Here is a 144179-nt window from a genome sequence, read left to right as displayed (position 1 = left end):
TACATTGTTGCAGATACATCATTCTACATGCCTAATTGCAATAATACTGGTTTAATTTCATTTTCTTATTCGGCACAAAAATAGCCATATAAGATACACCCATCCATAAAACATCAATAAAATTCATGTAATGCATAATAAAATGTGGCAAATTCGGAAAAAGGCACAAGCGAGCGCCTGCGTATGTCACTGCCCAGTACATCTCCCTCCATGACCTATTGCGTCAATCCTTTTGCCTCTACCTCCAAGGATAAAGTCTAACCCTCCATCGTTCTCTGGGATCTCTCCGCCACTTTTATAAATGTGCAAACTTCTTAACCACTGGTAATTACAAGCTTGAGATAAAATAATCCATCCCTGCATTTCCTAAATACTAAAGGTTTCAAAGTTGGTTTAATAAAAACGTTCAAATATAAGGCAACACTTGTGGAAAAGAACATGAAGTGCACCAATGTTTGTTTTGAAGAGCCACCACAAGGGCAAGACACTTCTAGTGTCCCCTCCTGAGCTTTTAGGCCAGAAAATTCCAGAAGCCAAACAACTGTATCAGCCCTGAAGCGAAGCAATAAGGATCTGTCCCACCTTGAGAGTGGCAATGCAAGATGCAACACAAAAATAAATACTCCTTCATCGACCTCTTGCTCATTTTTTTCTGATCTCTGAGAATGCAATGATACTCAACGAATACACTTAAAAAAATACAGCAACCTGATTTAACAATATTTGTACTACTTTTGTAAAAAAATTGAAATGTTATTGCCTCAAATTTTGTCCTCACTTTGATATTTCAAACACAAAAACTATAAACATGTTTAAATAGAGTGAAATCAGTTTGTTGCACGTTTGTCCACGCGTAAAACTTTATTTTATAGCAAATATCATTTGCTCACTTTTTGCCCGTTTTTACATTTTTTGTGTGGTAACAGAGTTATCCATAATAGTTTAAAGCGCGTCTTCCTACAGTTTAAACTTAATTATTGGTACTAGTGATAATATGCATAAAATAATTTACAGCTGAGGCAGTAATGAATGCCTCTTCCTTTTAAACAAGACGACTTTTAAATGCTTCTTGTATAAATGCAGTGGTGGAAGAAAGCATCAAAATTGTATTTTATGAGATAGCAAAAATACTTGTGCTGATACTAAAGGGTCGCAGCAACATAAAAGACAAAAAAAACGGTGGCTTAAACTAGAGCAGTGCTTAATTTGAGCCTCTGGCTGCTGGTGCTCAACACCGGCACTTAATCAGCAACACCATCGCTTTTCATGAGCATAAGATAAGGACACATACATTTATGGTAGGCATGGGGAGATTAAGAGCCATATGTATGAAACCTAGGTTTTGCGATTCTCAAATAGCAATTTTTAGAGAATCGCTATTTGAGAATTGCAAAATGCTATGTATGTAGGATTTGCAAATAATTTTGCGAATCCTACATATTCCTTAATTCCAAGTCGCAAATTGCAATTAAGGAATACTTCCCCATTCATTCCTATGGGCCTAGAGGCTCATAGGAATGAATGGGAAGACATTCTCAATTTGCGATTCTCAATTAGAGAATCGCAAATTGAGAATGCAATTTCAAGTGTGCCAGGGTGTTAAAAGGACACCCTGTTGCACCCCTGAAATGTACATGTGGCACACATACATGTATGTATGCCACATGGCATTTTGAGAAATGCAAAAAAGTGAATTTTTCAAGAAATCGCAAATTACCATCAACTTGAAGTTGATGGTAATTTGCGATTCCTTAAGGCCAAATTGCACTTTTTCTGTGCTTCTCACATTGCATTTATGGAAAAGCAATTTGTGATTCCTTAAATCCAATTGCAAAATAAGTAATCACAGATTTTGCGTTTCCTTATTTTGTGAGGCAGTTTTGCTTTCATACATACCACTAAATTGCAAACGCAGAAATTCTTCGAATTTCGGTGTTTGTGATCGCAATTTTGAATAATACATATGGCCCGAAGTGATTTGCAGAGAATCACAGAATTTTGAGTCAACGCCAAGACTCGATCCTGGTTTTCCAGCTCCGAGGTCAGCAGCTCTGGGCATTATACCACATCCTCTACCCACTTTCATGGTTAGTAATTGGTTCTGTTTTAGGCAGTGCTAACAGGAGAAATGGGCTGGTGCAAGCTGCCTCCTGACAAGAGCCCCGGCACTCTTTTTTATGTTTTACAAATTAACCACTGAACTGGAGAAGCCGAGTGTGAGAAATTTTAGAGTATGGGCAGTTGCAAAAGGCAGGGAAATCGGCAGGCCACAATGGTCTGGGGCTCTCAATTGCTCCTAATATTGGGACTACAGATCCTCACGTGATTTTAGTTTTAGACCTGGGCTCGAATTGCATATCAGGTGCACTGTCCCTGTTGTATCGTGCCGCACCCTTAAGGAGGTGTACCCAATTCAGAGCGAGGCAGAGTGGCAGATTACAGAAAAAATTAAAAGGGGGGGCTTTTGGCCCCCCCGCCCGCATGGCGGCACGGCGACCGCCCCCCTCTCCAGGCCTCTCGGTGGTGGGGCGTGCCCTCCCGGGCGCGCCTCACCATCGATTGGCTGGCGCCCTCCCTGACCCGGATGTCACCATAGGACTTCCGGGGCAGGGGGGCGGGCCGCAGGAGGGGCCGGGTGGGTGGGCGTAGCCGCCACCCCCTCGGACTCCTCGGGAATAAAGAGGCGGGGAGCGCCCGGGAGACCCTCTTGTTCCCTGGACGCTCCCCCACAGCCTGTCGTGCCCCGCGCTCGGGGTCTTCTTGTTTTCCCGCCCACCATCCCTAGAACAATAAAGGTTAATGCTGTGATAGTTTGATTTAGGTGTAAATTTGTATGTTATGGTTATCTATTCCCAGGCAGAACGTACTGGAGGTGCTTTTGTATATTTCACTGATGATGCTTTCTTTAGGAATTTTTTCCCCTTATTACAGATATGTGTTGAAATATGTTTTGTCGTGCCAATTGTGTCTAGGCCCTTTCTTCCTTTGGTAGATATGTTACTGCATGATGTGATTTAGCTGAGAGTAGTTGTTCTTTAGAATTTTTTCCCATAGGTCGTCGTATTTATTAGGGGTGGGGCATGCGGTAAGGTCATGACCGGTGAGCAGCTAATTTTAAGGTCTGAGGGGGCGGGCATCATCCCATGGAGGTTCCCGCCCAGGGGGAGGGGCCATTGGCCCCTCCTAGAACTTCAGGGGCAAGGTAACTGGTGCTTCAAAGGGCCGCGGGTTGGAGTAGTCAAGCTTTCCTTAGGCTGGTAGCCACCCCGCGCGTGCATACTTATGACGTCACCGGATGGCGCAGAGTAAGGGCCCTCCTTTAGTGGGTAAATGGAGTTCACGGCGTGGACCGAGGTAATTAACGGGTCCGGCTGCGCATGCGCACATCTCTAGGTAAGGCGCAGCTTGTAGGACCAGACACCGGTTAGCGACCTTGCCATATGGCCAGAAATGTAATATACAAAATCTAGATGAGGATGTTAGATTCGGTTAGGAACAAGCTGTATTAGAGTCTCTGTTAAGGTTAGGCTCTCACATTTGTTGACAACATTGTATCTAATGTCTTGATGATTTTGTATAAAACGTTTATCATGCTATTACATTTTATGATCTTTTTATCTTAATAAATACGGCCGGGGGGAGGTCTCGCGACCCCCCCGCCTTCCAAAAGTTAACCAAGTTTCATGAGCCTGAATCCTGTGTTGGGTGTGGTGAGTGGGGAGGGGGGGGGGACAACAGCCAGTCGCCGACCATGTGCAGACTGTTCATACCCCCATTTAGAATTGTGCATTATTGAAAGATAGGGCTGCGGTTTGAAAATGTGGCTCATCTTTCACAGGCTGTCTTCTTTATCAAGAGGGGGATGTTTAGAGGTTCCACTGACCCTTCTGCGCTCTTCCCTAGAAGCACCCTTTTGCAATTGACAGTGTGCCTCTTCTTTATGGCTCACAGTCAGTGTGCATCTCAACAGCTTCTTTGCCTTTGAGTCTGTGAAATATTATAGAAGCTGGAACAGCATCAAAGTGTGTTCTCATTTGATGGGTCTGCGCTCTTACTCAAATCGGGGAACACTCCCTCATGAATGTGCTATACAAAATATGCATTGGCGCAATCCATAGTATAGAACGGGCGGGACAAGCATCTGCGGCGCCTTCTATAATGCCAAAGCGCCCCAGAGTCATGAGAAGTGGAAGCAAAATCCCTATGTGCCTCACAGGCACTTCCAGTAATGCCTCCTCTTCAGGCCTAGCAGCCTTCATCTGCTGTCAGTTAGGGTGGATGAAGTCAAACCAGAGGTCCACAAAGAAGGGTGAAGTTTAGGGTGGAATTTATAACTTAACTTTGGTGGGGGGTTAAGATGGAGAAGATTTCAGTCTGTAGGGAGTTGTATTCCCCCCTGTCACTCAGATCTGCCCTAGTTTCTACATTTCTATCACTTCTCAATCAGATCAGAACCTAAACTACTTACCTTCCGAAAGCTTCTTAAAACCTGGCTTTTAATAAATCATTTTTTAATAATTCATCTTAATAATTCTTTAAAATCTAGCGTACTCCAACTAGCCCAACCTCTGCAGCGCTGGGACGCCCCTGAGTAGCCATCGCGCTTTATAAATTTTCTTTTCATTTCATTTCTGTGGCAGCAGATACACTCATATACCACTTTCATGAATCCTTTCCTGGAGCTACAAACTGGGAGGACAAGGGGTAAGAAGTGCCACTAACAGGCACATAATAACAAGTAGCTGCCGAGCTCAACACTTTCGTTCTGCTGGATTGCCCCCTTTTTGCCTTCACAACTTTGCACATCTCATCTCCCAATATAAAGATTGGCAACCTTCATTTCTTCTCAATATCAGGCCCGAGGAACCTAATCTGTTTTCTAAATCAGACCTTCTGACCCTCAGCTGTGTTCAGCATTCCGTCTGAACTTCGCCCAATATCGGGTATTAGGAAATTAATCCACTCTTATTGCAAGGCCTGGGGATGCATATCCGTCTTCAATTTCTGTTCTGGTGGTCTTCACCTGCTCTCAATATTTGAGTCAAATGTCTGGGTCAACATGGAAGTTGGTCCGGCCCCTTGATATGGCATTATTAACTGTTTTTTTTTATCTCTCTTAAGGAATATGTAAGCATTAGTTACTTTACAAACTTGTATAATAATATGTACTCTCTCACCAGCATGTTATTCAAACAAAAAATGCATATTTACTAAATAGTCCTCTATTTCAGGCCTTTATCCAATAGTAGCAAATTGTAATCATGTATTTCCCCCACACTTTTTAATTCAATTTCAAATATGATGAGTTCTGTTTTACCTCAAGGTTGGTGAACCCTAATCCCTTGTGCCCAGAAGATTTATTGATTCTTACTGCTGTTTCCATAACAAATGTTTTTTTAATGGGACAAGGTTGTCAGCCTTTTGTCTAACCCCCAGCCTGGAGGACAGGGGAGTTCCCTGCCCTTTGACCTGTCCAGCTTGGGCAACCCTGCCAGGAGACTAACGGGTAGATGCATCATTGTTGCCGTTTGCGATTCCTAAATTGCGAAAATTAAGGAATCACAATTTAGAAATCGCAAATGGCAATGCATGAAAAATTCGCAATTTTTTTTGCGATTCGGTATTTTCCTTAATTGCGATTCACAATTTGCGAATCGCAATTAAGGAAACCCTTCCCATTGATTCCTATGGGCCAAAAGGCCCATAGGAATCAATGGGAAGGCATTCAAATTTTGCGAATTTCATTTTGCGAATCAAAAAATGTGAATGCAATTTCAAGGGTGCAGGGGGGGGGTCCAAATAACCCATCCCTGCACCCCTGAAATTTAACATTAAGATCCATTTACACACACACATGCCCCAAGGACATGTGTGTGTGTAAATTAAAAGTTTCAAATATGTAACTTGTGCATGTTTGAAAGTTTTGGGTAAATTAGCATGAAGTTCAACTTCATGCTAATTTACCCCTTCCAAATTGCGAATTCGCAATTTAAAAATAATCATGCATTGCATTTAAGAAATCTCAAATTGCGATTTCTTAAATGCAATCGCAATTTTAGAAATCGCAACATGGTTGCGATTCCTAAAATTGCGAAAAGCATGATGCATCCAAAATTTGAGAATTGCATTCGCAAACGGCCGAAAATTGCGATTCGCACCGTTTGCGAATGCAATTCTCAATAATGCATCTAGGCATAAGCTCCCACCAGCATAGCTCTCCAGGTCACTGAGACAACTTTCCATTCAGTTATTTTCCATTAAATTGTTTTTAGTTATGTTATGTTATGTTATACGTGATTTATATAGCGCACATACACCAGATTCGTTTCTTGGCGCTGCTCTGGGAGGTGTTAGGGTGATACATTACTCGTAGGCCTGTCTAAATAGCCATGTTTTTAGAAGTTTGAGGAAGGCCATGAGATCTGTGCAGGATCTGATCTCTAGAGGCAGGGAGTTCCAGTATCTGGGACCTAGTGTGGAAAACCTTGTTCCTCCAAAGCTATACTGTTTAAAGGGTGGTGTTATCAGGAGGTGCATATGGGCGGATCTCAGGTTGAGGGTCGGAGTGTACCTGCTGATCAAGCTATTGATGAATTTGGGGTTTCTGCCATTCAGAGATTTAAAGATAATGCATCCCACCTTGAAGGCGCATCTCTGTGATATAGGTAACCAGTGTAGCTTCTTCAGGAGAGGAGTGACATGTTGGCGTCTGTTTTCCTGGAGGATCAATCTTGCCGCCTGATTCTGTACCAGTTGGAGACGGGGGGTGAGGTAAGCCGGGATGCCAAATTATAAAGAATTAGCGTGATCAATGTGGGATATCACCATGGCAAGTACTGCCTGTGTTTTTGCTTCCTGTGTTTAGTCAGATTTCAGATATTGTATATGACCGTTAATCCATCAACACAAAACACATAAGAGCCCACCATAAACCCATAACTGATGACACCTGGATATCAGCTAAAAAGTATTATAATTACTGTACGCAGTAGAAACAATAGGAAATCAGTGGGAACAAGGGTTAACATGTTAACGTTTACATATTTCTTAAAAACATTTCTAAAGAGTGACATGTTGCCTTTTGGCTATGACCGAGTTAGTATAGACTAGAGCAACACTGTTGAAAAAATAAAAGAAACATGGTTATTACTTAATACCAAAAACTATAGGAAACTACCTTTCTTGTACTTACTAATCAACATTACTCAGTGCTGGGAAAGCAAGCACTTATGTCTCTACACCCTTTTGTCGACCTTTGTGCCTTTACTAATATCTCTTGTTGGTGATTTGGCTAGAAGGCATGGTGTGAAGAATGAATTAGCAGCTCTCGCCCAATTTAATTTTAATTTTTACTTTTACGTTATTTAAATTATGTTTTGAATTCAGTACATATAGATTTCAACTTAATGATGTGTTTTAAATTCTGTTTTAGGTATTTTTTAGAAATAGTAGAGTGTAGGGTGGCTCCTTCCAAGTGTGCCACCCTTTCACTGTGTTATTTCTATTTGTTCTTGTTAAACAGCGCTGTCATAGACATTCCACCATGGAATGTCATACTTGGGTTGGCGTCTGGCTCCTGGTCGGTAAAGGAGACCAACCCAAGTATCCTCAGAATAATTCATTACTGGAGCGAGTATTGTTTCACGTTTTTGGTAATACATGAATTCAGTTAGCATGCCATAATGTTTAGTGATTTCATTATGGGAATGTACACTAAAGCTGTTATCCTATTTTTGTGCGTGCAAAATCTAGGTTACTTGCATATTCAATCCTCTAGGTGGATTTTTGTAGGTGCCTCCAAATGCACCAAGTGAATTGCAGTAGGTGGTTAGATTTTAAGTGTGCTCCAAATCATTGCCTCTTCAAAATCTATTATGGTTTTTTGAGTGTTATAGTTGACTATTTATTACATGTTAGCATTTCATTGCAAGTTGCCGTTGGCTGCATACACTAATAAAATGTTTTTATTTTGATATTGACATTACTTAAGTGTCATCCATGTGTTACATTGAGTTAAGTTAAGGTTAGTAAATTGTTTTTGGCAGCATGCATTATTATATTTTTTCATTTCTGTGGTTGTCACATAGCTAAAATTGTGTATTTTTATTTGCGAGTGGTACGTGTTGAGGTATGTCTATATGTTCATATAGTTTAGTTGCTACCAGTGCTTCCCTGGATCTTTGACATGTTTTAGCAATTAATATCTTTAGGGTTTGTAGGCCAGGGAGTCAGCCTGTTACTCGTTCCGGAGCAGTTTGTATAATATTTCTAAGTATTTTTCCTGTTGGCTTTTGTGAACCTGTACCGGCCTCTTTCGGGTCTTTTAAAATGTTTTTGACTAATATTTCATTAATATTCGGGGTGTGTGTATGTTCCCTAACTCTTTTAACTATTTCATTTGTAACAGTAGCCGTGTCATAGCATGTGTTTTAATAATATTTAGGGAATTTCAGTGTGGTTAGTCACTGGCAGTACTTTCCCTATTGTAATGTGTCATCTATAATGTAACATTGGCTTCACTTTTAGGGATTTTATGTATTTTGTGGTTTCTAACATTATATCTGTGGGTTTTATTGATTAGAAAATATACATTATTTCATGAAAACATTTAGGGGCAGATGTATGTTGGGAATGTGCCACGTTTGCGTCACGCAACTGCGGCGTAAACGTGGCGCATCCCTACGACCCATTTACAACATGACGCATCTAGGCAGATGCGTCACATTGTAAAGCCCTGCACAACTTGTGGGCGTTCCGGCGCAGGGTGGGTGTTCCGGGGCAGGTGCGCCTCGCAAAAGTGGCTGAGTGAAATCTATAAGATTTCACTCAGTCACTTTCAGGCCAATGCTGAGTCAAAACCCTGCGCCTGCTTGAAGCAGGCGTAGGTCTTGACGCAGCATTGTAAAGATGGGGCACCCCGAGCCTTGCTGGAGCTGCGTCGCGCTTGCGACGCAACTCCAGCAATGCGCCACCTTTACAGCACAGATGCGTCACGCATCTGTGCCGTTTTTGCCCCATGGTGCGCCACATTGTAAATGCGGCTCACCATATGGGTGGCGGAGCAGCGGCGCAAAATAACTGGCGCATCCCTGGGGATGCGCCAGTTATCATAAATCTGCCCAAACATCTTCAATTTATTTGATCCTTTTTACATTGTAGATGGACATTTTAATTTACCTTTAGATATTGTCTTTACTTGGTTTTAGTTTAGAATTTTGCTTTGCAAGTCTGTTTGATGTTGTTTTTGGCACAATTTTGTGTTGCAGTCTGTCGAGAAGAAACAACCGTTGTGTCAGTTTATTTTGTAATCTAAAATGTAGTTAGGGTTTTTTTAAAATATGTATAAGTATTATTTTTAATCTAATTTTGGTTTTGTTCTTTGGTTAATTCACTATACATGCTATTGGTGAGTTTTTTTTTAAGTTCGAGTAATTCGGTGTCTGAGTCTATTTTCTTTTCCTTTTATCATTTTTTTCTCCAAATTTTAGACAATGCACCTGCAATTTGGAGAAATAAACATGTAGAATAATTAATTATTTGTTATCTTTTATTTTTTATTAACTATGTTAGATTTGGGTAAGCAGATGGATCACAGAGATATCTAAGTGGGTGAATGCATGGACAGACACATGGGGGCAGAACTACAAGAAAGTGCCGCAGCACGGCACCGCAAGCCCTTTGGCTGCGCCACACTGCAACACTTTCAGAGCACAGGAATGCAACATATCTACAATGATATGTCGCATTCCTGTGCTCTCCCCTGCACTGGCGCAGAAACAGCTGCTATGCGCCGGCGCAGGCACCCTTGCACCATTCCTGCACAAAAGCAATCACTGCAGGCATTTTCCTCTTTCAATGCGTGCTGTAGAATGCAGCACGCATTGAAAGAGGAAAAAACCGAGGAGAAATGAAAGTTTCGCTTGGCTACGCCACCCCTATGGTGGTGCAGCAAACTGATGCATTTCGAGGTTTACGATTTCTCGTATATCTGGAAATGCACCAGTAGACATGGGTGTTGCGTGGGAACACCCACAGCAACATCCATGTCCCGCCCCTAACACGCAAAGAGTTGCATGAACAGGTGCGATATTTACAAGCACAGGTTAAGTCACGCAGGGTAACTTTACCTGTGCTTGTAAATAAACTTTAGCAGGCTGCGCTACCGGTGCGTCACGCAACGTGATGCACCGGTGGCGCATGGGGCTTGTAGATCTGCCCCATGATACTTATAGGCAGCAGTAATAAACTGGATGAAGGCATAATAATTTAGCAAAATATATAGCCAAGAGCTAACACATCCATGACGAATAACCCACCTGATTTTGGCAAATGTATTATTATAAGAGTATAATCCAAAAGCATACATAATGAGAATTATTGATGTTCTTCAATAATGTCCGAAGTTGCAATTATTTTGTCACCTTGTATAATCTATGCAATCATAACATGGATGTACCTAACACTCTTGCATATTAATATGTTAGATATGAGGAAAAGATGCAGTTATATCTTAAAAGTAGTGCTTAATTTGAGCTAGAGGATTTCGGCGCTTGGCACCAGCACTTATGACAGGGCACCACATGGTGGAGCTGTTTGCCTAGTTTAGAAATAAGCACAATAACAGTTGTTTACTAATTAAATATACATAAAAATTACTAATATCTGCTGCCCACGCCATTCTTATAGCTTTGAGGGAATGGAATTGTCTGAATTGTCACACTTGTAGGAATGTGATTGTATCTGTAATGGTACTGTGATGGCAGTTCTGGCAGGAGCAATGGGTGGTGCAAGGTACAGTGGTCTCCTGACAAGGGACCTGGCACTTATTATTTTACAAACTAACCACTGCTTAAGAGCCACCAGTACAACTGCGAATATCAATTATGCCACTTCTTGTATTGTTGTTGAAACAAATGCAGATATCAACAACAAAAAATAATCTCTTTCACATGATGTCAGGGTGTCAACGCCCTCACACACCTTTCTCCCATCCCCGCTTGCCATGTGTCTGCCCCTAAGCACACAAATGCAGCCCACTCTCAGTCTGCGACCCCAGTGGTTGGGTGAATGTCCCTTCAATGACCCACTATGCTGGTGCCTTCTGCTCTGCCAAGTTTTCAACTCAGTTGAGCTGCCATTCCATATCACCTGTACAGTAGTCCGTCCGACCAGTGTTGGTGTTATTTGTTGTTGTTGCTAGTTGTCATGTGGCGTGCTGTCCTTTTTCCCCTTCTGATGCTTCTGCACACTGTCCCTGGACTTTGAGGTAGACCTACAAAATCAAAATTTCCAAAGCGTGTGGGAATTTTATAAAATTCAAAAATCTTTTGAGGAACTAAGATATCTTTTTTTTCTGCAAACAAAAGCCTGCGCCGCAGATTTGGACAGTCCCTGTGCAAGGCCAAAAATCCACACATGCACAAATGTTCATTAATGTCACAAGCCCAGCCACATGATGAGAGAAGCCCACAATGATAAGACAACTCTGCGTTAACAATTGTTTACCCAAATAACTGTAGTTACAAAAGACTTTATTTTGTCAATGTACATAAAATGTTTAATACTATTTTTTATTCTATTTTTATGACTGTGTATGAAACTGTACATTATGAATGTGTTTTTATGATTTTATCTTGTCTTAAAATCGAATAAAGCTTTCTACTACTACTACTACTGCTACTACTACTACTACTACTACTACTACAATTGTAACAGTGGTACATTTCCATGTAAGTGTCAAACATTGCATTTAATAAATGCTGTATAACACAACCATCCAGTGTTTAATTGTGTACCTTCGGGTGTGGAAATCTATTCTTACTTGAGAGTTGCCCTCTCCATACTATCCTTTTGCTTAGAAAAGTGTTAAGCTCATACTTATGCAGGCAGGCTTACTTCGGTTTTTAAAGATTTAACTGGTTCAGAGGGGGTCCATAGAGGAGCGTTTATCACTGCTTTCATGTATTATTGAGTACATGAGCATACTCCTAACATTCCAGAGTAAGTCTCAACTGAGTCAGGATTGAGGGCAGGAGCGGCTACAGCTATAGTAAAGTGGTGAGGCAGGGGGAGGGGGGCTTGAGTTAGGGGTTGGGTTTTAAACATAAAACAAAATAAAAAGCGTACCTGCTGCTACGCTCACGCTGCCGGCCGCCTTATTGTTCCTCACGTCCTGGAAGTGGATGGGCTTCACTGCACAATATCCACACACAATGCTCTCCTGCTATACCTAGCAGGAGAGCAACCTCTGGATTGGCCTGAGCAGGCTGGTTTAACGCTCGGCCAGGCACAAGAAGCCTGCAGCTTTTCTCAAACCTGGCTGTACAACACAGCTGAGTTGGAGAACCCTAAGTACACGTCTGTTTTGCCCGCCTAAGCAGAATAATATGTGAAATAAAACAGAATGGGGGGTAGGGTGGTCTATCCAGTGGTTGTGGGAAGAATAGCACCCTGTCTTTGTGTGCATTTGGAAGAGGCACTAATTACTTCTCAGATGTTCACAATCACAAAATGCTTCGCATGATACTCACCTGAAGGACAGCCCTGTGACTAAAGCCTGCTAAACCACACCTTGTTGATGGATGAAAGGGCCTTTCTGAAAGTCCTTTTCCGTATATGTATGTATATGTTGTGTATTGTGCGTTGTGTGGTGACAGTAGCTCTCATCAGACTGTTAAAGCTGGCTGTAGGCGAGACCTAAATATGACCATCCCATCAGCTTGCTAATTGCATAACTAATGCCTTTGTCAATGCTTGTTTATTTCTTTAAATCAGGAATCCACAGTTTTATAGGGCCCTCCTGTGACATTGTGCTATGCATGATACTGGTCTGAGCATATTCCATGTCGGTGAGTAGTGTGCAATGAGCTCCTGAATATCTCTGGCTCACCTTAATGGTGGCATAAATTACCAGGGAATTGAAGGCTTTACTGTATGAAAATGGTCTCAGGACCTATTCATTTGAATTAATTTGTTAACATCAGAGTGAAGACAAGCCAGTAACTATGATCTAGACAGACCATGCCCTTGTTCGTTTTAGCATACCCATCCTTAACTACTACAGATATACCATCACCGGAATTGACTGTTGCAGCTAAAAGAGCATTACAGATGAGTAGGCTTTGTTCTTCTCCACGCACTGGCCCGAGTACACCAGCAAGTTGCCTAAAGCCATTAAGAAACCCAACACCTAGACCACTGAATGCGCCGACACCCTGGCTCCCCTCAAGTTCAAACTAACAGCCACTGGCTGGCTGGTACACGGAGGAACTCAGGCTGATGAAGCACCACCGCATACAGCTGTAGCTCAGATGCAAAACATGTCGACACCATAGAAAAAAACAACTTCAATTAGCACTAAGGGCCAGATGTAGGAAGCCCTTTACCGGTCGGTAACGGCCGAAAATCGGTATTTTCGGCAGTTACCGACCGGTATTGAGCTTTCGGGATGTAGGAGACCGAAAATCGTCCGATTCGGTAAATTTACAGAATCGGTAACGTTACCGAATCGGTAAAATACCGAATCGGAAATATTACCGAATTGGTAAATTTACCGTATCGCAACGGTTTGCGATTCGGTAAATTTACCGAATCGGTAAAGTTACAGAATCGGTAAAATACCGATTCGGTAAATAAGAAGTGGTAAAAATGGATATTGAGATGTAGGGAAGCTCTGAAATACCGAATTTGCTTGATATTCGGTATTTAAGAGTCGGTATTTACCATGGATTGGAATCAGGTGGTAACCAGGTGCAACCTATAAAAATGGACCCAAAATGCAATTCTGTTTGCACAATGGCGGCATTTTATGTCATTGCAAGACGGCTACGGCTACAGGAGGAAGGAGAGAGGGAATGGCAGAGAGAGGAGCAGGTCTACAGGCAGAGGGTCACCTTGTTCATGCTCACAGAGGCAGAGATACTGCAGAGGTACAGGTTGGCCCCAGACACCATCTTGGAGCTCATCAGGGACCTCCAACCACTGTTGCAGCACACTACCCCAAGGGCACATGCAATTCCACCCCATGTGCAGGTGCTGTGCAGCCTCCACCTGCTTGCGTCTGGGAGCTACCAGAGCGTGGTTGCTGCGGTAGGTGGGGTGACACAGAGCAGCCTGTCAAGGTTTTTCCACAAATTCCTTGACGCCATGTTACACAAGATGGAGCATTACATATATTTTCCAGCTACCCATGCTGAACTGGTGCAAACAAAATCTGACTTTTACCAGATGGCTCGATTTCCCAATATAATTGGCTGCATTGATGGCACGCACATTCCCATTTGTCCCCCTGCTGCCACAGAATATATCTACAGGAATAGGAAGTCTACCCACACCATCAATGTGCAGGTGATCTGCAATGCAAAGTTCGCATTTACTGACATTGTGGCAAAATTCCCTGGGAGTACCCACGACTCCTATATATTTCAAAACAGTGGCATCTATGCACGGCTGACTGCAGGGGAATTTGGTGAAGGATACCTCCTAGGTAAGACACAGTGTGCGACCCATATAACACCTATTGCAGTAAGAAGTACCTGTATGCATGTGAGTGATGTATTGCCATTACCTTTTAGGAGACAGTGCATATGCCCTCTGCTCCTTCATACTCACCCCCTACCTCAACCCCTCAACACCCAGCCAAAGGAGATATAACCGGGCACACAATAGCACACGCAATGTAGTGGAGCGAACATTTGGTATCTGGAAAAGCAGGTTCAGATGCTTGCACAAGAGCGGAGGTGCAAGGCAGTATACCCCCATCACCTGCTGTAAGATCATTGCTGCCTGTGCTATGTTGCACAATCTTGCTGTGAAGAGGGGTACTGAGGTGGAGTTGTCAGACTATGAGGATCATGACGACGACATTGCTGTGCCTGAAACACAACCTGCTGGAGTGTCAACACCAAGTGATGGCAGATACAGACGTGAGGAAATAACACGCAACTATTTCTGAGTAAGTGATGAGACTGAGACCTATATTGAAAGCACGAGAATGTTTTTTATTTAGTATATTTCTAGGTATGTTAAAGAACAAAAGTGCAACAGTAAGCATTTCACAGCAATGCTCACAGTGAGCAAATACACACAGACAGGTGTGGAATCCAGCCACCGTAGTTGTATATTGTCACTAGGCAGGTTTAAATGGCACAAATGTGCAACAAAAACATTAATATCTATAAATTGAATGTCCAATGGCAGTAGACCATAGTATTAAGTGTTCATTTGCGGCCACGCTTTGCACTGGCAGGTGTTTGTGGCTCACCCTGTTCACCGGGCGTTTGGCCTGTAGCCTCACCCTGTCGCCTGCTGCTCCTCCTTGTCTCTACGACATGGGGGCTTGCTGTGCTGCTCCTACTGGTGCTACCTTCAGTGTCCGGCACCTCAATCGCTGCAGTTTGTGCAGTTTGAGCATTGATTAGAGCCTCCAGCGCACCGGTCATTCCGGCTATGCCCCTTGTCAGCTGATTGCTGTTTTGAGTCAGGACTTTCTGACTATTCATGCTACGCCTGCATAGCAGGGATGTGACTGTTGCCTGGCGGTGGATAGATTTCTCTGTTCTCTCTGCACGCTGTTTCTCCCTGCGCCTTGATGTAATTTCAGAGTCCAGTTTTGTGCACAGTTGCTGCATGGATTGGGTCATGTCATGTATGCCTGTTGCCATGCTCTTGTTAACTTCCACCAGTTCCCTGATGCCCTTACCAATTTCCTGCATGTTTATATTGAGGTTGCGCATTTGTCTTTGACAGGCCATGATGCCCTTGCCCTGCATCCTCTGAATCCTGACCATGGATCCCTCCAGCCCTTGGAAGACACTGGACCCCTCCCCACGTGCACCTACACTCCTTCCTTGTACTGTGCGGCGTCTAGCGGTACTTTGCTACAGGCTCTGTGCTGGGCTGCACTATGGCAGAGATGTCAGCTTCAGGCAAGTTGTGTGAGTCTTCACCCACCATTTCACCAGCAGCTGTCTCCATTACCATCAGTGGGGAAACGACATGCCTCCTGCTAGGGTGTGCTGCAGGTGTTTCAATTTCAAAGGTTGCTGGCATTTCGGGTGACAAAACCAATAGTGGGGACTGTGAAGGTCTTGGGGAGGCCTGCATTTCTTCACTGATGTCAGGTTCTTGGGAAGGTGGCTGCCCACTCGGAACACCTGTGTCCTGTGATGCGCTGGGACCTGGCTCATGACTGTCATCCCTCTCGGGCGCCGTGCCTTCTACCTCCTGAGACTGCCTTCTGGATGTGTGACCTGTGGACATATGAGCACATATCAGCTAGGTGCAAATGTCTCACAGCCACTACAATTAAACATATGAAATTGCACTTCTTACATGCTGCCTGCCCTTCATTATGTCTGCATTCATTAGCCTAACTTGGTGGTTACAGTGCTGTGTGACATGCTCTTTCATTAACTGACTACATGTACCATGATGCATTGCTACTGTTTTGCACAGACACGCTGGGACTGGGGTAACTTAGCTGCAAGGGGTGAGGGATGGATGAGGGTGTAAGGGGGATTGCTGTGCATGCATCTTACCTTTTCTAGATGCAGCTTTCGCCGAGCTGTCCACTTCTCCCAGTCCATGGACGCTTTCAGGCTCCAAGGTTGTGGCTACCATCTCCTCCAGGTCGGTGAGGGGGGGTGCTGTGTTCTTTCCTCCACCTGTTTGCGAGGCCTGTTTGTGGTGGTCAGCTATTTTCTTTTTTGTGAGGCTCCTTAGGTCATAAAACCTCTTTTTAAATCTTCAGTGACTCTGGTGGTCACTCCCACTGCATTGACTTTCTCTAGGATTTCAAGCCAAAGCTTCCTTTTTGCTGATTCAGGCACAGTAAGGGAATGCCTTCCAAACAGTCTGTGGTGCACCTTTAGCACCTCCTCCACAAGGACCTGGAGCTCCATGCTGCTGAATTTGAGCTTTCTTTTTCTTTCTGTCTGCTCTGTGTCCTTGCTGCTTGCCATGTTTAATTTTTTAAAGAGCACAAACTCTGTCTGCTGCTGCTCCCAGTCTCTCAGCTCCAACTGCCTCTCCAGAACCTTCTAATTAGTTGCAGCTGCCTGTGTGGCCACTTCCTGGTAGGAAGGGGAGGGTGGTTGCACCTGATTGGCTGTTGTGTTTAGTTTCACTTTTGCTTGCTGTTCGATTCGGTATTTACCGAATCGGTATTTACCGATTCGGTATTTACCGATTCAGTATTTCCAATGCATTCCTATGGGCCTTTTGGCCCATAGGGATGAATGGGAAATACCGATTCGGTAAATACCGATTCGGTAAATACCGATTCGGTAATTTCCGAAAGTCCGATACCGAATTTTACCGATTCGGTAAAAAATACAGAATTTTCCCCTACATCTCATTTACCGATTTTTGAATACCGAATCGGTAAAATTCGGTATTTAAGAATCGGTAAATTCAGATTGCCTACATCTGGCCCTTAGTCACTACCACCAGCAGATGCGTAACCCCAAGCTAGCACTAATAGCTGCAAGCTAATATTTGGCATCATCAAAGATGTCACGGCACCTTCTGTCATCTCTATCAACATCACCCTCTCCACAAGATCTTTGCAACAAACTCTCAGAATTTTATTTGTAACAAAATCACCTCCATATACTTGGACTCTCAACTGGATTCCATCACCTTTGCAACTTAACTTCCCATCATAGCCAATGAACGAACCCTGTACTTGTGGACAGCCGTCATTACCGTCAAAATCACTGCTACCATGAAGATGATCCCTTTGAGAGCCCCATCTGACCCTTACCCCCACCACATCTTCACCAAATGACTCCTACCAATCAGCAAAGCACTACGACCCATCTTTAATGCCTTCATCAACTCATCAACATTCCCAGACACCTGGAAACATGCCACTGTGACACCCTTGCTCAAGAAACTATCGGCTCACCCAGCCATGCTTTCCAACTAAAGACCCATTTTGCTCCTACCAATCCCACCAAATATCTTAGAGAAACAAATCAACCAATGCCTCACCAACCACCTCCGCAGTCCCCAGCTCCTCAATTCTGCACAGTCCTGATTTAGGCTAAACCACAGTACAGAAAGCACTCATCGCTGCCCCAGAAGACATCTGTATGATTCTTGACAGAGGTGACACAGCAGCCCTCATTCCCCTTGTAGAACCGTAAGTATCCACCTACTGGGTCTCGGTGGCAGGGGGACCGCCCAAATCTACCATACCCTCCTTATGTAGTAAAAAAAGGGAGACGCAGGAGCCTACGTCTGCAGGAGGAACAAGGGTTTATTGGTATAGCCCGGGCTATGAAACTGAGTCCCTAGCTCGTCAGCGACAAGACAGAGGAGGCTGCTGCTTCACTCTGCAGCGTACAAGCCTTATATACACATTTCCCCCACAAACATAAGTAGCTTAGTCATGCCAGTATTAGTTCAGAAGGGGAGGATGTTGAAACAGGTGGTGTAACCAAGTCTTGCAAAACAGGATGGGTGCATGCACGAGTCCAGTCCGAGGGTGGTGAGCGGCCAATTCTTTGTTCCCTTTTTTGGATCTGGCTTAACCGCAAGGAGCATGAAGGGCAGGGTGGTCGTGACAGTTAGAATTTCATCAGACATCAGCAGAAACGACCAGGAGGGTTGTCAGAGGTGTTTGACATGAAATGGCAACACAAAAATGGAGTCCTGTCACAAAATGGATGCCGACAAAAAGGACACTTTTCCTCAGACCCTCCTTTTGCCAGTGAGTGGCAAATACTCTAGGAAATGTCGATATTCATGAGATTGTCTGCTTTTTGTTGGAGCATCATCTTCATATTGGTGTCATTAATGTTCAAGGGTGGAGGCTTGAGAGCCTGAACACACTTTGCACAGAGCATAGGTAGGCACTGAATGCACAAACAGCAGGAGACTAGGGCAGCTACTACCAAGGCAAGGAAGATGAGGACCCTCCATCCCCATTGGGAAAGGAGGCCCCAGATCCAGCCTGTGAGAGACCAGTTGCCTTCATCCTGATGAATTTCAGAAGAAAGGTGATGCAGATGTTGGATGGCATCATAAACTGTACGTGCGCTATCTGGAATATACACACAGCAGCTGGAGCCGATCAATTTACACACACCACCACGATCAGCGAGGATGATGTCAAGGACCATACGATTTTGAAGTGTTACAAGGCGGTCCGCCTGTAGCTCTGCAGTGATGTTGGAGAGGGCACCAGCTGTTTCAGTGATGGTGGCCTCAAGGACCCTCGGCAGTCCTCGACTGTTTGCCATGGGGCCCCAGAATGGAAGGAAACCCTTAAAGAAGTCCCCGGCTTCCTGGCCTGCTGTATCCTCAGCTGATATGACACCCCTACGTGAGCGGCGCAAAGCACCCTTCATCCACAGGTGGTAACCTCCATGGGTAGAATACGTTGCTGGAAGGAGGAAGGCCAGATAGCATGTACCAGACCAGTTACGGGGGAGCCAAGTGTAGGCCGCTGTGCCACAGATAAAATAAGTGTTGGGGGACGCCACCAACTTCGGAGGAGACGTAGAGTTTAAAGTTTTAATAATATCACAAATACTAGTACCAACTCTCTTAGCTCCCAGGCCATGGATGCAGACACGGCCCGCACATTTATAACATTCAGAGTGTTTCGTACATCAGTCAGTATCTTTCTGGCGCGGAAATTGGAAAATGTTCGTCGAGAAGTTGAGTTGAATACTACCATCTCACTGAGTTCTTCCGTTGATAATAGCAATGTTGATGAGTTGGTCAGACAAAAAGGAGCATTGGTACTGCCAGACCTGTTCCGCCAGAAGTCATCCCGAAATGTTCCAAGTGCAGAATTGGCAATACCATTTATAGTATAGGCCTCCTGCATCAATATCCACCATGCAAGACAGGACCCCGAGACGGAAAAAGGATAAGGAAAGAATGGGACAGGGTGTATCATAGAATGCGGCATCAGCCTACATACCCAACAGTTGGAAGTATTTATGATCAGCTGATGATGTTGCAACATTTGGACGAAGGTGTTATTGAGAAATTCTGCACGGCGGGGTAATCCGTGGGCTGGTAACGTAAAATACTGATGCTCCGCAGGAGTTGGGGTAGGAGTTGGTGGGGTAACAGGATAGTAGATCAGTAACATCCAACCGATGATAGACAAGATAAGGGAGACAAACAGTGTCACCACGGTGGCCATGAAGCATTTGCTATGTAGGAGACTGTCATATTGTTTCTGGACTTGGGTGTATTGAAGGGCTGTCATTGTACTAAGCCAGGGACCACTAGCGGCTGTCTATGATTGGTAGTTGCTTCACTGGATGCAGGTGCCAAGAACCCTAGGGGCGTACCTTAGTCTGACACGCCAGCACCGGTCTCAGCCAGGAGATCACAGCTCTACAGCCTACAGGTACCCGGGTGAAGTCAAGGACAAGCCTTCCTTCTGGAACGCAAGTTATATCGGGTAGAAGTAGGAACAGTATGGTCGGGGAATAATTGTTCCTGATGCTGAGCAGAGTTAGGGGAGTGTCCACCTTTCCCTTCAGTATACTGTCACTCTCTGCCACCGTAGATGTGAAATGCAATCTTGCATCACTGAATGGAACAAGCGTTGGGACTATTTCTGTCTCGGAGTCTCCTTGTCCTTCTCTCACCCACTGATCATAGGGGAGAGGCAGAGGCACTTGTTTATAGTGCGTTGCATGTATCCAGTTCTACCGACCTTCAACTTTCACAGCAGTGCAGGTGGCCAGTAACACCTGACGGGGCTGTGTCCAGCTGAGCTCGAGGCTCTTAGTAGGTTGAAAGTTGCGAATCAGAACCCAGTCACTAGGTTGGATAACGTGTCCTGGACCCTCGCTTTTATCAGGTATGGCCTCATGCACCTGGTGGTAAAGAGTATGAAAGGTGTTAGTCAAACTGTACAGATAATTAGTTAACACAGGGTATTCAACATCAGACAGTTTCTTGGGTCGTGGAACACTCCACACATTGGCAGGGCTCACAAACACAATCTCATGGGGAGATAGTCATATCCTGGTATGGTCCATTGTCCTGACAGACAGCAGAGCCAGGGACAGAGTATCAACCCAAGTGACACCCGTCCCAGCAACAATTCTGGCCATTTTAGTCTTTAGGATGCCATTGTACAACTCCACTAGACCTGCTGACTGGGGGGTGGTTAGCTGCATGACATTTGTGTTTCACACCCAATGCTGAACAGACATACTCCATTATTTGAGCCGTAAAGTGTGTCCCGTTGTCTCTCCAGACCAAACGGGGCAAACCAAATGGTGGGAAGTATTCTTTCAATAGTACTTTGGCGGTAGTGATAGTGGTGCAGTCTTTGACAGGGTAGGCCTCCACCCATCGGCTGAAGGTATAGAAGGTACAGACCACCAGGACTTATTTTAAATTGTTACATCTGTCCATCTGGATATAATCCATCTGGAGGGCTTCGAAAGGAAAGGTAGGAGGAGAGAATCCTCCTCCAGGGGTTACTGTACCTTTTCCCGGGTTGTACATAAGGCAAATCATGCATGTTTTGACCATCCTCTCAGCATATGCTGGTATCTTTGAGTTATACCAGGTAGGTTCCAGCAACTTACATATCCCTTTTGAACTAATGTGAGCAGGGCCATGGGCCATCGTTACTACCGGTAGCACATGACTGTCAGGCAACATCCATTGTCTCTCCATAGTGATACGGGCCAAACAACCATCTATTTCCGTTACTGCCAAATGCTCTGTCCACAACTTCACCTCCTCAGGGGTAGCATGGCACTGAATATCAATCACACTTTGTACTGTATCTTCAACCATGCCCCCCTCTACCACCCACCTGGCGGGACCTCCCACATACATTCCTTCCTTTTTCTTAAGAGCTGTCTGTCTGGCTGTCTGGTCAGCCAGGGCATTGCATTTTCCAACATTGTCCGTCACTTTCTTATGCGCTTTACATTTTATAATGGCCACCATTCTGGGAATGTGTCAAAGAGTCCAACAATCGGTTAATACGGGGGCCATGTTGAATCTTCGTCCCATGGGAAGTAAGGAAATTCCTTTCCTTCCACAGTCTCCCAAAGTTGTGGGCCACCCAAAATGCATACTGACTGTCAGTGTAGATATTAACCGTTATCCCTTCACTTAACTCACATGCTCTAGTTCTGCGGCTTGGGCAGAGCACTGCGGAATCTGAGCTGTTTCTACCACTCACTCTAATGTTGTAAGAGCGTAGGCCGCTGATGTGTTACCATCTGGCCCTCGGAGGCATGATCCGTCCACATACATTGTACCTTCCGCGTCTGCTATCGGGGTATCCTGTAAGTCAACCTGTCCCTGTGTTTCTTCCTCTGTCCTCAATATACAGACATGTGGATCTAAGCGGACATCCTGAGTATCCAGTGGGAGTAATGTGGCGGGATTCAATACAGTGCATCTTTTGATGTTAATGTGACTGGAAAAGCGTGTCAATTCATATCCTGTAAGTCGTGCACTAGTAAGGTACTGTGTCTTGGTGTTATTGAGGAGGGCATCCATGGAGTGGGGAACCATCAGAGTCAGGGAGGATTTCATGAAGATCCCCGCACTCTGGCGGACCATGAGTGCGGCCACAGCTGTTGCTCGAAGACACCATGGAAGAGCCCTGGCCACAGGATCTAAGGTAGCTGAAAAATACGCACAGGGTCCGTGATGGCCCCTGAACATTTGGGTCAAGACTGCGCAAGCTAGCCATCTGTCTCATGTACGAAAAGAAAAAATAGCTTGCTGTAATCTGGTGTGCCCAGGACCGGAGCAGTACATAAACCCTGTTTCAAACAGCGAAAGGCCTGAGCATGTTCATCTGTCCATGGTATAGTACTATCTGATATTTCCTTAGAAGTAAGAGCAAGGAGGGGCTTGACTATGGCTGAAAAATTGGGAATCCACTGCCTACAATAAGAGGTGAGGCCTATGAAAGCACGCACCTGCTTTTGGGTTCGCGGGGCCGCCGTATTAATGATGACAGCCACATGATCCACTATGAGTTGCCTTCCCTCCTTCGAGAGGAGATTACCGAGGTAGTTCACCTTCTCTCTACAAAATCGGAGCTTCTTTAAGGAAACTTTGTGGTTGTGTAATGCAAGGTGGTGCAACAGGCGAATGGTGGCATCCTTACATACGGAGTCATTATTAGCAGCTATAAGAAGATCATCAACATACTGAAGTAGTGTGGAGCCGTCAGGGAGTTCCAAGGAATCTAACTGGCTTTTGATGGCTTGACTATAAATACTAGGGCTTTCTGTGAACCCTTGAGGAGCACGACAAAATCTGAAGCTCCGCCCACCAAGATAAAATACGACAAGGTGTCTACTGTCAGTGTGTAATAGGATTCTGAAAAAGGCATTCTTTAAATCAATAACTGAGAAATGTGTGGCATCGGAGGGGACCATGGTGAGTAGTGCAGTAATGTCAAGGACAACAGGATATTGGGAAATGGTTAATTTTGTTAAGGGCTCGAAGGTCAATCACAAATCTGTATATTTTTGGCATCGTGGCATCTCCAGTTGATTTTGTAACAACTGGAATAATGGGGCTATTACAGATATTCCCTCATGTCTCTTCCAACACCCCTTTGTCCATCAATTCAGATATTATTGTTAGTAAAGCTTCTTCTCCCTCTGAGGGCAGTCGATACTGCCAGAGGTGGGGAAGGATGGCGTCGGGCTGAATACGTACCACATGAGGGAGTATATTGAGACAGCCGACATCAGTGTCTGATGATGCCCAGAGGGAGGTAGGTAAAGACTGCAACTCTGGTGGGAGGGGACCAGACAGATACATATAGGAGGCTGCGGTGGGGGAAATTGTTAAGGATACACCTTAGGGACTACATGATATGGTCGCATACAGAGCTTTCAGTAAGTCCAGGCCTAATAAGTTTTCACTGCAACCTGTAGTGAGGACCAAGGAAGCGTCAATGTGTGCGGGGCCAATATCGAGAGGGAGGGGTTCAGAGACAGGGCTGGTCACGGGTGTTCCTGCGAAACCCACGGAGACATTCATGTTGCCAGAAAGGGGTGCCTTCGGGACTGACAGATGTGCAATAGAAGACCTGGTGGCCCCAGTATCCAAAAGAGAATTCTGATCATTCCCCACAACTGACATTTTAACATACGGGCCCCTTTGATCCACTGGAATTTGCACTCTATTAATACCCCTCTCCTGGCTGTCCTATGCTTGATAGAACCCTGTCCCATCAACTTCGTCATAATCATCATTGTAATAAGTGCGTGTTGCTTCGTATCCATCAAACCTATTGGCCAGGCGTTGCCGGACAGGAGCGTCATCCCTGGACCTACGTTCTTTGTCCTGCGGACGAGGCGGGCCATGGTTCCTTGTCGGCCTCCCCTCACTAGGAGCGCGAGGCCGAGTCTTCCCTGTTCGGATGTTTTCAGCTAATACAGGACACTCATCTTTCCAATGGCCGTACCCTTTACAATAAGCACACTGATCTGTTTGGAGGGCTCCCGTACGTTGAGGGCCTGAGGGGGTAGACTGGCGAGCCCTCGGAGGGGGTTGGGGCTGTGGTCTGAAATTCTTGTGGGCATCGGGAGGATAAGCCTGCTGCAGAAGTACCTTAGTCTTAAGATTCCTAGCCTTCTTACTTTCCTTTTCTCTATCTTTATTCACCCTATTCTCGTGATACTGTGCCATAGCCAAGATACCAGTCATAGTGTGGGCAGACCACGTACTCTCAACTTTCTTGAGCCAGGCGGAAATCTCAGGAAGCAAGTTGCTGACAAACGTATCGACAAATACTGGGCCACAGCCTGGGACACGAGGATCCAAGCCGCTATGTCAATTATACTCTGTCTCAAAACGGTTGAAAAAGTCAGCCACACTCTCGTCCTTACGTTGTCTACAAGCATTTATTTTATCCCAGTTGACACCAGTTTCTGGCAACATTGTTTTCATGAGTGTCAATATTTTACCTGATAAGGCCAAAATGCCTCCCTACACCTATCTCCTTCGTAATGCAATGTGCTACATTAGCAAAACTTTTTTGAATTTGACGGTCACCTCTTCCATCAGTCTCAGGGTACATCTATGGGGAGTACTTTTGCACCCAGCGTGGCATGCCTCTACATGACCAGCTTCAAACAAGAAGTAATACTCCACCCTAGCAATCCCTATGGCGCTAACCTGAGACTATGGAAGAGGTACATTGACGATATTCTCGTCTTTTGGAAAGGTGACCTACCCACTTGTATCCAATTCTGTGAATGGATTAACACTAAAAATACATACCTGAAGTTCACCCACACCATCTCCAATACACAAATCCCATTCCTGGACTTAACCATCAGTCTGCAAGACGGTATATTGGACACCACTCTCTACAAAAAAACAACTGACACTAATAGCCGACTATTATACAGTAGCTACCACCTAAAGACATTTAGCCAATTCCTTCGCCTCAGAAGAAATTGCACCTCAGTACAGGACTTTAAAAGAGAAGCCAACCTGTTGGCAACTAATCTCATAAAGAGACAATACCCTGAGAAGTCAGTCAAGAAATGCCTGAAGCGAGCTCGCAACAATCACAGTGATGGGCTCCTTGAAACCAGAGAAAAAGCCCCTGACAATACCATCACTTGTGTAATCACCTTCTCACCGAGTTCTAACCTTATTAAGAAAGTCATTAACAAGCACTGGGGCATTGTCAGGACAGGGTTACTGACAATTACGCAACCACGGTTTGCATTTAAAAGGTCGAACAACCTAAAAGATCTACTAATACATACCAGACCTGACACCAAAACCACCACCTCCACTCAGAGATGTCTGTGGGGCCTTCCTCCAGTAACTGGCCACTACCCTTGTCGATCTTGCACAGTGTGCCCACAAACTGAACCACTGAAGAAATACCGTTAACAGACACCTTCACATGGGTCATGACTAGACACACCAACTGCAACACTAGTCATTGCATCTACCTACTTATATGTCCATGTGAGAAATTCTATGTGGGCATGACCATGAGACCAGCCAAAATCAGGATAACTGAGCACAAGAGTAACATCAGATGTGGCAGAACCACAACCAAACTCTACACACACTACAACGAGATGAGACATACACCAGAGAGTATCAAGTGGCTCAGCCTAGAAGCGCACCCCACGATAACCCAAACAGCCCTGTTCAGGCTTGAACAGAGGTAGGTCCATCGTCTAAATGCTGCACACACTGGTCTCAATGACGATATCCCGTGGGTTGCATTAAACCATTGAATCAACTACACCCATTTGAAATCGTTTTTTACTGGAAGGCATTGAGCCTTGCGTTATGATGCAATTAGTTGAATTCCACAGGTAATTTCACACTCCTGCTGTATCCCTATACAGTAGTGACATTAAGAAGGCTGTGAGTTATATCCTTTTATACATTTAAACACGTCCTATTACTTGCTTTCAAAGTTTGAGAGCACTTTAACAAGTGCCAGACATATTAGCATGCTTTTTTTGACAATCTCCTTCAAATGGTGTGCCAGTCTACACCCTTGTAACCCCCACAATTATCTACCCTTGAGGAGTCTAACCACTGCGACATTGCCATCCTCCAGACACTTCACCACTGGTGTATACACTATTAGTGTCCTTCCATGTGTACACCGCAATATAGTTAACCCCCATGGAGCAGGAGCCTTTTAAAGGGTTTCCGATCGCTGCGATATCACATCCATACTGACCGGCGATATGTGCATTTTTATTGGCAATTGATATTAAATTAATAAATGATGCACACACAGTGTGATCATCTGTCACCGCTCCTATTACTTAGTCATACTTATTATTTTGGCGAGCACGTATACCTTTCAAGTATACGCCAATAGTATAGCTTTTAGTGTTACTCGACTCCACCCAGCCGCGGCCGGTAGTGGGAGTGCCGGCCGGGCGGTGACGTGGGGAGGGGGAGGGGCAGGGTGGGGGGTAATAATGTATGGATTATGGACTTTAACAGGTGAGTAAATATAAAAATAAATATATCGAATTTCATTGCGCACACTGCATCGCATTTGGTGATGCAGTGAAAGCAACGAAATTCATTTTATTTATTTTTATGTTTACTTACCTGTTAAAGTCCGTAATCCATACATTACTTCCCCCCACCCTGCCCCTCCCCCTCCCCACATCACTGCCCGGCCGGAACTCCCACTACCGGCCGTATACGGAGATTATACTACATTTAAAGATGGCCACCACGTTTATTGCATGTAACGCATGCCTCACAGCAGTCCACGCTGTCTCTTACCGAAGCCACTCCTCCACGTCCACCTTCACGAGGAGTGCTTTTTTAGTATTTAAACACTCGAAATAGAGATGACCACACCTTCCTGTGGAGCAGGGGTAGGTCAGAGAGACTGGTTCCGAATGGAAACAGGTAAGCTTTGAACCTTGTATGCGTATTGACTGCATTGCCGAGGGTGCCCGGTGTCACATGGACCAGTGTTTTGCAGGTTTCCTTACAACTTTGCTCCTACCGGTCTTTAAACTAGGCCACATATGGGGGGGAGCCCAAGAGTCTGCTAAAGGAACGGGAGTGCGCCAGTTTGTGTACTATCAGTAACCTGAGCACTACCCGTGTCTCCTCCTGGTGCCTCCCGGTCCCTGCGGACCTTGGTAGCGGTCGACGAGTGAGGCACCTCTAGGTTGGTTCGGTCTGAAAATCAGCTCCTCACGTCTGTTAACCAAGTTTTTACACGACCTCTCCAGCTCCCTGATGTGAGAAACAGCATTTCCTACATGATACACGAGCCCTTCACTAACCTTGCAGACTTTATACGTCCGTGTCTGCCTGCTATTTTAGCCATTTAACTTGACCTTCCCCACACTTCAGCGACACCACTGATTGGGTGTCCATTCAACCGCTGCACAAGATGAGGCCACACCTTACAGTGCTTTAGGTGAGTCTCACCCTCACCCTTATTTTCTGATTCAGTTTACTGTCAGCATTTGGTGTTTGAGCTGCTTTTCCTGTTTTTCTTGTACCAGCATTTTGTGCATCAGGTGGTTATTGATCAATGGGTCACCTTCCTGGTATTCTATGCCTTTTAATTCTTAATATGATATTTCTACTTTTCCATGTATTCTACATGCATAGCATTTCATGAGCAATAATACAGGTACTCAGATCTGCTGTACTTCTTTTTCAATTTTTTTTCTTTGTCCTCATACGCCATTAAATCTTAACAGAGCCAGCTTAAAATTGTCTGCTGTCTGCTGGAACCAGCGCGAGAGCTCTCATTTAATGGTTTGCACTTTACACAGAACCTCTTGTGCCTTGTCTGTTTTTTACTTCTATCTGTGGGCCCCAGAACTGACCTGAGGGGTGAAGTAATTCCATGTAGAGGCATAATCATTGGACAAACATACCCATGATAAAAGAGGAAAAAAAAAATCACCATCCGTCCATTCTATGCATGGAGTCCAAAAGGCCCTCTTCTTATTGCTTTCTTTACGTGTGGCTATATATCCAGTTTCATTACATATTTTAGAGAATTAAACCAATCTAGATAGATCAGAGGGGTACATTTAATCCAACATTTGCAAATTTCTCTACGCGCTAATACGATGAGATAAAAACTCAACTTATTAGTATCTAATGACAGCAGATTATAGTTCGGGAAGATGCCGAAAAATATAAAAAAACTGGTCACCTGAATATCGAACCCAAATATGTCTTCCATACCTTTTATTAACAGACCCCAAAATTGCTGTAAACTAGGGCAGCTTACGAACATATGCACATCATCAGCTTTATCCTTCCGGCATTTTGGACAGCATGGAATTGTGCCTTTTGCAAACTTTGATAATTTAAGAGAAGACCAATATACTCTGTGAAGAGAAAAAGGATGGTTCCTCTTTAAATTGGCAGCTTGGACTGTAGAATATAGTAAGTCAAAAGATACTTGCCATATATCTTCTATGCTTGAGCCAGGCAAGCACTCGCCCCACAGTTGTACTGGCAGAATGAAGTCCCCGTCTGCCCATTCTATCAGGAGCCAGTAAAGATTTGCGACTTCTTTCTTGTTCCATTGTGTAGATCTTAAAGCATTCTCAAACTCATTTGTAGTACCAGCACCAATGCCAACCACTTGGGACCAGCTTTTTATCTGCAAATATTTGAATTTCGCTAGTCGATTATCGATTATAGACTTTAGGTCTTCCCAGGATAGCAAAGTTCCCTCTGGAATAAGTTGTTCCCAGCGGTTTACACTAGCCAATTTTAGCGGGGTACCTAATGAGTCTTTAGTCCACTCAGGTGAGCCAGGTGTGTCCCGTATAGGCGCCTTAGCGCTATAATAACTAATTTTTAAAAGCTTTCTGATTTTGCTCCAAGTAGTCGCTAAGTCCCTTAATGTTTTTAATCGGACTTTCTTGAAGTAATGAGGATCTCCAAATTTATAAAGATATGCATATTCCGCTCCTTTTGGGTCCTGCAGCATTTCCCTGTACATTATTCCTATATCTGAAAAATTGGGCTCATCCATCAGCATCTTACCAGCAGCCTTCATTAAGAAGACCCATGCATAGATATTTATATCCGGTGCGTTTAAGCCACCCTTATTTTTCCTTCTCTGAAGTTTCTTCAGGAAGTTCTAGTCCCTTTAGAGGCCCATATGAATGAGTTGATTTTTGACTGAATTTTCCTCAAGCTCTCTTCTTTGAAGGCTAACGGTATATTTTGAAAGATAAAAATCAATTTGGGTAAGAGCATCATTCTTACTAAATTAACTCTACCTGTTAAGGGTAAATATGTCCAACTTTTTAGAGAGTCAGCAATTTCTTTCTCTATTTATCATAAATTTGTACTGGGTATTTCATTAATGTCCTGGGTGATTTTTATACCTAAATATCTCATTACTTTCTTTGGTTGAAGCGAACAGACTGTGTAGTTCCAAGCCATGCATTCAGTTTTTAACTGGTTTATCTCATATCCTGAGATATTACCAAACTTCTCGGCAAAGCTATATATAATAGGAATGATTTTCTCGAGATCTGATGTATATATCATAATATCATCGGCATATAGCGAGACTTTTTTACCCAATTGTCAAATCTAAACGGCGAAATATGGTTGCGTCTTCTTATACTTTCTGCAAAGGACTCTATGTATAAATTAAACAATAATGGTGAAAGGGGACACCCCTGTCTTGTGCCTCTTTGAACTTGTATTAAAGTAGAAATATTACCGTTAGTCAAAATTCTAACTACTGGAGCATGATAGATGGCTTAAATAACCCTAAAAAATGTCCCCCCCAAATTTGATTTCTCTAATACTTTAATCAGGTAGATCCAATTGACCCGATCAAACGCCTTGGTGGCATCCAGCGTGATAACGGCCAAGGGTATCTTATAAACTGTTGCAAAATCGATGGCGCCAATCAGATTATAGGTTAGATCTTGAATACCTCTTCCTCGCACAAAACCCTTTTGGTCCTGATGTAGCAAACCACTCATAATACCATTCAGTCTCTCTGCTAAAACCTTAACAAAGATCTTATAGTCCAGGTTAAGCAGAGAGACTGGTCTATACGAGTCACACGAGTTCGCTGACTTGGTTGGAATCAGAACTTCAACCAGAGATTTATAAAGTTCAGCCGGAAGGCCATCTGGCCCTGGAGCCTTGCCTTTCTTACATGACACTATTGCGTTCCTAATCTCAGCCTGGTATATTGATTTACTTATATTACAGGAGGCCTCATCACTTGCTGTTTCTGGAGGATAACTCTGAAGCCAAGCTTCTACTATGCTGTCCTGAGGCATAAGTTCCTCTCTACAAACTTTCTCAAAATGCCTCCGAAAAGCCTCTTCAATATCTGCCGAATCCCGGCACACTTTTCCCATAAGTTTACATCTCTTATATTACTTCTAGCTAATTCTTGCTTAGTTTTCCACGCAAGGAGTTTACCAGAGCCTTCCCCGTATTCGAAATGCACCATTTTACTGGCCTCCCATTCCTTCTTCAATCTAACATCAAGTACCCCAGCCAAATTCAATATATTTATTCAATTGTAAATAATCTTATTTATGCATACAAAACATGCATTATAAAAATACAAAAAAACATAATTCCACATAGACTAAGGTATGACCAACATTCTAACATCATTCATTCTAGAACACACACATACTGCATTCAGCAAATCATATTGATGTATACGATCTACCTAATACTATCTGATGTAGTTCAGATTTGATATAACAAATGCATAGTGGATTTATGAACATATAATTCTTTTTAGATGGTTTCCAATTAAAGGCTCTACGCGCATTTCGACAGCCAAGCTGTCTTCATCAGGAGTTCCACCATCGAATGTTGTACTCAGATTGGTTGAGCACAATCCATAGGTATAGGCTGTACAAAAAAAAACTGTTGTCCACAGGTTTGTATGGTAAGAAAAAAGGACAGGAAGGATACCTGGATAAAAAAGCGTGGATAATCAGAGAGCTGAAATAAATACAGAGCTGATAGTCAAAATGCAATAGACTTTATGTAAAGGAGCTGACCCTCAAAACAGTTCAGAATAAGACCATACCTGGATTATCTGAAGAGATCTCAGTGACGCCACCTCTGTCTGATGACAAAAGACCAAGGTATAGATTCATCAACAATGCCATTTGCGATTCCTTATTAGCGAAAAATAAGGATTCGCTAATAAGGAATAGCAAAAGGCTATGCATGTAGAAATCGCAAAAATACTAGCGATTTCTAAACATTCTTAATTTGCGATTCTCAATTAGAGAATCGCAAATTGAGAATGCAATTTCAAGGGTGCCAGGGTGTCAAAAGGACACCCTGTTGCACCCCTGAAATCTGCATATGAGAACATCTTGCACACACACATGCCCCAAGGGCATGTGAGTGTGTAAAATGGAACTTTGAAAAATGCACTTTAGTTAATTTTTCAAAGTTTTTGCAAATTACCGTGAAGTTCAACTTCATGGTAATTTGCTCCCCCTAATAGCGAAATCGCTAATTATTTTACTTTTTTGCATTGCATTTAAGGAATCTCAATTTGAGATTCCTTCAATGCAATCGCAATTTAAGTAATCGCAAATGCAAAAATACTGGTCGCAAAGGGCCGTTTGCGACCGATTTTTCCTTTGATGCATCTATACCACATTGCGTCTAATCTTGTTAATTGAGGGCACCCTGTTTGCAAATGTTGTCTGATGGACAGAATGAGTTGCTAGTCCTTGCTGAGCTTTTCGAAGAAATGCGATAAAAAATGATGAATACGGCCGGCAGCTATTCATTTCCTCATGGTTCAATTCACCAGGTGATAGCGAAGTATAACAAACCCGATCAGAAAAGCAGCGAAAGGCGGCCATGGAAACTATTTCAAAGTTATAGGGGCATATTACCAATAAGTAGCGATAATTATCGCTAAATAGGCTTAGCGACGATTTTTTTATCGCTGCCTATCGCTGGATATGTTAGCGGAGAAAACATGCTATTAACAAAGTTTTTCTCAATTGTGCTAAAATATCCAGCGATAGCGGCGAAATGCGTGAATATTGCTGAGAATACAGCGATATTCACGCATTAGCGACAAAATGCTCTTAGCCATGTTATCCACCTCCCATTGGGTAAAATGTCTAAGAACTGGTCTGAGCATGCGTTAGTTTTTGGCGATAGCAGGAATATGTCCATCGCTACGCCTGCCTTGCTAATAGGCGATAGCGACATTAGCGACTGCTTTCAGTCACTAACAGGTTGGGTACGCCCACTTTGCATGTCATTAGCGATAAATATCGCTGACATGCAAAGCGGGTCCCAAACCGCTCGCTAATAGGGGGATAGTTTACATTACATTAGGATTATCGCCGCTTTGCGGCCGAAAACGGCCACTAAACTGGCGATAATTGCCTATTGCCACCCTTGGTAATATGCCCCATAGTGTGTGAAGCAGACAAACACAGCTGGTGAACCCAACTTTGTACAGAGGGATATGGACAGTGACTTTTTAAATGAACCCCAACGACTCATTGCACAGGATAACTTTTCAGATGTCTTTTTTTAACCGGTTTTACTGGAAAAGATATTGATTAAATAAACAAAATACATAATCCAAATATAAAAGTTGTGTTCGGGTTTTTTCCACTGCTGCATGCACAATTAGGTGTGCTACTGCAATCTAAACTTTGAATGTGGTTGTGTGCCTTTTTAACGCAGATGGCTGCATTAGGTTTATGAAAATCGATTGATAAACTACTAGATTTAAATAGAAAACTACTAAAACTATCAACTGACAACTGGTAAAGATATGTTTAAACTTAAAAATTATTAGTCATAAATGCTTAGTAAATATAACTCGAGGTCCAAAACAGTCAGGGGAATTTTTAAGCATTAATTATCATCAACTGATACCCCAGCTCCTACATAAATGAAGTATCTGCTCACATAAAGTGCCCCTAACAGGGAACTCTTAATTTGGTTGGGTAGCTCATTCAGAAAAGTTTAAGTATTTCATTAGCACCCTTTTTAAGTGTCGCTGGAAATCATAACCTCTTGAAACAAGTTTAATTTCAGCTACGTCTGTGAACACAAACCCGCACTGACACCACAAGCCTAAGGTCCCGGGGATATGTGATCATTGTTGCTTCTGCCTACCAGAAACTAGGCCAGTACTGCAGAGAGTACCATGACAAACAAATTAGGAACACATGGAGCATCAAATACAATTGATCCAGGAGCCTGTAAGTCACAGACACTGTGAAATGGAGGGTAGTCATCTGAGCTCTGCAGAAAAAGGGCAAGAGGTCAGTTTGGTACCTAAATCAGCTTTAGGTCTTGTGGCAGGTGACTTGTAGAAATACCCAACAACACAAGCAAGCATTGAAAATGCAATAGTTCTCGCCCTCGTTTAAGTTGAAGCAATTTGGTTTGTAATTAGGTGGCTTTTTAGCTTCGCTTGTATTACATAACATGCATATGTATGCATATATGTAAATGTATGCATGCATTTATATTTGTATTTACATAGATATGCAGATGTATATATATAGGTTTATATATGTATGTATATATATATATATTTATAAATAAATAAATAAATAAATATATACACACACATACATATATAAATGCATATGCATATATGAGTAGTAGAGAGTGAGTAGTAGAGTGATTAGAGAATAGAGAGTAGTAGAGAGTGAGTAGTAGAGAGTGAGTAGAGAGTAGTAGATAGTAGAGAGTGAGTAGTAGTGAGTGGTAAAGCGTAGTAGAGAGTGAGTAGTAGGAAGTAGTAGAGAGTGAGTAGTAGGAAGTAGTAGAGAGTGAGTAGCAGAGAGTGAGTAGTAGAGAATAAAGTAGAGTAGTAGAGACTGAGTTTAGAATAGTAGAGAGTAGTAGATAGTAGAAAGTAGTAGATAGAGAGTAGTAGGTAGTAGAGAGTGAGTAGTAGAGAGTGAGTAGTAGAGAATAGTAGAGAGTGAGTAGTAGAGTGAGTATTAGAGAGTGAGTAGTTAGTAGAGTGAGTAGTAGAAGAGAGTAGTAGAGTGAGTGGTAGAGAGTAGAGAGTAGTAGAGAGTGAGTAGAGAGAAGAGAGTAGCAGAGTGAGTAGTAGGGAGCAGTAGAGTGGTAGAGAGTGACTAGTAGAGAGTGAGTAGTAGAGTAGTAGAGAGTAGTAGAGAGCGAGTAATATAGTGAGTAGTAGAGAGTAGTAGAGAGTGAGTAATAGAGAGAGTAGTAGAGAGTGAGTAGAGAGTAAGTAGTAGAGAGTAGTAGAGTGACTAGTAGAGTGACTAGTAGAGAGTAGCAGAGTAGTAGAGTGACTAGTAGAGAGTAGTAGAGTGAGTAGTAGAGAGTGACTAGTAGAGAATAGTAGAGTAGTACAGAATGAGTAGTAGAGAGTGAGTAATAGAGAGTGAGTAGTAGAGAGTAGTAAGAGTGGGTAGAGAGCAGTAGAGAGTAGAGTAGAGTAGTAGAGAGTGAGTAGAGAGTAGTAGAGAGTGAATAGTAGAGAGCGAGTAGTAAAGAGCGAGTAGTAGAGAGTGGTAGAGAGTGATAGAGAGTGCTAGAGAGTGGTAGAGAGTAGTATAGAGTGAGTAGAGAGTGTGCTGTTTGCTGTAAGCAGGCTGAAACAGCCTTGCTCCCCAAGGACTTCAGCCTGTTCGGTGCATCCTTTGTCTGTAGATGGCCTCTGTGACACGCTTGCATTGCAAGTGAAAATGTAAATAGAGGGAAATGCTGCGTCTGGGGCAGAATAATTATAGGTGCAGCTGGTGCAGTGTCTCTGGAGCTTATGAGTGTGAGGTGACCATTTCACCCAATTATGGCTGGTTTGCAGTGCCAAATCAGAGGGGCTCATATAAGTTATCTCTTTGAAAGTACACAGCACCCTTGCAATATCTTTAGATGTGGTCCAATACTGTAAAACGAGTGGAGAAACGGTTTAGACTCATGCACATATAAAAAGAAAAATCTATTTTAATGAAAAGTTCAAAATGTAAAGTGTGCAGTGATCCTTCAAAAGTAATGCTTGCAGCAGCGCAACATTGTCTGAAGAGAACTGCTAATGGATTTTTAGGCCTGGCTTGAAAGTGCAACTGCCATTTAACCTGCACCAATATTTCCCTACAGTTCTTCGCTCCCACACAGATACATATTTATTCTCATGCTATCTACTTATAATGCTTCACATTACCATGCAACACTCCTTTAAAGCCAGACCTACTGGCATTGGCCATGCTCGTTTAGCAGTGTAGTAGATCTTCTGACAGACCCAAGATTATGCCATTTTCTCTAACATGACGAGATGTACATTTCCTTTAAAACCAGTGTTCTCTTGTCCAAATTGAGCTAATATTCTTAGTCACTTCCTTCAACATGAACATGCCCTTCCTTATTTTGTCCGCTTAGATTTGATTAATGCCTTGGGCGCTTGGCCCTAATCAAAACATGCCATCAATCATCAGCCTGCAGTCTGAAAAGCTACTTGTAGTAAATACATTCCTGCAAAACTCTTCTAGGGTTTTGAAAGGAACATCTGTCCATTTCGCCATACACTGCTAAGCCTCCATTAATGCTTTTCTCTGGCAGACGTGGTTTCTCCAACGTGTCAACCTCCACATATTTTCCAGGCATCAAAATGCTTCAGGCCCTTGCTTCTGAAAGAGAGAGAGAGAGGTTCAAAGTCTTGAAGCTGAGTGTCTCACTACATATACTTTTTTTAAAACTTTGCCTGCTTCATAAAGTGTAATGCTTTGCAAACTTGAAATAAAAGGGGAGCTTTAGTATCCCTTTGGGTCACTGTTCCCCCTGCTGGTAAGGGCAGTTGATGGACTGTTGACACTTGGCAGTAGTCCCTTATTTGGAAGCTCCACACCTAGCACATGTCCTGCAGCACCCTCACTTTTACAGAGTCCCTAGCTAGTCAGCCTTCCCCAGCCCACAACAAAGTCCATTTGACTGGCTGTCTTATTCGAGATCCAGTCCCAAAACCGCCAGAAACTCCCCATGCCATAACCTCGCCTGTGCCCCCTGTCCTGTTCCTGCTAAACCTTCTTTTTCAGTCAGGATATCCAAGTTTAAGAACAAGAAGAGCTTACTAATTATGGCTTGCTCATTTTAGCAACACGTCTTACACAAAAATACATGCATTTCCCTGGGGAAAGTAGCTATTTTATACGGGAAACATCCATTAAAACACTGTCATTACAACGCACTGGATCAATGACATAATATAAAATTCCAAAATATAGACTTTCCAAAATATCGTTAACAAAATATAGAATGCAAAAATATCGAATTCCTAACTACAAACAGGTAAGTACAAAAATATCGAATCAAAACTATTGATGTAAAAATATAGTCAAATTATCGTTTTTTTTTAAATGTCTTAAAAATAATTTAAAATTAATGAAATAATACATATAATTAACAAAAACATACTTAAAAATACTTAAATAATCTTTAAATTAAAAAATAATTAATGTAATTAAAAATAAGAAACATACAATTTTATTTTTTAATACATATATATATATTAACTTAATAATAATAAAAAATATATAATATTTTTACCGTAGGATAGCTAGAGGGTAAAAAATACTATTCCCACTCCAGAGAGAGCAAAAGTAGGGAAAGCGTTGGATAGCGTAGGGGTAAAAATTACTATTCCCACTCCAGTGAGTGCAAAGTTGGGAAAGCGTTGGATAGCGTAGGGGTAGAAATGACTATTCCCACTCCAGAGGGAGCAACAGTAGGGAAAGCGTTGGATAGCGGGAGGGTAAAAATTACTATTCCAACTCCAGAGAATGCAACAGTAGGGAAAGCGCTGGATAGCGTAGGGGTAAAAATTACTATTCCCACTCCAGTGAGTGCAACAGTAGGGATAGCATTGGATAGCGTAGGGGTAAAAATTCCTATTTCCACTCCAGAGAGTACAACTGTAGGGAAAGCGTTGGATAGCGTAGGGGTAAAAATTACTATTCTCACTCCAGTGAGTGCAACAGTAGGGAAAGCATTGGATAGCCTAGGGGTAAAAATTACTATTCCCACTCTAGTGACTTTAACAGTAGGGAAAGTAATGATTTAATATATTAATAAAAATAAATTAAATATCAATACCAATAAAAAAATAAGTACAATTTCATATTATGTAATAATTAATCAATTAGACATACAAATACATATTATTTATTAAAATTATTTACCCATTCATAATTAATTAACAACGAATTAATTTTCAATAACAAAAACTAATAATAATATAAATGAATACCAATTAATAGTTAATTAACAGTAAATTAATTATCAATACACAAAAAGTATTTTTAATATGTAATTAATTACAATTACATTACTTCCCACCCTATTCCTCTATAAACCCACAATTCGCTACGGAAAATAAATGTATACAATTATCATAATGATCAATTATTCAATTAATACAACTTAATTACCAATTAATAAAAATTAATTAAATTAATTACGAATTAAAAATTAATTAACAATAAATAAAAAATCAACACCAATAAATAAATAAACAGTATTTACTTAATTACAATTAAATTACTTCCCGCCCTATTCCCCTATAAACCCACAACCAGGTACGGAAAACAAATTATTAAAATTAACATAATTATCAATTAATCAATTAATAAAAAATAATTACCAATTAAAAATGACTTAACAATAAATTCAAAATGAATACCAATAAATAAATAAAAATATTTATTTTAATATAATTAAATTACTTCCCACCCTATTCCCCTGTAACCCAATAACCCGCTACAGAATTAAATTACGCAAAAATTAAATAACATAAAATTCATTACTTAAAATAAATTAAACATACATTACAAAAATAATATACACTTTTCACACATATGCTAACATACAAAACACCTTAAAAAATTAGATATTATTAAAAATTCGATATATTTTAATGCCTTATGTACTTCGATATTTTGACTTCTATATTTTGACAATCGATATTATATTACTTAACTTCAGTTTGATATTTTTAACCACTATATTGTGTCCATTCGATATTTTGTCCATTCTATATCTTTACTTCGATATTATGGCCATTCTATATATTTTTTCGATATTATGTCTAGTTAACCAACACACTACCTTACAACTCAACGCAATTGCCTTTACATCGCATGCCATTACAACGCATGCCATTACAACGCATGTCACTACAACGCATACCATTACAATGCATACCATTACAATGCATTATAAGTAAACAAGATTTTTTTTGTTTTAGGGTGGGTATGGGTTTTGGGGTACACTATCCAACACTTTCCCTACTGTTGCACTCACTGGAGTGGAAATAGTAATTTTTATCCCTACACTATCCACCACTTACCCTACTGTTGCACTCACTGGAGTAGGAATAGTAATTTTTACCCCTACACTATCCAACACTTACCCTACTGTTGCCATAAAAGTATTATGCATTGCAATGGTATGCATTGTAATGGTAGTTTTAAAAAATACATTGTAATGGCATGCGTTGTAAAATCACGCAATGTAATGGTAGTTGCAATGTAAATACTGCGTTGTAAAAGCATGCGTTGTAATATTTGCGTTGTAATATCACATATTCATGTTATGAAGGTAAAAAAAATTGCTCAATCCTAATTTTTAATCTCATTTTCCATATTAAGGGGTCGATTCCGATCCTGGAAAAAAACGTCCGTACGATTCATATCCGGAGCCCTCTCCGTATGACTTGTACACAAGCCGTACGACCCGACGAGTATGATCCGGACTGGGGTATCAGGACGCAATTCGTACGGTCCACGTCAGGTAAGTGCGATTCGTACGGAAAAGCACACATTCACATACACACTGTACGGTACGTCCCCCCCATGATCGCATGGGTACGCACCGTACCCATGCGATCATGGGGGTACGCAACGTACCCATGCGATCATGGGGGGTATGCACCGTACACCCAGTGAACATGGGGTACGGTGCGTACACCCCATGATTGCGGGGTACGGTGCGTACCCCCATGATCGCATGGGTATGGTGCATACCCGTGCCATCAAGGGGGGTACGCACCGTACCCGGGGGGGCCGTTGCATACCTGTTTCGGTGCGAACTCTGCTTTTACGGCTGTTTTCAACTCCCGTAGAAAAAGGATCGTACGGTGCGTACTCGACACGTATCGTGCTTGCTGGGTCGTAAAAACCAGCCGCAAACCGTACAGATGTCGCGTACAGCGGGTTCTGAGGGGAATAGAGTCATAAGGTCTCTGTACGATTCTTACGGAGTCCAGCTCCTGGTACGAATCGTACTTCGTCGTACATACGGGGGACGTTGCAGGGTACAATTCGTATGGGAAAAACGATCCGAACGGCTATTCGGAGCGGTTCTTACCGAATCGGAATCTACCCCTAAATGTTTTACCCCACTACCCATAATTTGGTAGATCTCTTGATTTTGAGAATATGAACTATATAACATATTATGAGTGTTCGAAATTGGACTATTATCATATTATTAATTTAGGAGAATCTTGTGAACTAATAAACTAAGGGGCATATTCTCAAGAACGTGTGAGAACCATCTCAAAAGTAACTTAACACAACTTTCAACATCGCAGTCTATCGCGGGAAAATTATGCCATGTTAACGAAGCATTCTCTACATGGCGATACCATGCGATAGTCTCCAGATAACGCGTCAAATGTCCGTGTTAAAATCAACGCCACTCCACAAAAATGCAAAACGCGAACGCAAATAATCTTGCGGTAAGGCCAATCGCAGTACAGTAAGCATCGAAAACCAGCAACAGGCCTGCAAATCCCACGCGTCTGGCGTCAAAATGCACTATATAAACTACAGAAACAACACACCAGAAGCAATCCAAAGCGCGCCCTGACCGAGCGCAGAGTCCAACGCGAACCCCACAACCCCCACAGACCACCAGCAAGGAACAACGGGGATGGGGACGGCCAAGGAGAAGAGGGAGAGGAAGACGGGGTGCAGTCCACAGCAAAACCATATCTGCGCCATGAAGGTGTCAGACCACTATCATCAACTGACACACAAGTAGACCACCGGGAATGCAGTTGGAGAGTCGAGGAGCCCAAGAGGTGTTGGCATGATGTGATAACCTAAACCAGGCACAAACCCGCTGCCAACAGGAAGGCAGCAACGGCGACAGGAGGTGGGAGTCCTGCGCTGGAGGAAACCGAGGCCACAGTCATCAGTGTGGAGACGGTGCAAGGAGTAGGGAGTACATACACAGCTCGAGAGGACCTGACACAACATCAACAGGGTGAGTAACGACAAGGGACTGGGGGGACGGAGGGAGATGGGCACAATGGCACACATGCACAACGAGGTGTAGCACACTGCACACCCACAATGACCCTGGATCATGTCCCTGATCCCCGTGGCACACTGCAGCACACACACATAGCAAGAACAGCACACCCACATTGACAACAATGTGGTACAATGCGCAAACCGACACTGCAGAACAGTTGACACAATTTGCTCTGCACACGCGCAGAAACAGGCCTACTACATCTGACAGAGTTGGAAACTGTGAAATGGAAATGTACGAGTACAACTTCACATCCGTCATGTAGTCCAAATGTACACGGTCCCGCATCCAAATCCTGCACCTCACAAACAATAACAATGTACATTGTCATACAGTTTGCATGTAAACAAGAACAATGCACCAACATACATGTCAACAGAATGTCAACATGCAACTCCCCTTCACCTCCAGCAGAGCACAGAAGACCATACATCAGTGATGCTGGAGAGGACCACCATACCTTCAACACCGACGCCCTACAACAGCCTGTGGACATCCCACGTACCCCACCACTAGGACAGGGGCAGCCGAGGTACTTAGAGGAGAACACAGACCAGACAAGAGACCACACAGCTGGAAGCGAACCGCAAGCACGGTTATCTCACAACACTTCACCACCCCACACATGGCACCCCAATGCCAGGTGTCAGAATGCCAAACGGAGGTGGCTGAACAGGTGTGGGTGGTTCCGAACCCATGGAAGGTGAACTAGATCACATATGTGGGTGTCTTTTATCCTTCAGGGACCACCTACACCCCACAAAGGAGACCCACACTGCCATAGAGACACATGTAGATGCACATTCACAGTACAGAACCACACCCAGGGGCCCGCAAATAGCAGTCACACACCCACGTTGGCTCTGCGTACAACGGCCCAGGCCACTCCCCTTACGAATTGAGTGGGTGACGACAAAGCTACATGTACAAGCTCCAACACGCGGCCTGCAGTGACATGTCTGCGCCCGCTGTACACAGCACACTGTAATGTTGTAGGGCCCAGGGCCCTCATGCATACAACAAGACCACAGGGATACATGCAGATATTATGTTGAACTGGCTACGGGCACGTGCGCCCGGCCCCTTTATTGGCAAGGCCACATGTACGGTGACGCCTGTGCTGGATGCGTGTGGGGTGAATGTAAGCCCACAAGGAGTGCTTGGTGCTAGCAACAACTTGAACAGTGGCACCAGTGCAACGGAAACTGACAACACCTGCAAAACACAGTCAACTGCTGAGCAACATGGAGGGAGCTGGAGCAAGTACAGAGGTCACCCAACATGCCAACAGAAGTGCCCGTGGGTTGCAGTGCACTGAGGTTGTGGCACTAGAGCTGAGCGCGCTCATGTGATGAAAATGTCTAGTCTTGTGTCCATTCGGGATATTCCTGATGCAGATGCAGTGGGGTGTGTTAGACCTGCATCATCTTCCTCATCAATGTCCCAGGTCTCCCACACTGCCTGAGGTGACATTGCTGCGCACCCTTTCCACAGCACAAAACTCAATCAGTAACAGTCCATGGGTTGAGGTGAACTGAGTCAGTGGCACGTGGAGTGCTGAGCAGGGGATCAGGCAGATGATGGCATCCACGACAGGTCTACCAGTACCACTGTTCCGACTCTGGCAGATGGCGGTTGGAGGTGGTCCTGGTGATAGTGGCGTGTGCCTCCTGCGGTGATGCCACTTCCGGACCGGTCAAGTCTCGATTGGATGTGTGAGACCTGCTGGACCGCAGTTGAGGCCAGAGGCAGCGGACAGTGCAGGGCCACATACACATGGCGTTGTGACAGACCACCATCTCAGAGGTCATCCAATATCACAGAAGAAAGGCTCCCTGACTTGACCAGCACAGACTAGTGGTCCCGGATACACAGTGGCTGGCACAGGCACAACACCATGGGACGGTGACTTGCGGTCCACTGAGGTCGGGCCTTGCAGACTGAGCGGGTCCTCGTCGATGTCGAAGGTGAATGTGACAGAGGGTTGTGGGGGACAGTGGAAGGTGTCCTCCAGGGCATGATGCAGAGGTCTGATTTTATCTGGAAGCAGCAAATGGAGGAGGGGAAAGCGACAGCCTCGTTGCCACCACCAATTCGGTATCAGCTACATGAGGATGAAAACTACCCCCTAGTCCACAGACTCAGACGCGACCAATGTACAACCAGAGAGTGTCCATGAATGTCGGGAAACAGACTTAGTGGCATCGGGGCTGAGAGGGGATGCAATCTGCGATGATGCCGGTACACTGATATGAACTCCGCCATTGCTAAATCAAGACTCTGTGACCTACTGGACCACAGTGTAGGCCGGAGGCAACGGTCAGCAGTGGCCCACAGACACGTGTTGGCTTGCGATGTACAAAGTTAGTGACACCAGGGTAGTCGTCGGTAGTATTCAGTCACCTCCGTAACGATTATCCTTTTTTCCTCCCAAATGCAACGCCTCATCCTCTTACGCCTCTCCTTGCATGCAATGATATATACTCTGCCTTTGAAAAATCGATGTTCAGTTCCAAATCTGTGACCTACTCGAGCGCAGCGTAGGCCGAGGGCAGTAGTGCGCGTGGGCCCACAGAATCTTGCAGTTGTGTTGTACTACTACGACCTGGTGGCACCACATCAAAGGGAGTATAGTGACATGAATTCATCCATTATTAATGTGCTCTGCCATGGTGTAATCAAGACTCAGTTCCAAATGTGTGACCTACTTGTCCGCTGTGCATGCCGGTGGAGTACGTCAACAAGTAAGGAGTACTGCAGGCCTGTGTTGCGGAGGCCATGATGGTCTGAGGAGGCTGCCATGGTCACAGCCCTCGGGCTTGGAGACTGCACCGGCTCGTGGTGGGCCCTCTTTGACACACGCCAGTGTTGGCAGGTAGGCATGGAGGCCTGGGTGCGCAGGTGCGGGCAGTCCTGGTTCGGGGACCAGTGTCCCGGGGTGCAGCAGGCACACAAGATCGCAGGCAACTTCACTCACAGCAACGGCGTCTGCCTGGTGGCGGGGTGAGAGGCGCCGCCCTGGCAGAGACATTGGGCATTCCGGAAGAGGACCATGTCCAGAGTTACATGCCTTTTATTCACACCCCTACGCTGGCCTGGTGTATGCCGGGCTAGCCCACTCTGCTCACGCTTCTGAGGGGTACGTAACAAGCTACATTTCCGCAATCTTCCCCATTGGCAGGGGTGACATGGTTGCGTCCACTGTCCACCACACTCCATCCACAAGCGGGGTATGTCGACATGGATGTGTGTGTGGTCTGCATCCTGCAATCTGTCCAGCACCCTGCAATCTGTCCAGCACAACCACACCACACTTGGCATTGTGTCCATTCATCTTCATCAGTCACTAGCCTCCATCGCACATGTCTGGTCCCCACCTCTTCCCACATCCTGCTATTGTGTGGCTGAGTTGCCATGCCGATGATGGCTATTGTACACGGCTGGCCCAGGTTCCCACAGTAAGTTGTTTTGTCGTGTCTGGTGGGTGTGCATGTTGTGTGTGAGCGTGTGACACGTGCATTTCCGTTTTGTGAGTTGCCTGATTGTGGAGTTGAGGTGTGTGGTGTGTTCATTTGGTATTGGCCAACGAGCAGCGCATTTCCGTGGATGCCATCCTGGTAGCGCAGGTTGATGATGGACTGTCGGAAGGTGTAGGAATCATGCACATGCCTGGGGGTTGGGGACGACATTGGTGGAGATTCCCCAGTGGTCCAATATTGCCTGGACATTGGTGCGCTTTCTGTTGTTCTTATTGTGTGCAGTGTTGCCAGGGGCCACTAGTAGGACATGTGTGCAGTCAATTGCCCTCTGACATGTGCGGGAAGCCAGCTGTGGCGTAGATGCCTTGCTTGCTCTCCGGCTGTTCCTGCGCCGTGTGTGGGAATTATAGATGGTGGGGTACCAAGCTTATGGTGTCATCCATGAACGTTGTGAGGGACTTGGATTTGCCTGGCGGTGTCACTCCTCCATCTCAGGTGGTTGTTGGTTGGAGGGTACCAGAGGCCAACAGGTGCAGCACGGCCAGCAGCTTGGTCTGAGGTGGGGTGTTAGTTGTCCGCTGTGTTGGTACCGTCAGCCTGTGGACAATGGTGGTCAGGATGCGGAGGAGGGTTGTCCCTTTGAGCATGTAGTGGGCAATGACATTCTCTGGTGTTGGGTGAAGGAGAGTAGGAACCAGTGGGTCCCTGCCAGATGTCAGTCTAGTACTGGCATCCAAGTATGACACATTCCCATTCTTAGAATTGAGGGCATTGTGTACTATGAGGAAATTGAAGACAGGCGAAAGTGCCAACACCCAGCGCCTCATAGAGGTACTACTGCTTGATGATCTTAGAAAGGCTTCACAGCTTGATGGGTTAGGCAGTGGGGGTGGAGCAACAGAGGAGGAACGGCCCAGTGGTGAAAACCCCCAGGACTCTGATGCTGACCAGGAAGGTGACAATGGCCTTGACCTGGACCATGTAGCTCCTACTGGAGATGAGGAGGAAGGCCAAGGTGGCCCTATCTTTGTCCTCCCAGGAAGAGTTGGAGGTATGTCTAAAAGGCCCAGGTCTCTTTCTGTGGAGTCTCACCATTCTAGTGTATCTATAGGGACATCTGTCTCTTCACCACAGGAGGGAATCCTCACAGGAGAAGAGAGAAAGACAGATGAAGTTTGAGGAAGCCCAGCTGAGAATTAAAAGACATCAGGTAGCCTTAGAAAGGGAATCCATAGAGATTGAAAGAGCTAGAAAAAGATGGGACTTGAGTCCCATGGTGGCAGGAACTTCCCTAGTTGTGGAGAGAGATCTCATGACTATAGGAATTTAAACAAGATTGTCCCTCTCTACCAGAGTGGGGATGACATCCACAAATGGATAACAGCACTGAAAAGGTCCTGTAAAAGTTCAGAAGATCCCCCAGGAGCAGTGGGCAGCTATCTTGTGGCTTTCCTTTGCAGACAAAGGTAGATACACGCTTCTCACTGTTAGAGAAGAGGATGCTGATGATTATACAGTCCTGAAGAGTGCTCTGATTGAGGGGTTTGGCCTAACCACTGAACAATACAGAATAAAGTACAGAGATACCCAAAAGGCTCAGACTCAGGACTGGGTTGTCTTTGTTGATTGTGCTACTAAGGCTCTGGATGGCTGGTTACTTGGCAGTAAGGTGTGTGATTTCACAGGATTGTACAACTTAATTATGAGGGAGCAAATCCTTAATTATTGTCAAAATCAGCTGTTGCAACGGCACCTGGTAGACTCTGATCTGACCTCCCCCCAAGAATTGGGAAAGAAGACAGACAAATGGGTCAGAACCAGGGTGAAGCAGAAGGTTCAGAACCAAGGTGGTGACCAGAAGAAGCAAGATTCTAAAAACTCTGATAAGGGTGGGGAAAAGGGTAAAGACCAGAAGTCTTCACAAGATCTCTAAGAATCTGCATCTGGTTGGGAGACCCATTCATCCAAAATAAAAGTCCAATAGAAATCATGGTGTAAAATCTGTAAACAGAACACCCATTGGACTAGTGATTGTAATAGGCCCAAAGACTCAACTCCAGCCACCATTGCCCCTAAGCCAACTGTTGCCCCTAGTTCAGCCCCAAGTGGTGGTACCCTGGGTTCTGAGATGGACTCTGGCGTAGCCGGAGTTCCAACTCAGGCTATACTGATCTGTGATGGAGGCATGGATATGTCCTCCTTTGTGAGTCCCAGTAATCTGGGCAAATACAAACAGCAGCCTTTGACCAATGGAAAAAAAGCTTTGGCATTCAGGGACACAGGGGCCAGTGTCACAATGGTGACACAGGAACTTGTGGGTCCTGAGCAGAACAAACTTGGTGAAATGTACGAAGTGACCAATGCTAGCAATGTCAGGACTGACCATGCCCTGGCAGTTGTTAATTTCTCCTGGGGAGGGGTAACTGGTCTCAAGAAGGCTGTGGTAAGTGCAGACCTCCCTGGTGAATGCTTGTTTGCCAATGATTTAGAGACTTCAGCTTGGGCTGAAGTGGAGCTCAGGACCCATGCAGAAATGTTAGGAATCCCTGCACATGTGTTTGCTGTGACTAGGTCCAGGGCAAAATGTCAAAAGCTGAACAGGCCCTGGATCCTGGAAGAATGAACCAGGTGCCTTCCAAGAAAAGGAGCAGTATGGTTAAGGCAGTGCCTTCCCCCCTGACTCAGAATGCAGATCAGTCTCTTGAGGGAGATGATTGTAGTCCTGAAGAAGGAACTGTCCCAGATTAGCTTGAGCCTGATCAGGTTGAGATCTTGGGGACAGGGGGCCCTTCCAGAGCAGATCTGAGCTGCTAGGAGCAGCTGAACTGCAGTTCTCTTGAACCCCTCAAACTGAGGCTGCTGGGAATGCTAGTGGTACCAATAGGATATATTGGGATGATGGACTCCGGTACTCAGAGAGTTCAGACCCCAAGCCTGGTACAGCCAGGAGGTTGGTATACCTCTGAAGTTCAGGGGCGTCCTATTGACACTAGCCCATGATATTCCCTTAGCAGGTCACCTGGGCCAAACCAAGACTTGGGACAGGATTGTCCCTCACTTTCATTGGCCCCACATGTCTGAAGACACCAAGGAGTTTTGTCGCTCCTGTGTCACCTGTCAAGCCAGTGGTAAGGTAGTTGGTACTACAAAGGCCCCCCTGATGCCACTACCTGTGGTGGGGGTTCCCCTTGAAAGAGTGGGGATTGACATAGTTGGTCCCATGGATCCTCAGATAGCCTCTGGGCACAGATTTATCCTGGTGGTGGTGGATCATGCCACTAGGTACCCAGAAGCCATTCCCCTTAGGACCACCACAGTACCTGTGGCGGCAAGGGCCCTTTTGGGAGTATTCTAGGGTGGGATTCCCTAAGGAGGTATTTTCGGACAGAAGTGCCAGCTTCATGTCTAGTTACGTGACTGCAATGTGGAAGGGGTGTGGAGTGGATTACAAATTCAGCACACCCTATCACCCACAATGCAATAGTTTATTTGAAAGATTCAACAAAACCTTAAAGGCATGATAAAGGGTCTCCCAGAAAAGCTCAGGCGTAAATGGGATACCCTTCTGCCCTGCCTTTTGTTTGCATACAGGGAGGTTCCTCAGAAGGGGTTTGGTTACAGCCCTTTTGAACTGTTTGGGCATCCAGTAAGAGGGCCATTGTGTCTGGTGAAGGACGGATGGGAGTTACCTCTCAAATCCCCTAAACAGGACATATTAGACTATGTACTTGGTCTCTGCTCCAGGATTGCGGAGTATATACTAAAGGCAACCAAAAACCTTGAGGCTAGCCAAGAATTGCAAAAGGCCTGGCATGACCAAAAGGATGTGCTGACTGTTTACCAGCCAGGACAGAAAGTGTGGGTGTTGGAGCCTGTGGCCCCAGCAGCCCTCCAGGACAAGTGGAGTGGCCCCCATACAATTGTTGAACAGAAGGGAGAGGTTACCTATTTGGTAGACTTTGGAACTCCCAGGAGCCCCCATAGTGTGCTTCATGTCAACAGACTGAAACCATATGTTGACAGGGCAGACATGGGCTTGCTCATGGTTACTGATGAGGGACAGGAGGAAGAGAGTGATCCACTCCCTGACCTGCTCTCACAGAACCCTGATGTTGGGTCCGTGAATGGTGTAGCCTTGGCAGGCAGCCTCACTGCTCAGCAGCAAACTGATTGCTGACAGGTGCTCAATCAGTTCAGACATATTTTCTCACTGACTCCAAGTCAGACCACCTGGTGCACTCATGAAGTGGACACTGGAGACAGTCTGCCTGTTAAAAATAAGATTTACAGGCAACCTGACCATGTCAGGGACTGTATCAGGACTGAAATACAGAAGATGGTGGATTTGGGAGTTATTGAACCCTCAGATAGCCCTTGGGCTAGTCCAGTAGTCTTAGTGCCTAAACCTCACACCCGGGGGGTAAGAGAGAGATGAGGTTTTGTGTAGACTACAGGGGTCTCAATGCAGCCACTAGGACTGATGCCCATGCAATACCCAGAGCAGATGAGCTGATAGACACTTTGGCCTCAGCCAAGTTTCTTAGCACATTTGATCTGACAGCTGGCTACTGGCAGATCAGACTAGCTGATGATGCAAAGCCTAAGACAGCATTTTCTACCCCGAGTGGGCACTACCAGTTTTTGGCGATGCCCTTTGGTTTGAAGAATGCACCTGCCACCTTTCAAAGGTTGGTGAACAAAGTCCTAACAGGCCAGGAAGACTATAGTGCAGCATATCTAGATGATATTGCTGTCTTTAGCTCTCCCTGGAAGGATCACCTTGTCCACCTGAGAAATGTTTTGGACGCCCTGCAGAAAGCAGGCCTAACTATCAAGGCTACTAAGTGCCAGATAGGCCAGAGACAGGTTGTGTACCTGGGCCACCTTGTAGGTGGAGGCCAAATTCAACCATTACAGAGCAAAATCCAGACAATCATGGACTGGGTTGCTACAACTACCCAGACTCAGGTCAGAGCTTTCATGGGCCTGACTGGGTACTACAGAAGATTTGTCAAGGGGTATGGATCCATTGTGACACCCCTGAATGACTTAACTTCTAAGAAAATGCCAAAGAAAGTTCAGTGGACAGTTAGCTGTCAAAAGGCATTTGATGACCTGAAGCAGGCCATGTGCACTGCTACCATTCTGCAAAGTCCTAACTACTCCAAAGAATGTATTGTCCAAACAGATGCATCTGAGTTGGAGGTGGGGGCTGTGCTATCACAATTGAATGATGAAGGTCAGGACCAGCCAGTAGCTTTTATTATCAGAAGGCTGACCCCTAGAGAGAAACGTTTGTCAGCTATTGAGAAGGAGGCCTTTGCTGTGGTGTGGGCTCTGAAGAAGCTGAGGCCATACTTCTTTGGCACTCACTTCACAGTTCAGACTGACCATAAGCCCCTCTTATGGCTCAAACAGATAAAGAGTGAAACCCCCAAACTTTTGAGGTGGTCCATTTCCCTACCGGGGATGGACTATACAGTGGAACACTTTGGAATCCTACTCCCCTCCCCGCCAGTCCTGGCTGCAGGGGTAGAATTCCACCCTTCTAGAGGGAGAGACATGTACACACCGGTCTACCTGGTAACAGGTTTAAAGAGCACTGGCATCACAAAATGGATGCTACAGCCACAGACACGAGTCAGGCCTCCTGCTGCTGACCGAAACGCCAGCAGGGGAGGCCTGGACAATAGGTTTCCTGTCACAGGGAGGTGTAACCACCTCCCAGACAGGCTTTAGTGAATTGGGGCTGGGTGGGTGCATATTGAGAGTGCTTTGAAGTCTGCACTGGGGCACATTCGGTGTCCTTGTGCATAGCCCAGGTCAAACCGGTTGCAGGGGATCCCAGCCCCTGCTCTGGCGTGACACTGGACAAAGGAAATGGGTGTACCCACCTCTCTTTCTAGACACTCCCATAGGTGGGTCCCCAGAGTATGTCCAACCCCTTTCTTAGGTATAAGTAAGGAACACCCAGCTACAGGACTTTAGATTACACCTGGACGAAACTCTACTACGGAAATCCTGGAACTTCGACACTCTACTAAAGACTAGGGAATGGAAGAATCTCCCTTGGGGTCAAGGAGTGACTTCCCTGCTTGGCAGGCATCAACAAAGCATTTGCCAGTCTGCATCTCTGAAGCTCAGGCTGGACTCCAAAGTATTTGCAGCCCAGGAAGAAGATTTCCAGACTTCTCAGAGGCCGACCTGAGTCCCCAGCATTTGCAAGTGCATTAACTTTTCAACGTCTCTTGAAGTTGTGCTTTGGTTTACTTGTAGCCCAAGTCCCGAGCACGTTTTGCACCGAATATTGAGGGCCTACACTCCACGAGTGTTCCATGAGCCTGCTTCTTGCATTTCAGCTTGAGGCCCCTTCATGATCCCTGGTCTGTTGACTGGTGGGTCCTTACGAAGGCAACTCTGATTTTCCTTGAGCTTCCTTGGTTGCCCCAGATGTGCCCTTACTCCCCACCACATGGTGAGTCCCTCAGACCTTGCTGGTTCACACCGAAGCATTTCTTTACTTCCTGCATGGGTTGCTGTTCCAAGGCTTGTTGGGTCCAATCTGGTCACCAACACCGCAGCACTCAACATCCTTTGTGGGACAGCTTGATACCAGATCTTGGTTGTCATTGACGCCTACTGGTCCTCGTGGCTGAAGAGTCAAGCTTCACCTCTTTCACCTGAAATCACCCGACATCGGTGGGCATTCGACTATCGTGTCCCTGGTTACTGGCAAGTAACCCAGACACTGTCCCCTCTGCTTTCAGGTTCTTCTCATCTTTGATCCAAGCTTGGATCACACCAGGCACTTTCCTCTACGACGGCACCAGTACTTTGCAGCAGATCTCCATTGAAAAGGACGATGATTCCAGACCCTGGGTGAGGTAACTCGAGTACTCCGGTGCTCCCATGGGTGTTGGCCCTCGAACCACTTAAGTCTAAAGGGGTTTGCTCAAAGTCCTCCTCCAAGTGTCCTTTATCTTTAAATTTCCAACCACGACTTTCCCCATAGAAGCTAACGGTGATTCGCGGCTGAGTTCTCACAGTGCACCCGTCCCCCGTGGGTCCCCTGTGTCACTACCTTGGGTGGTTCCTTGTGGTCCCAGTGAATCTACAGGCTCTAGCCTTGTGTCTAGTCAAGTCGTGCTTCTGCTACCACTTTCTTAATATATGCTTTGGTATGACCTAGGGCTTAACGTATATTGTGCTAATTTACTGTGTGATATTAAGTGTAACTTATGTGTTTTGACCTCTAGCCTCATTACAGAGATTAGTAGGGTGTGTTTAGAATAAATACATATATTTTATCTATATACCTGGTGTGGTTCTCCTTTCATTTGGTCAATCATGAGATTATAGACTGGTAAAACAATCTGCTTTACATTCCTTCAAGACTTAGCCTGAAGGCTGCTCTCCATGGCTACCACTAGGATAGCTTTCAATAAGGTTATATTTAAGCCATCATCTCTAAGGGGTTGTTTGGGCTGGTGCAAGGTGTCCACTATAACTAGTGGACAGCATATGCCAGGCCAACTTCTCACATTGGGTCTGTGAGGTTGGTGCATTTTCTGAGGGTCGCTGTCTCTGTCTGCGCTGCCTCAGTGTTGGTCCGGAGGGGCGGTGGGAAAGATTTGCTTCCTTGCACCAGTTCAAGGTAACACCTTCAGACTTTTTTTGTTCTGAAAATGAACTAGAAGATAAGGCTAGAATCTATTGTCAGTCAGGGCTGCATGAGGCACAACACCATTACAGCGAGGTCTAGCAGAACTGTTTATAGTGCAGCAAAAAGCACTGGGCCAAACAAACCTGGTTTTCTTTCCGAGTGAGGGTGTTCACTCCCTTAAAAAGACTCGGCACCTTGTACTGTTCCACCACCTGCTGGAAAGTTACCCCTATTAACTCCTGGAGTTTGCAGGCACGTTGTCAGTAGGTCTCTCTGGGTGTCAGGAGTCCTTATGCTTTTTGTGCCCTATAGCAGGTAACAGGAGCGCAACCACTTGACATTAGAGAGCAGTCCCAATCCTTGGATGCCAATAGAAGACTTGTGACTTTCTAGCTTTCATGCAGCATTTTCTTTCTTCTAGATGTTTTGTTCCCTGGTCCAGGAAAGTTCTGAGGAGATGGCTGGGAGGTGCTTGTCATAGTGTGAGCAATAACCAGTGAGTGGACAAGTTCTTAACCCAGTTCTGCCCAAACTCTTAACCACAACCCTAGTTTTAGAACAACAAATGTTTGCAACGCACCTAGCTTTAATGGACATAAAGGCAAGGGAGATATTTTTTGTAAGCATTACACCCTTGACCACACCCTTTGATTTTGACCATAATATTGATCTGTCCATAAAATGCCAGATGGTCAGCTGCGCTGGAGTTGGAACATTTATCAGAGTGGGTACTGCCCTGAGGCATCACAAGGCTTCCAAAAAATCTTGGTATTGATACCAATAATTTTAGAAAACGTAGGATACCCTCTCGGCAGCTGAGAATGAAGTAAAGGCTCTTATTAATTTTTGTGTTAAAACAAGGCATATTCACAGAAAAAAACAAGGTTATAAGGACGATATAGTTAGGTTCAGATTTTATACTCACCAAACCATTGAAATTCGTCAGGTATAGTCATGTCAAGTAACTATAACTCGTGCCTAAGGCAACTATAACTTCCCCCCGTCATGCACAGTTTTCTCATCAATAATTTCACTACAACGGTTGCAGTGATATTATCAATGATTTCATAGATGATGTCATGAGTGAAGTAATATGTGGGGTAATTAGCAGTGCATGTTGAGGGCATCTCCGGCGGTCAACTCCCTGCATTGAGCCAACTCCACGATGTACATTGCCTTTGGCCGTGCATGGTGGAGGGTTGGTCAACCCCCTCTGCGTTCAACATACATGGCTGTCTGAGTGCCTGTGTGGGTCTGTGAGTGGGGGGTGTGAGTGGTTGTCTGCTTCTCCGAGTGAATGTATCTTTGACAATATAGGTATATGAGAGGGTGTGTGAGTGACTGTATGGGTGTGTCGGTGTGTGTATGGATATGTGAGTGGGAGTGTGGTGAGTGGTTGTGTATGGGTGTGAGAGAGTGTGTGAATTTGTAATGGCTGGGTGTATGAGAGGTGTGTAAGTGGATGTGTAGGTCCGTGAGTGGTGTGTGAGTGGCTGTATTGTTTATGAGCGGGTGCATCAGTGGTTTCGATGTATAGGTGTGTGAGTGGGCATGTAAGTTGGCTATGTGGGTCTGTGAGTGGGTGTGTATGTATCTGTAGCGGTGTGCAGGTGGCTTTGTGACTGTGTGAGTGGGTGTGTGTTTATGTGAGTAGGTGTGTGAGTTGTTCTCTTGGTCTCTAAATAATAGTACAGGCATTCCTGCCAGTGAATGTTGGTAGGGGATTACCCTCCCCATCTCTTGCACACTGCAGAACCTCCAGGTCAAATTTAACCATAACAGAATTCAACATCTCTCCATAGGTGTTATGCAAAAAAATGCTCACAATCGTCACCCAAATCATTACTAAACCCACAGACCTTGGTAGAGGAAAGATGACACATGGGTATTATAAAATCGCCCCCCCCAAATAATATCAAAATTGACACATTCCTCGGTGCACAAATTATCTAAGACATTCTCCAGTTCCGCAACCACTTTATGTTGTGTAGAATCATACAAACTATTGTAGAAGTTGATTAACAACACATTACGGTCATTTTTATGGTATAACCACAGAACTTGGGAATGACATCCAATTATTTTATACATTTAAACTTCAACCGGTAGTTTGACAGACAAGAATATTAAAAGTCCCCCTTTCGCTCTGCCGGCGGCAGATCGCAGGGCCGGTAAATTAAAAGAGACAAACCCATCAAAATTAACGTGTTCCGTGCACCATGTTTCCTGGAAACATAGAATATCATAACTATTGACAAAATCCTTCCAACCTAGTCAGTCTTTCTTCTTACTCCACCCGGCTATATTCCATGAAATTAGGCTATATCCGTGATCATTAGCTCCCTCCATAAAACTAGCTACTTCACTCATCGGGAGCGGAACATCACTGGTTGCTTTAGACATGCTAGTCACTGCCTGGGATGAGATATTCACAAAACTTTCCGAGGGGTCACCTTGCATATTACTAGGGCTAATCTCTCCCATTGGCTTATTAGCTCCAAAGCAGCTGCCTACCTGTGTAGTCAGCAATGTTCCTATCTGTCCCTCAACCCCTTGTAAATTTGTACTTTCCAAATCCACCATACCTGAGTTATGGCGGGAGGGATTATGTCAGTCTATCTCCTCTAGAGATGAGAGTGGCATAAATCTATTGGATGTAGAGATAAAGGGGTATTGCAGTGTAAAAGTAAGCAAGTTTGAATTCCTCGGATTCTGGTCTAAAATCACAGATCTATCTACTTTTAAATGTCTGTAGAAAAAACCCAAGAGGTAGCAATGAAATACTTTCACCACTAATAGGTCGAGTGGATACTCTTTCCAAAACTATCCGGGCATGATGGCGGTTTTTAAAATTAGCAATTACACAGTCACCTTGAAAAGATTTACTTGATGGACCAATCCAGTTAACCCTCCTTGTCGTGAGAATTTGGTCCGCACAATTAATAGGATAGCCACAGTTACGGTGAAACCAATCAACAACCTTATTTTTAAGTGAGTCGTGAGTTTCTATAATGCTCGGGTTAAGTGGTGGAACATTCGCCAATGCAGCTACATACGGGCAGCATGCTGGGGACAAATTAATTGATCTAGATCTTTTTACTTCCACTTGTTCTTTGCCTGAGCTGTTTAAGTCTACCTGTCTCGCCTCCTTATTCTCACCGGGGCGACTGTTCCTTAGCATTTCCTTACGCTGTCCCGTGCTGGCTTGGTTGCTTCTTGCATTTTGTATTCCCGAAGTAGGGCTGTTAGATGGCCCTGCCCTACCAATCGTTGCACTAATACCCCCATTACTTTGGTCGACTACTTGTCCTTGTATGTGCTCCGGTTTCCTATTTACATTTTGTATGTTTTTTTTTCCTAACGTGGTAATTATATCCTTAAGTCTAACCACTTCTACTGTAAGTTGCTCTATTCTATCCTCTAAGGGTTTGATGTATGTTGCCAATGAGCAGGTTACTTGTGCTATAATCTTACTAACCTGTTCATCGTCCAAAATTCCTTGTTTCATTTGTGCTACCAATATAGGTGCAGGGATGGGGACATTAGTACCTTTATTAACTGGTCCCTGCTTTTGCTGTCTTTGCTGGGTCTTCCTACAGTTCTGTTTTCTTTTGGGAGTAGGGGGTCCATTACTTAATGAGATACTGAGTATTTCATCAGGTTCAGGGTCACGGACAACAGCCTAGCCTGATAAATTCGTATCTGAAGCAATTGCAGGGGGTGTATTGATCAAAGAGCTAGGCTCCGGTTGAGTGGTAATCAAGGTTAAAAGATCGGGTGCAATACCTTAACCCAGCGAGAGTCGCCGTTCCGCTCTGTCTATCTCCATATTAATGACACTGACCGCCTTTACAAGATAGCAGTCTATAGTGGTACCGGGTGTTTCAGAGACACTATTAATTCCCTTGGTCAATTTAAGTTTCGACATGTTTAAATATTACACTGTATTGCACAATTGACCAAATCCTATCCCTAAACCAAATTAGTTTGAGAGGGATGTGCTCATATGAATAGGAACCAAATATAATCAGTGAACAATAAAAAAAAATTATTAATAAATCGAGGCTTTCCGATCACAAGTTTTAAACCATACAAACACTTTTAAAACACCAAGTTACTGGATATAATTATATTACTATACCGAGTTTAGCTGTATTACTCATGAGTCCCGCATCTGCCTTGTAGGACCAACCAAAGGAGGTGGCCCAGCCCGGCCTCCTTTGGCCCCTGACGGCCACAGACGGCCGCAGACGGCCGCTCTTTGCCCGGGCTTCACCCGGCACCCGCCCACGCGAGTCCCACGCTGCGGGGCAAAGAAGTCAATATTATACGAGAAGAGGAGGGGCCTAACAATCCTCAGGTGTTCCCGGCGCTGTGTCAAGCGCTGGGCTTGCTGGGACTCGTAGTCCTGGAATCCCTTGCAGCAGGCAGGGGGGGCACGGAGCAAGCTGGCGTTCTCCTTCCATCCAGCCCCCAGCAGGGATCCCCTCACAAGTCGACAAAATGCCCCAGCGGGACACAACAGCAGCAGCAGACCACGGTAGGCTCCTGTGGCGAAGCGGGACCCGCGGCAGCGGGTGCTGCAAGTTGTTAAATACTATGAGGCCAACATTCCTCAGGTGTTCCCGGCGCTGTGTCAAGCACAGAGCTTGCTGGGACTCGTAGTCCTGGAATCCCTCGCAGCAGGCAGGAAGGGCGCAGAGCAAGCTGGCGTTCTCCTTCTGTCCAGCCCCCAGCAGGGATCCTCTCACAAGTCGACAAAATGCCCCAGCGGGACACAACAGCAGCAGCAGCAGACCACGGTAGGTTCCTGTGGCGAAGCGGCACCCGCGGCAGCGGGTGCTGCGAGTTGTTAAATACTATGAGGCCAACAATCCTCAGGTGTTCCCGGCGCTGTGTCAAGCACTGGGTTTGCTGGGACTTGTAGTCCTGGAATCCCTCGCAGCAGGCAGGGGGGGCGAGGAGCAAGCTGGCGTTCTCCTTCTGTCTAGCCCCCAGCAGGGATCCCCTCACAAGTCAACAAAATGCCCCAGCGGGACACAACAGGAGCAGCAGCAGACCACGGTAGGCTCCTGTGGCGAAGCGGCACCCCGCTAACTGTTTCTCAGACACAGCCTTCGTGCCAGGTGATGGTTCTCACAGCAGGCAGCTAAGATACTGTGTACAAGCTTGAGTATCCAAAATAAGGGCATAATGAAGTGTGAGATCTCTCCACTTTCTGTCATCAACCTTCCTGAAGCAGCAATCAGAGACAGACAGAGGAGCAGGACACTTAGAAACTGCAGACTTGTTCACCCCCCTGCTCCCCCACCATTCCATCTACCAAATGGCAGTGCTTAGGCAAAACTAATCACCAGCCCTTTGCTAGCCACTTCCTCTTTGGATGTCTAAGGGAAGACCTGTCTCCATCCTCCCTCATTTTAGTTTTTGGATCTCCACCCTCCAATCTCAGGAATCCAGGCAGCGCACTGCCAATGACTGGGGAAGGGGTATTTAACCTTCAAGGTGCCACGGAAAACCAGGTTATATATTATATGGGATGTGCCTTTAAGTACCTTTAAGGCTCAAGCAATATCAAGAAAACAAAAACAGAGTGCCACAATCAGCCATATATAAAACCATTAATTTACTGGACCGATGACCAGTTTTCACTTTCACTTTCCAGGCGTTATTTATTCACATATAGCTTCATTAGTGTTTTTTTTGGATACTTCTCCTGCTCCCACATGTAATGATAAACAATCAATAACTATCAATAAACCATTTTAAATTCCAAATCAGTTGTGTCTAGAAAAGCACTCAACTAGTGCTCCTGTTAACCTAATTAGTCACCAAACATTTCACACTCAATTAATTCACCATTGAGAATTCTTAACATTTATTGAACTTAATTGTTTTTATAAAAATCTAATCAAATGAATCATTATTTGAGGGATCTGTTGTTGACCCCTCATTTCTTATTGGCTTCTCAATTCTTTAGAGGTAATCGCTCCTCCTAGAGGTGAGAGACAACCTCTTCTATTGTCTATTTATATTCCCTTGATCATATAAAGAATGCCAGGGGTAAAATCCACTTTGTAGCCTATGCTCTCCAATTAATAACATGTTTCGACATACTCGTATTCGAATCCAACGTTGTGTATATAACTTTTTTTAAGGCAAAGACCTCGTCAGGGCTGAGGTTGATCCTCTCATTTGGTGTCACTAATCATAATTAGTTGTGTCACCCTCTTGTTTCTTGTTTTGGGGCTTCTTTGACAGGTGTTGGCACTGTATTAACAGAGGATGCCAAGTAGTGATGCATTTAGAGATCACCTTCACATCGCGAGCATTTTTGCCAGACCGAAAGAAGAGAAGCACCCACCACTGGGCATGAACAGAAAATGTAAAATTAATCCCTTCTCACGGTGGAGCGGCCAGTAACTGGCACCCTGCACCCATTGTAAAGGTGATGTCTGCATGCAACAAGTAATTTTACGCTTTGCTCTGAGTTAGATAAAGAGTCTATCATTTAGAAACTTAACCAACAGGTCAGTTTAAATTACCATTTTAGTTCCAGAAGTATGCCTCTCTCTTTCTTTAGTAGTCACACAAGCGGACCTATCAGTCTTCAAAATTCGCAGTTGAGCAAGGGAGAGCAAGTTTGGGGGACAGATGAAACATCTATTTATTTAGTTAAACTGGTAGTGGTTAGAATATGTCTTTGTTCAGAGTCCAGAGTAACTGCGTCCTTAAAGAACACCAGGAAATGAAATTGGAGAAAACTCACACTGAGCACACTAGATAATTTTGGTAATTCTCGAAGATGAAGCTGTTTGCACACGGTTTTATAGAAATTGGATTAATTTTTTGCTTTTTTAAGTAGTTTTTCTTGTTTTTATGCAGCCGTCACTGCAGTTAAACTGTTAAGCATAATATACCCCTTATCATCGTCGGATGCTGAATCTGCAGGTTTAATCATGATGCCGGAAAAATGTGTTACTGTAAACCACCAGGGCTGGGCTGGCTGTAGCAGGTACCGGGCGTATACTCGGTGGGCCACCATGGTGGGGGCCGGTTTTGGCCCCTGGGGGGGCTGTTTTTGTTAGTGGGGATGGTTTCGCAGCATAGCTGCAATACCAGCCCCTATAACAGTGGTTCCCAAACTTTTTTGACCTGTGGCTCCCCTAACCTAATCAGCAGTTGGCCATGGCTCCCCACCATTTTTTTACCGGTGGGTGGGTGGGTGGTGTGTACCTCCTGTTATCTTCCTTAAAGTATTTGGGACGCAATGAAGGTATTATAATGGTTGGAATACTTGAATTATTAATCTCATCCACTGGCAATCACTTTGGCTGCATCCCAATCCATCGTTTTTTTCCCCAACAGAGTGCCTGGTCCCAAACCCTTATTTATGCCAGCTGCTGCTTTCAGAACCTTTTGTTACTGAGACCCGAAAAGAGAAAATGGAACATTGAGTTTGGTCTGTCGTAATCAGTATCCCCAGCCTTATTTTTACACTAAAAAGGTCTGTCCTTCCATCTGTGTGCCCATCTATATCGAAACATATTCAACCATTTGCACACCTATCCACCATATATCCTTCCATCCATCATTTCACTCATCCATCCCTCCATCCACCCTTTCACTCATCCATCCATTATTCATCTACCCACCCTTTCACCCCATCCATCTGTACAATCATCCATCCATCCACTCTTCCACCCAGCCATCCATTCACTTACTCATCCATCCACCCATTAACTTACTCATCCATTCACACAGTCATTTATCCTTCCACCCATTCACCCTTTCAGTCATTCATCCTCCCTTTCTCTCTCCATCCCCCTTTCACTTATCCGTCCATCTACCCACCATTTACTCATCCATTCATGAATCCATCCTTTGATCCTATTACTCATCCATTCTTTCACTCATCCAACCATCCGTTCACTCATCCAGCCATCCGTTCTCTCATCCATCCACCCTTTCACTTCACTCATCTATCCATCCTTTTGTCCATCTACCCCTTTTCACTAACTCATCAATCCTTACATCCACCCTTTCACTCATCCATCCATTCACCATTTCACTTATCAATTCATCCATCCACCCATTCACTTGCCCATCATCTACCCTTTCATTCATCCACCCATCCATCCTTTCACACACCATCCATACTTTTTCCCATCCATCTACCCTTCCACCCATACATCCATCTATTTACCTTTTCTCTCATCCATACTTACATTCATTCACTCATCCATCCATCCTTTCTTTCATTATCTATCCATTCCCCCCTTTCATTCATGCATTCATCCTTTCAGTAATGCATCCAGCCATTCAGACATTCCTTCACTTATTTACTCACCCACCTTTTCACATTATGAGCTGAGCCTTTGTCTGCAGAGTTGCAGGCAGAAGAGGCCCATCAAGAATGAACTACAGCAAGGGGTGGGCTGGTGGAGAGTTCACTATGCCCCTGCACATAGGCAGACTGAAAACGTAGAAGTCATGCATGATGCACAGTGCCAGGATGTGAGGTTACTGTAACATGACGTTGTTTCCAGGGCTTTATGCGGTGTAAAAAAACTGGGGGGGTCTCTTCAAAGGAGGTGTTTGATGTCATTAAGAGCGCAGTTTAAAACACCGAGGCTAAATATCTGCGCTTAGCATAGTGTTCCGCCTCACTGGTATTATGTTGTTTCTGTCATTGCATCTAGATATATAATACAGCAAGTATCATTACACCTCAACAAGCCAGGACTATTGGCTTTGTCAATGGTTGCTAGTTCCTTAAAAAAAAAAAAGGAGCAACCATGGCTTTGTTGAATACAATATTGAAAATACTTCAGTTCTAAAATGACAGGACAGTGAGAGTACGATAACCCGTTCTTTTTAACTTGTTTTACAGGCTACTTTGAATGAAGTATTTTCTAACGTTGCAGCGTGGGCGTTTTACTTTTTATCGTACAGAATGCCCTTCTGTACCCTGAGGCAGGAGGAGGCCGCCACATGGTGTCACACCCCCAGACTGCCCCATTGTCATTCTGTATGTGGCGATCAGCGGCATACTGAATGACAATGGACGGGAGGGGCTGCTCTTGTGCTCCTGGAGAAGTGGGAGGGGGCTCCACCAGCAGGGGTGAGACCTCTCACAGCGGAGCAGCGCTGCTCCCTGTGATGGCCAAAATTACAGATAAAAGGCGTAGGGACGGTCCGTGGAATTTACGGACGGTTGGTCACCCTAGTGTGCGCGGCGCCCCTGGTACCTCATTACGGCGCACCGGGGTGCCGTGGTGCACAGTTTAGGGAACCACAGCCCTATAACAAAAGCAGCAGCGGTGAGATGGGAGTGGTGCTTTCCACTAGCACCCCCATCCCCAGAGGGCCGACCAAGCTGTTTGCAGGGGCCGGTTTTGGTTCTCAGTCCAGCGTGTAAATCATGTTTAGTGCGTAAGTGATTCCAAGTAACCACATAAGTGATTCAATGGTTCTGGGGTACAAAGGTGCCACTAGGCACTAATTATATCAATTTGGGACTTTTACCACTGATGATGAGGGTCCGACCTACTGCGGGAACCAAACTGAATCTCAAGTATACCCCTTTTCCCCAGTGCCACAAAGTAGAGGAATCTGGGGCTTACTCAAGGAGGTGGTGTGTGGTTAGAAACTCAGAACTGAATATAGTGCTAATAGCATGCAATAAATCAGTGTCCAACCAATGGGATGGAGAAAGTATTTTCTTGCGGTGAGTGAAAGCAACAAGATGAAATTCTCTAGAAGAAGTATGTGTTTAATTGAGTCCAGCCTCCAGCTGTTCAGTACAAGCACAAAAATGGTGGAAACGGCTTTCTTCCAAAAATAAGCCTGGGGTGCGGCGCAAATATTGGGTGCCTTAGTCTTGCTCTGCAGTACACTCTGCAAGATATAACATACTTTATTCTACTAAGAACAAAATAACAATACTTTCCATTAATTGTATATGTTTAGGCATGTCCACTATATGTTCACAGTAATCAGAGGCCTGTGGCTACTCGTAGTGTTTGAATCGTAATGTTCTACAAGTCAAACTGTCTCTGTGTCACAGACCTAACTGCACAGCCTATTAAGGCTTGTATGTGGAGTAGCCCTACTGCACTTTGAGGCTTATAGTCCAGTGCTGTCCCCTTGGCAGTCAGAACAGTATTGTAACTTTGGCCAGACCAGTCATGCTCTTTAATTCAACAGTACCAGAGCTCTGAATGTTTACACTCTTTCAAATATTTTTCCTGCCCTTGTTGTTTGCGTGTCTTAGTGCACTTAAATACAATTGGCTTCACCACACGCTCTCTGTGGGCCAGACGTATGATGGCTTTTAGCAGTCGCAAAGAAAAAATTGGTCTGTTCGCTACCGCTTCACATTTACTTACCTTATTTTGCGAGTTAGTGAACTATTACCGACTTGCCAAATAGGGTTTGCGAGTCAATATTAGGAAGGAGCGTGCAGAGGGCATCCTTCCTAATAGTGAGTCGCAGGGTAATGAACAATTGTTTTGCGACTTTAATGCAGTCGCAAAACAATCGCAGTTTACAACTTGCTTCAAGTAGGTGGTAACCCATTCGCAAATGGAAAGGAGTCCTCAGGGGACCCCTTTGCTGTTGTGAAAGATAGCGAAAACGTTTCTTAAGAGCAGGCAGTGCAGACCACTGCCTACCCTTTAAAAATTAAACAGAATAGTAACATTTTCTTTTTGAAACGCGTCCCATTTTCCTTTAAAGAAAACGGACTACATTAAAAAAAAAAGTTGCTTTATTTAAAAGCAAACACAGACATGCTGGTCTGCTGTCCCCAGTAGGCCACTATCCCTGTGTTATTGCCCATTCCCAATGGGTCACAAATTGAGATCCGCCTGATGGATATTGATGAGGCAGGTCAATTACGACCCCATTGGGAATTGCTAATGTGTCTGAAACACATTAGTACATTTCATCTTGCAAGACTCTAATTGTGAGCCGCAAAACAACACAATTAGAGACTCGCAAATTGAAATGGTCATTCATCTGACCCGGTATCTCTATTGTGCACCTTTTCCCTGGCATCTGTGCTTGAGAGCTGAAGCAATCTACTGTTACTGCGGATGAATGGTGGCTGCAGTTTACAGAGCCCTCTGATGGTGTTGGCATCAGTGGGGGTCCCTATGGAAATTGTGAGAAGGCCCAATGCAAATTCTTGCCCAAACAGAAACCGGAGAGGCCACCCACTGTAGTTTGTAAGCCAAGTCGCTAATGGGTATGTTTCATGCAAGTCCAAGGCGGAGACCACTGATGGTGTACATCAAAATTCCTGAGCAGCTATGATGAGGGTGAGTTTCTAGACTGCGGTTTGGTCTTAGCGCAAGTTCATAGCTGCAATGTTGCTTTTCACTTTCAGACCCCATGGCGGCGACGACTGGCACAACTCAGCCCAGAGGAGACTCGGAGTCTACAGTGGTTCTCCCTGACCTCATTCAGAGGAGGACTCTCCTCCAGATGCAATGCACCTAGATAGGCCTCAATCCTTCCAAGAGAAATAGTCCAGTGGCACACTAGCAATGGGGGGAATAACAGACAGTTCAGCTGGAGAGTAAAGCTAGTGTTCTAAGACAAATGGCACTGAAGGAGCTGGGCTTCTCTTCCTGTCTGATGCATACAGTCACTCTATACACACTTCTAGTACGAATGGAACAGGAAGCAGGCACTGATTTACACTTCAAAGGGGCTTCCGCACCCTCCCACCCCTCTAATCATAGGAGCCTGGTCCTCTGCAAAGATCTTTAGGAATTCTAAAAGACCTACCTCCGAAACACATTCCTTTTCTGCCAGGAGCTCTCCATCCTCTAGTTTTATTAGGGCTCGGCCTACGTCACCACTTCGTCAGAAGTGGGGCGGAGCTCCGAGCCGTATTGTTCCGGGGCTCAGAATAGTGAAGTAAAAATTCCTCACTGCACGAGATTTTTCCGTAGTTTGTTTTGGCATCTGCATGCTAATTGGTCCTCGCAGTGCTGTGCTTCTAGTAGCCTTCATGCAATAGGCCATATGGATTTTAGTTTGTGCACTTCCTGCATATTCTGTGCGGTTACGCACAGGGGAGTGCAATAAATTGTCAATTACGAGCTGTCAGGGTGCCGAGGTAATTGAACCCAGATGTTCGGGGCGCGTTCACCAGTCTGCAGTGAGTTTGGTGGGCGCGCGTTTGTCTGCATCCTTTCATGTGTAAGTGTTGGCCTTTGAAGAGCTGGCTTGGTCGTGCGCCGACAATGAGACACACAGTCTTCATTACCCCACAAAGTATGTAAGTGCGTTTGTATTGGAGACAGTAACGTCCAGGTACGAAACGGAATTCTTTTCACTGGCTTACGAACAGTCCCACATTTTGCCACATTCTCCTCATCTCATCAAAGGGGCTCATGTCTTGTTCAGCAAAAAAACAAAAACCTCAGAGAGCAGGAATGTGTTTCTGCATGGAGGGTCCGAGCAGCCGTGTTGCAACAGTTGTGCTTGTGTGTCTAACCTTGGGCCTCATGACAAGTAGGTTGATTTTAGGTGCAGGGATACACAGGCACTGCTCACACACACAAACACTGTTGACACACACGGACACTGCTCACACACACAGGCACTTCTCACAGACACCGGCACTGTGTGCACACATAGGCACTGTTCACACACACAGGCAGTACATACACACACAGGCTGCTCACACACACCGGCACTGCGCGCACACATAGGCACTGTTGACACACACAGGCACTACATACACACACCGGCACTACGCGCACACACAGGCGCACTGATCACACACAGCCACTGTTCACACACAGGCACTGTCCACAAACAGGCACTGTTCACACACAGGCACTGTTCAAACACAGGCACTGTATACGCACACAGACACTGCTCACAAACACATACACTGCTCACACACACAGGCACTGTTCACACACACAGGCACTACATACACACACAGGCTGCTCACACACACCGGCACTGCGCGCACACATAGGCACTGGTCACAGTGACTGCAGTGTGTGAGTGTGCAGGGTAAACAGTGTGAGTGTGCAGGGTGAACAGTGTGTAGTGAGTGCAGAGTGAGTGCGAGAGTTACTGTGAGTGCAGAGTGAGTGCGAGAGTGACAGTGAGTGCAGAGTGAGTGCGAGAGTGACAGTGAGTGCAGAGTGAATGTGAGAGTGACAGTGAATGCAAAGTGAGTGCGAGAGTGACAGTGAGTGCAGAGTGACAGTGAGTGTAGAGTGACAGTGTGTGCAGAGTGAGTGCAGAGTGACAGTGAGTGCAGACTCACTGCAGAGTGAGTGTGACTGCCGAGTAACAGTGACTGCAGAGTGACAGTGACTGCAGTGTGTGAGTGTGCAGGGTAAACAGTGTGAGTGTGCAGGGTGAACAGTGTACAGTGAGTGCAGAGTGAGTGTGAGAGTGAGTATGAGTGCAGAGTGAGTGCGAGAGTGACAGTGAGTGCAGAATGAGTGCGAGAGTGACAGTGAAAGTGCAGAGTGACAGTGAGTGCAGAGTGAGTGCAGACTGACTGCAGAGTGAGTGTGACTGCAGAGTAACAGTGACTGCAGAGTGACAGTGACTGCAGTGTGTGAGTGTGCAGGGTAAACAGTGTGAGTGTGCAGGGTAAACAGTGTGAGTGTGCACGGTGAACAGTGTGTAAGTGTGCAGGGCGACAGTGTGTGAGTGTGCAGGATGAACAGTGTGTGACTATGCAGGGTGAACAGTGTGAGTGTGCAGGGTGAGCAGTGTGTGAATGTGTAGGGGCAGTGTGTGAGTGTGCAGGAAACGAACACTCAAACTAAGTCCACCACACACATACATAACACCACACACATAAGACCACACACACCATACACACACCACACACACATACACCACACACACACCACACACACCATACACACACCACACACACATACACCACACACACATAACACACACACAAACCACACACACCTCACTCTCTCAACACCACACACTCGTCACCACTCACCACAACACACTCACCACCACACACTCACCCCCCCCAGGCTCACCCCCACAGACTCACCACCACACACTCACCACTACACACAAAACAACACACACAACAACACACCCCCAGCCGTCAATGAATGCTTTCACCAGGCACATACACCAACAACCATCAATGTACGCTTTCACCAAAAACAAAAACAAACACGACCATGCATCAGTGCCGCTAAACACCCACGCACACAACAAACAATGTCAGTGCAACATTCACCAAACACACACACACACCAACAGCTGACAGTGCACCAGCCACTCTTTCAATTGGCACAATCATCAACAGCTGTCAGTGCACCCTTTCACCAACCACACGCATTGCCATCCAGCTCTGTACGCTTGACAGCCACACTCAGTAACAGCTCTTACTGCACGCTACCACCAGTCATACACACCTCAAGCCACCACTTCATGCTTCCACCAAACACACACACCAACAGCCATCACTGCACAATTCCTACAGGCACACACATCCACCACCCATCAATGCACACACCAATTGATAACGCATCCACCAATTAATATTGTACCTATCGTACTATGCTGCACTTTACCTTTTAAAGATAATGCGTTAAAGTGCAGCATGCCACCATTGATAACATTCCAATCCAACACACATATCTCCAACACACACCACATGCTTCCACTCCAAAACACATGCCTAAAACACATTGCCATTTACAATGCCATTATCTCTAACTCAAACAAACCCGAGCCCTAATGCATTCCTAATGCTTTTTTAACTTACCTTGCCCAGGAGATCAAAGATGGATGGATTGCTGGGTCCAGCAAAAAAATAAACACACACACACACACACACAGTTTCTCCTCTCTCTTTCTCCTTTCTCTGTTTCTCCTCTCTCTCTCTTTCCCTTCACCTGCTGCAAAAAATGTATATGCCGCCCAAATAAACTATAATAAAACAAAAGTGATCTGTTTTTCTGCAAAAACGTGAAATTGAAGTGGATGGAAGCAGGGAAAAAATTAGACCTAGTCAGATCGTACAAATATCTACGGGTGGTTCTGGATCCTAGATTAAAATACAAATAACATCTAGCCCACGGACGGGCCCAGGCCAACAAACTCCGATTGGCACTTAACACACTACGACCCAAGTTAGGATGCCCGTCCCATGCTCACCTCCTACAAGTAATCTCAGCCAGGTTTCTACCAACGCTCAACTATGGTTCAAAAATTTTAAAGGGAATAGATGTGACTACTTTGAACAAAACAACAATCTGCCCTGTTTAACTGCATCTTTCGTCTATCGTGATTTTTCTCTCAGGCACAGGTGCGACTGGAATTTGGCCAATTTCATCAATCCTCTGCGAGTATGGCAGCACTTATCAAGCTGTGATGGAGATTGAGAGCCGCCCTGCCGGAATCGTTGGCCGCCCTATGCTGGGCAGAAATATAGAGCTAGCCAAAATCCAAGTGTGATTGGCCCACAGCGCTTCAATGGGCGCTAACCTCCCTCAAATTGAATGAAGCATGGGACCCTAACATCAGTTTTTCTGCCTTTAAAACAATCACCAATAAAGCATTCAAAACACAGGACTGGTTACTCAATAAAGCCGGATTAACAAGGAGAACCAATGGATGGATGGCATTGCAATCATATGAGAGTTGGGGCCTACAACCCTACCTCATAAGTCATATATCTCCATCAATACAGCACTCTCTTCTCCTTGTTCGTCTGGCAGCTTTTTCAACAAAAATCAGGTCCCATCTTAGAAACAAACATGGCCAAACCTCCTGTGCAGGCTATGCGGCCCTTCCAATGAAACTATATTACATCTCTTGTGCATCTGCCGCGCGGTTGGCTCGCTGAGGCAGCAATTACTAGTACCAGCACTCTAGTCTCTCCAGATAAGATCTGTGGACCAGCCGTGATGACACTCTTGAACAGCCAGTCGTTGCAGCTTGTTTGTAGGGCAACAAAGTTTCTCCAGATAGTAAATAAACAGCTACAAACCCAGCGGGTGGAGAGCGAGAAGTCCAACAATGCCAAAAGGCACACGGAAAGGAATCAAAAATTAAAACCATACTCATCTAAGCTTTAATGGTACATCAATAATAACTGGGAACTCGCAACCCCTTGAGTCGTTCAAAGTGCACAACGTCAAACCGGACCAGGGGTCATACTTGGAGTAGAGCTGATGGGGTGACCAACCTAGTTACATGTAATCACACAGCTCATGCAAGGCTCAGACGAGCGCACCATGGCAAATCATTCTTTGAGTGACTCCCTTGATGTGAACCATACTCAGTTGTGTGGGTCAGCTCCACCTTCATCGAACTAAAATTAATGTCTCACAAAGAGAGGTGATAATCAATATGAATTGGTTTAGCCCCAGCAATTACATTACCTTTTAAGCAGGCCCTTGAACTCTAGCTGACCAAAATATCACTCTGGCCAATTTTCTTTTTTTTTTTTACTTTGTTTACTTGTGTATGGTTTTTACTCTTGCCATGCAATTTTAAACACTAGCTGCTAAGCAAATGATTAATGTGTTTGTAAAGGTTTTAATTAACCAAACAATAAAAATAACTTTTTAGGTCGAGCTATTATATCTCGCAGGGATTAATAGCTCAAACCTATTGCAGGGGAAACAAACTCTCTTGAACAATCGGATTCCTCCCAATGCATGTGATCTATTGAAGCATGACGCTTCGCCAGCGTGCGCTTGGCCTCACTCACGTAGCCTCGCACCCATTTGCTCCCAAGGAATCCCTTCCGCTCCCCACCCCCACCTCACAAACCACCATTTATCGCACGCATCAGACCCGCCACAGCGAGAGCTTCAGACTTCAAAGGAATGCTCTCCCCCGCCCCCTCTGCGCAATGCCAGTTTCTTGTTAAAAAAAGTTACCCAGCATTGCAGCTTGCTCCTCATTTCCGTACTACTCCTCGTCACGCGCTATGCTTTCAACATGAACAACAACACGGGCCCCATGCTTAATATTTCAGCAGGCGCCCGCTTAACTTTCTGACCTTGCCAATGCTCGTTTCACATTTCAGGCGTATATTTCGCTCAGTGGACGGCCGCCGCGCAGTCAGTAACATTAATTTTCCCACATTTCAAGCATTTATTTTTCTCAGCGCGACTCCCATCGCACAGTCGCCGCGCTTGTCAGTAACTCCCTCCCACCACCCTCCTCCCCATTACAGGCATTCATTTCGCTCATCGCTGCACCCATCTCACGGCCGCCGCGCTGATCATTAACGTTTATTTCACTACGCGCGGGGGCAACCTGAACACCTATCTGGCCGCGTCCTTTGTAGCAAACTTCTTTACTGGAGATTATGTACAATGCTGCGTTTTGCTCTTCTGCATGAGGGTTGTGCAGTGGCGTTTCAGCCAGCAGCTGATTTTTACATCATTCGTCTTCATAGGGTAGAATTATTTTTTCATATTCTATTTATGGCAGGACGAGCCGATATGCCTTTCAACAGGGATAAATAGCGCACAATTCTATCTTTAAATACACTTGCACCCAAGAGTATGGATGCAGTTTCCCAATTACTAAAAAACCAAGGATATTGCCTCCGCGTACCCTCGGTATCGCTCGTGAATCGGGATGCTGGCATGGTTGCCCAGCCCCCTCCCAGCGCTGTCTTTCCTCTGCCGGCTACTTTTCACCCTTTTCTTTTAGTGCTTATCCGCTTATCCTCTACTCCCCATTTTTTAAAAAATGTTTTCTTTTGAATTCACGAGGGCCCAGTAGGTTTCCCAACAGAACCAAACAAGCATTGACAAAGTCAGAAGTCTGGCAGCCAACACCAGACTTTGCAAATGCTTGTTTTTCTACTAATAGGGTGCTTTGTCTCTCTTTTCCTTTTAATTGTGTTGTTTTTGTGACTCTTGACTCCCATTGGTCAAACTACTTCTGCATCTGCGTGAAGTGTTTGCGAATCTGTGGCACCACTGAACGCCACAGCATCACTCAGCACCACTCAACGCCACAGCATCACTCAACGACACAGCATCACTCAACGACACAGCATCATTCAGTACCCCTGAATGCCACTGCACCACTCAATGCCACAGCACCACTCAACGCCACAGCACCACTCAACGCCACAGAACCACTCAACACCACAGCACCACTCAACACCACAGCACAACTCAACACCACAGCACCACTCAACGCCACAGCATCACTCAGCATCACAGAATCACTCAGCACCGAATGCCACAGCACCCCTCAACGCCACAGCATCACTCAACGCCACAGCACCACTCAATGCCACAGCACCACTCAACGCCACAGCACCACTCAACGCCACAGCACCACTCAGCGCACAGCATCCCTCAATGCGCAGCATCCCTCAATGCCACAGCATTACTCAATGCCACAGCATCACTCAATGCGTCAGCATCACTCAACGCCACAGCATCACTCAGCACCACTCAATGCCACAGCACCACTCAACACCACAGCACCACTCAACACCACAGCACCACTCCACGCCACAGCATAACTCAAAGCCACAGCATCACTCAGCGCCACAGAATCACTCAGAACTACTAAATGCCACAGCAACCCTCAACGGCACAGCACCACTCAATACCACAACACCACTCAACGCCACACCACCACTCAGCGCACAGCATCCCGCAACATCACAGCATCACTCAACGCCACAGCATTACTCAATGCCACAGCATCATTCTATGCCACAGCATCACTCAACGCCAAAGCATCCTTCAGCACCACTCAATGCCACAGCACCACTCAACGCCCCAGCACCACTCAACACCACAGCACCACTCAGCACCACTCAACGGCACAGCACCACTCAAAGCCACAGCACCACTCAATGACACAGCATCACTCAACGCCAAAGCATCACTCAGTACCACTTAATGCCACAGCACCACTCAACGCAACAGCACCACTCAATACCACAGCACCACTCAACCCCACAGCACCACTCAACACCACCGCACCACTCAACACCACAGCATCACTCAACGCCACAGCATCACTCAATGCCACAGCATCACTCAACGATACAGCATCATTCAACGGCACAGATTCACTCAGTACCACTGAATGCCACGGCACCACTCAATGCCACAGCACCACTCAATGCCACAGCACCACTCAACGCCACAGCATCATTTAACGGCACAGCATCACTCAGTACCACGGAATGCCACGGCACCACTCAACGCCACAGCACCAGTCAATGCCACAGCACCACTCAATGCCACAGCACCACTCAATGCCACAGCACCACTCAACGCCACAGCACCACTCAGCGCACAGCTTCCCTTAACATCACAGCATCACTCAACGCCACAGCATCACTCAATGGCACAGCATCACTCAACACCACAGCATCACTCAATGCCACAGCATCACTCAGCACCACTCAACGCCACAGCACCACTCAACGCCACAGAACCACTCAATACCACAGCACCACTCAACACCACAGCACCACTCAATGCCACAGCATCACTCAGCGCCACAGCATCACTCAGCACCACTGAATGCCACAGCACCCCTCAACGCCACAGCACCACTCAATGCCACAACACCACTCAATGCCATAGCACCACTCAGCGCTCAGCATCCTTCAACGTCACTGCATCACTCAACACCACAACATTACTCAACACCACAGCATGACTCAGCACCACTCAACGCCACAGCACCACTCGACGCCACAGAACCACTCTACACAACAGCACCACTCAACACCACAACACCACTCAACGCCACAGCATCACTCAATGCCACAGCATCACTCAATACCACAGCATCACTCAGCACCACTGAATGCCACAGAACCACTCAATGCCACAGCACCACTCAACGCCACAGCACCACTCAGCGCACAGCATCCCTCAACGCCACCGCATCACTTAACGCCACAGCATCACTCAGCACCACTCAACGCCACAGCATCACTCAGCACCACTGAATGCAACAGCATCACTCAGCACCACTGAATGCCACAGCATCACTCAGCACCACTGAAGGCCACAGCATCACTCAGCACCACTGAAGGCCACAACATCACTCAGCACCACTGAACGCAACAGCATCACTCTGTGCAACCATTCAACAACAACTGGTTCAAATATGTTCTCTCAATGTTTCAAGCTTTATTACAAATGTCACAAAAAGATGTTAATATTTCACTCCTGTTCTTGGATTTTCATCACAATAAAATACACTGAACATAATCTTCCCAAAAGTTGTTTACAAAAGTTTAAGCTATTGCCATTATAAATTAAAATAACTTTTGTTTAAGTATTCATTATTAAAAAAAATAAAAGCCATTGTTATTTGTAATATTAATACATCTAAGTCATGTAAATACAACACATATTGCAATACAAATGCTATAGGTGTCACGTTTGCGAAAGTTAAAACTATTGGCATTGTAAATGACCAAGCTATTAATTTCGCTATTTTCAAAACCAACACATAAATAAAAAAATTGTCATTTACAATACCAATAGCTCAAACTTTCCTAATGCGAGACCTATTGCATTGCAAATGCTTGTTCTTCTTCTTCTTGGTGAAGGTACTGGCAGAACACATCTTTTAGATTGAGAGGCGAGAAGGTCACTCTCCCATTGAAGGTAACAGAAAAATTACCTGCACTACTCAATGCTAGAATTACCTGTTACAAGCTCTGCTAATATTCCCGAGTCCCTTGAGAGGACTCAAGTGATTCATGGCTTAGATGGGTGTTTTTGGTGTGACCCTCCTGGATCACAAAGCATTTCTTGAGGTCTCACATCGCTTTCAAGTTGTGACAAGTAGAAACATGATTATGGTGTAGTAGCAGACCGCTGTAGGCACACATAGCCTTTTCCAAGTAAAATTTCACTTTTCTGTAAATACACAGTTTTATGTAGAAAAAGACGTGAGTAGGGAAGGGAGTTTGTGCCCCTGTCCTGAAGAAGGAGCTTGCCTCCGAAACATGTCGACACAAAAGCACATCAGAGGTCCTGTTCATTAATACGACAGGTTTGACCTCGCCCTGCACTTTCTTTTTAACAGTACCAGCCAGAGTACAGAATAAAATGTTTTCTTTTCCACTCTAGTGCCAGGTACTTTTTAACTTTTTCACTACACTCCCTGCTCACTTTAAACACAACCCACCCACACACTATACACCACACATAGCCAATACCGTAAGTGCTCCCACGTAGTCGTCGGTCGCAGCACGCCGCATCCCGATAGAGGGGTGCGAAGACCCCGATGATGAAGCATGACACCAAGGGGCCTTTTGGTGTGTGAGGGGTATTTTTCACAAACACTGAGTGCTTCAGTATTCACTGTTCACTCACTTTCCCTATTAAATGTTGGATTTCTTTTGTTTATTCGAATACCTAGTGGAACATAAATCCAACGATTGGCTCTACCTCCCTCTTGTGTTTTTGATGTAGTAGAAAAAGGGTACATAAGGCACACAGCCTTGCTCTCAGGAAACTTAGAAGAGGGAAATATTCTCTTCTGGGCCAGGTCCTCCTTATGATGTGGCGGGCGGCGATTCATTCACTGAAAGAGCATATCCTGACTCAGAGGGCCAGTATGTCGTGGCTGGTGTTGAGAATGCCCCACATAATAAGGTTCATGCAAATGATAAAATGGAGCACTCGGACGTACCTATCATCTGATTTAGCATCACTAATCTGAATGTTAGGGACCACAGATCCAATCCTGAGATCATTCTTAGGTTAAAAGCAACAAAACACTTCTGGTATTATTGCACCCCATCACAAAATCCTCCTCAACATTCTGGCACATTCCTAAAAATAATTAATTGTGCGTCAAATGAGAAGGAAAACTAGATTAGACAAACCTGTTTCCTAGCTCTGTCTAGCTCTCGCTCTCATTCTTCCCTCCACTCATTACCCTGTCTCTATGGTTCTCAAATTCTTCCTCAGGGTTTAAAGCAAAGAAATGGTGGCAAAATGATGGTAGAGAGGGATTGTCGCACACTTTTTCCATGGGTATTATGGATTAAAAGATTCCAGGAAATTAGCAGCTGTGGCTGCTTTTCTGTACAGAACATTGCATTTATTGCATGCTGATGAATGCTTTCTATGGCAATTACAGGTGGTGGTTTGAAGCAACTTGAAAGTGACATTATGGTCATTCATTCACATATAATTTGTAGCCTTAGCATTACTGTATGTGGTGTTGCCAGGTTGATGGTTTGCATCGCCTTCTCTAGCTGTGTACCTACACCCAATGCTAGGATTGTCCTGTGCAGTTCCAGCTTGTGGAAAGTAGCTGTGCCTCAGAAAAGGCCAGTGCATAGTGAAACAGTATAAGGAAGATCAGAATCATGACAGAAATTAAAGAAAATTAATCAATGAGCACATGGTCACACACACACACACACACACATACACACACACTCTTCCTCTCTCTCTCTCTGTCCCAGTCACAAATGCAAGAATACAATAAAGGAGTGATTAAAAAATAGGTGAATGTACTGTAGCCCTCTTTTCCCCACCAAAGGCATATAAGACCAGGATTGTAGAAGAAACCCTGACATTTAGAAAGAAAACTCGGACAATGGTCAGATCCCATACATGGGCAAGGCACCTACAGAAAATGGGGAAAAATAATAACAATCAGGTAAAGTATTTGTGCCTACAGGAGTTCCCAAAGCAGGCCAATGGACAAAAGTTGTAGTGGGTCGGAATGGAGTAATATTCCAATGGAATGTTGGTTTTGGTAACCACATCCAAACCATGGTCAATGCTAAGTAAAATGTTAATCCAAATTCTGCTTCCAAAGGAAGGAGATGACCCATCACCTAACTCTACAATGTAATCATTTTTACAATGGCAAACTGACTAATCTGCAGTTACGCTGCTACCTCCTGTCAAATCACCCAAAAACATATTAAAGCTGCTTAATGCCCACTTCATGTCACCTTTGGGAGAATATAAGAGCTTAGCAAAAGGATTAAGCTTCAATCAGTTCAGCTTCCAGAGATAACTTGAATATCCTCAAATGCAACAGTCACAAGACCTGTAAACGAGGAACAGCTTACACTAAAAACAAATGGAACTCTCCAATGACCTATGAGGAAAGAATCACAGAAATTACTACATTTCATTAGAGACACACAAGAAATATTATACACTGGTTCATTATTGTTGTTCACCCTTATTCAGCCTTACCGAGCCAGTAGTATGTGTGTACACTAGGGCTGGACTGACTAATTAGGCTCTTTATACCAGGAGGTGGAGGGGAAATGAGAGGAACGGAAGGTCTGAAATACCTCCTCCATAAGACATTACAAAACAACCAGTAAGGGGAGCCTAAACAAGACAAGGACTTGTAGAGAGTCTACTAATCCACTCAAAGAAGCTCCTTCCTCACCTACAAATTAGTACCATGCTTCACCATTGGGTTCCCCCTGCATTCCCGTCAGGCATCTGACTGTCAGAATGGGCTCTACATTAACGGAGAGCTAAGGAGAATATATTACTTAGAAGAAGCTGTCAATTGGATCAATCTATTTTTTAATATAAAATAAAAATGCCAGAGGATCAACCATTGTGTGCTCTAATGTGACTTGCCCCTGGTAAAGTTGAAAACAAAAAGAAATTGAACTGTCTGGATACTTATAAATCCCTATGTAGGCTATACGGGTAACATGTATCACCCATTAACACTGAGTTCAGCATTTATCTGGGGTTCTTTATGACCCAAGGATCCTGGATGTGACTTCTTTCGCCCTTGGTGGTGTACGTTTGACATCATGTGCTCGACGAAGATAGAGCGTACTACGCCCATTCACTTCATTGTGTAAATGCTCAATAGGTAGGAAAAGATTGATTGGAGGCTCTGGAAGGAGGCAGCAATAAAGATACATTAATTGATTCTACTCAGGAGGAATATATGTTCCCTGCCAACAAAGTGTTTGTCTACTACAGAAATACGTATGTCCAGCACTGCTCGGGTGTGCAGTAAAATAAGACATGCGTATGATTTAAATAGATCTACTAGAAATACGTCATAGATATAACCTTGTGTGTGGGTGTCTTCTTAAAGAAAACTAGGGTTGAAAGTTAATCACCTAAATGCAGACAAGTGTATGTATACCAAAATGAACAGAAGTATTGAATTGTCTATGTAAGAGCTAAGTGAAAGCGGAACAAATCACATAGGGTTATGTAAGAACGGAAGTCACCGGATCATAATTTGATGTATTCAGAAGATTCAAGAATACGCGCACATATACAAATATGAGTTATATCAATTATTTATAATGTAGTCACCTGGCCCCTGGGAATATCATCATTTAATCCCATCTGATGGGTTTGTAATTTATAGATCCATCTCTGTTCCTTCTGTAGAAGTAGCTTGATGTAATTTGTAGCTTTACTAGCTGTGTCTACCTTCACCAGTATGACCAACTAATGTTATTATTCCTGAGGTCCCCTTTCAAGGTAGTGGCTGGTCATGCAGGTACTACTTCGTTGGCATCTGACCTTACTGCGATGGTCGGTGATTTTACGGAGGGGTTTACGTGTCGTTATCCAAAAAACAGAAGCCCACAAGGACAGACGATCATGTAAATTGCATTTTGTGAATTACAGTCTGCGTGTTTAGTTAAATGCCATAATGGAATAAGACCAAGACCCACCTCCATAGTGATTTTTGTTTACAGGCAGACGCTGGTTCTGCCACTTGGGAAATATCCTTTTACTGTGTGTTTGTAGCCAGCTGAGGTTTTGGTTTAAGCTGTCAGGTATGGATCAGCATGGCATGCAAATTACTGTCTCTCTTAAAGGAAAATAATGGTCGTTTGTGGTCCTGTGCTAAGATTGTGCCAGTGTTTTAAAATTATTTTCTCACATTCTTAGCTACTGGAGAATGTGTAGTAACACAAGCCAATTTGTTGTCATCAGGGCAGGATTAACTTTTCAACAGAGACACTTGATTGTAGTTGCCACCCCATGTTCTTGCTTATTTTGTTACTTCTGTTGGCAAATGATTTTTCCTTCAGTTTGTCAGAGAAATGAAATCTGCCTTTTTTCAAAATTGCATTTCTCTGCTCAATTTCGCCTCAATCTGAGAAACTGGCCATAGGGCATGTTTCCCACAAGGCTCGGGAGGTAGGGGTTGTAATGAAAACTATCAAAATGTAAGAGGCTATATTTGTCTGTGATCTAGTCAGTGCAGTGTTGTATTGGCTGATGCAATATTCTGATCTTGAAAATCAGGGTTCTCATTGTTAATATTTTGGCTAAACCTCAAAAAGGAATTTTGGGTGTTCAGCTAAGTGATAAGTTCAGGGTTGTTTCTTTTTCACCTGTCCAGCTGTTGAGGATTTCATCTATATATCTTTGCCACTTGCGTATGAGTCTTTTGAAAGGGTTATTGTCAGTGTAAATTATCATGATCTCAAGATATTGGACAGAAAGACAGGTCAGACAGGGAGCAAATCTACCTTCCACTTATGTCCCATGTACTTGGTGGTAAATTACTACTTCAATCGCAAAGTGCTTTTTGTAAAAGCTAATCTAGCACATTCCATGATGAAATATATAGGTGTCACTTGGGCACTCAGGTATCTCTCTGTTGTGCTGCAAGGTGGGGCTGTACTGAACCAACACTGAAAGAGTTTAGCTAGTACTTTTTTAAAGAGTGTGGTTTAACTTGCACCCATAGGAATCTTTTTTTTTAAAGAAAATATTTACGGGGACTCTCTTTTTGTAGATACTCAATTGCAATGTTCTAGCTCGATTAACTTTTATAAAGATGGTCGCCACTCCAGATACTGGTTGGCAAAAGGAATATAATCTCAAGTCTCCATAACTGTCAGTTCGATGCTTCTTGCGTGAAAAATGGCCACTAAGTACCCTAAACTTAGCCTTCACTTCCTTAAAAGACTTTATCATCTTTCCCCAAAATGTCACACATCTTGGTTATTAGCCAGGCACACGATGAATTAATTATGTTATTAGCATGTGTCTTCGAAGTGGCTCAGAGCACAAGTCTGACTTCAGAGTTGAACTGTCACAAAACGCATCAATTTTCTTGGCCACATATTTACGCTTTACCTCCAACTATGACGAGCTCCTCTATCCTGACAGCCAGGGCACAAGTCGCTGGTACACGCAGGTGGACAGCATCCACCCACTAAATTCACATGGTGGATGCCGTCCACCCTGCCAAGAAGTTGTGCCCTACTGAAAAATGTTCTGAATTCGTCCCAGTGTAATATTCAAACACAGGGGCACATTCATCAGCGCCTGCACGTTGTTCTCGGCTTTCGATCGGCAACAACATGCAGGCAGGAGGGAATGGTGCTCTCTTATTTCAAACTCCAGCTGGGCCCATAACAATTGTCGAATTTGAGGGGTCATCCTTTTGTTCGAGTGTCATGGCTGGGAGCAGTCAGTAGCCTCACCCTTGATGCAGGTGAAGTGGAGGAGAAACAAAGGCTCACACCTTGTTAGCACTTCATACATGCTTAAGAGAAGCAGCTTATCACTTTGTTCAGTCCCTTTTACAAGATATGTATGTACTGTAAGAATGTCAGATGTGTTGTTCTTTCCCAGTATTTACACCAAATAAATAGCATTTATTTAGTGCTTACTACCCCTGAGGAGGCGTTGTGATAATTTAAATATATCACTATTTTTTCTTGTATAGTACTACTCATCCCAATGTAGGATGTCAGAGTGTTTCACATCATACGAACATATTGCATACACAATAAATTATAAACTTTTGTAAATCAATGTACAGGATGTGTTACATAAAACGGTAGGGGGTTACAAGGTGCTGGAGTCACATATCATCTTCCATAGCTCACTGTGCTATATTGGAAGGATTGCAATGCAACTGCAAGTAACATAAGCATCTCTGTGTTAAAAGCAGTAACCTGCTTATATAGCTACATAAAATAAAATTTGTCATTTGCATATTACATTGCGTGCTTTGCAGGAGACACATTAACCCTCTATGCTACTTTGAGTCAAAACTGAGGCTAGACAATATACTGATCCTTACAGCAAGTGCATTAACCTCCAGAGTTATCTCACCAATATTATTCACTCAGATTTACTGGGAACACACAGATCTCTGCAGCAAGTGCCTTAACCTCAGAAGATATTTCAAAATACAGTCTTTGCAACCAATTAAGCAGAACAGATTTACTGTCAGTTTTCTCCCTGTTGCCACTTTAAAATAAGAACCCATACATGAATAGGTTGTGGCCCAGATTTTGCATCAGGTTTGAGTCACTTTTCTGGCACAACACTGAAGTAAAATATATTTTGGGATTTGTAGTACCACTGATATCTCGTTTGTGTGGATTTGTAAAAAAAGAATTAAAAAAAAGAATGCATGGCAGCACATCGGCCTGCCTTGCGTTACCTTATGTCAAGTAGGCATTACGTGGGTGGTGCTAGGGCGTTCCTATGCATCCTAATAATGTATTTTGATGCAAACCCATATTTACTAGGACTTATAAACCTAGGTTTGCACTAAACGGGTGAGTCTACCTCAGGATGGAGTAACTTCTCCTCATTACTTCCTCTTTGCATGTATGCTGCATTCTGCAGCACACATACAAAAAGGAAATAGCCTCATAGGATAATTTATGCGTGGCTTTGGGGAAGACAAAATAAATACCCAAGACAGCCCATGGTACTGCATTGGTGTTCCCAAACATCCACCTATGTATATTGTGTGCAAATAATATACGCAGTCTTCAAAAGGCAAAACACTAGCTTTCCTTGGATCAGATTTCGAGTTCCATTTCCCTGTAAAAGGATCAAGGTTATTCCCTATTTATGTGAAGCGGCATTCCAGCTAGGCCACACTCCTGAGTTCAAGTCTTAGAAGTTCCATGAGGGCTTTGAGAAAGTCAAAGGGCCTCCAATCTGCAGTGTGTCGGTCAGAGCAAGTCCAGTATTAGTTGCTGAGTATTCAGTCTTAATCGCTCTCAGGGGAGGGGAGGAATCCCCTGTCACATGTCTGTGGCCTGGTGGTGAGCAGAAGACTAGATGCTATGGTGTAGGCTTGAATGTTGACTAGTTGAATCATTGCACTTCCTCCGTGAGGAAGGGCTTGCTTCTCCTTCAAGCTGCATGCAGATCTAGGGTGACAGCCCTCTCACTTCACTATGGCCCCCTACTAGCATACGGGGTTTGTGAGCACACACAGGAATGCGTCCCGTTCAGGTTACAGCACTGCACAGTACGACGGCCATCTTCTCAAAAGAGCTATGCACCAGGACAACAGCCCTCAGTCATCACCGCAGCCCCCAACTGGCATAAGGACGTCATGAGCAGCACACAGGTTTGCTGCATTCACTGTGTGCAATTCAGCCACTAACTAGACATCTTTTTATTTCTCCTATTTCACATCAGAGGTCAATGTTTTGTCTTTAATTCATGGTGCATCAGGTTAGAGTGTGACTGGAAGGTAGAAGTCACATGAAAGTCATGTCAAATGCATTATATATGTGGCTTAGATTTTTATCACTATATTCGAAAAAGGAGTGAGTGAGAAGTGATTCAAGGTTTGCTCACCTTCCCAAACAACTAACAATAGAAAAACAACAGGAGTGAACCCCTACCGTGCTTGGACTCTGTCTCCGTGCCAGCTCATGGGGATTCCTTATGGTATTAAAAGGGCTCTCACCCACTGGAATTCCAAGTGGCATGCTTCATCATAGAGTCCTCATCCAGATAACTAATGTATCTGGGTGGGCTCAACCTTGGCTGTCAAGGAACCTCTTTGCTTATTGGGTGAGATCATAGATTTAAAACAGTCTAGGATGTCCTGAGGGTTAATTTAATTTTCAAAGGGCACCCTGACAGAGTTAAAATTAGGTGGTGATGCACTAAGGAAATTAGGGGCATATTTATTGAGAAGTGACAGAGTGCGGGGCACCTTCCTGCACATAGACAATCAATGGCGTTTTGTTGTTTCTATGTGTGCTGCACAATGCAGCACACATGGAAACAGCAAAAACGAGGAGAAATTAAACATTTCGTTTCGCCAGGCTTTAATTTTGGCGCTGCATTCTATTTATGCTTCCCTTGTAAATAGGGGGTAGCATCAAAATCAATGGGTGTTGCTGTGGAAAGCCCACACAACACCCATTGACCACCCCTTTCACCCTAAATGTAGCGTGAAAGGTTGCCTTATGTACAAGGCAGCATTAAGCCACGTTAAGTAGCTTAACACTGCCTTGTAAATAAGGCGAAGCCCCTATCACCACCACAAGGTCTTTAAAAGTGACATTGTGGTGGCAATAGTGGCTTGTAAATATGTCCCTTAGTATCACCTGTAACCCTGGGTCGACATGTTTAAGCCATCCCACCAATGCCTCACCGGGCTAGTTGGCTTTCACCAGGACCTCGCAAGGGTTCAGTTATTATCCTATTTGTGTACATTGAGTTGGGAAACTCAAATTCACCATACTCAGGGGTCAGGAGGACCTAATAGTCAAACTTTCATCAAACATCTCTTCCCAGCTGTGAACCGATTTAGTTCCTCCTTTCCCCGCATCCTAGATTCGTATTATACACAACATTACAGCCTGTTAAATCAAACATAAGAGAGATTTGCCTAGGATCACAGAACTTTGTCAAACCAAGAAGATGGGATTGATCTCAGGTGTTTTGCTTTCCCTTGGTTCCCATGGTTCAGTTCAGCCATTAAATGGACATATTTTTATTTATCCTATTTTACATCAAAGGTTAATGCTTTGTCTTTAATTCTTTGCAAATTAGGTTGAAGGATGGGTGGCAGGCAGATGCCGCAACTATGCACTTTTCACTTTAAATAAGGACTGCCTTGCATAATCCTGCTTGCTCATCGTGACCCAAATATTTCAGTTTTGTGCAGAAGTATCTAAATCAGTCATACCACAACAGAAAATGATTTCCAAACATTTGAAATTGTGTGCTTTGTTTACTAGTTACAATCAAAAAATGTTGAACAGCTGTTTTCCTTGAAAGGAAGACGAGTGGCATTTTTGGAACTCTGGAAAATTAAATGTGCTCAAAATGGCTGTGTTAAATTTTGCCATGTTGTTACCATTTCCAAGGTATGGGTGGTTTTATTTTTCTGCCCTTCTCTCACCCACCAACTGCAGCCATGTTGCAAAGTTTGCAAAGTACTGTATTAAAACACAATTGCACAGGTTATCTGTATTGTTATGATGCTCTTAGGTCTGGGAGACTGATGTGATTCAGATTTATGCTATCTATGCAATGAAAGATCATGTGTGCTTATCTAGGGCTGGCTCCTTCAGGATGAGGCCACAGTGAATTGGTGAGCCCACTGGTCAGTGTTACTGAAAACAAGTAGGCCGTGTCTGGTGAACCATGTGGGCAGCGTAACATGTCTGGAATATGCAGAGGTTTTATAAGCGAGCAAAGTCTAGTGTAGATTCTGATTACTGGTAATAGTTTGTTGTGTCTTTCGCTGTTCCTACATCTCCCCACGTGGGTATTTTTTCTATGTAAACTAGTAATATTTCCTCTGGAAGGCCAATATTTTCTTGAAAGTGCTCGTTGGGACTGGAATTGCATGTGCCTTTTTCATAGCGTTCTATTGCTGAATGCCAAGGTTGCCATAACCTTTTTCTTTCAATACCCTAAAATTGCTTGGGCCTCATTTATGAAGGCCTTGCGCCAATGGTACGTCACTTTTTCCCATTTTAAAAGTGACACACCGGCGGCGCGAGACCTTCATAAATAAGGCCCCTTATTCTTGCAGATTGGTTTTTCCATCCCCTTTTCAGCCTTTAACATTGTTTTCTTATGTCTCTCCTTTCCTCCCTTTCTGTCTTTCTCTCTTGCTTTGTGTCATGGACTGTGGGTGAAAAAGGAGCCCCAATCTCCTAAAATGAGTGCAGGAAGGTAAGGCTGAGTAAGAATACTTCACATAGGAGAGTGGTCTCATCTCCGGAGAGCGCAGGCAGCTAAAGCAATCACATGTACACGGAAATGTGCTGCTTATGGAATATTGTACCTGGTTGTGTAGGCTAGTGGTAGAATTTGTTTGTTCCATCCTTGGGTAGGGTTGGCTTTACACTGACAAAAGGCAACATTGTTTTATGTGTAGCTTACAAAAGTGTGAATCTTCTACTTAAATCAGGAGGGTTTCCATGTATACTAGAAATGTGCTCTAATGTAATCATGATAAACCAGTTTTTTTAAAGAGTTTTATATAGTGCGAACTAGACCCGAACATATTGGGTATCAGAGCGCTTTACATGAGCACCAGTTTCATAACACAAGGACATATTCATTCTTGTTAGGCACGAGAAGACTCAGTAATTTGCCGAGAATTACAGGATGTTGAGCTTCATTTCCGAGACTCAAACCTAGTTCCACAGCTTCGAGATTGGGCGCTCTAGCCGTAAGAGGGCTTAAGATCTGATGTCAATGCTTGTGATGCCACTTCCTGTGGTGTCACACACTGTGAAGTTACGCGCCGTGATGTCATGTGCCGTGGTGTCAGGCGCCGTGATGTCACATGCGTACTGATTAACTATGTTAGCCCCCCCACGTCTTTTTTTAGGACTTGGTCCCTGCAGACGGTGTTCATTTTTAAATTGCATTTCAGAGACCAAACAATAAAACATATGCAGCCCCACTGAAAAATAAAAAGTCTTTTGAAGATTGGCTACCCCAGTTTTGCCACTAATGTCTCTAACCCCTTGAAGAATATTCTGAAAAAGTGGTGAAGATTTGTTTAAAAAAAAAGATTTTACTGTTCTGAGGGGGATATTCACAAGGGTTCAACTCCAAATTATCCCCGCCGTAACGCAACACTTGTGGAACTAGATTTAACACCCATTCACAAGCTGGTGCAAACTGCAGACATCGCCTGTAATCCCTGCGATAACTGCTCCAAAATTCATTTTCACGGTGGACACCACCAACTAACCCTAATGAGATGAAGAGTAGGTGTTTCAAGTGCAAAAACACACGATAAAACTACAACACCACTTTCACAACGAAATGTAAGATCTGCGATGCGAACCACAACCACACAATAAGCCGCGGTAGCAGCAGGTATTTAACACCTGCAGGTGTAAAGCTGGTTCACTACCTGCAGTAGGCAACGGATCCCCGCACACAGCCACACCCGAAGAACAAACGCCGCCATGGAGCTGCTCATCATGCAGCTCGGTGCCCCAACAGGGCCACAAGACCCACCGCAACGCTCCCCCCCAGGATCCGGACCCCCCCACCGGACCACCACAGACGCAGCGCAGAGTAAGACAGCAGACCTACCAAAAACGCACCTGTCTCACAGACCTAACATCTGAGGAAATCATTGCCCACTACAGGTTCAAAGGGACAACCATCATCTGCATCATGACCCACATCGCCCACAGGTTGACGGTCCCAACACAGCGGAGAGCCAACATCCTACCGCAGACAAAGCTACTGGCTATGCTGCACCTGTTGGCCTCTGGTACCTTCCAACCTGCCAGAGTCGAAGAGGTCTCACAGCCAGCCCTATCAAAGTTCATCACACCCATCCTGGATGCCATCCTCAGCTTCACACACCACTACCTTCACTTCCTCCAGACTGAGCAGGAACAGCAGGAGACCAAGCAAGGCTTCTACGCCATAGCCGGATTCCCGGCCATGTTGGGGGCAATAGACTGCACACATGTCCCACTTGTGCCCCCTGTGGATACAGCACATCCCTACCGTAACAGAAAGCACATGCCTTTCATTAATGTGCAGGCAATAGTGGACCACCGGGACTCTTCACCAATGTTGTCGCAAACTACCCCGGCAGTGTGCATGATTCCTACATCTTCCGACAGTCCATCATCAACCAGTGTTTCTAGGATGGCACATATGGAACTGGACTGCTCGTTGGTAAGTGCCAAATCAACACACCACACATGCATATGTGAGCAAACCACATACAACATGGCAACCAACAAGCCCACCTACCAGACATGACAACACCACTCAATGGTGATCCTGGCCTACCCCTGCACACAATATCACTACATCGTGGCACCACAGCCACACAACAACTAAACGTATATAGATACGGGATGCAGCTATGTGCGAAGGATGCAAGTGACCCGTGAATGGTAATGTATACAATGACAAGTGAGGCGTGGATGTGCAGGAGAGACATGGGTAGGCAAACCACAGATATGTCTTTGCAGACCAAAACTGCTGGTGACTGGAGAGTAGAGAACAGTGGACGCAACCATGTCATTTCAGGCCGGGGCTCAGATAGCGGAAATGTTGCTCGCTCCCCCCTGTGTGTTTGAGCATAGTGGGTGGGCCCTGAGTACGCCAGGGCTGCGCAGGGGTGTGGACAAAAACCCCGTCTCGCAGAGCGTGGTTCTCTCCCAGAAAGGCCAACGTCACTGACCTCGCAGTCCGCCGCGAGGCTGAAGCCGTGAGCAGTGGGGCTCAGACCAAGCCTGCACACCCCAGCACCCCAAGGCCGCATCGCTCACCTGCCGACACTGTTGTGTGTCAAAGAGGGCCCACCATGAGCCGGGGCATGCTTCACGCCCCAGTCCCGCAAGCTCTGCAGCCTCCGAAGACCATCGCTGGCCCCCACGATGCTAGCCCACATTACCCCTTTCTCATTGACATAATCCACCTGCGTCCCCTTCATCATAGTGGGCCCCACATGTGGAACTGTATCCTGATTCCTGAATGGCAGTGACCCAAGTTAGTGGCAGCCGCCACAGCCACAGACTCCCTACGATCAGTATGACATAATTCCATAAGGCAGGCCGGCCATACGAGGTGCCACTAACCCTGTTCAACTCAAGCTGGCAACACTAACCCTGTTCAATCAGGCCGGCAACAAGTGGTGCCACTAAGCCTGTTCAACGGAAGCCGGCGACATGTGGTGCCACTAACCCTGTGCGCCGTGAATGACCGTCAGCCTCTGGCGGAACATCGTTGGTTTCTGAGCCTGTGGCCTGGCGGTTGTCATCAGCAAAGGGCAGGTATGGACTTGGTGTCTGGCATGAGTCTGTGGCATTCATATCCTACATGTTGCAGGACTCAGCTGGCATGTGCCCTCTGTATCATGCCCTGGGGGTACACCTTCCACTGTCCACATTCCACGACACGCTCCTTCAACATCGTCGAAAACCTGCTCCCCACTCTTGACCCTACCCCAGTCTCCCGGAGGTCAGCGTCCCGTGGAAGTGAGCCCGTGTCAGCCGCTGTGCATCCGGGGCCACTAACCCTGTGCGACTAAGTCATCCGCCTTGTTGTCCTGCCATTGCTTGTCTGAGTGCCTGATGACTGTTGGAGTTGTTGCCAGCACCAGCTACTCCCTGAGGGCTGACTTAAACTCACCCCACAACCAGCGAGAACAGGCGTCACTGGATTAGTGGGCCTGCCATCACATCCTGCCGAACCAAGTATTGACTCTCTTCTCCCTGCAATGTCACAGGTGATCAAGGATATGCACTCTGCCCTTGGATGATGACGCCCCTCCGAGATCTGAAAACACCCGCACAGAGGCAGTACAATGAGGCCCACATACGCACCAGGGGCATCATTGAACACACATTTGGTGTGTTGAAGTCATGTTTCAGGTGACAGGATGGCACGGGTGGAAAGCTCCTGTACAGACCAGAGATCGTGTGCAAGATGATCGTTGCATGTTGTGTCTTCCACAACAACTGTGTACGCACCAATGCCCCATGGATCCGAGTTCCAGAAGTCCCAGACGATGATGGGGACGATGAAGCAGGTGGCCCACATCCCACTGCAGCTGCGGCAGGAATGGCCCATTGGAACACCATCATTGACAATTACTTCTCATGGGCACGTGACATTGTGGCTGTCCCTAGCACTCATGGGACAGTACAAAATGTTACAAAATATTTGCAGGTTACAGGTTGTACTTGTACCTTGTGATGTCACGGTTCCCTGCTGGGCCAGATTTGATATGCCATGTGGTGCACGTTTGTGGCACCAGTTGTGGCCTGTGTTCTGTTTGGACGTGTTGTTGTTTGTACCGGGATGTTGTCAATGTTGAGGTGCACTCATACTTATGTGTGTATTCTGCTTGGTGGGTGATTCGCTCCTGCGGCTCTGATTTGTCTGCCACAGGTCCCTTTCATGCGGTGTACCTGTCAGTTCAGTGCTTCCATGGTGCTGAGATATTGCAGACTTGGGTAACTTGTGCTCTTTGTCGAGTTGTGACTCTTGGGCATAGTTTGTCCACAGATGTGTCATTGACTTCAAGGGTTTTTTGTGCAGGTGGTTTTGTCCGAGTGTGACCTGCTTCATTCCATTGTGGTCCGGACTCAGCTACCTCAGTGCCGTGACGTGTACATTGTCATGGTGATTGGACAGCAGCCATGCTAATCATCATGTGGTGTCTCTTGCATTGTCAGTGTGGCTGATGTATATGCCTGTTTGCTGTGTTCAGCATGTGTGCATGTGTTGGTTGTATGCTTGTTGTTGTGTTGTGTGGGTGCCCCTTTGGGCACATGGTGTATGTGGGACTACTTGGTGTTTGTGTGTGTGCTGAGGTGTTCCCGTGAGATCAGGGACATGACCCTGAGTCATTGTGAATGTGCAATGTGCACTGCTTAGTTGTGCATGTGTGCCATTGTGCCCGTCTCCCCCATCCACCTACTCCCTGGTCGGTGCTGATGGAGCAAGGTTTCGCACATAGAGCGACTTGCTTGGATTCAGCCCTCTCAGAATAACTATTAATGTAATAATAAACATGTTTTGTGTACTAATAATTGCACCACACAACTTTATCAGCATCTAGGGTAAGCTTGTCTATGTGCTTTTATTAACCATAATCCACTTGGATTAAAATGGCTGCTGCTACGCAGGATTTCCTACTGCGCATGCGTCTGTCATACTCATGTGACATGACATCATATTTTGCTCGGAGGGAAACTTTTGCTTCTGTGCACTAGAATTAAGATGGCTGCTTTGTGTTACAGCATGCATGAAGCTTGCACTCCTGCTTTTGCTAAGCTGTTTGCTTTGCCTAAATACTAAACGCAATAGTTAAAATAAAATAATGGGAATATAGTAGAGATAAGTGGTATACAGAACATTCATTTATTCTTTGTTCTAAAACTGGTTATTTTTCTACTTTGCTATTAGCTCGTGTTTGGGCCTGAGATGTATCTGTAACTCCATTTTGAAACCCACATCGCACATGCGCACCAGAATCCAGAAACACTCAAGTCATGGCATTGAATGAATGCCAAGGACAGTCTTGACTGAGATGCGCCTGGGAAAATCACCTCCTGACCCTATGGGGAGGAAGCCAATATTGTTAACATTGTATTTGTTAATGGAACGTTCATTGTTGGGTGGAGTAAACGTGCATGGGAAAATAAATTGATGGGCGGGAACACTAATTTCAATATTCAAGAGAAAAGTTTCATTTTGGAATGGTGTGATGACCTCTCCTCATCCTTTTGTCCAATCACAATTGGGGATCCTTACACTTGCAACATTATCGGGTGGTACACTGCCATGGAAAATAGTATAACCAGAGTAGGTTTAGCTAGTCAATTCGTCCGACTTGTCCGAGTAGCTGACCTGTCACTGACCCAATGGACTCAATAGGTGATTGAGAGCAGAGGTGCTGGCGGAGCACTCTGTCAGAAGATTCGATAACCCAATCGAGGTTCTAAGGGAGAAGAGTTCTGTTAGCCCAATCGGGGTCTGACTGTTAGCCGCAGTGAGGGTGTGACGCAGGCATTGTGTCTTAGCTGTGGGTGCCTGTCTTAGCCTGAGGTGGTCCTGTCCTGATAGAATTTGATCCGTACCTGTCCTGATTTTGGTCTGCACCTGTTCTTTCCTGCTGGCACCCACACTTTGGGGATTCTTCCTATGTTTCAATGCATAATGAAAGTTTCTCATTTCATCTTGCTTTAATCATATTCTTATTGATTGATCAAGTTTCAATTAATGTAGTATGGACATTGACAATTAATACTTTACATAGATAAAGAGTTTAAACTTTTCCAGAGTCTGTGGTTATTCTATGAGTGCACATGTTATATTTCTACCTATTATTCTAACTCCTTGATCCTTTAGGATTCTAGGTACCGGTGACTAGGATTGGTATGTCAAATAGTATAGGTCCTGAATGGTTAAACACAAAATTGATTAAGCATAGGTTTACCTATTCAAAGTGTGTATGTTGTTTTATGGGCCCAGGTGAGTCTGGTAAAACAGGCAGGTGAGCCGCGCTCTATCAGTTTTTTGGTAGCAGAGGTAAGGTTAGCGTTTAGTTAAGATAGGTAATTAGTTATGTAATAATTATTGATTGATTATTGATTATATTGATTTTATGTATTAACCAAACTTGTTCGTACCTGTTATATGTTTGTTTTGGAATCCCCGGGGGCAGAATAAGCAGGTGGTAAATGGAAGTCACTCTGTAGTGAGATCACTTGTCTGAGGAAGTAAGTGCATGGTTAGGTACAACCGGAAGCACAATTTAGGGACTTTTCTGTATAAATGTGTGAATAATTGATAGCAAAGATTTCGCTAGTAAAACTTTGGTGTGATATCACCTAGAACGGGTCACACTGAAGGAGTAACAGGTTCTTCGGAGCTTGATTGACAGCAAAAGGGTTCGCTAGTGAAACTTTGGCCTTATATCACCTAGAAAGGGTAAGCCAGAGGGAGTAATACGTTCTCCGATGCTTGCATGAAAGGTAGATGGAAGGGATCTACTTGTAGTGTGTGATGAGTAAGCGGAAGGGATTTACTCGTAGTGAGTGCAAATCATCTTTTCTTTGGATTAGTCACTCAGGCACAGTGGCGAATGTTTCTACGTTGTTAATTAATGAAATGTGCATTTAAAAAAGGTGAAAAGAAATAAGTCTTGTATTACCTTGCAAAGGAGGGAGTCAGTTACGGAGCTGCACTGACGTCACTTAGAGCCGCGCTGGTATTGGTTGAGACAGCGGGTGTGTAGCTGAGGTAATACTGTAAAGGAGGGGTGAGTGCAGGAGCGTGGGAACCCGTCTCACAGGAAAAGCAGCGCAACCATTGGTTGAGTCTATTTGCATTCTAAATTTTGATTGGTCATTGAAAATAAGAAACGCGTAGGTATTGGAAAATCTTTGTAAACAACTGAGTGTCACCGCAAAGGTTTAAGTTATATGTGGCTTCTAGATCCAAGATTCATAGGAAACTGACCTGATAGAAAATACCTAGGTTTTGCTAAAGAGCAGATGATAGGAGGAAGACCCTATATCATGTACGGAGGTGAAAGAAAACTGTTGTTATTCAAGAGAGTTAAGAATTTCCTTAAAAAGGATAAACCAATTAAAACCAGAGAAGGAATTATTATCCCACCTTCAAATACGCCTGCATCGTACATCATAGTTGAAAGGGGCTATCACACCTGTGCGTGGTTAGAGAATTGGATGAAATACACCAAAGATGATGGAATGTTAGCATTTCCAGAACATGGTACCTTTAATTGTAGAATTTTCTATAATTTGAGAAATCGCATGAATGAATTAGACCCCAGGCCAAGATTAACGCAGTATGAGGCACTAGAAGAATGGGAAATTAAAGCATTTGAGCGAGACAGACCTAGAAGTGACAGAGGTATGAGTACGTTTTACCCTAAGTTTCCACATGAGACTAGAGATAAGCAAATGAAACAATGGAGACAGTCCATGATAGTGGAAGGGTTGTATCCTGTATTTACTCAAGAAAACCTGCCAGGAAGCAAAAGCACAGAGAAAACAAGAGATCTAGGGCCAGATGTTGGACGGCAAATACGGGTCGGTAATGGACGATTTCGGCTGTTACCGACCGGTATTTGGATATTCAGATGTAGGGGGCATAAAAATTACCGATTCGGTAAATTTACAGAATCCGTATTTACGTATTAATGAATTCCTGTGTACATGCACATCTGTGCATGTACACCTGTGCAATGTGACACACATACATGCCCCTGCGGGCATGTATGTGTGTCACATTGCACACAAGCCTGAATCAGGGGTGCAACAGGGTGTCAAAGTGACACCCTGTCCCCCTAATAAATTCGGTAATTTTACCGAATCGGTATTTACCGATTCGGTAATTGACATTGGTTCCTATGGGCCTCAAGGCCCATAGGAATAAATGGCAATTACCGAATCGGTAAATACAGATACGGTAATTACAAAATGTTACAGATTCGGTAATGAAATCGGAAAAAATACCTACATAACATTTACCGATTTGTAAATACCGAATCGGTAAAATTCGGTATTTACGAATCGGTAAAATGCGGTATTTACTAATCGGTAAATGCCATTTACCTACATCGGGCCCATGATGATTAGCAATAATCCAGAAGATGAATATTTGGAGGATTTGTTAATGAAAAATCCACCACCATATAATGAGGAACCAAGCACAATTAATCCTAGTGCTCCATTATTGAAACCACCTTTGATACCACAAGTACTACATGAGACCTCATTAAAAAAGGTACTTCAGGATAGAGAGAGAGAAGCATTAAACAAACAAAGAAGTGAGTTAATTCAGAAAATTTCCCAATTAAATACGAGTCCTGAAACCCTAACACTTCCGGTAACCATTGGTTGGTCCTGTTGTTCCTTCGTATGGAGATAAGCAGCCTAGTCCTAAAACTCCTGTTCTAATTACACCTGTAGTACACCAAGAAAAGAAACGGTAATAGTGGATGATCAAGCAAGGTAATGTGAGTCTTTAATTTCCCTTATGGATTTACCTATAAAAGAACCTGAAAGGATCTCAGTTAGGAAAAGTAATTGCGGGAGCTCTAGAGAAGTGCCAATGGAAACACCAACAGGTACAGTAAATGCAACAGTAGTTACCCCACAAGAATTAGAGAGATGAACTCGAGAAAGAGATAAGTCAAAATCGCAACAAAAAGCACTGGATATATTCAAATTAAGGGTCGAATTAGAAGAAATTATGGCAGGAAATGTGGGTTTAGAAATTTGAACACATTCAGCGAAGATGAATTATTGTTTATATGTCGAAGTATTACACGGAACACAAGAGTATTTCATGAGAAATTTATGAATATGGCACTTGAAATGGGAATTGATATTGGTAAATCAAAAGTACTGCAGAAACCTTACCGAGCTGAATTCACTGATAAAGATTTGGAAAACATGATTGTGTCAGGAAGGAAAGTGCAGATTAAAGAGTTGTTATCAATATTGCAAAAATGGGGTGTTTTAGAAAGGTGGAAAGCCAGGTGGACCAAGAAAAAGGAAGAGGTACAAGCGAAAAACACTGCATCAGAGTATATGTTGAAAGAAACAGACAAAGTGGAAAGGTTGTGTCCAATGAGAGAAGTGCCAGGTGGAGGTTATGTACATGTCCCATGGTCCTGACAGGATATTTTGTCATTTACAAAGGATTTTCCGAAATTACGAGAAAAACCTGTAGAATGGTACAGACAAGTTGAAAGGTTTGTAAAAGTTTCAAAAGTACTGTTAAAAGATCTAGATGGGCTGTTTGATATTGTTGTACCAGTCGATCTATGGACAGAATGTAAAATCGCAGTAGACTGGCCAAGTGATGAGTGTCCTAGAGACCCAAAGACAGGAGCCCCATCAGATGAAGTCATGAAAAAATATAATCAGGTAATACTGTACTTGAAAGGGAAAGTACCTCCAAAAGAGACTGACTGGACTAGAATAGACAGAACTACACAGAATAAAGCTGAATCTGTGCATGCATATTATGAACGCCTCTTACACATTTTTTAACAATATAGTGGTTTGGAGAACATTGATAACAAAGATATGACGCATTTCATCTATCGGTTTGTGTCTGGGCTAAGACCAGAAATTTCGCAATAGATAAAAGATCATAAGATCTGTTGGCAGGCCAAACCTATTGATGAAATACTCAAATATGCAAAATATTGTGAAAACGAATTGGACAATAAGCGTAAAAATGTAGAAGAAAAAGTCATGTGGGCACAAGTGAAATTGGCAGAGCAACAGGAACTTCAATTGAGTCAATTGAAAAATAACCAAGCTCAAGGAGATGGAAATAGAGGAAAACCAAATGGAAATTATAACAGATGTGAGGCTAAAAAGAAATTCCCATGTCGCAGGTGCGGAAAGTGGGGGCATTGGTAAAATGAGTGTAAAGCCATATTGAACAATAAAAATATGCAAACTAACCCTTTGAACCCACAGACGCAGAATGAAATGTCAAAGAAACAGCCGCCGCAGGTAATACTGAACCAATTACCCCTTGCACCTATGCCAGATCCTGGGAGCAAAGCAAACTTTAGTGTGGATACCACAAATTGGGAGGAAAGTAGTAGGAGAGATTCAGTGACTCCACAATTTCTTTTGAGTGACACATTTTTTGAAGAGGACACCTACTGATGGTGCCTGAGAGGGGAGGACGAGGAGTGCATACCTGGCGCATCCTTGCCGGTAGATCAGTCAGGTCCATATATAGAGGGAAAAGTTAAAGGAAATGATGTTACTGTTTTGTTGGACACTGGCGCTACCCGTTTTAATGTGAGAACAGCAGACGTTCCAAATCTACCCCTCTCGGGAGAAGCGATCCAAGTACTGGGCGTTTCTAATAAACAAATTAGTACGCCAGTTACAGAACCAATGGAAGTCAGAATAGGCAATTTTAAAGAAATGCACAAGTTTGTTGTGTGCCATTCCAGTCAACCTGTTAGGTAGGGATTTGCAGTGCAAAATGAATTGTACTATCTTTTGCACCCCAAGTGGGGTTGAAATTCAGACCCCTGATGAAGATGAAATTTATAAATTAATGTTGGCAAATCAGGAAACTGAAAATAAAACATTGAGCATAGAAGACTTACCAAAAGAACTACAAGATACTGTGAATCCTGATGTGTGGGATTTTACAGGAAAAGATATAGGATTAATGGCAAATGTCGATCCAATAAAAGTGACAGTAAAAGAAGGTGCAATTTACCCAAATACTCGACAGTATAAAATGAGCCCAGAAATAAAAGCAGGTGTTGCAGCAGAAATAAAACGTTTGGATGAAACAGGCATTTTGCAAGAAATAATGAGCAGTCCATGTAATTCGCCCATAATTGGCATAAAGAAACCGAGTGGGAAATATAGGGTCGTACAGGACCTTCGCAAAATTAATAAAATTGTTGTCCCATGCTGTCCTGTTGTGCCAAACCCTGCTGTGATTCTATATCAGATACCATGGGCAGCGAGTTGGTTCACTGAAATTGATTGGTGCCACTTTATTTCTCCATACCTTTACATCCAGATAGTAGGTATATTTTCTCATTTGAATTCGACAGCCATGTCTACATCTGGAACTGTGTTTCCTCAGGGGTACACAGAAAGTCTATCAATTTTTAATCAGATTTTGAAAAAGTGCCTTGAATCTTTGGTGCTGCCTAGAAAATCTGTCCTAGTGCAGTGCATAGACGATCTATTGGTGGAGTCTAAAACCCGAAATGACTGTGTAGTGGATACCATAGCTTTGTTAAATCATTTGGGTGAAGGAGGACATAAAAGTGTCACCTGAAAAATTACAGTTTTGCACCACATCAGTGAAATATCTGGGGCACCAGATAAAAAGGGGTGTCAGAAGGGTTACCACGGAAAGGATCGAAATAACCAAAAACATGAATCTACCTTGAACCCAGAAATAAATCAGAATGTTTCTTTGAGTTGTAGGTTACTGCAGGCAGTGGATTGTGGGATTTGCATTCCTAGCTAAACCATTGAAACAAATGACAAAGAAAAGAGCAAAAGACCCAGTAGAATGGGATGATGAAAGCATGTCATCTTTCTTAAGATTATGTGATTGTCTGTGTACAGCTCCAGCCCTGGACATGCCTGATTACTCAAGAGATTTTGCATTGTTTTGTGATACACGAGACAATTGTGCACTTTCAGTGCTAACCCAGACCCATGATCTAATGAGACGTCCTGTGGCATCCTCACTGGATCCAGTAGCATCCGCATTGCCAGGATGTCTAAAAGCAGTAGCTACAACTTGCATGAGTCTCGAACAAAGTGAGTCCATATTATGGGACATTCAGTGACTGTATACGTCCAACATGTAGTTGTGATTTTGTTGACAAGAACCAAAACCCAATATCTGACTCCTAGTCGGCTGACTAAATATGAATGAATTCTTTTAGGTGCAGCAAATGTGACTATTGCTAGGTGTAACATTTTGAATCCAGCAACCCTGCTGCCTGAATCACACTTTGCAGAAGTCAAAAATGAAATCGAACATAATTGTATCGACCTGACATAATACTGTACCAAACCTCGTCCAGACATAAGAGAAGAACCATTAATAGATTCTGAACATGAGTTATTCGTAGATGGCTCATGCATGCGACATGAGGAAGGAGGTTTGAGTGCTACATATGCTGTATATACTTTATGGGGTCCAGTTGAAGCATCCTATTTACCTGGAGTTGTCTGCACTAGTAGCTGAACTAATTGCATTGGCAAGGGCTTGCAAAATTCGATAAACTTTGAAAGTAACCATTTATACTGACAGCCAATACGGCTATGGAGTTGTGCATGACTTTGGCCAACTCTGGATGCAAAGAGAGTTTCTGACTTCATCAGGTAGTCCTATTAAAAATGGTCATTATGTAAAAGAATTGCTAGAAGCAATTCAATTACCAAAAGAAGTGGCTGTGGTCAAATGTGCTGCTCACCAATCTGGAAATGGCAAAGTGACAGCAGGTAACCAATATGCTGACCAATTAGCCCAACACTCTGCCAAACATAAGATGGCAATAAATAAGAAAATCGATGCATGTGGAAACAGCTGCCAACTTATGTTGCTCCAAGGTGTGAAAACTTGGGAAGAAGTGAAAGATTTGCAGAATGAGGCAGAAACTGAAGAAAGGGAAGAAAGGAGAAAGATAGGTGGTCAGAGAAGGGCTGAAGATGGTGTTATTGTTTACCTTGATGGCAGACCTGTGTTACCAGACTGTATGCTTGCTCCTATGGCTAGGATGTACCATGGAGATTCCCACCTAGGGCGGGATGCTATGCTGCGATTATTCAGACAATCATGGTTTAATGCGAAATTCAGGAACATAGCAGAAGGCATTGCCAAAGATGTTTGATTTGAATCCTGGTAAGAGAACTGTAGTTTGCCCTGGGAAGATTGGGAAAGCAGAAGGCCCATCAATAAGACTACAAATTGATTTTATCCAGTTACCACCCTGTCGAGGAATGAAATATGTTCTTGTCATTGTCTGCCTATTTTCAAAATGGGTAGAAGCATACCCTACAAAACGAAATGATAGCATCACTGTAGCTAGACTCCTACTGAGAGAATTGATACCACGTTTCGGTTTTCCAGTAACGATTGAATCAGACCGAGGTACTCATTTTAATATTGAAATAATTAGTCTAATCTGTGAAGCATTCAAAATTGAGCAAAAGCTGCACTGTGCATACCGTCCAGAGGCTTCTGGAGTGGTTGAACAATTGAATGGCACAATAGGTAATAGGGCGAAGGCTCAGGAGGAAGAAGGACAAGAGATCGAGTTACCTGAGCAGGACCAGATAGGTGTAGAAAAACGTGTTCAGGAAAAAGGAGAACAAAGTCAAAGTCAAATTCAGCAAACACCTGAACAAGGCCAGATTAGTAACCAGGCAGAAGAAAAAGAAGAAAGACCTGGACCTAGTCAGATAGAGAGGGATACAGAAGATAGCATTGAAATAGATGTGCGACAATTGAATGAAAAGAAGAGGATATTCGAAGAAGGCCAGAGCACAGTGCCAGCTAAAAGACTCAGAAAGGGAGATAAGTGGCCTGCTTTTGTCAAAAGATAAAAATTTCACTTTAAAACAATAAATGAAGAACCAGAGCAAGTAAACGAAATATCAAGCCAAGCTGGACACTCTACTGAACAAATAAGAAGGAGACGTCCACAACTAAAAAGACTGAATATCAAGTTCAGAGGCCCTGAATGGACTTACGTCATCCTGGAAAATTTCAAACACTTAGAAATAAGTGATGGAAGTGGTGACAAATTAATTGCTGATCAGACTGACGAAGAAGTGAGACCAACTTGATAAAAGTTTCACAGGTTAAAAGACTGTGTAAAAGTTACAAAGAGGGGTTAAGTCTCCCTAGTCAGCAATGGCTGATCATACCGTTGATGGAAGACCGAAAAGAAACTGTTTAAAAACATGCTGTAGAATATGCACATGTAGTATAGGGATAGTACTCATAGTATGGTTAGGACTGACAGTAGCTGTACCTTATCTGATGAGTAGAAACATAAAGAATAACACTAGAGTACTTGAAACAATAGATGCACCTTGGAAAATAGATCCACACGAAAAGGCACTTAGAATTAAACAACAGAAGGTAGATTTAGAAGCATCAGATGAGGAAGGATTCCATTATAATAGAATTAAGAATATAACTCACTTAAATGTGTTTGCTAACCTATTAGTACACTATGTAGAAGCTATGGAAATAAGCGATTGTTGAGTCTGTATGAAGTTACCTACACCGGTAGCCGAAGGTGTCACTTACCATCATTTACCCCTGACAAATGGCATTTCATGTAGTATATGAGCTAGTTTATTTTATAAGAAAGGACCCTTACAGTATTACTATTCTAACTCAGACGTGATATTTTCTGAATTTCCTATACGAAGTAACCTGAATCCTGTACATACTATGAGTGATGTAGCACGTTATATGGGTGAATATTTTCTAACAATAGGTACAATAGGTATAGCTGAAGCCCACAAGAATAATCTAACATGCTTATTGCATGAAAAGGAGAAAATATTTTTAAACATGGTTGAGAAAAGGAGGGAGAATTTCCAAAGAAAGGCAAAAGACAAAAACCATAAAATCCCTAAATGAGCTGAAAATATAGGGTTCACCTCAAATGGCGAAGCTATGATGCTGGATTTTGAAAAGAAAGGTAAACTCTGTCTCCATAGAGAAAGAACAAGCTATTATAACAATGTATTCATAGGCTCCAGTGAGTGTGAACACAATTATAAGGTTATTGGGGGTTGGGGTTTCAAAGATGGAACTGAACCTGTATTTCCTGGAATTTATTTTATATGTGGAAACCGGGCATATTACAAGTTACCAGATCATTGGTATGGGAGCTGTTATTTTGGAACAGTATTCCCAAAGATATATTATGTAGATAAAAACACTGGAAGCAATGGACTAATACGTAGTAAAAGAGCTAGTATTTCTGAAATTGTAGGTGATATATTTAGTGCATTGATACCTTCAGTGGGAGTGGTTCTGAATACATAAAGAATATGCAAAGTGTCCACAGTGGTGAATCGCTTATCGACTGACACTGCTGGAGGATTCTTGATGATCAATACCAAATTGGTTGCGATCAGATCAATGGTTTTACAAAATCGACTTGCTCTTGATACGTTATTAGCAAAAGAGGGCGGAACCTGCAGAATGTTGAAGGCGCAACATTGTTGCACTTACATACCTGACAAAAGTGTAGAAATCAAAAAGTATGTAAGGAATATTACACATTTAGAAAGAGAACTCAAACCACTGAAGGTTGATAGTGCATTACAGAGGCTAACAGATGGTCTCTCCTCTATAGGTAGTTGGTTTTCTAATGTAGGAAAAAGTATTGTAGGTAGAATACTGGTGCCAATAACGGTAGTAGCATTGCTGATCTTAGCAATATTTCTTTGGTGTAAATGCTGCAGAAACAAAAAGATATATGCAGTAAATAAGAAAGGAAAGAAAAGAACTATTGAAGAAATAGAACTTGAAGAGTTGAATGGAAATTTATACAAAAAGGTGAAAAACTTTCACACGAACAATGAAAAGAAACCAAATAGAAAGTTTGAAGAGATTGAGTTGGGAAAACTGTGAAAGTTGGCATCTGTTTAATTAATTTGTGATGATATTCATCATAGAGGGGATTGATGGAGCAAGGTTTCGCACGTAGAGCGACTTGCTCGGATTCAGCCCTCTCGGAATAACTATTAATGTAATAATAAAGATGTTTTGTGTACTAAGAATTGCACCACACAACGTTATCAGCATCTAGGGGAAGCTTGTCTATGTGCTTTTACTAACCATAATCCACTTGGATTAAAATGGCTGCTGCTACGCAGGATTTCCTACTGCGCATGCGTCTGTCATACTCATGTGACATGACATCATATTTTGCTCGGAGGGAAACATTTGCTTCTGTGCACTAGAATTAAGATGGCTGCTTTGTGTTACAGCATGCATGAAGCTTGCACTCCTGCTTTTGCTAAGCTGTTTGCTTTGCCTAAATACTAAACGCAATAGTTAAAATAAAATAATGGGAATATAGTAGAGATAAGTGGTATACAGAACATTAATTTATTCTTTGTTCTAAAACTGGTTATTTTTCTACTTTGCTATTAGCTCGTGTTTGGGCCTGAGATGTATCTGTAACTCCATTTTGAAACCCACATCGCACATGCGCACCAGAATCCAGAAACACTCAAGTCATGGCATTGAATGAATGCCAAGGACAGTCTTGACTGAGATGCGCCTGGGAAATTCACCTCCTGACCCTATGGGTGGAGTAAACGTGCATGGGAAAATAAATTGATGGGCGGGAACACTAATTTCAATATTCAAGAGAAAAGTTTCATTTTGGAATGGTGTGATGACCTCTCCTCATCCTTTTGTCCAATCAAAATTGGGGATCCTTACACTTGCAACATTATCGGGTGGTACACTGCCATGGAAAATAGTATAACCAGAGTAGGTTTAGCTAGTCAATTCGTCCGACTTGTCCGAGTAGCTGACCTGTCACTGACCCAATGGACTCAATAGGTGATTGAGAGCAGAGGTGCTGGCGGAGCACTCTGTCAGAAGATTCGATAACCCAATCGAGGTTCTAAGGGAGAAGAGTTCTGTTAGCCCAATCGGGGTCTGACTGTTAGCCGCAGTGAGGGTGTGACGCAGGCATTGTGTCTTAGCTGTGGGTGCCTGTCTTAGCCTGAGGTGGTCCTGTCCTGATAGAATTTGATCCGTACCTGTCCTGATTTTGGTCTGCACCTGTTCTTTCCTGCTGGCACCCGCACTTTGGGGATTCTGTCCTTTATCTCAGCCCGTGGCCAGGGTTGGTCTTCACACCATTCTATGTAACTATAAAGTCTCTGTTGGTTTGTCTTTGTAGTTTCCCTTTTCTACCCTTCCTATGTTTCAATGCCTAATGAAAGTTTCTCATTTCATCTTGCTTTAATCATATTCTTGTTCATTGATCAAGTTTCAATTAATGTAGTATGGACATTGACATTTAATATTTTACATAGATAAAGAGTTTAAACTTTTCCCGAGTCTGTGGTTATTCTATGAGTGCAAATGTTATATTTCTACCTATTATTCTAACTCCTTGATCCTTTAGGATTCTAGGTACCGGTGACTAGAATTGGTAAGTTAAATGGTATAGGTCCTGAATGGTTAAACACAAAATTGATTAAGCGTAGGTATACCTATTCAAAGTGTGTATGTTGTTTTATGGGCCCAGGTGAGTATGGTAAAACAGGCAGGTGAGCCGCGCTCTATCAGTGCACACCCTGTCTCTGGTCATGTTGGACAGTGTCTGGAATCCCGCCTCTTGTCACCGTCTCCCACCTGGTGACTGTGGCCTCCATCGTCTCCATGTCATCCAGCTTCTGGTGTTCTGCTGGCCCCCCTCCTCCGGGGTGCATTGCTGCTTCCGTGTTGGCAGCGAGTTTCTACTTGGTTTTGCCATTCACATCAGTCTAGTGCCTCTTGTGCTCTTCCATTGGCCTCCACTGCTATGCGAAGGCATTCAGATGGTCTGAGGTGGTGTGCCATCTTTGCCTCTTTGATGCCATTGGCACGTTGGAGGTGACGCACAGTTGGTGGTGGTGTTCTGCCTCATCCGTGGCGGTACTCGGGTTTTCCTTGTGACTGTGCCTCGTCTTCCTCTTCTCATTGGCCTTCCACGGTCCCTGTTTTCCTGGGTGTTCCTCCGTGGGGATTGTGAGGTTCATGTTGTCCTCTGCAGTGGGTCAGGGTGCATCCGTGGTAGTCCGTCGGTTTTTTAGTGGCATTTTCTGTCTGCTGTTCTTGTGCTTTTTCACGCATTACGTGTGGGTATCGCTGGCCTCTCGCTAGTTGTCACTGGTTTCTTATTGCGTTTGTGCACATCGCTTGTTTTTCTGCGTTGTGGTTTGTGTTGTTATCTTTATCTCGGTGGTTGTATCGCGGACATTGCCCGTGGTAGACTATCGCATGCTAACGCCTTGTTGTGAATTCCACGTTAACACAGAGTTATTTTTCTGCGATCGGCTACGATGTGTATAGGTGCTTTAGCAGTTTTTGGTGATGTTTAGCACATGTTCTAGTGAATAAACCCTTAAGTGAGGCTAATGTAAAAGATATTGGATCTAGAGTACCAGGTCCTCCCAGCTCTAGACTCTTTAGATAAAGGAAGATAAGGTAGAACTACACTCTTACTGTTGCCTTAATTATGTAATTGTGCTGTTGGATTATTATAAATCAGGTGTAAAAACATAACACTCCTTTCCATATTATGTAATCCTATACAGAAGCTTTTTCAAAATTGTTATTCTAAAAGAAGTAAATCTTCATTCCTATTTTGTCAAAATAAACTATTTCCATTATGCAATGTTTGTTTCTCACTCGTTACGTTACTATGAGATATACCTCGAGAACAGAAAGGTAATTTAGATGCGAATTACAACAGTCTAACAAGCACGCCTTATGCGCCTTGAAGAAGCGGCTTGGCCGTGAAACACGTGTTGGCTCTGAATGTAATCACTGTGAATACTAATGGAAACATTTTAATACTAGTAAGTGACTTATTTTATAACCCTCAAGATTAATAAAGTGGACGTTTTAATTAAAAACAGACAAGATGAAGACTTTGTGATTTGGATCACCTCTGAGAACCCTCTGTGTTAGACATACAAGGCACCCAAAGGGTGATGGGTGCAGATATGAGGTGTGGCGCCGGGCATGCATCATGTTTACCCCTTTCTATATTGAATACAATACTATTATAACTATGACAGAAATTCCCTTCATAACAGAGCGAACAACAACACAGCTCGTGTCTCTCTAGCCTGAGAAAGAGACAAAAAATCTAAAGAGATTCTGAAATGTTCTGGTAGCAGGTTATTATTACATCTTTGTCTCCAGTTCTGTCCTCCTGTACCCACTTCCCGTAGCATCCGATCAGAGAATATAAGCACTCTTGTTCTTATGGCATGACTTCTTGAAACGAATTGAGTGTGACTTGTACATATGGAGCCCCGTTTATCTCATTGACTTGAGAGGGTAAAATAAAGCAGTAAATGGAATGATTAAATCAACTTCAGTCATATTTGTGTTTGTTATAGGTCACAATCCCATGGGTGCTGCCCATCAATGCTCCCTCAGTATAAATGTTTGAGAAAACTCCTTAAACAGCCACAGTGTTTTAACGGGGATGAAAATATTTAGCATGCAAGAGTGAGGACAGTGGGAGGGTCCATAGTGCACTTTTAACAGGGGCTGATATATGTACTTTTTTTGTTGGGTACAGGTGCTTCCAGTCTGGTACGGTGAGGTGTCTGTCTGATTTCACCAGGAATCTTTACATACACGCAGACAAAAATGCACACACACTCTCTACCTCTCTGCTTTGAAAGTCTTCAAAAATGTTGTTTATTTTACAAAATATTGTGTTTTCTCTCAGCACTCCTACCAGTCCGCATTAATTTCCATTTCAACTGCCCCAAAGGGCCCTTTCATGCCCCTTAATTGTTGTATAATGTTTTTTTAACATTGTATGCCAGAACGATTCATGGAAAATCTGAAGATCACCTCCCACCCCAACATAACCGAATGATTTATAATCACATTTACTTAAATACACAGCAAACCATGGCGTGGCAAAGCCATGTAATTTATTGATCTACCATGCTCCATCAAAATGGCCTTTTTGTGCAACTAAATCACAAAAACCAACCACTGGACTGGCAATGACTGACAATAACTAGCAACCTGGATTCAACTGATGAACAGTGAGATAACCATCACAGTGATGTTTTTTTAAAAGACAAAGCAGGAGAATTGTGGTGTCTCTGCAGTGGAGTAGCTTGACCTTTTGCCACCCTTGGCGGTCCCAGCGTTTGCCGCCTCGCGACGGCTGCAGGTAAGACCAATGGGGGGGGGGAAGGTTGTGGCGATCCCTGCATTTGCCACCCCAAAACAGCCGCAGGTAAGAGCGAGGGGGGTGCCACCCTCCCAACATCTCGTCCCACCCAGGGCGGATCCCGACCTTGTTACGCCATTGGCAATTGGCACAGTGCTATGAATCTTTTATGATCACGTGAACAGGCTGCATGTGAACATCCACTGGTGATTAGTCATATTAAAAATGTGAAATGAGTCAGATCGTTTCAGCCCACTACTGGTTGGTGCGCCTAGCGTATTTTTGCACACCATAACAAAATCCTCCTCATTTGTGTGGCACATTCCGCAAAAGAATTGATGGTGTGTCAGATGAGAGGGAATACTAGACTAGACAAAACTGTTTTCTCCCTCTTTCTATCTTTTGTTCTCGTTCTTTCCTCTGCTCTCTCTTTAGAACTCTGTAGTTCTCAAATTCTTTCTGAGGGCTTGGAGCAAAGAAGTTGGGGCAAAATGATGCAGGAGGAGGGTTGTCCCATGCTTTTCCATGGCGATTATAGATAAAAATATGATACTTTTGTAGGGAGAGGTGTGATAACTCTCAGACACAATTGTTCCTCCCACTCTCTCCAGTAAGCACAAACAAATCCCAAGCTAAAAATTACATCTGATAGTGACCTCAAGAAATATTAACCACGTCACATTTTCCATCAATTCTGATTACTCCTCCATGGTTTCACAAACCTTTATATTTTCATAAGAAATGTTTGGTTCCCAGTTTGTGTAATTTAAATAAAATGTCTCATTCTGAAACATTAGGAACAGCAAAAATACTTCAGTGGAAGGAGAGGCCATCACAAATGATTTTTTTATTAAAACACAAGAAGTCCTACTGTGCTAGAGAAATAATGTAATCAGAAGCAGTGTACAGTACAAATCTCAATTTAGAGATTCCTTAAATTGCGATTTTTGCGTTTGGGATGATGCATCCCAAATGCAAAAATACCTGTCGCATAGGGCAGATTCTAAGAATCTGACCGTTTGCGACTGGTTTTTAGCTTGATGCATGTGGCTGTTAGTCTGATATTTTAGTCTGTCTTCGAAAAGACATTAATTGCTGCCAGAAGAAACGTTTTCACCATGGGCCTCTTTCGTGTTTGTTCTCCATCTGACATTATTCGAGATTATGGAATGCCACAAAAACAAAAACAGTGTCAAAGACTAATAGCTATATATATGAAAGTTCTGATTTGTGATTTCCTGAGTTTTTTTGCGAATCGTAATTATGAAATTGAGATACAGAATGTATGTATGATTTGCGGGAATATTTTGCGACTTGCAATGTAGTTTCTCCTTTATTTTGGTAATCACAAAATGCGATTCCCAAAATTGCAATCCTGGTCACAAATTACGAACAAGATCGTCAATACAGTAAAGCACTTCCTGTTTCTGGGTAAGGAACTCAAAACCAGGGAGTGATTTGTATTTCAATCCTGAAAAGCAGTCAGAGAGGAGGTAGTGCACAGCTAGCTACCAGTGCAATTTGGAGCAGCATGCCACAGCTTTTTACACCAGCAATGACAAGCCAAGATGCAGAGAAGAATTCAGATCAACATGAGCAAGACAATGTTGGCTCAAATGTGGAGGGACAAGATGACTCAAATATGGTGGTGGAAGATCACAATGAAATATACAGCCAGCCAACCACACCTTATGGCTACTGTAGCAGTGCCTCATACTCCCCACAGCTGCCATCATTGGATGAGGGAGATGTCCAACAGCCTCATAGTCCAAACCTGCAGCCAGCTGTGAGGACACAACATTGATATCGACAATGGTCCTGTCGGGTGTGAACAAAATTGCTTCAAAATCTGTACATATCTTTCAACATATACTCAGACATAATTGTACTACTTATTATGACATCTAGATTCAATCATTGAGTGCAAATCCAAACCAAGAGAAGGGTCAGTAACTGTTTTAATCATTGAATTATTTTCCATTCATGATTTGTTTTTTGTCTGACACCCTATAGTATGCATAGAAATTATTTATAAAAACGACGCATCAATTCAAGTCAGTGAAATGTGACATAAAGTGAAATATTGTGACTGAGTGACATAACAATTAGTGATCTATATACAAGTGAATGGGGGATGTTAAGGGAGAGAAAGAAATTCAGAAGGCTAGTCTCTGATTTGATAGTTATCAAATCCAACGCGCCATATTAGTTAGCTGTGGTATGCTGGACCCGGTTGACTGGTCCCTGTAGGATTTTCTGTCGACGTTTCGACCCTATTGACGCCTTGGTTGTGGGTCTCTGGCAGGTCTTCTTCAGGACAGGGGCAGGGAAAGTGATATTGCGCCTGTTGGTTAAATTGAAAACCATCAGGTTCGGATTTTGCACAATGCTTCCATTTAAAAAAGGATAAAATGGATTTTAATATTAAAAATCCAGGATTCCGCGAGTTGCCGGATGTTAGGACACTCACCTTTGGTCCCTTCATGAGCCAGACACCATGGATCTATACTGGCTGAGGTCTCATCTTTTCGGTAGGTAAATCTGTGTAATATGATAAAATTGTCAGGGGTGTGACAATTACGTCCTGTCTTAACCTTTTTAATGAGCCATGGGGAAAACGTGAATCCTAACTCACCAATTGAGCGCAGAATCGTGCCTCCGATGGTTGGCTTGATTCAGTCTTTTGATTCAGTACGTTTTCCTCGTTTTGTGCAGATCGTCTGTCAGTTACTTCCACGATCTGTAGATTAAAAATTCGGGTGAATCAATGCTAATACATTATGTCTGACATCTAACAAGCTTTAAACTGGTGCCAATCTCCTCGTTTTGTATGAGCGCTAGCCGCTACACTCACCATTTGGTAAGGGTTTCAATATCTCCTCCGTGGGCCTCCGAAACGATTCAATGTATTTGCTACACCCAGATCGTCTGTCATTTATTTCCGGCGATCTGCTGGTTAAAATAACGGTCGGTAAATAGCTCCATGGTGTCCGACTCATGAAGGGACCGGAGGTGAGTGTCCTAACATCCGGCAACTCACGGAATCCTGGATTTTTAATATTAAAATCCATTTTATCCTTTTTTAAATGGAAGCATTGTGCAAAATCGGAACCTGATGGTTTTCAATTTAACCAACAGGCGCAATATCACTTTCCCTGCCCCCGTCCTGAAGAAGACCCGCCAGAGACCCACAACCAAGGCGTCAATAGGGTCGAAACGTCGACAAAAAATCCTACAGGGACCAGTCAACCGAGTCCAGCATACCACAGCCAACTAATATGGCGCGTTGGATTTGATAACTATCAAATCAGAGACTGGCCTTCTGAATTTCTTTCTCCCCCTTAACATCCCCCATTCACTTGTATATAGATCACTAATTGTTATGTCACTCAGTCACAATATTTCACTTTATGTCACATTTCACTGACTTGAATTGATGCGCCATTTTTATAAATAATTTCTATGCATACTATAGGGTGTCAGACAAAAAACAAATCATGAATGGAAAATAATTCAATGATTAAAACAGTTACTGACCCTTCTCTTGGTTTGGATTTGCACTCAATGATTGAATCCAGATGTCATAATAAGTAGTACAATTATGTCTGAGTATATGTTGAAAGATATGTACAGATTTTGAAGCAATTTTGTTCACACCCGACAGGACCATTGTCGATATCAATATTGTATTGCCTAGGTTCTGAGGGATACTGGGTTGCCCCATAAGAAGTTTACTTTAGTGAGGACACAACAGCAGCGTGTCTCTGTGCATGCTGGCAACTGACGCCCTAAGGCATCTCATAGCAACCAAGCATTGTTGTCAGAAAACACAGCTGCAAATACCCAGTTGTTTGGTGGGCTTCACGGTTCTATGCTGCAAGTTCAGCACCTGCAACATCAGCAGGTAACAACAGTTAACAACAAGCATTAGAAATGCAATCGGGCTCGGATTTATTTGAGTTTGAGCTAATGGCATTGTAAATGCCAATGTCTTTTTGCCATGTGTTATGGAGTGTGTGCATGTGGTGTGTAGTGGAAGTATGTTGGTTGAATTGTAATTTTACCAATGGTGGCATGCTGTGCTTTATATGAATATGTTTAAAATTAAAGTGTACCATACTGCGATTGCTTGGTGGAAAAGTGCACTGCCGGCTGGAGATGTGTGTGCCTGGTGGAAGGGTGCACTGACGGCTGGTGGGTGTGTGCTTGGTAAAAGCGTGCACAGATGGATGATGGCTGTTGGTGTTTGTGCATGGTGAAAGCATTCATTGACGGCTGGGGGTGTGTTGTTGTGTGTGTTGTTTTCTGTGTGCTGGTGAGTGTGTGCTGGTGAGTCTGTGGGGGTGAGCCTGGGGAGTGAGTGTGGTGGTGAGTGTGTTGTGTTGAGTGGTGACAAGTGTGTGGTGTTGAGAGACTGAGGTGTGTGGTTTGTGTGTGCGTTATGTGTGTGTGGTGTATGTGTGTGTGGTGTTTTCTGCACACTCACACACTGCCCCGTAACATTCACACACTGCTCACCCGCACACTCCCAATGTCACCCTGCATAGTCACACACTGTCACATAGTCACACACTCAGCAGCACACAGCACTCAACAGCACTCTGCCCTCAACAGCACTCTGCCCTCAACAGCACTCTGCAATCAACAGCACTCAACAGCACTCTGCCCTCAACAGTACACAGCACTCTGCCCTCAACAGCACACAGCACTCTGCCCTCAACAGCACACAGCACTCTGCCCTCAACAGCACACATCACTCTGCCCTCAACAGCACACAGCACTCAACAACACACAGCACTGCACTCAACAGCACTCTGCCCTCAACAGCACTCTGTCCGCAACAGCACTCTGCCCTCAACAGCCCTCTGCCCTCAACAGCACTCTGCCCTCAACAGCACTTAACAGCACTCTGCCCTCAACAGCACTTAACAGCACTCTGCACTCAACAGCATTCTGCACTCTGCACTCAACAGGATTCTGCACTCTGCACTCAGCAGCATTCTGCACTCTGCACTCAACAGCATTCTGCACTCAACAGCACTCTGCACTCAACAGCACTCTGCACTCAACAGCACTCTGCACTCAACAGCACTCTGCACTCAACAGCACTCAACAGCACACTGCACTCAACAGCACTCTGCATTCAACAGCACTCTGCACTCTGCACTCAACAGCACTCTGCCCCCAACTGCACTCTGCCCCCAACAACACTCTGCCCCCAACAGCACTCTGCCCCCAACAGCACTCTGCCCCCAACAGCACTCTGCCCCCAACATCACTCTGCCCCCAACTGCACTCAGCACTCAACAGCACTCAACTGCCCTATGCCCTCAACAGCACTCTGCCCTCAACAGCACTCTGCCCTCAACAGCACACAGCACTCAACAGCACACAGCACTCAACAGCACACAGCACTCTGCACTCAACAGCACTCAACAGCACTCTGCACTCAACAGCACACAGCACTCTGCACTCAACAGCACTCAACAGCACTCTGCACTCAACAGCACTCTGCACTCAACAGCACTCTGGCCTCAACAGCACTCTGGCCTCAACAGCACTCTGGCCTCAACAGCACTCTGGCCTCAACAGCACTCTGCCCTCAACAGCACTCTGCCCTCAACAGCACTCTGCCCCCAACAGCACTCTGCCCCCAACATCACTCTGCCCTCAACATCACTCTGCCCTCAACAGCACTCTGCCCTCAACAGCACACAGCACTCATCAGCACCCAGCACATAACAGCACTCAACAGCACACAGCACTCAACAGCACACAGCACTCAACAGCACACAGCACTCAACAGCACACAGCACTCAACAGCACTCTGGCCTCAACAGCACTCTGGCCTCAACAGCACTCTGGCCTCAACAGCACTTTGCCCTCAACAGCACTCTGCACTCAACAGCACTCTGCCCCTAACAGCACTCTGCCCCCAACAGCACTCTGCCCCCAACAGCACTCTGCCCCCAACAGCAATCTGCCCCCAACAGCACTCTGCCCCCAACAGCACTCTTCCCTCAACAGCACTCTGCCCTCAACAGCACTCTGCCCTCAACAGCACTCTGCCCTCAACAGCACTCTGCCCTCAACAGCACTCTGCCCTCAACAGCACTCTGCCCTCAACAGCACACAGCACTCATCAGCACCCAGCACATAACAGCACTCAACAGCACTCTGCCCTCAACAGCACTCTGGCCTCAACAGCACTCTGGCCTCAACAGCACTTTGCCCTCAACAGCACTCTGCACTCAACAGCACTCTGCCCCTAACAGCACTCTGCCCCCAACAGCACTCTGCCCCCAACAGCACTCTGCCCCCAACAGCACTCTGCCCCCAACAGCACTCTGCCCCCAACAGCAATCTGCCCTCAACAGCACTCTGCCCTCAACAGCACTCTGCCCTCAACAGCACTCTGCCCTCAACAGCACTCTGCCCTCAACAGCACACAGCACTCATCAGCACCCAGCACATAACAGCACTCAACAGCACACAGCACTCAACAGCACACACCACTCAACAGCACACAGCACTCAACAGCACACAGCACTCAACAGCACACAGCACTCAACAGCACACAGCACTCAACAGCACACAGCACTCAACAGCACACAGCACTCTGCACTCAACAGCACTCTGCCCTCAACAGCACACAGCACTCATCAGCACCCAGCACATAACAGCACTCAACAGCACACAGCACTCAACAGCACACAGCACTCAACAGCACACAGCAATCAACAGCACACAGCACTCAACAGCACACAGCACTCAACAGCACTCTGCACTCAACAGCACTCTGCCCCCAACAACACTCTGCCCCCAACAACACTCTGCCCCCAACAGCACTCTGCCCCCAACAGCACTCTGCCCCCAACAGCACTCTGCCCCCAACATCACTCTGCCCCCAACAGCACTCTGCCCCCAACAGCAGTCTGCCCTCAACATCACACAGCACTCACCAGCACACAGCACACACTATCAACAGCACACATCACTCTGCACTCAACTGCACTCAGCACTCAACAGCACTCAACTGCCCTATGCCCTCAACAGCACTCTGCCCTCAACAGCACTCTGCCCTCAACAGCACACAGCACTCAACAGCACACAGCACTCAACAGCACACAGCACTCAACAGCACACAGCACTCTGCACTCAACAGCACTCAACAGCACTCTGCACTCAACAGCACACAGCACTCTGCACTCAACAGCACACAGCACTCAACAGCACACAGCACTCAACAGCACACAGCACATAACAGCCCTCTACACATAATTGCCCTCTCCACACGACTGACACCACAAGGGGCATGTAGCGTCTGGCTCGGCGGCGCTGTTGGGAGAGAGTCTGGATGTTAGGCCACCACGGGCCGCGCTGACATCTATCTGTAGCTGGGTAAGATTGCTGCGGATGCTAGATCAAGCTGGAGAGGAAAACGTTTGACTGCCTATCTCTGCGCCCAGCCTCCTACCTATATGGGGCATACATCGGTCCTGAGCCACCCCCCGGATCACTGAGGACCCATCAATATTTATATGCCTGATTTGTTGGGTCTTGGCTGAGGCTATATCCGAAGTGCTGCGCAGTATGAATTACACTGTAAGAAGGAGGTAACCACCTTCACTCGCTAACTTCCCCGCATCGCTCCATTCTTGGGATAATCGCGCTATGACAAACAGATGCGAGTCTACAAAGGGTACCTCCACTGGACATTTTAACCGGTGTCACTTGATATACTAAACGTACCAATGAATGCTTAAGAGTGCAGTGCTAAGACGTGCAAGTGTTTTTTTTTAGTGACAAACACGATGTTGCATTATTCCAAGTGACTCCCACAAATCCAAATTCTCTTCGTAATCATCACTCACCCTCGTAATGCACTATTGCGGTCTGTCCCTTCTTCGGAAAGGTTCGTTCTATTAAAAAACAAGTGGCACTTCAACCGATCGCGAAAGCGATCGTATTGTAAAACAAGAACTACAGTGTGGACGAGCATGTATGAGTCATCTTCTGTGAGCCTCGCCTGCTGCCTCTCGTCATTTAACATTGAACGCGCTCACCGCTGTGAACGCGTTCGCATCATCTGGCTTGCATTACACGGGCACTCTGACAGCTCGTAATTAAGATTAATCACTCTGCCATGCTCGTTCTCGCACACAAAATGCCACATCGGGCACGCGTACATTACTTACAGCCTATCACTTCAAGGCTACTACATACACAGCACAGGGAAGACGAATCACTGACCAGATGCCAGAAAACGCAAAGGAATGTGTGGAATTCCTCTCACCAAGGCCCTTCTTCTTCTTCTTCTTTTTTTTCTTATAACATTAGGATCTCGAAACTCCTCCCCCAGGGGGAGGAGTCCGAGCCCTAAAAACTGCAGCAAATGAGGCAATGTATTTAATTTAGTTTAAAAAATGCTGCCAATCAATTGGCTGATAACCAAGAAAAGTTGGAAACTAAAATGGACAGCCTCACCAATCCCCTTGAAAAAGCATGCCTACAAATGGTGGATGATAATAGCAATCAAAGCGGTACAGAAAGAAGCATTGAAGCACTAATAGATGGGCTAACTCGTTCGTTTGGGAGATTGTCACATGCCCCTTCAACCTTGTTGTGGATAACAGTAAATTTCCAAGTGGAAACAGGCCACTTTGGTGGGGTTGTCTCAAGGGGATTAGTGCAGATTACCTCTGCAGTTGAGACACTACAAACTGTCTAAATAGCTAGTAGTGTAGCTGCTGAACCTCAAGATCATGAAGAAATCTCCAGTGTCAACAGCATCTCTGCAACAGCTGCACGCTCACTGTGACACAGCAGCAGCCGTACTCCTGCTGCACAAACCATTCGGATGCAACTGCAAAAAGCAGTAAAGGGCAGGGTACAGAAAGTACCAATAATTTGTGTTGTTGGTGATGTAACTTCCATTGGATGTGGACATTATCTACCGCCTACATGTAAAAGTTAACAATATGATTAAATAATTTTAAAAAACTGACAATAAAGGTTGCTTTGCTTTGAAGCATTAAACAAGTGTTGTGCTTTTCATGGTATTTCTACTTTCACAAATGACTTACCTTGAAAATACATTTATGGCAATGTGGTCCCATCGTTATCCCCCCTCCACTGCTCTACTCGCCCCTGATGGCTGCTGAATATAGTACTCAGGATCTTAATCCTGCTAATCAGAGTCTGACACAGTGATTTGTAGGCCTCTCCTTTTTGTAATGTTATGTAGACTATAACACGTTATCACAATTTTGCATGCAATATGTGTAGCATATTGTAGGGCACTACCACATTTATGTAGGCACTGGAAACGAGTTTTGAGTAAGCCAAATGTCCTCTCAATCACACTCCTAGTCGGACGATGTGCTGTGTTGTATCACCTTTCATTTTCTGTTGTGGGGATAGGTAAGGTGACAAAATCCATGGTCGTAGGGCATACGCACTATCACCTAGAGAATAAAAATAACGGAGCTTTCTTTCATTTTGTATTTGATGAGGACAAAAATATGTGTCATTATATTGGATATAATTACCCAACAAATATACATCATAAAACTCCCCTCTTTCCAGCCATCTATATATTCCACTGGGGCTAATCATGAAGGAGTCATGGGTGCTTCTTGGGTATTGTGACACAATATCTGTAATTAAATAGTCTGCATCACACACCACTTGAATATTGAGAGAATGCGTGGTTTTGCTGTTTCTAAACAAAATTCTAGAATAGATGCAGGACAAATAGGCATGTGTTCCATCTATCCATCCTATGCCATGGAGAAATTCAGCAATCTTGTAAAACTTTAATTTAGTGGATTGAATTTCCTGTGCCTTTCTGGGTAAGTATATGTAGTGGTGTATGTAGAGCAGCATGGCATCTAGAAATCTATTGAAAAAATGCAAAAGGGCACTTTTAGAAACCCCACCAGCAAAAGCAATCATGCCATGGTAACTGCCAGAGGCCAAAAGGTATAATGAGCACAAAACCTGAACATGGGCGGGGATAGAATTGCTGCACAGAGTAGTGCTCTCTAATTATGGCTTTAAAAGTGCAATAATCTCTAATATTACTGCGCTGGAGCCTGTATTTGTCAAACATCTCATCATCAGTTTATTGGAACATGGTCAGTCGGACTCTACTGTGCCTGCATCCTCCTCTGCTGAGCAGCCAGTTTTCACATTCTCCTTGCAATTACATACAATGCAGCCAATGTGGACACTCTTGATGCATTCTGGGTCAGATTGTATAGCTTGCACATAGTTACCACCTAAAATGTATAGATGGTAAATTGCATGTGCAAATGGGCCTTTTTTGCGACTAGTCGCTAATTGCGACAACCTTGATAATATGGTTTGTGAGTTGTAGTTATAGATGCTATAATTGAGAATCACAAAATTGGGTCGCTATATACAGCGATTTGCAAAACGGTTGCATTGTAAAAAGAAATTGTAGATGACTTTTTTACATTGCCAAATAGCCACTTTTTGAGTCCCGATAAAATCGCAATTCTCAAAAGCCTTGTACATCTAGGGGCACATGCATCAACCTATTTAGGAAGTGCAAACGGTGCGAATCGGTAAATTCGGCCGTTTGCGCTTCCTAAATACGTTTTTGGGATGCATGAAACAATTTTTCACAATTCGCATTTTTTTGCATTTCCTAAAAATGCGAATGCATTTAAGGAATCGCATTTGTGCGATTCCTTTAATGCAATGCATCAATTTTTAAAAAAATGCGAATATTGAAATAGGAAGTGCAAATTAACACGAGGTTGACCCTCGTGTTAATTTGCGAAAATCTTTAAAAAAGCACAAAAATGCATTTTGGAAAGTGTCATGTTACAGACACACATGTCCTTAGGACATGTGTGTGTGAAACATGCACTTTAAAATACATTTCAGGGGTGCAGGGGGGGGTCCTTTGGACCCCCCTCTGCACCCTTGCAATGCATCAACAAATTGCGACTTCCAAAAAAAAGACATGCAAAACGGCATTGATTCCTATGGGCCTCTAGGCCCATAGGAATCAATGTAATGCCATTCCTTAATTGCGATTCGCAATTAAGGAATCGCAATTTCCGAAAATTAAGAAATCCTAAAAACTTTTAGGATTTCTTGATGCATAGGATTTTGCACTTCCTAAATTGCGATTCCTTAATTTTCGCAATTTAGGAAGTGCAAAATCCTACAATGATGCATGTGCCCCCTAGTCCCTAGTTCGCACCTTTCGCAATCTGAAATATGCAAATAACCCAAAAACTCTTCTGTGTTTCTGTTTCTTAAGCATTGTAATCTTGTCCGTTTAACCTAAATGAAAGAGGTGGTATTTTGGTGCCTAGTGTCATTTTGGTTGGGAATAAGCATTCACTCTTGTTTAATATAGGGAACTTCTTATTTTGTTAGAAAATTCAACCAGCACACAGGTGCACTGGCTAAGCTGCGTATGTAAATCATCATAATAATTGGATTTAAAAAACAGTAATTGAGCCAGAAAAGCTCAGACACTTCACCTGCAACTCATTTAGTGACTTTTCCTTAATCCCTGGCATTATTAATCATGTTATGCACCATGGTGACTGGTGAAATTTGAAACTAGTAAGGATTACAAAACCTGGAAAGAGAGTATGGTTGAAGCCAATGTAGCTATCCACCCCTCAACGTTTCAATGATTTTGAACAAGCAATCCCCACACAAAAAAACCTACGACAAAATTGAAATCAAATTGTACAATTGACAAAACAATTTCCTAAATAAACAGAAGGACAGGGGTTGTGAAGTGTTTGGAGCAGAGGAAGAGGAACTTAGGGCCTCATTACAATGCCGGTCGGACTGTGGCGGAAGCAGGACTGCCCGTCTAGTAGTCGGTGGTCCCTCTGGCCACATTACGATGCGACTGCTTTCACAGCAGTCGCAATGTGTATAATTTGTATTGTGGCGTGTGCTGCGAGCTGCAACACATTCTGCAGTACAAAATAAACACATTTTACATATCCCTACACTATGCGGTGCTCTCCAGGGCCCTTAGCAGAGGCCCAGGGGGCCCTGCTAGGGGCCCCCAAAGTCACTTTCCACTTGCCTTTTCATGGCGGGTTAACCGGAAGCCGGAGAGGAAGATTGTAATCCCTATGGCAGTCACCGCCACTATTGTAGGGATTGTAGTCCCTCCAATGGTCCGGCGGGATCCTTGAGCCCATCGGATGTGTGGCAGAAGGTCTCTCTGCCTGCCCCTCATCCGCCCGCCAATGTAATGTGGAGAGCGGACCCGCAGGGTCCGATGGCGATGGGACGGCAACCAACGACCTGTTGGTGGTGGTCCCACTGCCATCGTAATCATGCCCTAAGCTATACACTGAGAGAGCTTCTCCAAAGCCGAATCTGCAATGCCCACTGCAGGTGTGTGAGAACCACCAGGTTTCTGACTGTAAGGCCTTAAGTAGGTTTTGCGGTAGGAAACCCTTGACCTACCTGCCTGTCCAATGTGGGTGTTTCTGGATCACAGTGGCATTCCCTCACCTTACCTATAGTGGAATGTTCGCCACTGATTTTTTCATCCTTGGACTGAAATATAAGGTTTGACTGATCTGGGCCAGCAAGTGAGAAATGGCAGTGACATGCAAGAAGAAAACTACTGCTTATCAGGGACATTTGTAATTTATTTTTCAGGAGAAAAAAAACTATGCACCACCTGCATGGACCTAAATGACCACTGTAGGTTTTAAAGAGGGTTGAATAACTCAGGGATACAATTTAAGTTGACCTCTAATGTTTTTTCAAAATATATCCAGGGGCAAACTTAGGGTTTGACAGGAGGTGCTATCAAGGTAATTGGCCAGAATGTGGGTGGAATTTAAATTTCACATCCAGAGTTTTCTGAAGCTTACAAACTTTGAATTCCACATAGGTTACAAAGTTTGTAAACTTGATATTGCTATTTGAATTGCTGATCCTTTATTCTACAAAAGAACCTTTAAAGAAGTTGAGTTATTAGTTGAAAGGGAAGGAGGCCCCACTCCTTGTCTGGGTGAACCACAAAAGTCGCCAAATAAACATGTGCTTAACCCTCTGGTAGCTTGGTACAGACGAGGTCAGGTTTATCTTAGAAGCAATGTGTAAAGGATTTAAGCAGCACTCAAACAGTAATAAAGTGAAAACAAAAGCCAAGGAAAATCCCAAACCAATTTAGAAAAATAGAGTTCATTTTAATAAATAAAATGACACTGAAATGACAAACTTCCAATCAATTGAACCCGAGTTATGAATTTTTACATTTTCAGGTGAAAATGTCCCCCAAAAGCACTAATCGCCAATTTTGGTTATCTGGCAGTTCTCAACTTAGGTACCTTCACATTTTCACGCTAACCAGGATGAAGTGTGGGTTATATACAGGGACCAGGTTCATCCTGTTGAAGATTTCTTCTTCTCGAGTCCAAGTCTATGCAAGGAGCTACAGGTGGAATTTCATGCTGGCGGGAGCCGGGAGGAGCAGGTTGGGTGTCGTAAATGGTAGTTGTTTGGTGCAACAAGCCAGTCATCACTGGAGCTTTATATTGGAAGTAGATGCAGATTGCTGCTGGCATCGAATCTTGAAGCTGACATGAAGTCATCTATGGAGGTTCTCATCGGTAGGCATCACTGGCAACTGTAATACAGTAACGCAGTATTAGTGGGAGAGATAGAGATTAAGGACATGTAAAACATGAACACACACGGCCTACTTTTTAAATATGCACCCTGCCCTATGACCCCTTAGGCCTACTTCACAGGTGATTTATAAGTAGTAAAAGGAAAGGCGTAGGCCTTGAAAATGTTTATTTTGCCAGGTTGAAATTGCAAATTCAAACTGCACTACAGACTGCAGTCGGCAGGCCTAAGACATGTCTGACAAACTACTTTAGTGAGTGGCACACTAGGTGCCCAGTAGTAGCATGTGATTTACAGGCCCTGGGTACATGAAGTAACATAGACTAGGGCCTTACAAGTAAATGTAACATACCTGTCCTGTGTAGGCCAATTTTACCATGTTTTTTTTTTTAGTTCAAAAAGATTTTATTAAGTTTTAAGACAAAAAGAAAAAGAACACATACAATACAAAAAAGAGTAAGGAAGTTACAAGCATAAGTGATCAAATAATCAATATGAAATGCAAAAAAACAAAAATTCGCAATATTAACATATAATAATAAAAGAGAATCATAAGTCAAGAGAAAGGGAAGGAGGAAAGGGAGGGAGAGGGGAAGGAAATAACAAGTCATAGGATCATAAAGTCATAAATTACAGAGTTACAGTTGAATTATAATGTAAAAGTACATCAACAGAAAAAGCATATCAATATCATTGCAGAACATAAGAATCAATAGGAGACCAAAACGATTGAAATGATTGTAAGTTATGAGTAACGCCTTTAAGAGATAATTGCGCTCCTCTTCTTGTAAAGGTAATCCAAGACCACCAAGCATGGACTGAGAGAGAAGAAGCATCTTTCCAACAGAAAGTAATGGATTTTAAGGCAGCTGTGATTAGAAAATTAAACAATTTTGTCTCTGACTCAGAAAGGGGATAAATTAGGGCAAACGATTTGCAAATTAATAAAGTAAAAGAAATATCATCTCGTAAAGGTAAAATTTTTAAAATTACACTCCATACTTCCAACCAAAATTTCATAATAACTGGACAATCAAACAGCATATGGCGAAGCGAACCAGGGTTAGCATTGCAGTGCCAACAAACATCAGAAGGTAGTAGTTTTGCACGAAATAAACGTGATGGAGTCCATAAAGCGTTAAATAAAATATAGGCATTAGTTTGATAAAGGGACACTGGGAGCCAACCTGAGATACTGTCCAACCATATAGAGGACCATGAGTCATCTGACAGGGATATGGAAAGTTCATTGTTCCAAAACGATGCAATAATCTGAACATTGGAGCCCATTGAGGTGGAAAGTTTTTTATAAAAAACAGAGACAGCTTTAGGGGACGATGTTGCAGCTGTGAGGTAAATTAATAGGTCATTAGTGGTGGAAGAGGGGATACCATTGGGAAAGGAGTCCAAAATAGAGTTACCCAAAAATTGATATTTTAAAAGGTCAGTAGCTGGGAGATCAAACTTTAACTGTAGCTGATCAAAAGGAATAAAAGCAGTGCCATTAAATACATCTTTAAGATGTAAAATTCCTTTTGAAATCCAGGAGGACCAGAAGGTAATGTTTCTGTTTAATTTAAGTAGTGCACTATGCCATAAAGACAAGTGGATTGTGGAAAGAAGGGGCATTTCAAAATTAGAGTCTAAATCGTTAATTATCAATCTAGAGGACTTAATGATAGAAGAAAGATGAACAACCTTCGCTGTGGATGACATTGACAGCAGTGAAGGTAAAGAAAAAGGCCGCATAATGGACGCTTCAATATCCAACCAAATTGGAGTCTTTACCATATGTGAAGTATTAAACCAAAGGGTGCTCTGTTTTAAGATAAAAGCTTTATGGTAAAGGTGAAAGTCCGGCAGGGAAAAACCAGCCTGAGCCTTAGGAAGTTTTAACTTTTTGTAAGCAATACGAGGGGCTTTGTTAGACCAAAGGAATTTACATAAAAGTGTGTCAATAGTTTTATAAAAACTAAGAGGAAATTGGGTTGGGATCATAGCTAGCGAATAAAAATTTTTAGGCGCTATAGTCATTTTTATAGATTCCATTCTTCCCCACCAAGTAAGATGAAGGGCAGACCACTTGGACGTTTTGCTTTTAATGTAGTCAATTAAAAAATCAGAGTTAAGTTTTAATGTAGCTGGCAGTGATGAAGCAAATAGTATACCCAAATACTTACGTTTGGATGTTTGCCAAAGAATATCTTTGTTTGGGAGCATCTCTGAGGTACAAAACACATTCAAAGGAAAAAATTCAGTTTTGCTTACATTCAATTTATAACCTGAAACCATAGATTATTGAGTAATAATGTCTAATAGGGAAGGAACAGAAGAAAGAGGGTTATTAATAAATAATAAAACATCATCTGCATATGCTAAAGTTTTAACAGTTACATCATTGATCACAATACCCTTAATATCATCACAAAGGCGAATATAATTAAGGAAAGGTTCAATACCTAAAAGAAATAACAGAGGAGAAAGGGGACAACCTTGTCTAGTTCCTCTAAAAAGCGGAAATTGACTAGAAATTTGACCATTAATGAACAAACGAGCAGTAGGGGCAAAATATAAGGCCGAAATCATACGAATAAAAGGGGCACCAAAATCAAAGGACACTAAAGTTTTAAACAAAAATTGCCAGTGGATTTTATCAAAAGCTTTTTCTGCATCCAATGCCATCACTCCCGCAGGAGAAGTAAGTTGAGAACTTTGTTCAATAATGTGTAGTAGCGTTCTAGTATTATTAGCAGAATATCTATTTTTCATGAAACCAGATTGATCTGGGTGAATAATGGAATGGAGTACCGGAGCTAGTCTAGTAGCTAGGATTTTCGCATAGAGCTTACAATCCTGGTTTATTAGGGAGATGGGGCGATAGTTAGAGACCAAGGTAGGATCTTTATCAGGCTTAGGCAGTACAATAATTAGGGCGTCTGTAAACGAGCCTGAGATTGTACCAGAGGAGCCAAAATGAGAGAAAAGGGTATCCAAATAAGGGAGGAGAAGGGATTGAAATTCTTTGTAAAATTCCGCTGGGATACCATCCGGACCTGGGGATTTATTTTTGGGAAGTGACTTAATGGCAAGCAAAATTTCTTCAGATGTAATTGGCGAGTCAAGACCTGTTCTCTCTGATAGGGAAATATGGGGTAAGTTGCACTTATTTAAAAAGGAGTCGATTAAAGACTCAGGGCAGGTGTCCGGTTTACTATGAAGGGTAGAATAAAAACTTAAAAATTCTTGCACAATATCGTTATGAGAAATAGCCACATTGCCTTGAGATCCTCGTATAGAGGTAATCTGAGTCTTATTTCTTTTAATTCGTAAGTAATTAGCAAGGAGTTTTCCTGATCTGTTGGTACTAAAACGAAATTTAGCATTGGACTTTGAAAGTTGGACTCCTGCTCTCTGACTAAGAATGGAATTAAACTCATAGCGGAGTTTTTGAAGTGTGAGTTTGTACTGGGAATCATTGGAAGAGATAAACAAACGCTCAAATTTAGCAATTTGTTTTTCTAAATGCTTAATGTTAGCGTTAAATTGTTTATTCTCATGAGCCATAATAGAAATAGTAGTACCTCTAATGTAAGCCTTAAATGCATCCCATCTGGTAACAATTGATGTGGAATCTTCAGGGTTAAATAAAAAATAATCTTTTATAGCCTGCAATAGCTTAGGTTTGTGCTTATCAGTAAGTACTATGTTGGAGTTCATACGCCACCTATTTTGTTTAGTAAAGGTCGACGAGTTGTTTAAGACAAATGAAATTAGAGCATGATCTGAAATGTCTATAGTTCCTATAACAGGATTAGTAGCTGACTGGAGTAAGGAAGGTGAAATCAAAAAATAATCAATCCTTGAATGAGAGTTATGGGGATTAGAGAAAAAAGAAAAACATTTTTCAGTGGGAAAGTGTAGTCTCCACACATCAGCCAGTTTAGTAGTGCTAAGGAAAGACTTAAAAGCATGAAAAACTTTAGGGGGTCTAAACTTTGTAATAGAAAGTCTATCAAGTAATGGATCAATGATCACATTAAAATCCCCTCCAACAATCAACGGAACTTGTCCCAACTTTAGAACTTCTGTAGATAAGTGTGACCAAAACGAAGGATCATCGGCCGTAGGGCCATAAATATTAAGCAAAAAGAAGGTGGAATCATGAATTTTAACTTTAACAACAATATATCTACCTTCTGCATCTATAAATTTATTAAGAATCTGACAGTGTAATCTCTTTGCAAAGAAAATTGCCACTCCATTTTTCTTACCAAGGGCAGGTGATGAGACAATAGTGTCAACCCACTTTTTGTTCATATATTGCAAAATGGTATAATCAACATGAGTTTCTTGAAGAAAACATATATCAGCTTTAGAGGCCCCCAAGTAATCTAAAATTTTCGTTCTTTTGACCGGATGTCTCAGACCTTTAACATTAAGTGAGACAATTTTAACATCATGTATAGTAGCCATAAAGAAGTAAAATGAGAAGGAAAAGAGGAAGTAAAGAAAGAGAAGAGGGAGAACAGCCATGGAAGAAAAGTAACTCTACACAGAAAGCTAGAACAGGCAGGGAAAGACACAAAAGGAAGGAACAGAAAAAGAAGAAAAAGGTACAAACAAGGCACATAAATAAGGACACAGAGTCGCACACCCGTTCCACAAGCATGGCCATATACCGTTGGAGCTCATGAAGAAAGAGAAAAAACGCCAGGAATGCTCAAATCAACCATGATCAAGTAACAGCAGTTTGAGTTTCCATCGATGACGAAGTTTGTTGTTGAAGAAAGAGTCTCAAATCTGCAGGACGATGAAAAGATTTCGAGAAGGAGTCTTTCCAAACTCGCATTGTGGACGGATCAAATAGACCATACTTAAAACCAAGGCTTCTCAGATGTGGACGCATAGAAGAAAATTCCTTACGAATAGCAACCGTTTCCTTAGCAAAGTCTTGATGGATAAATATTTTGGAGCCATTTACCAGAAGCGAAGGAATGTCTCTGACAGCTTTCCTTATGAGAACCAAGTGATGGTGACGCAAAACCTTAAAAATCACCTGCCTGGGTTTGGTATGACGTAGATTCCTGTGTGAGGGAATTCTATGTGCTTTGTCCACCTCAAATTTTTCAGGAAATTTGACATTGAGAAGACCAGGCAGCAAGGATTCCAGGTATAGGCGACAGTCGGAACCTTCAACTTCTTCCGGCAAATTGAAAATGCGTAGATTATATTGCCTATTACGGTTCTCCAATTCCAACAATTGGGTATGCATTGGTACTATCTGATCCATTAAAGGTGTAAAAGCATCAATTTTGGTTTTATTGTCCTGAATTTTAATAGAATTGTCAGAAACTTTCATGGATATTGACGCCATATCTTTACGCACATTTTTCACTTCAGTTGCAATAGCATCAGTATTCCTGCGCAGCGCCTTTATTTCTTCCAGTATCAGAGTAAGTGAAGGTTCAGAAGTTTCAACAACTTTCGATTTATTTGGGGGAGGAGACACCTGCTGCTTCCTTTTGTTGGTAATAGAATTTTTGTTATCCATCTCGAGGGGAAAAAACAACTTATTGCAACAAAAAAAATAAAAAAAAAAAAACAACAAAAAAAAAAATGCAGAATTACCAATTCCACCTCAAAAACGTAATAAATTTAAGAAATTTAATAAATATGAGGGAAAAGGGTAGTAAAAGCTCCCAAAGCACTCGAACAAGAGGAAATGAAGGGGTTAATGTGAGCCTTGGGAGTGGCTAGGCCCAAGCCAGGCCCTTTCTTCAGGAATGTCCCGCCCCTTGTGCTTAGGTAATCGGTAGAACAGGAGCTGAGGCTGTGGAGAGGAGCCAGGAAGCAGACCGAGTGAATTCCACACGATGAAAATGCCCAAAATTCGCATGAAAGGTATGGGGCCAGCAGAGGAGGCAAGCGCTGCATAAACTGAGCAAACCTTGAAGTAAAATTTTTCGTTTTTCAGCTCATTAGGCTGGTGAGGTTACGGAGCTCCGGTGGCGGCGGCCATCTTGTCGACGCGCTCGCGCGACTCTCTTTTAACATGTTTTTAAAGAAGATCACAAGCACTTTAACTCTGGTTGGCTGAAGTAAAGGCCACAGAGTCCTAAAAACCAACAAAAACACTTTCGGCAAAGGAAGGCAAAAATATGTTGCGATCCTGCAGAAAGGGCCTGGTCCAATTATCATTCTCTATATATATTTTTTTGTAAGTTAAACTTAGTAACATCTTTGAGAATTGAGAGGGTTCCAAAAAGTTTTACAAAATTTCCATTGAAAAAACTTAGCAGCTTTAATAGTTCAGATTTAGTCAATGAAGTGCAATCCGGAAGTTGAGCTGGGCTCTTTCCCAGTGTTTGGTAAGAGATTTTGAAAAATCCACCAGTTTTGAAACATTTCTTCCTTTCAACTAAGCATTTAGGCACACAATGCACGTCCCCCACGCAGATGGGCCGTGGGTGCGAGTAACTAATTACTGCAATTCAGGCAATCTGTTTGGTCACAGTTAGTTGTTGTTTGGGGGCTCAGCACCAACTGACACCCACCATGCACCCACTACCACTAGTTGTACATTGAATTTAAAAAGTGCAAGGGACGTGGACCCTCGTTAAGAGCTGGCCCATACTTGTGGATGGTAGTACCATGCCCCAAATTACTGAGAATGTAGGTAGCCCCATAAGGAATGGAGAATAACATGCGGAATCTGTGTTACCTCAAGTTTTTTACCAATTACCTGGTTATTTTCTGGCCACACATCTATCCAAATTACCGAATCAAAAGTGGAGTTCTGACCAACTTGTAAAGTAGGAAATGGTCCAGCAGTGTTTTGTTTGTTAGTGGGGGGACCATTTTATTTTTCACTTTTAGTGCGCAGCATCTGCCAGCCAGCCCCCAACCGGGAGAAATGGGGGCATGTCCTCCACTGCTGCCGATTGGCTGTATAGAGGACTGGAGGGGCATGGCTGGCTGGACGCTCCAAAGTACACCTGTCAGTTTGGCCGGTGTCTTATGCAGGCAAAAGTGAGATGTGCACTTTCAAGCTCTCCACCTAGTTGTCTTAGACAGTTGGCTGTAAACCAAGCACAGGCCTGCAAGGCCTGAAGGAGCATCCAGCCAGCTCGCTACATCCAATCCTGGCACTTTTCTCATGCGGGTTACCAGCTTTGAGAGTAGCATCAGGATTGGTTAGGGGGATTATCCGGAGGCTGGAGCCCGTGGAACCAACAAAACAAGGACCGGAGCTAGGAGGACGTCCGATGTGCAGCACGCAAGGTAAGTGACCTTTTTTTCATTATTATTTGCCACTCGCCTTTCCTGAAACCATGCATCCATCCCCCACTCAGTTGCCTGCCCCAACAATCCATGTACTTGCCCCTGAAATAGTCCCTGGGATAAAACTTTTTGGGACGTCACCTTTCTTCTGTGGGCTCTTACCAAGTAATTGGAGTCCTCTTACCAAAACAACGCAATGTGCTTTATTCATGTCTCACATGAGATGTTTACTCCAGCCCCCAAGTAACATACATAACCAGACCCTGAACTACAAAGTGAGGTAACACTCCCCAGTGTTTTGAGTTTGCATTGACTCCAAGGCCTTTTCTATTTCTTTTTCCTTCGTTGAAGCATGCAGAAGTGGAGATGTATGTCATAGTAATCTGCTTGAACAGAAGTACGCAGTAAAATTATGCTCCTTTATTACATTCAGTAGTTGCTGACATGCCTCAGCTGGGTGATTAACACACGAACATATAACTCTGTTCAACAGTCAAAAGGGGCGACCATAAAGGCTCACATCACTTGGGGAGAGAGGGGTAAAATAGCTGGGAAGTCTACCAAAATAAGCACAAAACATCTAATCTAGGGAGAAGCATTTCATTTTTATTGTAAATCATGCATGTCCCTGTTCCGCAATCAAGCATTCTGTAACTCATGTTAAAAAAGAAAAAAAAAAGAAAGGCCTAGACTTACTTTGGGAGTTGTCCCAGCTTGTGTGCCTTGCTCTCAGGGTCCACTGAGGTGTATCTGGCCACTTTTTACAACTATATGTACTTAACTTTCCATTCTTCTGAATTTGGTGTGTTTCCCTGTTTGTGCCATTTACACACTGCTCTCTTTTCCCAAGGTTGCAGGCAGGGAAATCGTTTTTGTTTTTAACTACTGTGCCTGTCAACTCTATAGACCCTTATTCTCATACTTGCACAGTGGTAATTCCACTTGATTTTTTCGGTAATCAGGGAATTACCATCACATATAAGTTTTCCTGGGTGCAGGAATGCATCCAATAAAACGAAATATTTTTTCGCTCAGAGGAAATACAGACAATGCCCCAGAATCGGGAAATTACTTGCAAACCTAGCATTGGTAATGCATCAGTTTCGCCTATGTAATGAATAAAGAACTGTTTTCATCAATAATCGTCCAGGAGAAGGAAAGAGCTCCCTGACAGATAGCATGGGAGTGGAGAGGATGTGGTGCAGCGGGCAGAGATGCTGATTCGAGAACAGGGGATCCTAGTTTGAGTCTCGGCTGCGCCGTGCAACATCCTGTGATTCTATGGAATTCACTTAGGGCCAGATGTACGACCATTTGCTTTTGCGACTCGCAAATTGTAAAAAATTGCGAGTCGCAATTTGTGAATCGCAGAAGCAAACGTACAACAGTGTCTGAGACACTGTTAGTGATTCCCCATGGGTCGTAAAATGCAAGGCTCATGAATATTAGTGAGCCATTCGCATTTTGCGACCCCATTGGGAATGGCTGGCCCTCCCAGGGATGGTGGCATGCTGGGCTCAGCAGACCTTCATGTCTGGGACTGCTTTTAAATAAAGCAGCTTTTTTATTTAATGCAGCTCGTTTTACCCAAAGTAAAAGGGGATGTATATAACAAAAAGAATGAAATGTTTTTGTTTCTTTTTTTAAGGGCAGGCAGTGGTCTCTGAGACCACTGTCTGCCCTTAAAAATTATTTTCCCATGCATTCCCAAACGCATTGGAGTCCCCTGGGAACCCCTTCCTGTTTGCAAATACTTTACTACCTACTTGAAGTACACCACAATTTCGGTCGCAAAACATTCATACATAGGCTCTTGAAACGCCCCTTCCTAATAGCGAGTCGGAAATCCTAATTAGCCAGTAGCTAATAAATTGTGACTCGCTAATTAGGGTTTGTACATGGCCCTTAGGTATTTTTGCAGGCGCAAATGGGTCGCAAATACGTTTGTGCATGCAAAAATATGTCATACATCTGGCCCCTGATCTCTCCAGGTGATAAATTGTTCTATAGGTAAGCTGCAAGAGTAAAAGGCAAAACTTTATGAAAATATAGTTCCACCAACACAGATGTTAACAGTATTTCAGCAGCGGGAAACTGATAAGAGAAGCAGATGAGGAACAAGCCTTGGTAAATGCAGGAAAATATGCTACTGCCAATAGAAATTGAAGAATGGTATGTGACACGCACAGGAACCAATGAAACACCAGGAAAGGGAGGATGTGGGATGTAAGTCCCTTTTAAGTTTAAATTAAAAACAATAGATTTCTCAAGCACAGCGCAAGCGATATGCAGGCAAAACCTAAAAAGGACAAGTAGTTCCATGGCTCACCTGCAATTACCAGTTGTGGGTGAAAAACTTGTGATATCTGGCTCCAGACACGTTTGACAATGCCAGGCTTGGCATTACCAGCCCAGATTAACAGTGATATCCTAATAAGAGCTAATGACCTTGGATATACACGTGGCTATATTTTTGTTTTATATAGTACACCTTTTACACCCTAGCAGATTAGGTGGCCTGACCAGCAAAATTTGATCCATGCAACAGAGACACTTCCACCATAGGATTACACTGGCTACCGTGGCTAAATCAATGTATCAACCTATTTTGCATTTGTAAAAGGTGTGAATCACTAATTTTGGCTGTTTGCGAATGCAAAATAGCCAAATCACCTAAAATTAAAACTGCAAATAGGGAATTGCAACTTGCGATTCTGTAAGCACATGTACCAAGAATTTTCTAAATGCGAACTGTGCATTTAGGAAATGCTATTACCATCGACTCCACGTCAGTGGTACCTTGTGCAATCTTTGAAAAATGCCCCAAAATTTCGTTTTTCTAAGTATCATGTAGTGCACACATGCCACTAGGGCATATGTGAATTTTACATGTGCAAATTCTTTTGGGTGGTGCTTCAGGGTAGCCTTAGGCCCCCAGGCACCCTTGGTTTTGCATGACCTAATTTGTGATTACCGATTACGTAATGGCAAATCAGGTAATGTAAAACCATTCGCACCTCTGGACTTTTAGGCCCCTAGAAATGAATGAGTAGTATTACCTAATAGTGATTACCTGATTGTGGGCGCTATTAGGTAATCGCTATTTTCACACATACCATTTTGCATTCCTTAAATAGTGATTATCTAAAATTCGCTATTTAAGGAATGCAAAATGGATTTTTAATACATGTGGCCCTAAATGCTGTGAAAGGCCCACCACTACTGAATCACTATGGGCCATATGTATCAAGCAAAATTGCATTCGCAAACGCCGAAATTCTGCGAATTTCGGCGTTTACGAACGCAATTTTGCCAAATGGTATGTATTAAGGCAAAAAAAGGAATCGCAAAATTTGCGATTCCTTATTTTGCGATTGCATTTAAGGAATCGCAAATTTTGCGATTCCTTAAAAGCAATATAAGAATCACCAAAAAAGTGCAATTTGGCCTTAAGGAATCGCAATTTACCACCAACTACAAGTAGGTGGTAATTTGCGAATTCTTTGAAATATGCACTATTTTGCATTTTTCAAAGTGCAATGTGAAGCACATACATGCCCTTAGTGCATGTATGTGCACCACATGTGCACCCGTGCTTATTTCAGGGGTGCAACAGGGTGTCCTTTTGACACCCCTGCACCCTTGAAATTGCATTCTCAATTTGTGATTCGCTAATTGCTAATCGCAAATTGAGAATGTCTTTCCAGTCATTCCTATGGGCCTCTAGGCCCATAGGAATGAATGGGGAGGTATTCCTTAATTGCGAATCGCAATTTGCGAATCGCAATTAAGGAATATGTAGGATTCCCAAAATGTATTGCAAATCCTACATACATAGCGTTTTGCAAATCTCAAATAGCGATTCGCAAACAATCTCTAATTGAGAATCGCAAAATGACTTCTTGTTACATATGGCCCTATATCACTGGTAAAATTCTTAATCTCGCAGTTACTATTTCACAGAGATGAGCAATTTCCCAAATTACCCCAGACACTTTAAATGGAGCAACGAGTGGTGTTATTCCCGGAGCATCTAATTCAGCGTATCCTTTGCTGACATGGAACATAGCAGGTTATAACACCAAGCGGAATAATGAGGAGTGGCTCTCTGTTCTGGCAGATTTTCAGATTCTTACTCTACAAGAAACTTGGAAGACCATGTCTATTTCAATAAATAGTTTTCGATCTCTCCAAACTGCAGCTGTGCCCTCCTTACGTGGCAGACCCAAGGGCGGTCTACTTACTCTGATTTCTAACATGGTGACTTTCAAGGTTTTAAGCTTTATAAAAACCTGACCTTATTTTCACATTTTGGCATTAAAGGGAATGACACGTGGGACCTATTGGCGTGAATTACTACAATAACAATTTCCAAAATCCGGAGACGCTACCTCTGCTTTTAGATGATATATTACAGAACATCGCAGAGTCCCACCCTAAACCCTTTTACCTAATCTGGGCGGGCGATTTTATATAAAGCCATGTCCTAGGGCTATGAAGGACTTATGCGGGATTGTAAATCAAAGGGGAGACATCATTCCCGATTTTTACCATGATTTTATGGGGAAGACTCTAAATAGTATCCTAATGAAGTGGCAACTAAAAACACTTAATGTATTAGATGCACAGATTGGGAAATTCCCTCCTACCTTCTTTAGAGCTGATTACTCATCCCCGATTGATTATATCATCTGCTCTGATATCCCCAGCTTAAGTATAACTACTTTCCAGACCCTTTGTAATGAACACAGCGATCATGCTATGCTTTTGTGTGTGTCGTAATATGGCGGGACTCTAAAAAAAGTAATAACACTTTCGCACTAAAACCAGTCCTTGCTAGTACAAATGGCTTTACTTTAAAATGGGACAAGGTCGATGTGGTCTTGCTTTTTAATAATCTCGTCATGAAAAATCAGGATGATATTTCAATCTGCCTGGATCCCTATGCTAGTCAAATTGAGGTTACAAGTGCTTTTAGGAAGTTATTAGATTTTCTTAAACTACAATTGTTACAGCCACCATACACTAGAGCAGGGGTCTTCAAACTGTGGGGCCCGACCCCCAGGGGGGTCGTGGAGTGATAGAAAGGGGGTCCCACATTCCAGGTCACACTTCTGTCTATTATTATTATTTCCAGAAAAGGTGTCCTGGGGCTAATAACCATCTGCTGGCTGAAATGGCAAATAAAAAACACAAAGAAGGGGAAGGAGAACCAGTCAAATGGGGTAATCTACAGGTTATAGGGCCAGGTTTTTATAGCTTCCTAAAGGATAATAGATTAATGGTGAAGCGAAGCAAAGGTGGGTGAAAGTTCCATAACTGTGCGGCCCGCACCAAAACAGTGAGGCCGACTATTCATGTTTTTTTAAATTAGGGAACAACAAGAAGATTGGCACAGGCCAAGAGGAGCATACGGGTATGCCCAGTGAGGAGAGACGAGAGGGTGAGAGTAGATTAGATGAGAGAAGACAGCAGTGACTAGAGAGAGAGTAACCCGCACAGATGGTTAGCCTCTGCAAATCTGCGTAATGCACTTAATACTCAACCTAGAGATAAAGTGTGAATTTGTGAATTCAGGCAAACTTATAGACGCGCAAGAGAATGAAGACTGAGAAAGATTAAATCTGAAGCATGGGATAATTTAAAACAAGCTTCAGCCCTGTGAGACAGCACCGCCTTCTGGAAGGTAATAAATGCGCCTTTCTTTTTTTTTTTTTTTTTTATAAACCTTTATTCGTACAGAAAGGATATACAAAGCTGGGCCTACAACCGATCTGGCCGGCCACGATATGATAAAACAGTTAAAAAGTCCAAAGTAAAAGACACAGAATCAGACGTAAAGAAGCACATTCAATATAGCCGTAGAAAAAAGGGGGGGGGAAATATGAGGATCTAAACGGCCAGCAATCAGGAGCAATATGAGGTTATTTTTATATTATAACGATAGGGCGTATGACATGCTCAGCAACAACAAAATAGTATCCGGATTCCCAACACAAATCATTAGCAACAAAAAGGGTAAAGGGCAGCAACGCAGAAGTATCAGCACTGTATACATCAGTATAAGAACAAATGTGGTAAACACAGAGCAATATGCAATAGGTAACAACTTTACATACCCACCACCCAATGGCACATTGGATACAAAACAGGGGGGCCGGAATAGCGACATCGTCAAAACTAGCCCGCCATACTAACCTTGGGAAAAAGGAAAAAAGGGGGGGGGGAGAGAGAAGAGGAAAGAAGAAAGGGAAGGAAAATACAGACTAAAAGAGAAGAATGCTGCGTCGGAACAAGCGCCCCGCAGCAATGAACATATAGAAGAACAGACATAATAGCAGCGAGGAGGGCATGGAAGTCGCAATGGAAAGCAGCAGAACTTTAAGAAGAAGAACAGCGACATTATATACCCCACCCCCATCATACCACGGGAGGCAAGGACAGACGCGGCACTCCCATAAAGATATACAAAAGGGCCATAGAACTGAGGAAAATAAAACATCAAAGAAGACCCAACCCAGCCATCCCACCCATCACCCCTGCAGAAGGCTACGGCCTACCCTCCAAACAGCGCGCCTGTCGCCCTAAACCAGAACCCGAAATGTAGTAGAGACAAGAGAGAAAAGGAAGAAAAGACAAAAGAAGATATGGAAACAAGGTAGTAAAGAGGAGGGAGGAGCTTGAGGGCAAAAATGAATACGGTCGGCTACAGCCCTCCACCCAACCATACAATCATAGTACATGTGCACCAGAGCGACTCTCACAACACTATGAATATGAACAACTTCGCCACGGATTCGTACACCAAAGATCTTACGGGGGTCGTGCAGCTCACCCCAATCCTTTCTTCACTGCATTTACTACCCACCAAATAACAGTGTGAAATGAGCAACACGATGTGAGGCAAGCGCACAAATGAAAAAAATTACGATAAAGACGCAGATCAGAAAGGTCAATCAATAAGCAAGTGAATAAAAATTCAAATAGGTAGTCCAAATGTCTCAGCAACAGCAACAGGGGCAGTAAGAGACAGGAGTTCAGTCTCGCCGTTCGAAAAGGCGGGGGTGTACTGGCAAAATAGAAACAAGACCTCATCAAGGCAGAAACAAGCAATAGTCCGCCATCTTTCTCAAGCACCCGGGGATGATCGGGCCCTCGCACAACATCCAAGTCCCCAATTTCCAAACATCGAGCAGAAGGTTCCAAAGCCGCCGGCCTGCAAATCCGTCGATGGACAGCAGCACCATCCTGCGGAGCCACCGAGGGGGGTGAGTCAATGATATCACCGAGGCAAGAGGTGACCACGAAGAAGCGCCCACTCAAGATGGCGGTGGATCGCGACGAGTCTTCAGGAGCACCGGGGGCCAAGGTCGCTTGTAAAGATCGCAAAGCAGCAAGAACGTCGCCAATCGTAGGCTCACGCCCACATGGCCATGCTCCCGCGCAATCCTGCAACCGGAGACCGCCATCAAGAGGAACTCCACCTCTCCGGTCATCGGCGGCCATCTTGTAGACTTAGATCCTTCCTCACTCTCCGTCACCCCCGGAGCAGTCCACAAATGTGGGCCTTTACAGATGTCCGGGGGGGTCCCAGCAATGGTCGCCTCGGTGTAGAAGGAGAGCCCCACGAGGCGGAGGGCCGCCGATATTAGAGCCGGCGCTCCTCAAAGGTAGAGCCCGAGCGCGAGGGTCCAGGGTCGATGGACGTAGCGGCGGCGGGGGGACCCCTTCACACGGTTAGTCCACGGAGCACCGCGCCCCGCACCAGCCTCACGGCCGTCAAGACAGGCCCGGTTCGGGATCACCGGGAAGTTCTCACAGTGGCTCTCTCCCGTGGTGCAGTCTCTCGGCCGGGGCCAACAATCACCACAGCGCCAGGTCGGATCCAACAGGCGAATCCCCTGTCTCAGCTCCACGAAGGCCCCGGTTTCCTCGGGGGGGCACAACTCCGGAATCACCGCAAGCCGGAGCCTCCAGGTCAAACGGTGAGTGAAAGCGTAATGTTGCGTTTCTATATCTTCAAAAATATGTCGTCTCTGGGCAGGATATGCAGCAGGATATTTGAGTCAGGCCAGAGGGCTGACGGAGCCGAGCTACAAGGCGACTATTTCGCTCGCGAGCTTGGCTCCTCCCCAAATGCGCCTTTCTTGAAGGATAGTAGTGGGCCTTCTTTAGAGGTACATATCGATGAGGATACATGGGTAAAGTATTTTCAGGAAATGTTTTAAAATACGAGCTCTGCATCCATTGCAGATGCAAGTTTTGATACTAAGGCTTCCACTTATCTTTCAATTAATCTTAAGGAAGTCGAACTTGCTCTGTTAAAATCCCCATCTATGAAAGTGCCATACGGGGTTCATTGTATATTTACTTGCAGATTTCACTTTCTGGTCCCCCGTTTTACCTGTGTTTTTCAATTCTATAGCAATACATGCCCCCCCCCCCCGGAAAAACTCTGTCATAATTCCGATCCTAAAAAAGGTAATGCCTCCTTGCCTGCCAATTACTAGCCTATCTCCTTCATTGACAGCACAGCCAAACTCATGGGAAGACTTTTGTTAAATAAATTGGAAAAGTGGGCAGGAGAGAAGAATATTCTCTCTGAAGTGCAGTACAGATTTAGACAGGGGCAGGGTACGGCAGACCAATGTCTTAAGTTAATTATGATTTTAGTAAAATATACTTTGTTAAAAAAGACTCAATTACATATGGCCTTTCTGGACCTGACAAAGGCCTTTGACTGTGTGGTACATAATAAACGTTGGATCATTTTAAAGGATATGGGAGTAGATGATGCCATTTTAAATTTTATAAGAGAGCTCTACAGGGACGCCACCGCTATGGTCCGATACGGGAGTCTAGGGGAATGTACCACCTCATTCAAAATTGAAAGGGGAGTCAGACAAGGATGTGTGCTATCCCCTTTCTTGTTTGCCCTATATACTAACAATCTTAATGACACCCTGGCCAAAATTGCGAAGGATACTCCAATAGCTTTGCGATCCCCTCTCCCTAGCCTTTTATATGCGGACGACGCAATCTTATTGGCAAGTACCTCTCTGGCACTGCAAAACCTTATTACACAATATGCAGCTTTTATGCGTAATTTGGAATTATATGTAAACAAAATCAAATCATATACTATGGTAATAGGAGGTCCACAAAAGAAAATGATGGGTTTATATTTAGAGGGAAGCAAAATTGAGCATGTACAACATTTTAATTATTTAGGCATTGTTTTTAATACAAATCAAAACTAGAAAGAGATGCTGCACACCCATGCTAATCTAATGCTCCAAAGTATTAATGCAATTTTTAGATTTGCCCAAAAACTGGGTTGTAAGCCAATCCCCGAGATGATTAAAATTTACCTGGCTAAAACTTTACCAATGGCGACATATGGGGCAGCAATCTGGGAGATAATACATTTGACCTCACTTCACGTTTTGGAAGTTAAATTCATCAAAAGATTGCTGGCAGTTCCACATACTTATAATAACCTCGTGGCCCATATGGAAGTCGGCATGCCTTTTATTACCAATGCCATAAAATTAGCCCCACTTTCACACTGGGTATCTGTATGGAAAAGGGATACTGTGAACCTGAATCAGAATTTTTTTTAAGACATTATGAATATGACTCATGCCCCCAAAGTCCCGTGGCTTTCGTATGTTAGGCAAACCCTAACTTCCTTGAGCCTTGCTTATTTATATGACTGATTACGATGAGAAATAACAATTTGTTATTGTTTTATTGTGATTTGTAGTGACCCCTGACGAAGGACTGGTTTACAAAAAAGGGGTGACCCTGTGTCCCTCAGAACCTGGGTAAGCGTGATTGAGTACAAAATGGTTCCGTCGGGTAGCGAGAAATTGCTTTAAGGCGTAGTTAATTCAGTTCAATCTATACATAAAGTAAACCCTCTCAGAACAATGTAATCCAAAAATATATTGTCTTTATATTAACAAAAATTCACGATATACAGGAATTACTTCATTCCGCAATAACACAAATTTCAATAAATGATAAAAACAATGCAAATTACATGTGGTGCATGTGACTATCAGTGAGCAAAGTGATCAGTGCATTTAATCCAGTGACACATTTATACAATATATACAGTGAAATTAGAAGGGGGAAAAAAAAAAGGCCAGTATATTCAATTCGTCCTCCAAGGAGACAGGGGTTAATTGTACAAGCTCCTGGAGTTATCTTGACCGGTGATGAGCGTCGACGTTTCGACCCTAAAGCGCCCCAGTCGGTGGTCGCGGCGGGTCTTTATCAAGACAGGGACCGTATATAGGGCAGATCCAGAAATCGCTGCCTGGTGGGTGGCCAAAAAGGTCCGACCCCTGGGAAAAGCAAAACGCGGGGAAAGTCCGTTCGTCTGCGTGCGAGTTTTGCTGGCAGGACTCGCACGCAGACGAACGGACTTTCCCCGCGTTTTGCTTTTCCCAGGGGTCGGACCTTTTTGGCCACCCACCAGGCAGCGATTTCTGGATCTGCCCTATATACGGTCCCTGTCTTGATAAAGACCCGCCGCGACCACCGACTGGGGCGCTTTAGGGTCGAAACGTCGACGCTCATCACCGGTCAAGATAACTCCAGGAGCTTGTACAATTAACCCCTGTCTCCTTGGAGGACGAATTGAATATACTGGCCTTTTTTTTTTTTTTTTTTTTTTCCCCTTCTAATTTCACTGTATATATTGTATAAATGTGTCACTGGATTAAATGCACTGATCACTTTGCTCACTGATAGTCACATGCACCACATGTAATTTGCATTGTTTTTATCATTTATTGAAATTTGTGTTATTGCGGAATGAAGTAATTCCTGTATATCGTGAATTTTTGTTAATATAAAGACAATATATTTTTGGATTACATTGTTCTGAGAGGGTTTACTTTATGTATAGATTGAACTGAATTAACTACGCCTTAAAGCAATTTCTCGCTACCCGACGGAACCATTTTGTACTCAACCCTGACGAAGGACGCCTGAGCCCGAAATGCATTGGGTGTATGAATAAACACTGCCTTTTTAATGAACCCTGCATCAATCATGTTCTTACGAGAGGTCCGGAGGGGCACAGTTCGAAATCTGGGGAAATAGCATTGAAAACCACGTGTGAAGTATAACAGTCGATGTTTAAGCGAAGAGAGGAGTACAGTTTTCGATTAATGGATTACATGGATTATTGAGGAGAATATAATGCGAGCCACAATGGCGCAAGCTCGCAGTGCGATTGGTTGGGGCGAGATGGCGCCCCATTATGTAATGTTGTTAACCCGGGTGTTGCTGGGGCATGACACCATACCAGTCTGCACGCACTCTGGGAAAATCTGGACAAACTTGAGTAACAGAACAAATAGGTGTGCATCCTATTTTCATAATTTTCATTGAATCATGATGCCCTTTGCTGGGATAGCACCCGCCAGTTGAGAATGGAGAAAAAAGCAATAAGCAGATGAAGTCGATGGGTTCACACGGACGGTGTAAACATCAAGGTTCATGAAAGAAGACTGTGTTTATCAAAGAGGAAATGAACTTTAACATCAGTCACTAATTTTAGATGTTGATTAGAAAGATTTAGCGCAAAAACAAGTAATTAGTTCGTGACGAATTAGTTAATGTTTTCACTAGTACAGTGCATCATGGGAGATGGAGTTTTGTTTGCATCTAATTAGCGCTAACGTTTGTAGATTAGTTGGCGGTTAAAGCCTAGAAACGGACCAATCGGGTGACACCAGGGAAGAATTGATTAGTTTAAAAGGGAGAGTCAGTATGGGGAAAACAAATGTTTCCTTTTGAAATGGAGATTCCGATCCTTGGTTTTAGAAATCCGTGGCAGGTACGTGAATAGTTGGAAGGTTTAAATGCAGCGAACAATGAAGACAATATGTATGACTGTTTGTTGATGGGGAAGGATGTAATGAATGATTATAAATGTACACTATGGCAGGGGGAGAGAGAAGCATTGCATGTGTGGTGTTCGTGAGTATTGTGTGTAACGTGAGTTGGGTGCAAGGAAGAGGTCACAGGGGTTGAAAATAACGAGTATCTGCAGCAAGAGTGTGCATGAGGAGTGTGGGAGTGGAAGGAATGATTGCATATGAAAGAACAGAATGGCAGGGAAAGAGAGAGGGGAACCTGAGTGTTAGAATGGGGTTTGGAAAGAATAGTGGGTTTAAAGGTTGTGTAAAAGTTAGATGGGTGTGAAGAAGAGAGAGAATGGGGCTTTGCGGGGGGTGGCCGACCGGAGGGAGGATCGCCCCCCCGGGGATTTTGGGGCTCCGGGAGGAAGGGGAGGGGAGGAAAATAAATGGGACACAGGAAGGGAAGTTGGGCTGGTTGGGCTGGGCGGCGGTTTTTTGGGCTTCTTTTGGGCTGGGAGGGTTCATAAACGGCCATTTTGGGTCACTGTGCACCATTTCATGGGACAGTGACCCAGCAGCCGGGGAGGTTCAGGGTTTTTTTGTGTGAGCAGTTAGTTGGTCAGAGGGTGTTAGCGCGATCATTGCGTGGTAGAGAGACTGAGTTTAGCTTACTTGTAGGTACACTTGCTGGTCGGTTGCCGTGCGAGGTGTCAGGCTGTGGCGCGCAGAAGCGGCGGGCCGACGCGAAGAGCGGAGAAGATGGCGGCGGATGACTTGGCGGATCCTCGGGTGCGAGAAGCGCTGCGCCTTCTTGGGGAGGCAGGCAGGACTGATCTCCTCCGCAGTGAAGTGCGGGTAAGGCCACCGCGGCGCGCTGCTGATGGCGCCGCGGCGGCTGTTGCTGCGTGTGACCCGCCGAGGTCACGTGCGCGGAAGGGGGAGGGGGCGGGAGCGGTGAAGAGGGCGGCGCGCGGAGGCGGCCTGCAAGCGGCTGGAGCAGCGAAGAGAGGAAAGGGCCCGGGGAGGAAGCGCGGTGCGGGGAAGAAGGCGCCTTTGGTTTTTGTGGAAAATACCGAGGGTCTGGGGGGGACACAGGGGGGCGGGGGGGCGGGGGAGAATGGCTCTGGAGGATCGGGCATGGCTGTGGAGGCAGAGATGGCGCTATTCGGGGACGCGCGTGGGGGGGTGGGAGGAGGACACGAGGGGGGAGGGGCCGGGGGCGGGGCCAGGCGGACAAAGCGGTGGGGGGGGCCTGGAGGGAGAGGGGAGAGGGGGGCTTGTAGATGGGGCGGGTGGGGGACCTGGGGGGGAGGAGCAAGGAGGGCTGGATGGGGCAGGGGGGGAATCCCCATTGCTGATTGAGGACACTGAGGGGGAAGACGAGGAGGGGGTGGGGGGCGAGAGCGGGCAGGGGGGGGAGGAGTCCGAGGATGAGAATATCATTCCGCCCAGCAGTAGGGGTTCTCCGCGGGGCCGGGGGTGCAGTGGGGAGGGGGTGCGAAGGGGGGCAGACGGGAGCAGGCGGGGGGGGTGGGGGATGCACCATGGGGTGGGGGCGGACGGAGGAGGGGGGAGGTTTTTGGGGGGTCCCAGCGGGGGAGGGTTCGGGTTTGAGGGTGCGGTAGGGAGTAGCGGGGGGGAGATGCGTGGTTGGGGTGGGTGGGGGGGTCTGGGAGGGGGCGCGTGGGGAGGTTCGGGCGGGGTGGGGAGCTGGGGGTGGGGGGAGAGCGGGTGGGGGGGTCGTCCGGCGTGGCGGGGAGGACATTCTGCGGCAGGGGGGAGAGGCGGTTAGGGAGGTAGTGGAGACAGTTTTGCCCCGGCTTGCTGGACTTCCCCGTTTTTCTCTTGGCAGGAGCAGTGGGGTAGGGGCTCGGGTGAGCAGCATGCGGCTCCACCCCGCCGAGTGGATGGGCCGGCTCTGCCTAGTACGGGCGGTCGCGCTCCAACGAGGGACCTGGGGTGGTCAGAAAGAAGATGGACGGGACGTCGATCTCCAACGCCCCCCTCCCGATGGGTCGATCCAGTCGCCGGGGGACGGGGATGGAGCAACAAGGCAGCTGTTTCTTCTGATTACCAACAGGAGGGTAGAAGGAGAGTGAGTGTGGATTTAGGTGCATTGATGACGGAGTGTAGGGCCAGAAATATTTACAACAAGGGGTGGTGATGGACAGAGTCTCTGAATTAAGCAGAATACTCTCACCCAGTCAAGAGATCAGGGCTAGATCCAACACCGGAGTGTAGGGCCAGAGCGGGGCTGAGCAGAGTATCCACAGGCAGGATTTTGGTTGATGGGGCAGGGAGTGTTGAGCTGGAGTCAGAGGAAGAGGGGGAGCTGAGGGAGGCCGGGGGGGGAGGTTTGTAACGTTGTTGGCAGTGTTTTACAGGAATGCCCCCGGCAAGTGGTGCCGCGAGTGACGGCCCCCCCAGCAGATCTGGTTAGGCGGCGGGATCCGGTGAGGACGCCAGCCTTGACGCCAGGTAAGACCAGTACGGGGTCTGGGAGCGGCTTGGGCACGCCTCAGGGAGGCAAGGCGGGAGGAAGTGGTGTTGGAGGTCACCGCGTGTCGGTGGGGACGGATGCGGTGGGAGGGGATGAGGTGAGACTGGTGAAGGGTAGGTATGTGATGGATGCCGGTATGTGTACGGAAGCGGAAAGCGGGGCGTCGGGGAGTTCGGGGACGGGCGTGGCGTCTGGCGGGTTGGCGGCGACGGGCGCCGGAGCGAAGGGGAACTGCGAGGGACCGGTCACGAGCGCAGCGTCGGGGACTGCTGGGACGGACGTGGCGTCAGGCAGGTCGGCGGCGTCGAGTGCCGGGGCGAAGGAGAGCTGCGAGGTACCGGTTAAGAAGCTGCCGTACATCGGGGTGGCAAAGCCGCTGGGGGCGCATTTGTCGATGGCGACCAGGGAGAAAATATGGAAGGGGGAGTATGTCGAGATCTTGAAGTTGCTACATCGGGAATTGATGGCCAGGGAGGGGTCGAAGGAAGAAGAGCAGGAATTGGCGAGGCGGCCGAGAGTGCCGGTTACTATTGAGAATTGGTCGGCGGCATTCTTAATATATGCGAGCGTGTACTGTGAAAAGTATCCTGACAGGGCAGTCGCGCTGTTCAAATACATGGACGTGGTGCGGCGGGCGCAATTGACTTACGGGGGCAATGCTTGGTCGCATTACGACGAGGAGTTTCGGGCGCGCATGGCGTCGGACCCGGAGGCCAAGTGGGGGGAGTTAGATGCGGACCTTTATCAGCAGACGATGAGTGGGGCAAAGTTTGGCCGCACTATCTACACGGCCAGTGGTTTGCCATTGGCCCCCACACCCTTTTCGGCTCTCCCCACCCGTGGGGGGGTGGGACCGGGGGGAGCCGGGAGCAACCAAAGCGGGGGGGCCTGCTGGGATTTCAACAGGGGTTCCTGTCTCCGGCAGACGTGCAAATTTAGGCACGAGTGCTCCTCTTGCGGAAAACGCCATCCAGAATCACGATGCTGGGGGCTTTGGGGAGGCCCCACGAAGGGCCAATATCCGGCTCCCGTGCCCGGCAGGGGGAGGGGGGGGAAGGGGGGGTGCGAGTACCTTGGGAAAAGGCTCGTACACCGGTTAGGCTAGATCGGTTGGAACCTTTCTTGGACGTTTATCCGCGGGCGGATGATGCGACGGTACTGCGTCGGGGTTTCAGGGAGGGTTTCCGGTTGGGGTACGAGGGTCCGCGGATCGCTCGATGGGCGGAGAACCTGAAGTCCGTGAACGCACATAAGGGCATCGTCCGGGAGAAGCTCTTCAAGGAAGTGAAAGAGGGGAGGATGGTGGGACCTTTCGAGGTAGCGCCCTTAGAAGATCTGATCATTTCACCCATTGGAGTGGTCCCAAAGAAAGAGCAGGGTCAATTTCGCCTGATTCAACATCTCTCGTGGCCGGAGGGCGCGTCGGTGAACGATTTTATCTCAGCAGAGTTGGCGTCGGTGTCGTACTCGTCCGTGGACGTCGCGAGAAAATTGGTGACGACGGCGGGGCGGGGGGCGCTCATGGCAAAATGCGATGTGAAGTCGGCTTTCAGATTGCTGCCGGTTCACCCAGCTGATCATCAGTTGCTGGGGATACAGCTCGACGGTTTAATTTTTGTTGACAGAGCGCTTCCGATGGGGTGCTCCGTGTCGTGTGCCTTGTTCGAGCGATTCAGTTCTTTCTTGCAGTGGGCTTTTTCCTGGCGCACAGGCTCGGAGGCGATTACGCATTATCTGGACGACTTCTTCCTGGTGGGCAGCCCCGGTTCGACGGACTGCCAGCAGCAGCTGAGTAGTTTTACGGACCTGATGACTTACCTGGGGGTACCTTTGGTGCCAGAGAAGACACAGGGGCCCAGCACGGTGCTGTCGTTCCTCGGGATAGAGCTCGACTCAGCGGCCATGGAAGCACGCCTACCGGAAGACAAGAGGTCGGCGATGGTGGTTTTGGTGAAGGGCATGTTGGCCAAGCGGAAGGTGTTGGTGCGAGAGGTGCAGGTGTTGCTGGGGCACTTGAATTTCGCGTGCCGCGTGGTGCGGGCGGGCCGGACTTTTTGTCGACGGTTGGGAATGGCCTTGTCTGGTTTGTCGATGCCTCATCATCACGTACGGATATCGGCGGGCGCGAGAGAAGATTTGTGCATGTGGTTGGCTTTCTTGGAGCGATTCAACGGTGTTCCCATGGCGCCGCCGGAGGAGTGGGAGTGGGACGTGACGATGTCATCGGATGCGGTGGGAGTCGGTGGTTTCGGACTTTACTGGGCGGGCCGGTGGTGCGCGGAACAGTGGCCGGAGCAGTGGCAGGCGGGGGGGAGGAGCATTGCTTTCTTAGAGTTGTTCCCGCTGGTGGTGGCTGTGACAGTGTGGGCGCGTGAGTTGGCGCATAGGCGCGTGTTGTTCAAGGTGGACAATATGTCGGTGGTGCAGGTGGTGAACCGGCAGTCTGCGAGGGAGCCCCAGGTGCTAAAGCTGATGCGCGTGTTCGTGTTGAGGTGCCTGGACAACAATATCTTGTTTCGGGCGCAGCATGTGCCGGGAGTGGACAATGACATTGCGGATGCTTTGTCTCGTCAACAGTGGCAGAGGTTCCATGGGCTAGCCACGGAGGCGGCGGCAGTCAAGACGGAGGTGCCGGAGGAGATGTGGTTAGTGGGAGAGCGCGGGTCATTCGATTGGTGAGGTCGTCCATGGCAGTGTCCACGTGGAAGAGTTACGAACAGGCCTGGCTGGAGTTTCTGCGTTTTGGAGCGGTAAGGCAGCGGGACAAGTGGCGTCGGGAGGAGCAGGTGGTGCAATTCATGCTGGGGTTAATGGACAGAGGTCTGGCGAGAGTGACCATTGCGGGTAAATTGGCGGGTGTGGCGTTTATGGGCAAGCTTTGGTGGGGCTATGCTCCCTCGGCGGGGGAATTGGGAGGGCGTCTTTTGGAGGGTTGGGAGAGAGAGAAGGGGGCCCGAGTGCGGCAGAGACGGCCCATTACGGAGGCAATGTTGGAGGGGTTGTTGAGTCGGTTACCGGTGGTGTGTAGAGATCTGGAGGAGTCTATGCGGTTTTCCACATTGATGTCGTGGATGTATTTTGGGGCCTTTCGGGTGTCGGAGCTGGTGGGTTTGAAGGGGCAGGCGGGGTTGACGTGGGGGGACGTGGAGTTTCGGGGAAGGGAGGTCGCCGTGCGGCTTCGACGTTCCAAGACTGATCAGCGAGAGAGGGGCACTTGGGTGTTACTGGGTCCTGGGGGAACTGAGGCGGTGTGTCCAGGGGAGTGGGGGAGGCGGCTGGCGGCCGGAGGAGCGCAGGCTGGTGCGGAGGTTTTTGACAGGAGAGAGGCGGGACGTGTGACGGCCGCGGGGTCCTGCGGCACGCCCTGCGGTCTATGGGTGAGGATCCTAAAGAATTCGGGACGCATTCATTCCGCATCGGGGTGGCGACGGAGGCAGCGCGGCGGGGTTGGGGAAAGGAGGACATAAAACGGTTGGGGCGCTGGAAATCGGATTGTTATAAGACGTACGTCAGGCTGCGAGGGGTAGTGGTGGACTGAGTGGGTGTGTGGACTTGCTGCTTACATGTGTCTCTTTACAGGTGCGGTGGCGGGGCCTACGGCGGCAGCAGTGTCCATTTACGTGGTGGGACATTCTTTTGTAAAAAGAGCAGAAAAGGCCGAATGGGAAAAATACAGGAACCTTAACCTTGAATTGGATGAACAGTTGTTTCGGGTCATTGGAGAGGCAAAGGGGGTATGCGTTGGCACAAATTGATACCGGTTTTGAATAACGTGGTACGGGGAGGGGTGTGCCCGGATGTTTTGGTGGTTCATCTGGGAGAAAACGACCTGGTGCAATGTAAGGGATTGGCTCTGGTGAAGCAAATGAGGAGGGATTTATTGGAGATCAAGAGGCAGTGGGCAGGGTGTTACGTTATCTGGTCGGAGTTTATACCGAGGAGATGCTGGAGGGGGGCAGAGAGGCCAGGGGCGATTGACAGAACTAGAAGGAAGATCAACAGGGAGATGAGGGCCTTTTGTGATAAAGAAGGGGTGGGCAGAATGGAGCACCCGGAACTGACGTATGGAGCGGTATATTTTTTCTTGGAGGATGGGGTACATTTGTCCAGATACGGGATGGAACTTTATGTTGTACAGTTGAAGGAGGCGTTGGACCGGGCGATAGGGGTAAAAAGGTATCCGAAGGTTCAGAGGTCCTAGGGGGGGGGTCGAAAGCGGTAAGGGCTTTCGAGTGGCGCTTTTCCCTAGTTATAATGGGGGGGGTAGGATAGGAGGAAGGAGCTGTACTGGCTGAAAGGGAGGGAGTGTACATAGGGCAGAGGTTAAAACAGTTGAGCCAGGCGTTTGGGTAAATGATAAGGAGGTTTATGATGTTGTCGGGGAACTGTTTAGGGGTGGGGGTGGGGGATTGGCAGGTATGTGTATATTTAGTTAGGCCTAGTTTTGTACGGCAAAGGCCAAGGTTGGGGTATGTTCAGGATGCACCTGTTTCCAATAAAAGCGGCCTTTAACACACCTTATACCTGTGTCCGGTCGGTTCTTCCCCTCCCCGTCTCCCGATGGGCCCCAATGGGGCTTTGCGGGGGGTGGCCGACCGGAGGGAGGCTCGCCCCCCCGGGGATTTTGGGGCTCCGGGAGGAAGGGGAGGGGAGGAAAATAAATGGGACACAGGAAGGGAAGTTGGGCTGGTTGGGCTGGGCGGCGGTTTTTTGGGCTTCTTTTGGGCTGGGAGGGTTCATAAAAGGCCATTTTGGGTCACTGTGCACCATTTCATGGGACAGTGACCCAGCAGCCGGGGAGGTTCAGGGGTTTTTTGTCCCACCCGCCCTCCCTTTTTTCTATTAGCTAAGGTTGGGGGGACTGAAAAAGGGTTTTCGTTGGTCGCAGGTGCTTTCTGTGGTAGGGTTGACAAGTGTGTCGCTAGGAGCAGGTGCTGGAGTGGTTTTCTGGGAGTTGGCGCTTTTCCCTAGTTATAATGGGGGGGGTAGGATAGGAGGAAGGAGCTGTACTGGCTGAAAGGGAGGGAGTGTACATAGGGCAGAGGTTAAAACAGTTGAGCCAGGCGTTTGGGTAAATGATAAGGAGGTTTATGATGTTGTCGGGGAACTGTTTAGGGGTGGGGGTGGGCGATTGGCAGGTATGTGTATATTTAGTTAGGCCTAGTTTTGTACGGCAAAGGCCAAGGTTGGGGTATGTTCAGGATGCACCTGTTTCCAATAAAAGCGGCCTTTAACACACCTTATACCTGTGTTCGGTCGGTTCTTCCCCTCCCCGTCTCCCGATGGGCCCCAATAGGGGTTGTTGAGAGCATGTGATATGATGATATGGGCAAGATGTGAAAAGAGGGGTTTAGGCCAAATGCATTTGTTATTGTTTTATTGTGATTTGTAGTGACCCCTGACGAAGGGCGCCTGAGCCCGAAATGCATTGGGTGTATGAATAAACACTGCCTTTTTAATGAATCCTGCATCAATCATGTTCTTACGAGAGGTCCGGAAGGGCACAGTTCGAACAGAAGAAATCTGGGGAAATAGCATTGAAAACCACGTGTGAAGTATAACAGTCGATGTTTAAGCAAAGAGAAGAGTACAATTTTCGATTAATGGATTACATGGATTATTGAGGAGAAGATAATGCAAGCCACAATGGCGCAAGCTCGCAGTGCGATTGGTTGGGGCAAGATGGCGCCCCATTATGTAATGTTGTTAAC

Source organism: Lissotriton helveticus, chromosome 5_1 (assembly GCF_964261635.1).
Source record: "Lissotriton helveticus chromosome 5_1, aLisHel1.1, whole genome shotgun sequence".
NCBI classification, from domain to species: domain Eukaryota; kingdom Metazoa; phylum Chordata; class Amphibia; order Caudata; family Salamandridae; genus Lissotriton; species Lissotriton helveticus.
This window is presented reverse-complemented; position numbering follows the sequence as displayed.